The 144,179-nt window shown below is 34.9% G+C and overlaps 2 long non-coding RNA genes and 2 pseudogenes across 3 annotated transcripts; 3 read left to right on the forward strand and 1 right to left on the reverse strand.

Annotated features, from left to right (window-relative positions):
- The first annotated feature begins 9,000 nt into the window (after window positions 1-9,000).
- Window positions 9,001-15,445, forward strand: LOC115291119 (annotated as a pseudogene).
- Window positions 15,446-21,050: 5,605 nt separating this feature from the next.
- Window positions 21,051-98,222, reverse strand: LOC115292620. 2 transcript variants are annotated; one of them, XR_003909067.1, is made up of 6 exons: window positions 98,122-98,222; window positions 78,782-78,833; window positions 75,152-75,235; window positions 69,742-69,804; window positions 58,943-58,988; window positions 21,051-21,260 (listed from the first exon to the last, which is right to left on the reverse strand). It is a non-coding gene; the product is annotated as an uncharacterized LOC115292620 (long non-coding RNA). The 2 variants fall into 2 exon arrangements; XR_003909066.1 differs by lacking the exon at window positions 21,051-21,260 and adding an exon at window positions 58,371-58,706.
- On the forward strand, window positions 51,995-52,391 carry LOC115292619 (annotated as a pseudogene).
- Window positions 72,355-88,954, forward strand: LOC115292621. Its single transcript, XR_003909068.1, has 3 exons — window positions 72,355-72,382; window positions 74,957-75,087; window positions 88,886-88,954. It is a non-coding gene; the product is annotated as an uncharacterized LOC115292621 (long non-coding RNA).
- Window positions 98,223-144,179: the final 45,957 nt, after the last annotated feature.

Consider the following 144,179-nt stretch of genomic DNA (forward strand, 5'->3'; position numbering starts at 1 on the left):
TTATGTTTTAGATTGAAAAACACAAATATTTCTATTTATTAAAATAGGCAATGTATTAAGATATTTAATGAGAGACACTACAGGTGCAAGCTGATTATTATTTTTTCGTAAACCTTTTTTCTTTAAAAGGATTTTTTTCAAATATACATCAAATGTTCAGCGTGTTCAGGTGGTTAGAATTATTTATACCTAAAGGAAAAATGAAGACACTGATACTACTCTAGAGAGAACATAGGAAGAGAAAAAAGAATATTGTGTGAACATTTTCATGTTGTGTGTGTGTGTGTGTGTGCGCGCGTACATGCATACATGCCTGTGCCTATACAGGTTTATTACATAAACCTGGTATATCATCTCTATGCCTTTTTTAAAAAATTATATTTTATAGGAGATTTAGTGTCTAATTACCATCACAGTTTGTAATTTTACTTTTTGCAATTCGGACCCTTTGTCTACTTTTAGAATCTCTATAGCTTTATATTTTTTCAAATAAATATATTCTTTCTACACATTAGTCCTTTATTTTGTATAATTTTTAGTTCAATTCCATTTCTGAGTCTAGATTTTAAACTTTCCTGAGTAATTTTCTGCCCCTGGAGTAGGATTTAGAATGCTACAAAATTTTTTTCTAAACTATAAATAGAACAATACTTTTATCTTCTAGGAGAAAAAAACCATTGATAGATTTTAATTTATTATGATATTTAGAATTAGATACTGAATACATTTTAGCTTACTATTTAAGACAAACAAAATGAGTTACATATAAGTAGTACTATCATCCTTAGCAAAAAACAAGTCATATATATATTCAAGATTTATAGAATAGAAATGGTTTGTCTTAAATAGTACAATTAAATTTGTACTTTGTGATATAATCTGATTAAATATATGTTTTAATTTTTAATAGCTTTATATTTGTTCCGTGAAAGAAAAATCTCATCCTTCAGACAAAAGACTTGGGCGTAGGCAGGTCACTGAGAATATAACCGAAATCTGAGAGAGAGGACTTGGATGAAGTGAACAGGAACATGCATTTTGCTTATTCAGACATTCTGAGTCTCAACACACACCTGTTAGCTTTCCAGTAAGGACAGAACAATCTTCAGTGTAAACCCAAGTCAGTTAGGTCCCTGTCCTACTAGATACATTAATCAATACCTTGATGGTTCGGGTTACCTTTTTTTTTTCCCTGAAAACTAATTGCAAAACTTCAACTAAGGAAGAATGCCCAAGTTCTGAGAATCTTTAAACTGTATTTAGCTTGGAAGGTTAGAGGGTTGAGCACAGACTGCAATTTTTTTTCTTTTATTTTTGTCCACATACTCAGCATTCTTTGTCTGTTGTATTCAGTAGAGTTTATGTCATTGAACTATGAAGGGAAAATAGAATTCTCTCTCGGAAGGTCAAATTAACTCTTAGATGCCAACCTAAAAACTAACAGAACATTTTATGTATTTCATGTGAAATTTGTTTTCTTCGAATACATATTTGTGTCTCATGCTAACTTAGGTATGCATTTACCCGGCAAAGTGCCCACTTACTAGGGTTTTTAACACTTTACAACTTGCATTACTTTTCTGATACCACTTATTCCAAGTCAGGCCTAATCTACCAGTACTTTGTCTATGAGGTCACCTCAGGATATGTCATTTATTCCCTGAGTGTTTAGAGACACATATTATCTATACTCCCAAGAAATTACCAGTTATCATTCTCTTTACTGCTGCCTTTTCCTTCCCTACTTGCTGCCTACTATCACTGTTGTCATTATCATTTTCATATTTACCTCTACAACAACACATACTTTAACATCACATTAGGCCATTCAAGGATCATATCACAATGCGATCTTACCCACAATTATTTCCTGTGGGTATGGTTTTGATGTCATCACAGAAAACCTCATGGCCATCTCGAGTATAATTTTCATTGTAATCCCAGTGGTAGAAAAGGTACATTTGTAGCTAGTATTATTTTAAAGAGATACTTTACTCTTTACTTTAAAATTTCCTCTTCCAAAGTAGAGATATTTTAACATTCTCCATTTTTCCTTTGCTCAGTTGACTATTATTAATACAAATAATTATTTAAATAAATTGTGGAACATTTACTAGTGAAAAACATAAATGCAATAGACAAAAATTTTAAGAGAATTTATTTTATGTGATGCAGAATTTTCATTTTTTGACCCCCAAATCTCTACAATAGTCTATATTTGATAGTCTGCTCCATAAGAAGTTGAAAGAAAAAAAAAACTCAAACGCTCTTTCAGTACAAAATGAAATCAAACAACCAAGTAAAACTCAACTTTCTTGCTTTCTTGCTATTCCTTTCTCATTTTATGGAGATCAGTGCCTACACATTGACTAGAAAATTCGATAGCCTAAGAATTATGTAAAACATATTAGTTTTTTAAAGTAATAAACACTATGAATTTGCTTAACAGGTTTCTCTCAGATGATTTTCACAATTTTTTTCTTTTAAACCACTTTTTACCATAATTCAACAAAATATTAACAAGTATTTAATAAATGCATACCATATACAATGATATGTTCCCTGTCCTTCAATAAAGCCAGTATCTCAAATGTATCATATATCTCAAATGTATATGTTCTTTTCCTATAGAAACACATTAGAAAGAGGAAACAATACTTAAAACATATAAACATAGGAATATTGACTTTATATCTTTAAGGTATGACAGCTTAGTGATGAAGCCCTTCGCTGTCACTCTAGGTCTTATAAACAGAGTTAGTTTCAGATATTCTCGAGTGTGATGTATTTGTTTCTCATTCTCCCCATACATTGTGTAGAGGTAACTCTGTGATAGAAAATGTAAGCTGCTATAAAGAAAAAAGACTTATAAGAGATCATGAGACACTTGACAGTCCAGAGGTGCTTCTACCAACACAAATCCTTTTTATTTTGAACCTTATCTGAGTCTAATTGAGTATTTCTCTTAAACATTCATGAATGGCACCAAAGTATATATATTTTTTTAGTTTGGATTATTTTAATGGAAATCCAAGAATAAACATTTATGTATAAGTAATTTAATAAGAGGGCTCTAGTGAAAATCAGAAGGAGAGTACAGAAATTGTTCAATGGGGGCAAGGTTCAATAAAGACAAAGTCCTTTGTAGGAAAAAATCAGTTTCATCTTGTGGATATCTCTTGAAATAGTGTAAGTAGCAATTCATAGTGGCTCTAACAACATAGAGATGAGCTGAAGTGTTTATATTTATATCCCACATATATATTTGTCAGTCACTGGATTACAACAGGCTGAGGAGATGCTAGCTCACTCATCTGGTAAAACAGGTAAAATGTGATCAGGTAGCCTTAAGGGTAGGGCCTTTTGTATGTGTGTTTTCTTCTTTCTTTTTTTTAATGTCTATTTATTTATTTTGAGAGAGAGAGGGAGAGAAAGAGAGAGAGATACAGAGTGGGATTGGGAGAGGGGCAAAGGGGGATGGAGACAGAAAAGCTTAAGCAGGCTCCACATTCAGCATAAAGCCCAATGTGGGGCTTGATCCTATGAACTGTGAGATCATGACCTGAGCCAAAACCAAGAGTTGGACACTTAACCCACTGAGCCATTCAGGCACCCCAAGGGCAAGACCTTTGATAGGAAGATTCCATTGCTATTCAGAGTGGAAGCACATCAGTAGCCTATGTACATGCAAGTGATAAGGAATAAGAAAAAAAATATGCATGGACAAGAGTGGGCTTCAATATTACAAAAGAAGAAGTATAATCTCAGCTACTGATTTATATGAACTTTGTTTTAGCTGAAAAATGTCAGTATAAAAAATTAAACTACAATAAATTTTACCCTTTAGGTGTTTCTATATATAAAAATATATAAAATAGTTTTATATATTCATTATCTCATCAATCATGATACAGAGCATTTCCAATCAACTAAAATATATTCTTGGGCTCATTTGCATTCCATGCCTCCCCTCTGGCTTTTCTTTCTCACTGCTAAGAACTACTGATCTTTTCTTTGTTCCTATAGTGTTGCCTTTTCTGTAATTTCTTATAAGTGATATAATGTTTATATGTTTGTGTTTGACTTTTTTTGACATAGCATGATTTTTGAAATTCACAAATTTTTCTATGTTCAAATATGTTTGCTTTCACCTCTGAATAGTATTCTGTGAAATTGGGGTATCACAATTTGTTTACTTACAAGCTGATGATGGCTGTATCATTGAGCTTTTTGATCAGAAATCTCTGAGAGTTTTATTTGCTCTACAGTCTTGCCAACACTAGGTATCATCAAGCATTTTGATTTTAATAGTCCAGTAGTTTGGTGGTGTTATCATAGTTTAAGTTTGAATTTTCTGAGTGACTAATGTTGAGCATATTTCCATGTGTCTATGGGCCATTAACCCATCTTTACTTGTAAATGGTCTATTCAAATTGTTTGCCCATTTTTTTTTGTAGGAAGTGGTTTTTTGTTTTGTTCCATTTCATTTTGTCCATAGATGCATTAATTGGTAAGAATCCTTTTTAGAAAGACTTTTTTTCCATTTAATTTGGCATACTGTAAAAAAAAATAAATCTACCATATAAATCTTTGATTATTTTTTCATTCTCTGTTCTTATTTATTGATGTATATATTGATCGTTACCACTATACATACTTTATGTGGTAAATCTTTCATGGCAGATGCATTCTGCTATTTTTGGGTGTTTAAAAGTAACAATTAATTTGATTAGAAAGTTGTTCAAATATTCCATAAACTTATTGATTTTTTGTCTTTTTCTAAAAATTATTGATAGGATGTTTGAATCTCTAGTAATAAATTTCAAGAGGGGCACCTGGGTGGCTCAGTCAGTTAATCCTCTGGCTTCGGCTCAGGTCATGATCTCACGGTTCGTGGGTTTGAGCCCCGCATTGGGCTCTGTACTGACAGCTAGCTCAGAGCCTGAAGCCTGCTTCAGATTCTGTATCTCCCTCTCTCTCTGACCCTCCCTGCTCACGCTGTCTCTCTCTGTCTCTCAAAAATAAATAAAAAAAACATAAAAAAATAAAATAAATTTCAGGAGAATTTATGTTTCCAATCCAGTAATTTGCATTAGTTTCTCTTTCTTATACACTGAATTGATTGATTGTATCTAAGTCCTCTGTTTTCTCCTTCAATTCCCCTTGCCTTTGAATCCTTAAACACAGTTGTAAAAAGTATTTTTAAATGTATGTCTACAAAATCCATCATTTCTGAGTTTGTATCTTTTGATTGGTCTTTCTTCTCTTTTTAAATTCAGTAATCTGCTATTTTGTACTTAATATTGCTCTGTTATGCTATTAATGTTTAGATTTTGTTGTCTTAAAACAATGTGACATTTTATTCTGGCAAAATTTGCAGATGAGCTTGATTTCTTTTTGAGCTTCTTTCTAGATTGTGCCAAGATAAATCTGGGATTACTTCTTCTAGTACTATATAAATCTTACTCTTAATACATTGGCTTTCTGGGAGTTTATCAAATGCCTGGGGTATCAAATGCCTAGGTTCAAATTCCCTCCACTCCAGTTCATGGGAATTTGAACATCTAGCAGCTATATTCAAACCCAAACAATTGTTCAGCTCATTTCTCCACAATAGCTCTTATTTGATAGTTTTGGGTTTTTTTAATATCCTTTTTCCCCTTTTCTTTTCTCTTCTTCTTCTTTTTCTCCTTCTTCTTTCTTCCTCCTCCCCCTCCCCTTCCTCTTCCCTCTCCCCCTCCCCTCCTCTTTCCCTCCACCTCCCCACATCCCCCCTTTTTTACTTTGGTTGTAGAGTGGTTAGCCTTATAAAATCTCCTCCTGTAACTTCTCAGCTTAATATTTATCTCAAATCTCAAGACAACTGCGCATATTCCTGAAGTTCCTTCACTGTACAATACCTTTAGTTTTTGGCCCATAAAGCCAACATCCTCAATAACATAACATTGATCTCTGTGGTTCCACCTCAGTGTAATTTTTTGCCCTATTTGGAATTGTTACATTCTAGAAAGTATCTCCAAAGTACCACTTTGCCTATCATTCAATATTTGAAAAGTTATTATAGTTGTTTAACAGGAGACATTAGTGCTAACAGTTTTGCCATTTTAACCATATATGGAAATCCCCGTATTTTCTTTTTCTATGAGTTATTTTTTAGTTGCAGTACAGCTGACACACAATGCTACATTTGTGTCAAGTGTACAAGATAGTGATGTGATAAGTCTGTATATGTTAGGCTCACAGGTGTAGCTACTATCTGTCACCATACACTATTACAAAACCGTTGGCTGTTATTCCCAATGCTGTACCATTTATCCCCATGATTTACTCATTCTCTAACTGAAAGCTTGTATCTCTCACTCCCCATCGTCTATTCTGCCCATTGCTCCCACTTTTCCCTCTGGAAACCATGTTTTTCTTTGTATTTTTGGGTCTGTTTCTGCTTTTTGTGTCTTTTATTTTTTAAGATTTTACATATAAGTGAAATTTTATTTACCTTGGTCTGACTTATCTCACTTAGCAAAATACCTCTAGGTCCATCCATGTTTTTGCAAATGAGGAGATCTCATTATTTTTGTGGCTAACCAATATTCCATTATAGATATTCACATTCATATTCATAAATATCTATGTATGTACACACATATACACATGCCCATCTTCTTTATCCATTCATTTATTGATTGGATGTCCTTAAAATTTTAAAGTGAGTTTTTCAACAAATTGTTTTGATTAATGAGAGAGGTTTTCATGGTTTTTGAGCAATATTTTTTAACACATAGATATCCTTAGAAAATCTTCATAAGTAGTGACAATTTTCAACATGAAAAAGAGAATAGTATATTTGTATCAATGGGGAAAAAGAGAATTGTATATTTTTTATTGGATTATCCTGATAATGTAATTAGGGTTTATGGTATAAAGTAATTACTAAAAAAAGAAATAAAACTTTTAGAATAATGTCTATGTTATTTCTCATTAATGTAATGTGTAAAGATCTCAACTTTAAGTGTATGTGTGAAAATTAGTGCTGTGTACTTGATTTGGTTAGTTATGTCTTGAGAAAAAATAACCATAAACAGCTTACCTTTACAAAATAGGAAACTGAGTTTATCTATACATTGGCAAGAAATAGTGAGTAGTGATCTAATATGAAAGCTATATACCAAATTTCTTTTACTTGCAACATCTTTCATGAACTAGTTAGAAAATCAACCCACCGGGGCTCCTGAGTTGTCCAGCAGTCAAGCGTCTGACATTTGGTTTTGGCTCAGGTTATGATCTCACCATTTGTGGGCTCATGCCCACCATTGGGCTCTACACTGTCAGTCAGTTACTTAAAATCTCTTCCTCTCCTACATGCTCTCTTCTCTCTCTCTCTCTCTCTCTCTGTACACACACACACACACACACACACACACACACACCGTACTGTTTCTGTTTCTCTGGATAACCCTGACTAATACAAAGGCTATCTTCATTTTCTTAGCTAAGTGTATATGCTCAACTCCTGTGCTAGTAGTTCTTATATGTTGTTATAATTCCAATTATTTTATTTGCATATAGTTTCTATCACAAATTAAAGTGTAATTATTTTCTACAACTGAGACTGTGTAAAATACTGCTTTTATACCTATGTCCACTCCATTTTTCTTTTTTTTTTATTATTGAGATAGTTTACTCATTTTTTAAATATTTATTTTTTAGAGAGAGAGAGAGAGACAGAGACAGAGCATGAGTGGGGGAGGGGCAGAGAGAGAGGGAGACACAATCTGAAGTAGGCTCCAAGCTGTCAGCAAAGAGCTTGATGAGGGGCTCAAACTCACAGACTGTGAGATCATTACTTGAACTGAAGTTGGACACTTAACTCACTGAGCCACCCAGGCACCCATTGCTACTGACTCTTGTGAATAAATGTGAAGCATCTGATACATTAACAAATCTCAAAAAGTATGTATCTCTGTATGTGTGTGTGTGTGTGTGTGTGTGTTGGGAACAAAAGATGAAATGATATCAGTATTAGTTGCTTCTAATGATTCTCAAAGGAATCAAAACTAAATGAAATATTTGTCTCTATCTGTTCATGAATGTGCTTAAAAGATGTATTACAGTTTTGTTTATCATGATTGGTATCATGTAATAATATTTTAGATTGTTTTGTATTTAAAGAGAATAATGCCATGTCTATTTTAAGTATACTGTTGCTTTTGTCCCCAAAATGAATATAGTTAGATTTATTTTTACTGCCGGTTTATTTTTAATGAGAATATTTCAGTGACAACCACAGTAAGATATTCTGGTTGTTTTCATATTAGAAAAATAAACTCTACTTTATAATTGACTTTTGCTTTTCTGCTTCATGGAATATTCCTTATTTCTTAGAACTACAGTTTCCTATAAATGATATAAATAATGTAAATGATAATCTTCATCTTTCTTTGAATTTCTAAGAGGGAAAGACTAACTTAAAGTTTGTGTTCACCTATTTTATGTTCATGGCAATTATTTACTAGACAGAAGCTTTTCTTTTCTTATTGGCAAGGAAGCAATCAAATTGAAGCAAATCAAATCAACTTATAAACCTGTAGCAGAATAAAATATAGACATAAACCCACTAATCACACATGTCACTAATACACACACACTCTGCACATATTCTGAATAATTTCAGCTAACACTCCTCCTCTCTCCGTAGACACAGGTAATGCCAATGCAGTTGTCTGGAGCTTAGTCAACCTTTTCTTTTTCTTTTTTTGTCTCTAGCCTCTTCAACTTATATTTTTCATTGACTCCACTAAGCTTCCCTTGAGCTTTCTAGGTTTGACAAAGTTGTCCTCTGGCATGTTTTTGCCAGCTGTCATGGCTCATAGTGCAATTTAAGCCTCTGTTGCCCACTACTGTAAATCCAGGTAATGAAAGCCACAAACTTCTCACAAGCATTATAAAGCTGACATCTGTCAAGATAAATATTGTGCACTCAGCAAGGAGGGGATGGCTTAGATGGCTTTAACAGTTAACCTTGATATTTCATTTGAGAAGGCTTCTGATGCACCTTCAAAGTATGGTGGTTTGCATAAGCCGTTACATAAAATCTGCAGATCACTTTATTTTATTTTATTTTATTTTTTAAATAGTTTATTGTCAAATTGGTTTCCGTATAACACCCAGTGCTCATCCCCACAAGTGCCCTCCTCCATTACCACCCTCTCCCCCCGACCTTCAGCCCTCATTTCGTTTTCAGTATTCAACAATCTCTCATGATTTGTGGCCCTCTCTCTCCCCAACGCTCTTTCCCCCTTCCCCTTCCTATGGTTCTCAGTAGATCACTTTTATTCTCTTAACAAGTAATAGTTTACATTTTTAAAAACATTTGTGTTTTGGAGAAAAAGGATGAATTATTTTCTAAGCCCATTATTTAAAACATGGTATGATTTTCTGGGTTTTATTTACTTATTTAATATTTTATAATAATATTAATAGCTATTGCTTAAATAAAATATGTACACAACTGAAGAATATCACAATTACTTTTATTATCACAAACCTTCCCATATCATTTAGTAATACCTTATATTCCTTTAATATTCTTTTATTTTTACAATGAACACTGTATAAAATTTGCATCTTAATACATTTCAGTAAAACTGTCATAAACATTTTAATCTTAATGATGTTAATCTAAATTATAGCATGAAGTTACCCTGTAGCTTACTTATTTTTAAATTACAGAAGATTTTACAGAGTGTTTTAATTACAACTATTATAACAACTATACAAATAAGTTCTAACTGACCATTTCTTATAGATCAGACTATTTTTTATGTGATATATATTCTCTTATTTAATTCTTTCTAAAAACTGTTTTAAATTTATTCATTCTTTTTGAGAGAGATTGAGCACATACAAAGAGAGAGGAGAGGGAATGAGGGAGAGAGAGAGAGAATCCCAAACAGGCTCTGTGTTGGGCTCAGTGTGGGACTCAAACTCAAGAACTGCATGATCATGACCTAACCCAAAGTAGACCATTCCTCTGACTGAGCCACCCAGGCCCCCTAATCTCATCTAATTCCAACAATCTACTACTCATACTATTATATAAATATAAGTTAAAGTAATATACAAATAATTATACAAGTATCATACAATAACCATTATATTATTATCTTTTCTCTATGTTATAAACAATGAAGCCAAAGATTAGAGAAGTAAAATAAAATGATTGAGACAACAGTCAGTGAGGGCAAGAGCTGGCACTTGAATACATTCTTGTAAGCATCTTTAGTATTAGTTCTTATAATATCTTATATACAGCACTATATAGCAGGAAATGAAGATTGATTTTTAGATACAACTCACAAGCTAGAAGATTATTCTTTTTAAAAAATGTTTAATGTGTATTTATTCTTGAGAGATAGAGACAGAGCATGAGTAAGGGACAGGCAGAGAGAGAAAGGGGGTCACAGAATTCTAAGCAGGCTCCAGGCTCTGAGAGACAATCCCATAGAAACGGAACACTGATCACTATGGAAAAAAAAAATAGAGCTGATTGTATAAGAAAAAAGAGACAATCTTTGTCGATTCCCCGTGAGCATAGAAAAAAAAAAAACTTTAAAAAAAACATAGGCTTTGTGGCAGAGTATAAACAAAAAATCAGAAATGAGAATGCCTTAAGAATTACATTCTCTGTTATCAGACAGTGAAACACCAAAGATCAAGAGTAGACCAGAAGATACGTTATTGACATAGACATGCTTTTTATCATTGGTTTTTAATGAAGGAAATACTGAAAATGGACTTGGAACCCATAAAATCCTTTACAATTTTTCCATATAAGTATAAATATAATGACTGAGACCCATATTATACATGCGTGAATCTTTTTATATACTTGTGTGTTTGTGTGTGTGTGTGTGTGTGTGTGTGTGTGTATTTCAACAGTAGGTAAACTAATAAAAGCCCTAATTATTCTGTTAATTTTGAGGGAGATCGGAAATAAAAGAAAGATCCTGTCATTAGAATCTAAACTGTGGTATTCTCATGTACAAAAAGATCTATCATTTTATTATGAGAAAGAATATGGAAAAACTTGATGAAATCAGATTGAGTGACTGGGGGGTGGAGATGGGGAGCAAAAGCCAATTTAGTATGCTTTTGGTCTTCTCTGTAAGAAAGAAGGTAAATAAGATTAACATATATATTTAATTTCTAAAGAGAAACAAGAATGAAATAGGAACTATTCAATTTTATATAAAACTTAGAAAAAGGAAAATACAAAGAGAAACAAATACATTTACATCATTTTGAATTTGAACTGTATTTCTTTTGCGCTACAAAAATGAATATCATCCACATATAGGGAAATACTTGAAAAAGTAGAAAAAATGCAAATTTAAGCATAAACATTAGAAAATAAATTCAACTCTATATTAGATAACACATCCATGTCTTATACAATGTTATATACAATTATATCTCAATTAAGCTGGAAAAAATGCCAAAAAACCCCAAATACATAAAGCATAAATAATATTTCAAGTAACTTTAACACAGTTCTTTGTATGAATTTATACACACACACACACACACACACGCATGCATGTATAAACAAAATGAACTATAAATGCACATTTGGTACATTTTCAATAAAAATGAATAGCAAGTATATTATTAGCAATGTTGACAATGAAATTTTAAGCTACATTAAAGTACATCCTTGGGGTCTATGGCTCAGTTGAGCATCCAACTTCAGCTCAGGTCATGATCTCACAGTTCAGGTCAGGCTCTGTGCTGACTGCTCAGAGCCTGGAGCCTACCTCAGATTCTGTGTCTCCATCTCTCTGCTCACTCTCTTTCTCTCTCTCTCTCTCTCTCTCAAAAATAACTATATGTTTTTTAAAAGTATATTCTTTTAAACTACCCTACATGTTTTATAAGTGAATTTAAAATTATTCAATAATGTGTGTTATGAAAAATGTAAAATGAGCACCTGGGTGGCTCAGTTGGTTAAGTGACTGACTTCGGCACAGATCATCATCTCACAGTTCATGGGTTCAGCCCCATGTCGGGCTCCTTGCTGACAGCTAGCTCAGAGCCTGGAACCTGCCTCAGATTCTGTGTCTTCCTCTCTTTCTGCCCCTCCCCTGCTCGTGATCTCTGTGACTCTCAGAAATTAAAAAAAAAAAAAGTGGGGGGGGGGAGTAAATATATTGAATTTATTTGGAAACAGTTTTTATAGCATAAAAGTATTAAATGAAATAAAGTTTTATTACATAATAGTACTAAATAAGATAAATAAAAACCTTATTGTTAAATTTGAGTTAGAAATAGGAATGTAACTTGTAATTTAAAGTGTATGTATTCCCTAGGTTTTTGCTACTGAAATAATCTAGAAACAGTGACCTCCCAAGAGTAATGTGTACACGTAACACCCAGACTTTGATTCTAAAAACTATTCTCCAACATAATGAAGAGGTGAGACTTGAAGAAATAGCTATTTCCAAGTCTCAGAACAGGGAAAATAGAGAAAATGAAAAATGCACATAAGAAACTGATCAAATATTAATGTGTTCATATCAAAAGGACACAGGTTGGGGTTGGCAATTTGTGTAGGAAATGATATATATGTATATATAGAAATGTTTTGGTTTTTTTCAATGCTCTATATCTTAAAATCTTGATTAGTTGTTCCAGTATGAGAAATATGATATCCACTTTAATTTTGGTATATATACTTAGTGGATCTTTCCATTCCATATAAACCTTTTGTATCATTTTGTTTTAAAATCATATTGTGCAAAAAATATACAGCATTAGAGAGGAGAAAGTAAGATTTCAGTAGGAAGGGTGTGTCTTTTAATCAGCAGGCTCAAATTATTCATGTGCGTACTGATTTTTGATGAGTTTGAATAAATTCCATATTTTTGTTTTATGCTGTCTTGTCATTATATACTTGTTTTATACATGTCATTTCCTACATTTTGGTGGTTTTAGTTTTCTTTGCTTCGTTTTGTTAAAATATTTAAAACTACGTGTTTTACATTCAAATCTTCTGATTAGTTTTATGTACATATTTGACAGGTAACATTATTTTTAAATTTTCTAATAAAAGTTGAAGTTTAATATGATTAGTTTTATTCTCTGCAAGGACATTAATATCTATTTAATCTTCTTTTTTCTCATCCTCCTTTCCTATAAACAAACATACACACATGTGCGCGTGCACACACACACACACACACACACATCATAACCCAAAGTCTTATTATTGTTTTCATCTAGATTGTAGGTTAGTTTGTTAACCAAAACATGTTTTAAAACACTACTTATTTAGATATATAGCAGACATATTTGTGGTTGCAACTTCTTGAATAATATTATTCAAATGCCATTAAGCTGATTAAATAATTTATAGAAATACAGCATATCAAGAATGGAATACTTTGTTGACTTTAGTAGTGATGTGATTTATCCACATCAACACATATTTAAAATATTAATATTTTATTGTAAATTGAAAAAATTAATTCATTTGAAGATATGTATTTTGGATACCATTTTATTCAACTTTTATCAATAGTTATGTCTAGAGAGATACCCAAATAAATATGTAGATATATACATACATAAACAATTTGTCATATCTGAAAATAGGCACCATTATTTTATAAGCACAGTTGCCTTTTTGACGGGAACTAGTACAATGTGTTACACATACATTTGTAATGCTAAAATTTTGTCATGATTATGTAATATGTAAAAAAAAAACTATTCAAAAAGACTACTACAAAATGACAATTTTAAAAGAAGTTCTTACGAGTCAATGAATACATGTTACATAGGCATCTGGGAAAGGTTAGTAAAAAATTAATTCATTGATGAAGAAAAATATATGTCCCTATAATAAGGAGAGTTGAATCTTCACAATCAGTGATATAAGATTTGCCTACAATCTTCTTGTCACAGTACTAGCAAAGCATTCTAAAATAAGTAATCTGATGTAGAATATGAGAAAATGTTACTGAGATGAAAACTTGCATTTAATGGCAATCTGTATCTCAACCTCCAGCTGGTATGAGACAGTGTGATTAATTATTGGTATAGAGTTCCAAGTAAGAGTGTGTTTAACAATCCTCTGCCCTCTAAGGAACATTTCTTCTGTTTTTATTTCCTTAAACTCAATATAAAGAGAATTAATAATGATGTTGATTTGAGTTTCTAAGGTTCCGTTCTGCAAGTCAGGATTCCCAGTCCAGACCCAATGGGACGGAACCGAAAGGCCTCATCAAGAGCACCTGGAATGAGATAGGTTGACAGCTTCGATGACATACACCTTTCCGAGTCCCTTTTCTGTGGCATCTGTGCCTATGGTTTTGAGAAGCTTTCTGCCATCCAGCAGTGAGCCATTCTTTGTAATGTCAAGGGTTATGATGTGATCACTTTCAAGCCCAATCTGAGACTGGGAAAATAGTCACTTTTGCCATATCAATTCTGTGACAGATTGAATTGGAACTAAAGGCTGCACAGGCCTTGGTCCTGGCACCCACTAGAGAGTTGGATCGGCAGATACAAAAGGTAGTCATGGCATTAGGAAATTACATGGGTGCCTCTGCCATGCCTGCATTAGGGGGACAAATGTGCCTGCTGAGGTGCAAAAACTGCAGATGGAAACTCCCCCTATCATTATACTCCAGGTCATGTATTTAATGTGCTTAACTGGAGATACCTGTATCCCAAATATATCAAGATACTTGTACTAGAGAAAGCTGATTGAATGTTAAGTCATGGATTCAAGGACAAGATCTATGACATATTCCAAAAGCTCAACAGCAATACCTGGGTAGTCTTGCTGTCAGCTACAAAACCTTCCAACGTGCTTGAAGTGACCAAGGAGTTCATGAGGGAGCCCATTTGGATTCTTGTCAAGAAAGAAGAGTTGGCCCTGGAGGGTATCCACCAGTCTGCATCCAGGTGGAACGAGAAGAGTGGAAGCGGATGCACTGTGTGACTTGGATGAAACCCTGACCATCGTGCAGGCAGTCACATTCATCAGCATCTGAAATAGGGGTGACTGGCTCACTGAGAGGATGCACACCCGAGACTTCACCATGTCCCCCATGCATGGAGATATGGACCAAAAGGAACAAGATGTTACCATGAGGGAGTTCAGCTCTGGCTCTAGCAGAGTATTGATTACCACGGACTGCTGGCCAGAGGCATTGATGTGCAGCAGGTTTCTTTAGTCCTCAATCATGACTTTCCCACCAAACACGAAAACTGAATCTACAGACTCAGTCGTGGTGTTCCATTTGGCTGTAGGGGTGTGGTTATTAACATGGTGACAGCAGAAGACAGGATTTCTCAGGACACTGAGAACTTGTACAGCACCTCCAATGACGTATGCCTCTCCGTGTCACTGACCTCTTCTGAGGTGCTTTCTGCTATCTAGCTCTACCTGGAGTTCAGCCCATGGATGGGTGAGGGGAGAGCTGAAGAGGAGGGGGGAGGGGAGGGAAGGGAGCCGAGGGATGGACATCTTGTCATTTTTTTTCTTTGAATAAATGTCACTTTTTGAGGCAAAAAAAAAAGACTTCTGTTGATTTGATTTTATTATATAGGCTATACTTTAATATAAAAGGCAAACATACTTTTTGATAAATTAGTAGACAACAGCATATTTGGCATCATAAAGAGATTTGGTTGAAGTATATCTCTTGTATACATTATAAGAGATATAGGGTTTTTTTTCCACTTTCATGATGTGTGGTGGCAAAATCTATTTTAAAAAGAAACCCCTAGCAGAATGAGGGATGAAGATTACAATTTACAGTGACTTTCTATTTTTAATTGAAGTATAACTGACATACAGGATCCTATTAGTTTATATCAGTAGTACATCATAGTAATTCAATATTTTTATAGATGATTAAGTGATCTTCATAAGTCTAGTTACCATCTGTCACCATACAAAGTTATACTATCATTGACTATATTATATCTTTATATCCCCATGATTTATTTATTTTAAAACTGGAAGTTTGTACCTCTTAATCCTCTTAACCTATTTTGCCCATCCTCTATATTTTGGTAACTGACAGTTACCTGTATCTATGAGTCTGTTTCTGTTTTGTTTTGTTTTGTTTATTTTTAGACTCCATATGTAAATGAAATCAGGCAGTATTTGTCTTTCTATGTCTGACTAATTTCACTTAGCATAATATTATCTAGGTCTATCCATATTGTCTCAAGAGGCACAATCTCATCCATTTTTATAGCAGACTAATACTCTATTACACAGACACACACACACACACACACACACACACACACACACACATCTTTATCCATTGGTCTATTGATAGACATTTAGGTTGCTTCCATATCTTGACTATTGTAAATAATGTTTCCATTGAACATAGAGGTGCATATACTTTTCTGAACTGGTGTTTTTATTCCCTTTGTAGAAATGTCCACAAGTAGAATTGCTGGATTATATGGTGGTTTTATTTTTAATTTTTTGATGGACTTTCATACTTCTTTTTCATAGTAGCTGAACAAATTTACTTGAAACAAAGAGATGATGAGAATTTTCTTGTCTCCACATTCTTGCCAGCACTTGTTACTTTTTGTCTTTTTGATAATCAATCCAAGAGGGAAGAGGTGGTATCTCATTGAGATTTTGATTTGCATGTCCCTAATTATTAGTACTTTTGAGCATCTTTTCATGTGTTTGTTGGTCATCTTTCATGTCTTCTTTGAAATAGTATCCAAGTCCTCTCCCCATTTTTTAATCAGGTTGTTGTTGTTTATATTAAGTTATGTAAGTTCTTTATGTATTTTGGATTTGAACCTTTTATTGGCTGTATGATTTACAAATATCTTCTCCCATTCTGTAGGTGCCTTTTCATGTCTTTGATAGTTTTCTTCTTTGTAAAAAAGCTTTTTAGTTTGATGTAATCTCATTTTTTTTAAATTTTAACTCTGGTTACCCTTGCCTGAGTAGGTCCAAAAAGTAATGTTCACACAAATGTCAAAAGTTTACTGCCTGTTTGGTTTTTTTATTTTTTTCTATGGGTTTTATGGTTTCAGGTCTTACATTCAAGTCTTTAATCCATTTTGGATTTATTTTTTTAGTATGTTGTAAGATAGTGGTCCAGTTTCACTCTTTTGCATATAGCTGTCTAGTTTTCCCAGTACTATTTATAGAAGAGTCTGTCTTTACTCCATTAAATATTATTATCCCTTTCTAATAGATCAATTGACTACATATGTGTAGGGTTACTTCTGGGCTTTTTATTCTATTCCATTGGTCTGTGTGACTGTTTTGTGCCAGTCCCACACTGCTTTGACTACTATAGCTTTCTAGTATAGTTTGAAATCAGATGATACACATAACTTTGTTGTTTTATTTTCTTTCTCAAAATTGCATTGCCTGTTTGGAGTCTTTTCTGGTTCCAAACACATTTTATTCTTCTTAATTCTGTGAGAAATACCATTAGAATTTTGATGGGAATTGCATTGAGTCTGTAGATTGCTTTCAGTGGTATAAACATTTTAATAATATTATTTCTTCCAATCCATGAGCATCGTGTACCTTTCCATTTATTTGTGTAATTAGTAACTCTCATCTAGTTTTACACACACAAGCATAACTCGTATTGCTGCACTCTTCTTTATTGAATGTTCTGGATATTGCATTGAGTACGCCTAAAGGCTTGTGGCAACCCTGCATTGTACAGATCTCTTGGTGCCATTTTTCCAGCAGCATCTGCTCACTTTGTGTGTCTCTGTCACATTTTGGTAATTCTCATGATATTTTATTTTTTAATTATTATTGTACTTGTTATAGTGGCCTGTGATCAGTGATTACTAGTACCCCTGTACATTTAGATTAAGAAATAGTACACATCTCTATAAATATATATGCTCTCCATTTATTATAAAACATTTATATGTGTTGGGAATCATGCTGCCAGTCATTATGTATTATGGAAAAATAAAATATCTATCACCAATAGATATTTAAGGTATATAATATTTTAAATGCCTATTTTTCAACAATTTTAAAAATACATTTAATTATTTAACATGTTCCATTACGGGGTCTGGAAAATTTCAGTTTCAAACAAGAAAATATTAAAGACTGATAATTATAATAATTACTTTAAAATAAACTTAACCAGAACACTGTTATCATAGTATTTCTTTGGTACAGTCATTTAGCTAAGTGTAGAAATAGCAAAAAAATGAGGCTTAGATTTTTTTATTCAAAATTCTCTAGATGTTTGCAGGAAGGACTCTTATTGTGATGGTCCTGGGTTTTAATCCAAGTCATATCACCCAAAAATTTGATGTATGTATATATTATTATTACAAAACTTCTAAACTCCATTTGCTTTCAAAAAGAATATATTAATATCTACCTTATATTTGAGAAGACTAGCTGAGACTAAGAAGATACTATATATGTTATACAATAACCATGTGAATTTCAATTATTATTTACTACATAATAGTGTATTTTCCATTTCATTCTGTATCTGATATTCTGTTATCCTAAATTTCACCCACCAAAACAGTCAATTTATCTTTGTATGAAAGCTAGGATTTCTGTATATTTCTTTCTTTTAGACATAAGTAAAGAAAGCCTGATGTTAATTATTAGAAGAAAAGAAAATAATTTTTCCTATGTGTATGTAAACCGAAAAAGAAAAAGTCTATGGGAAGGATTTGTTGAATTTGTTTATTTCTAGTTGTTGTTGTGTGTTTTACCCCTAGAGAAACACCCCAACCATTTAATAAATGGTAACTGCTTCATTAATACAGTATTGATTGGAAACAAATAGACCTATATGAGCCTTGTTTATAGTCCAAATTTCTGTGCATGGCTACATAAATCATCATTAAAAAGCACAAATCACTATTAATACTTAGCACTTACTATGTGTTATAAATTTTTCTAAGCATTTGATACCGGTAGGGAGTAGTAGAGTCAAGATTTAAATACAAGCATGTTGGTTCAGAACCAATTCTTAACCACCACACAATGCTGCCCTCTAACATTGCTTAATGCAGTGAATATAAATTTTGTGACACTATGCTATTCTGTTAAGGTATATTTTCTAATGGATGTATTTTGATCTACATTTTAAAGAAAACAAGAACAAGAAAGATGAATGAAGGTTTGTGAGTCATCTCTGAGTTTTGTGAGGATAATTTCTACAAAGGTACAAAGAAAGCATACACATTTATTTGAAGACAAGAGGAGTAATCATGAGGGAGACAGATGATGAAGAATCCAGATAAAACTCAAATTCGATTTTTAAAAAATTTTAATTGTCTTTAAGAAAAATTTCATAGTCTTTCTATTAGGAGAAATGTTTGTGATGTGAGGACTATTGAAATTGAATTTTATATACACTTCTGATTTGTGTAGTAACAGACGTACTTCATAATTCCACAGAACCTCAGTTACCTCATTTATCAAAAAAGAATAATAATAAACCCTTCACTTATCTGATGATTAACTAAGGAAATGGATGTAAATGTGTAATTAAATGGTAAACACTAAATGTAAATAATAGTAATCTTGATTTAAAAAAATATCTTGGAGCACCTGGGTGGCCCAGTCAGATAAGGGTCTGACTTCAGCTCAGGACATGATCTCACAGCCTGTAAGTTAAATCCCCAGGTTGTGTTCTGTGTTGAAAACTCAGAGCCCGGAGTCTGTTTAGGATTTTGGCGTGCATGCGCTCTCATTCTCTCTTTGCCCCTCTCCCACTCACACACTTTCCCTCTCTCTCAAAATTAAACAAATATTTAAAAAAAAATTTTTAAGTTTATTTTTGAGAGAGAGAAAGAGAAAGAAAGAGAAAGCAGGGGAGGGGCAGAGAGGGAGGGAGACAGATTCCAAAGCAGGCTCTAGGCTCTGAGCTGTCTGCACCTAGACCAGATGTGAGCTCAAACTCACAAACTGTGAGATTATGACCCAAGCCAAAGTCAAGAGTTGAATCCTTAACTGACTGAGCCACTTAGGTGCTCCAAGCTTCGAATTTTTGATTTCAGCTCAGGTCATGATCTCACAGTTTGTGAAATCAAACCCTACTTTGGGTTCTGCACTGACAGCACAGAGCCTGCTTGGGATTCTGTCTCTCTCTTTCCCTTTCTTTCTCACAATCTCTCTCTCTCTCAATCTCTCACTCTGTTTCAAAATAAATGAACTTTAAAAAATCTTATGTTGGGGTCCCAGGATGGTAGCAGAATAAGACACTGTAAATAAATAAATAAATAAAGTAAATGAATGAATTTATTCATCCATTCATTCATTCAATCATTTATTACAAAATAATACACTTTAAAGAAAACTAAGATTATTGCTTGGTAACAATTCCAAGGTGATCTGCCTAGGTTTATGGCAAAGCTTCGTGTGTACTAACCCTCTTGTTCAGGGTTCTTCTATGACCTGACTCCACCATTCCATATATTCTTCTCACTACCCATGGGCCAACTTCCAAGAGGAAGAAAGTACTTGAAACATACACACCTGCTCTGTTAAGAGCCCTGGACTGAAAGAAGTTTTGAGCATTTCTATTCAACTTTAACAAAATAGCATTAATACATTTCTCCTACTATGTGCCTAAGTTTATGGCCATGATTCTATTATTATAGAAGAAAAAAGGTGGTGCAGTTAAAATTGTTAAAATCTGACATCCTGGGTGAAAAGCTGAGTAAAAATTAAAGTCACTTTCATGGAAACAATTTCTGACCCTTCGTAGACCAAATGTGATTGATTTCCTCCCTTTCCTACCTCACCAAATCTTTATACCTGAAGTTACTGTTTTAGTGATAGTATTTAGGTTTGTAACTTACCAAATTTGGGACAAATTAACCTACTTTTTATCACATACTGCTTGATTGAGGGAAATGACGTTTAACATTCTTTTTTAAGTATCATTACTGATCTCCTATAAACCATTCAAGCAACAAAGCTATTTCACAAAGAGCCAAGGAAACCTGTTTTCTACTTGCTTTACTTACCTTCAGAGAGAGCATAATATCTTGAACCCAAAAGCAGAACTCAGAAGCGGTCAAAATAATGACAGTTCTATAAAATGTATTTAATCAGCCATGCCAAAGCCTTTGGTTCTCTCTTCATTTAGCAACAGTGACGGTATGCAGTTCCAGACCTACTCAGATGGACCTTGTGCTGCATCTATGCCGACTCAATCTTGCACCATGTCTCGTTCTATTATTTGCCACATAACCTGGAAGAACAGGAACGTCAATGGAGCAAAGTCAACAGGAGCAAGGACCAGCTGGTTGGTGAGTGCTCCCCCTGAAGCAGAGAGGGACACAGTCCTGGGCAGATTCCTGTATGTGTTTAAGGGACCCCGCAACAACTCTGATACATCCTTATGTTGGCTTCTCTTCTTAATGTGTCTCACTCTTCCTCATCCACTTGTGCTTCTTGGAATCACTTCCTGGATAAACTATCTGAACACAATTCTTTCTCCAAGGCTTTGCTTTTGTAAAAACCCAAGCCACAGTGTTCATCATTTATTTATTGAGAGTCAATTGTATTTTTAAAAGCTTCTCCTTCCTTCGGAAAAGGTATTTATATTTAATAAAATGAAAGATACATTATCTACATCCATCTATCTCTCCATATCATATATTTATATATATATCCATACATTTATCATCACCTTTACTGTGGCAATGATGAATTATTTGGCACTTAATATATAAGAACTTATGAGAATTTTCATTTTTGTCCCACACCAATAGGTGACTATGGCAGTTTTTCTAATGAATTATTTTGCTTTTGAGTTTTTTTGCAAGAGAGAGAGATAAGTGGTGAAAAAAAGGCTAAAAAGATATCTGCCCATTTTAATCATCTTAACTTTCTAGAGTCATTTCTATCTGTATATCAGAATCTATAGCAACAACAATTGTAATCATAAAAGAAAAACATCATGCTAAAGATGGGAGTTAAGGTGAGAGATTAAGGAACAAAATCAATATATCAAATGTTGAAAGTTGGTAATCCTGGTAGACACTAAACCTCTATAAAGATGAACAGTGTGTGGTGACAAATCTAATTAACACATATGGAAACACATTCTATTCATTTGAGTACTGTTGTGATAGCCAAGGTGAGGATGTTGTCAAAAGGGAGTTATTTTCAAGTTTGTATTTCTCTATTAGATTTTTGCTGAACACAACATGAATTTTCACAAAAAAATAGATCAGCTTCCCTTTCTATTCATATTCCTGGAGTGTCTTAGCAGGAATGGTGTCTATTTTCATAGCAAGACCAATTTCTACTTTATGAATCACTTGTCTATGTTGTAAGCCCTGCTAAACTGTGAAAGAAGAATTACTTGTGGACAGAAAATATAGAGCTGTAAATTATTTTGCTTTCCTTTAACCTAAATCCAGTGTTCCAAATCTTTATTTTTACATCTTATTGCACTATTCCTGTCTCTATTTTGATAAATGATGCAAACTATGTTACAGAAACACTAAATTAGCAGCTATGGACACATACAAATGTGCACATACACACACAAACACACATACACTCAAATATTTGTAAATAAGCAGATCACTGACTTTGCTTTATCTTAGAAGCATTAGGTAGTATGACACAAAATAACGAAAAACATCTATACTCTTTAAAAAAAAACTCCAAAATCATTTTAGAAGCAGGCAAATTAGGGCATCTACCAAATTCTTTTTAATTTCCTTTTAACATTTGTTTGTTTTTGAGAGAGAGATAGAGTGCAAATGGGGGAAAGGCAGAGAGGGAGACACAGGATCAGAAGCAGGCTCCAGGCTCTGAGCTGTCAGCACAGAGCCCAGTGCAGGGCTCAAACCCACAGACTGTGACATCATGACCTGAGCCGAAGTCGGACGCTTAACTGACTGAGCCACCCAGGCGCCCCTTGAATTCTTAAATGCTTATGCTTTTGCACCAGTGTTGCACTTGGCTGCCCTTATAGTCTACATCTAAAGTTATCTGACAGTAATATACTTTCTACAAAATCCTGTAATCCATCAACAATCCTGAAACTGCATATTGCATTAACAATTACTATTCAATATTTTAAATGTTCATTTCAGTCCTATGCTTTTAAGCAAGCATATGAGTGAAAGGAGAAACAGCTTTACACTCATGCTGAATGTGAATGAGTTTGCTAAATGGACTTTCTGAGGCAGGTGTTCCTGAACAAGAAATATCTTTCAGAGACTTTCAGCTGCTCTCAGCACTGGGGATACATTACAATGTAAGCTATAGCTCTTTTCTTTTTCATTCCCTCTAAATATGGAAACAACTTCCTTATTCTAGAGCTTCCCTGGCTTCAATAGGTGAAACAGGAAAAGACAATTGCCTTCAAGCCATTTTACTTCTGTCTCTGCTCTCTGAATCCTAACTAGCACTTGTTACTCTCAGTTTTGTTTTTACTTAATTTTTTTTCATTTTAGCAGACCTAACAGGTGTGGCACTGAGGTTTTAATCTGCATATTTCTAGTGGCTCATTTGGCATCCCGTCACATGTTTACTTGCCAACTACAAAATTTTTCATAGTGTTCATACAAAATGTTGGCCCATTTTTCTATTTTTTATGGCTTAGTTCTGAAATTTTTAAAAAATATCTTCTGAGTATAAGTATCTTTTATTTATTTATTTTTAACTAAAAAGTTTTCATTTTTTTAATGTTTATTTATTTTTGAGAGACAGAAAGAGCGTGAACAGGAGAAGGGCAGAGAGAGGAGGAGACACAGAATCTGAAGCCCGCTCCAGGCTCTGAGCTGTCAGCACAGAGCCCAACATGGGGCTTGAACTCACAAACCAGAAGATCATGACCTGAGCCAAAGTCAGCCGCTTAACCAACTGAGCCACCCAGGCACCCCAATATAAGTAACTTATAAATAACTAATTTCTAACATTCTCCTGATATTCAGCTTGATTTTATTTTTTAAATAATATTATCAAAGAGCAAAAGGTTTAGGTTTATATAATATTCAATTTCTATATTTTTTCTTTTGTATCTAAAAACCTGTTACCTAACATAACTTTATAATTTTATTCCCCTAAGCTTTCAAGAAAAGTTTTGTAGTTTTACATTCCATGTTACAAATGCAATCTTGTTTTGCATATGATTATGCAAAAATATGTCATCGTTTTAGTGCCATTTCATTATAAGACTACTCTTTCTCCTTTCAAATTAAAGTACCTTTGAAGTCAATCAAAAATACATTGCCATACAGATTAAAAAAAAAAGCCCCAACAAAATCCTACTCTCTTTAGCCAAAAGACCATGAAAGGGGTAGACTAATAAGCAAACATTTTTAAACAATTACTACTTTACTCTAGCCAAACACTCAAAAAACAGTGGTGCTGGGGGCAGTTGGGTGGTTCAGTTTGTTAAGCATCTGACTCTTGATTTTGGCTCAGGTCATGATCTCACAAGTTTGTGAGATCGAGCCCCATACCACGCTCTGTGCTGACAGCATGGAGTGTGCTTGGGCCTCTCTCTCTTTTTCATTCTTTGCTGCTCCCACACTTATACACACACACACACACACACACACACACACACACACACACACTATCTCTCTCTCAAAGTAAATAAACATTAAAAAGAAAAAGACTAAAATGGGAAGCTAGGCTTTCATCCTTATGAGGCTGCAGTGCAGGTCTTCATTACCACACCTGAAGGAATGGCCAAGGAGGAAGCCAAGACTTACCACCATCCGAAGATAACAAGATCTTCCCTCCCACCATGCTGCATTGTCATTGGAGACCATGTAAGGAGCCGAGAGATCTACCCTAGATGTGCAGTGGCAAAGTTTCCCTGCTCGGGTGATGTCAGAGGAGACCTACTGGATAGTTGTAACTTCCAGAATGACCTGATAACAAACGACAAGTCAGTGTCAGTACAGACCAAGTAGAGTTGAGACTTCTACCCCTGCCAAGCAGTGATGAGGGGCCCCCACCTGGGTATCATGTAATGACACCTGACAAGAATGAAGCAATCTTCCCTCCCTTGCCAGAGTAAAGTCAGAGAAAGCTAGTTAAAGTGAAGATTTAAATAACTTCATAACATAACATAAAAATGTCCAACTTTCCATAGAAAACCACTCATCATACCAAAAGTCAGGAAAATCTCAAACTAAATGAAAAAATTTCAAGACAATCAATCAATGCCAACACCAAGATGGTAGAGGTGCCAGAATTATTCAACAAATATTTAAAATCAGTCATACTGAAAATGACTCAGTGTGCAATGATGAACCTGCTTGAAATAGAATTTTAAAAAATAGGGTCTGCACAAAGAAAAAGAATGTTTCAATATAGAAATAGAAATACAAGACAATCAAGTGGAAACTTTATAAATGAAATATATAATACCGCAAATAAAAGGCTTTGTGGAGAGGCACAATATCAGCTAAAAGGAAGAAAAAAAGTCAGTAAAATGAAACAAAATTACACAAGATGAACAAGGGAGATAAAATGGACTTTAAAAAATGAACAGAGCAGATACTCATGGAGAGAAAAGAAAAGATTTAATATTTATATTATCAGAGTTCCAGATGTAGAGGGGAAAGAGGGTGAGACTGCAAAAGTACTTTGATATAATGACAAAGTACTTCAAAATTTTGTCAAGACATTAAACTACAAATTCAAGAACATGAAAGAACAGTTTAAACACAAAGTAATCTATGACAAGGCATCATAATTTACTTAACTAATGACAAAAACAAATTAATGACAACAGAGAAAAATGGCACCATACCTATAGCAGAAATACTATTTGATTGACAGATTTCTTTTTCACCAGAAACCATAGAGGCCAGAGGTAGCACCACAATACTTTTGCGATGCTAAAAGAAAAGAATTATCAATGCAGAATCTTATATCCAGTGAAAATACTCTCTGGGAATGAACGGAAGTCAGTAAATTCTCAGATGAAGAAAACAGAATTTATGGTCAGCATATTTGCCCTGAAAGCAATCTTTAATGGTAAGAAATGGCTTAAGAAAATTCTTAGGGAGGGGCACCTGAATGGGTTAGTTGGTTAAGCATCTAACTCTGGATCGTAGCTCAGGCCTTTATCTCAATATTGTGAATTCAAGCCCTGCATTGAACTCAATACTGGGTGTGAAGTAAAGAAACAAGAGAAATAATGTTGGAGTATAAGAATAAAAGAACATAAACATGGTAAGCAAAAATTAGAGGCTATTAATTTTTTTCCTCTTGAACTTTATATATTATAGCTGAGCTTTAAAGCAAAAATATACTAACTAATGTAGTTCTAAATATTTGTAGAGAAAATATTTGATATAAACTGGAAAGGGTAAAGAAACATAAAGTTAGAGACCATTTTTTGCACATGAAGTACAATTAAAAAACAATGTTATATTAGTTTCACATGTACAAAGTAATGATTCAACAAATCTGGTATTTTATGCTCATCACAAGTGTAGCTACCATCTGTTGCCATACAAGGCTTTAACACCATTGACTATATTCTCTGTGCTCTGCCTTGTATCCCATGACTTATTTATTCCATAACTGGAAGCCTGCATCTCTAACTCTCCCTCATCCATTTTGCCTATCTTCCCACCCCCTACCCTCTGGCAACATCAGTTCTCTGTATTTATGCGTCTGATTCTGCTTTTTGTTGGTTATTTTTGTTTTTTAGATTCCAGGGATAAGTGAAATAATATGGTGTTTGTCTTTCTCTGTCTTATTTCACTTAACACAATACTCTCTAGTTTCATCCATGTTGTTGGAAATGGCAAAATCTCATCCTTTTCTACAGATGAATAATATTCCATTGTATATATATAAATATATATAAATACACACACACACACACACACACACACACACTACATCTTTATCCATCCATCTGTTAATGGACATTTGGGCTGCATCCATATCGTGGCTATTATAAATAATGCAATAAAACATAGAGTTGCAGACATATTTTTGAATTAATGTTTATATTTTCTTTGTGTAAATAGTAGTAGAATTACTGGCTCTATGCTATTTATATTTCTGTTTTTTAAAGAAAACTCCATACTGTTTTCCTCGGTGGATACATCAATTTACATTCTTAGCAGGAGTGCACAAGGGTATTTTTTTCCATATCCTCTCCAATACCTACCTACCTACCTACCTACCTTTCTTTCTTTCTCTTTCTTTCTTTCTTTCTTTCTTTCTTTCTTTCTTTCTTTCTTTCTTTCTTTCTTTCTTTCTTTCTTTCTTTTTTTTCTTTCTTTCTTTCTTTTCTGTCATTCTGAAAGATATGAGGTAATATCTCATTGTGGTTTTGATTTGCATTTCCCTGATTTCTTTGATTATTAGGGACATCAGGCATCTGTCAGCCATCTGTATGCATTCTTTGGATACATCTATTGAGGTCCTCTGCTCACTTTTTAACTGGACTTTTTTTTACGTTAAGTTGTATAAGTTCTTTATGAATTTTGGATATGTACCAAGTATCTGATATATCCTTTGCAAATATTTTCTACCAGTCAATAGGTTGTTTTTTGTTTGTTTGTTTGTTTGTTTGTTGTTTTTGCTATGCAAAAGGTTTTTATTTTGATGTAGTCCCAACAGTTTATATTTGCTTCTGTTTTCCTTAACAAATGAGAGATATCTAAAAAAATGTTCCTGAAGGCAATATAAAAAATTGCTGCCTATGTTTTCTTCCACAATTTTTATGGTTTCAGGTCTGATGTTAGATTCTTTAATCCATTTTTATTCTATTTTTGAGTATAGCATTAAAACATGGTCAAGTTTTATTCTCTTGCTTACAGCTGTCAAGTTTTACCAGTTACATTTGTCAAAGAGACTGTTTTCCTATTGTATATTCCTACCTCCTTTGTTGTAGATTAATTGACCATACGTGTGTGAGTTTATTTCTGGGGTCTCTATTCTGTTCTATTGATCTTTGTGTCATTTTTTGTGAAGGTACCATACTGTTTTAATTACTATAGTTTTGCAGTATAACTTGAAATCTGGGATTGTGATAGCTCCAGCTTGTTCTTTCTTACTGGCTATTTGAGGTTTTTTGTGGTTCCATAAAAATTTTGGAATTTTTTGTTTTAATTTTGAGAAAAATGATGTTGGTCTTTTGATAGGGATTGCATTGAATTTGTAGATTGCTTTGGGTATTATAGGAAGTGTAAAAATATTAATTCTTCTAATTCATAAGCATATGGTATATTTCCATTTGTGTCATCTTTAATTTCTTCATCAATGTCCTATATTTTTCAGAGTACAGGTCTTTCACCTGCTTAGTTAATACTTTATTCTTTCTGGTGCGACTGTAAATATAATGGTTTTCTTAATTTGTCTTTCTGCTACCTTGTTATCAGTATATAAAAATGCACCCATTTTTTGTGCATTAATTTTATATCCTTTAGGAAGGTAAGGATTATATTCCACTTGAACACCATTACCTAAATTTCATGAACTTCAGAAGCTACATATAAGCTGTAATATATGTAATTTTAGACTATTCCATAGGATTTAAACTAATTTGCAAATATCAAATCAAACAACAACAATAAACAACAATGAAACATAAAATAAGTTATTCTGCATACTTTGTGATGGTTAATTTTATGTGTTAATTTGTGCAAAGATACCTAGATATTTAGACAAATATTATTCTGTATATTTCTGTGAATTTTTTTATTTGGTTAATATTTAATCAGTGGACTTTGAATAAAACAGATTACCTTCCATTATGTGGGTCGACATCATCCAATCAATTTCAAGTCTTAATAGAACAAGGACTGACCTCCTCCTAGCCAGAAGGAATTCTGCTAGCAGACTACTTTTGTGCTGGAACTATAATTTTTCCCTGAGCCTCTGGCCTATCTGCCTATACTATCAGCTTTTATAACTTGCCAAGTCTCAATAGTCACTGAGCCTGTTTATTAAAATAAATATTTATACATATAATATACACACATCTACACACATATATATCTATATCTACATCTGTCTATACATAAACACAAACACAATCACATCCTTTTCTTTCTGTTTCTCTGGAAAACCTAACACACTCTTCAAATTTTATTCCTAGTTAACTATTAACAGAAAAGTGCCGCAGTGTTCAATTATAAATTTGGATTTATATACTATTCCTTTCAGTTGCTTTGTGTATGTTGCAGCCTTGTTGTTTGGTGCATACCCATTTAGAAATGCAATCTTCTTAATAGATTGACCCTTTCATCACTCTAAAGTGATATGTTAGTGCTTTTTACCCACTTAATACTTTATCTCCTACCAATTAATACTTTATCTCAAAGTCAGAATATCCAAAGGATCCATCTTTGTGGTACCCACTTCTATACACTAATCCAAAGCTATAAAATAAAAAAATCCCAAGTTTAAAATACAGACATACTTCAGAGATATTGGGAGCAAATACCAGACTAACGCAATATAGCAAATATCAAAAGAAAGCAAATATCAAAATAAGGAGAGTTAGGGGCACCTGGGTAGATCAGTTGGTTGAGCATCCAACTCTTGATTTCAACTCAGGTCATGATCCCAGTGTTGTGAGATCAAGCCCTGCATCAGGCTTTGCACTGAGTATGGAGCCTGCTTGGATCCTTTTTTTTCTCCCTCTGTCCTGCTCCCATTCTCTCTCTCTCTCAAATTAAAAATAAATGTTAAGTAATGAAAGTCAAGTTATTTTTTGGTTTTCTAAGGCATATGAAAGATATATATATATACACACACACTTGTAGACTATATATATATAGACTTATAGACTATATATTTTCCAAGGCATATGAAAATCATATATAGAGAGAGACTTATAGACTATAATATATATATAGACTTATAGACTATATATATATTATAGTCTATAAGTGTATAGTAGCCATATATCTGAAAAAACATTGTATATGTCTTAATTTAAAATTGCTTTATTGCTTAAAAAATGCTAAGCATGCATGTATCTTTACTCATTGTTTATGTCTGCTGACTGATCAGAGTGGTGATTGTTGAAGGTTCAGGTGGCTGTACCAATTTCCTTAAATAAGACAACAATGAACTTTTCTGCATTAATTATTCTTTGTTTTGTTGATAATTTCTCTGTGGCATATGATGATAGTATTTTATCCACTGTGGTATCAGTAGTATTTTACCACTGTAGAACCTCTTTCAAAATTAGAATCAGTCCTCTTCAACTTTTCTGCTATTTTAAGTTTATGTAATATTTGATATCCTTTGTTGTTATTTTAAAAATCTACACAGCATCTTTACCAGGAGTCCATCTCAAGAAACCACTTTCTTTGCTTATCCATAAGGAGCAATTCCTCATCCATTCAATGGCAGTCCAGCCATATCTTCAGCACAGAGCCAGATGTAAGGTTTGAACCTACAAACTGTGAGATCATGACTGAGATGAAACCAAGAGTCAGATGCTTAACTACTGAGCCACCTGGGCGTCCCTTCAGGCTCCACTTCTAACTCTAGGTTTCTTGCTATTTCACCACCTCTGCAGTTACTTCCTTCACAGAAGTCTTGAACCCCTCAAAGTCATCCAAGAAAGTTGGAATCAACTTCTTCAAAACTGTTGATAATGTCTTGACTTTTTCCCATGAATCACAAATGTTTTTTATGACATTTAGAATAGTAAATCCTTTCCAGAATTTTTTTCAATTTATTTTGCCCAGATTCATTAGTGATATTACTATCTGTGGCAGTTATAATCTCACAAAATCTATTTCTTAAATAATGAAACTTTCAAGTCAAAGTTACTCCTTGATTTATATACTACAGAATAGATGTTGTGTTGGCAGGCATAAAAACAACATTCATTTTATCATACATCTCCATTGGAGATCTTGGGTACTAGGTGCATTATCAATGAATAGTGATATTTGAAAGAAATCTTTTTTTTTCTGAGCAGCAGATCTCAACAGTGAGCTTAAAATATTCAGTAAACCATGTTGTAAACAGATGCTCTATCATCCTGACTTTATCGTTCCATTTACAGAGCATAAGCAGAGTATGTTTAGCATTCTTAAGGGCCCTGTGATTTTTCAGAATGGTAAATAAGCATTGGATTCACCTTAAAGTCACCAGCTTCATTAGTCCCTAACAAAAGAGTCAGTCTGTCCTTTAAAACTTTGATGCCAGGTATTGACTTCTCCTCTCTAGCTATGAAAGGTCCTAATAGGCATCTTCTTCCGATCTAAGACTCTTTGTATACATTGAGAATACACTGTTGAGTATAGCTGCCTTCATGAATTGTCTTAACTAGATCTTCTGGACAACTTGCTGCAGCTTCTACATCCACTTTTGTAGCTCCACCTTGTACTTTTATATTATGGACACAGCCTTTCTTAAACTTTATGAACTAAACTATACTATCTTCAATTTTTTCTTCTGATACCTCTTTACTTCTTTTCAGCCTTCTTAGAATTGAAGAGAGTTAGGATCTTGTTCTGAAGTAGGCTTTGGTTTAAGGAAATGCTTTAGCTGGTTTGATCTATTCAAACTAGTAGAAGTTTCTCTCTCAGCAATAAACCCATTTAACTTTCTTATCATTCACAAATTCACTGCAAAGCCTTTCTAATTTCCTCTAAGATTTTTTTCCTTTGCATTCACTACTTGGCTAAGTGGTTAGCATAAGAAACCTATTTCAGCTTTCAACTCATCTTTGTCACTAAGCTTAATTGTTTCTAGTTTTTGACTTAAAGTAAGAGATGTGTGACTCTTCATCTTGCTTAAAAACTTACAGATCATTGTAGGGTTATTAATTGGCCTAATTTCAATATTGTTGTGCCATAGGGAAAAGGAAGGCCTGAGGAGAAAAGAAGGAGAGAGGTATGCAATTTCCTTTCATCTTCATACCACAGAGAACATCCATTCCTAGTTTCCATAGTAAGATATAGAGGGTTTGTTTTTGTTTTCTTTTCCTGGTGATGTTCCTTTTTGTTTAACTATGCAGTTATGCAGTTCTGAGCTTCAGGCTGTCAGGCATCAGAAATGGGATGAAAAAAGAAACAAACAAGACAAATGAAAACAAAAAACCTAAAACAGGGAATTTACCACTGTATTGATTGTTCTTTGAATTTTGGGTTTTCTTCATAGTTTCTTGCAATTATTGACTTTTCAGGGTCTGTAGATAGTTGCTTATATATTCTTCTCAGGGTTTTGCTGTTCTAATCACTGGAAATGTTTGGATGGAATGTGCTTTCCTGTGTTAGGTGGATCTGGATGTCTGTGCTCTAACTTTTAGATTAACAAATTATATTATTTCACTACAAACACAGAGTGGTAGCATTAGCTTTATTTCCTCATGTCACATTTGCATGGAATGACCCATAGTTAAAATGGAACCTATATTTAAAATGAATAAGAAAGAAAAAAATAACAGTAGGAACTATTTCCTTTCCCTAATTATATTTCTGAAAAACCCTTCTTTTGATACTATTAATATTTTAGTCAATAATAACATTAGCATGCTGGATTCATATTTCATTTATTAACTAGTATGGTAGTTAACATGAAAAATTGAACATTATTAATCTCTTTTCTTTTTTTGTGTCTATTGATGCTTGGCAGCCGGCTTTTACTTTTATTTCCTATTCATTACTAAGCGCTGTATTGAGAACAATTAATTTTTGAGTCAGGCAATAATTTTTTCTCTGACACATTCAAACCTTGTTTACTTTGTTAAAATAATAAAGTAAAAATGCAGTGCTTTAGCCTATGAATAAGCAATCAGTCACCAAATGCCTTTCTAATTAAATTCAGTATTCCTACTGACTCTGAAGTCATTGCATATCAAGTTTAAATCAGTAGAAGAAGAGAACACCTAATGAGTCCATCTATAGATATGTGCCCATTTAGCTACTTGTTTGGTCACTAATGTAACCTACTTCTCAACACATTTTAGTATTGTCAGAATTATTAAATCTCACTTAAAGTTATTGAAAGTATGGGGCGCCTGGGTGGTTCAGTCAGTTAAGTGTCCGACTTTGGCTCAGGTCATGATCTCACAGTTCATGGGTTTGAGCCCCCGTTGGACTCTGTGCTGACAGCTCAGAGCCTGAGGCTTGTTTCAGATTCTATGTCTCCCTCTCTCTTTGCTCCTCTTCCATTCATTCTCTGTTTCTGTCTCAATAATAAATAAACATAAAAAAATTTTTAAAAAGAAAGTAAATGAATTTTGAGTATAAATTCTTGCTGTAAATATTTTATGTACGTCTTGAGATTTAGGGACAAATTATTCAATGTATCTAATTTGCATGTGGGCCTTATTAATCAAAAAGGAAAGAAATATTTTATTACTACTTTGTTACTGATAACCTGCAAAATATTTATTACTTGTTCCACTTTAGAATCCACATAAAATAATTGCAAGATTTTTAACTCATTACACTGTTAGAAGCATATATGTGTATTTTAACTAGATAACAAGGTTGGTGATCAACTCTCTTTTTGTTTTTAGCCTTACAGTATGAAATCAGAATAGTCTGTTTCAAAATTACTTAAGTTAGTTATCTGCCACCCCTCCATTATGTTGTTATGGGATTCATTTGTAATAATGTTAAGTTAATTTGTCATAGCATGCATTTTGAGTGTTTCTTCCCTACACATATCCTGGTTAATTTTATTAAATTAACATACATTAAAATTGACCCTTTACAGTGTAGATGTCTCTGAATTTTAAAAAAGACAGGGAGCCATATATATACTGCCACAATCATTGTAAGATCTATCCCATTAGTCTGAAATGTTCTTGTCTGTAGGTAGAACATACCTTTGACTTAAAGCATCCTTAACAAATGCTGAGATATAATATTTCATCCCTGTAGTTTTACCTTTTCCATATTTTATATAAGTTAAATCGCATAATATGTAAGCTTTTGGCTCTGGCTACTTTGACTTAGTAAAATGCATTTTAAATATATGATATATTGTTTTGTGAAACAGTAGCATGTTTCATTGTATTGCTGAGAAGTATTCCATTCTGTGTAGGTACCATGGTTTATGGGTGTACTAGTTGATGGATACCTGGGTCATTTCCAGTTTGGGATGACCATCAGTAAGTTCTTCTCTAAACATTTGTATTAATATTTTCATGTGAATATGTTTTTATTAATCTTGGTTAGGGGAATTACTAGGTTACATGGTATCTGTCTGATTAACTTTAAAAAATGTCTCTTAGGAGTTGAATTGTATCCCTAAAATGATAAATTGAAACCCTAAATCTCAGTACCTCAGAATGTAATTGTATTTGAAAATAAAATTGTTGTAGAGCTAATTGAGTTAAAATCGGGTTATTAGAGTAGACACTGACCCAATGAATGTATTATTATAAAGAGTAGAAATTTGGACAGATACACAAGAAAAACTACATGTCATGAAGAAAGCAGAGATTGGAGTGATAGATCTAGGATCCAAGTAATGCCATGGATTGTGTGCAATTACCAGAAGCTTGGAGAGAGACATAGAATAGACTCTACTTCTCAGAATCCTCAAAAGGAAGTGACTCATACAATAACTGGATTTCTGACTTCTAACCTCCAAAACTGTAAGAATAAATTTCTGTTGTTTTGAACCACTAAGTTGATAGTACCTTGTTATTGCAGGGTAGAAAATTAATATACTACCAAACTATTTTCCAAAGAGCATACCAATTGTTGTCATACTAGAAATATAGTACAATTTGTTACTGTCCATCACCAATAGCATTTAGTATTGCCTTTTATTATTCTAGTAGGTATACAGATGTATCTCATAGTGCTTTTATTTTGAATTTATAAAATAATTGATCATCTCTTCATATGATTATTTGCCATCTTCATACTTTTGAGTATTGTTTGAATTTCCTGCACAATTGTATAAAGATAAGCACCTACCTCTTGATTTTGGCTCAGGCCATCATTGCACAGTTCATGAGTTCAAGCCCTACAATGGGTTCTGCACTCACAGTGCCAAGCCTGCCTCTCTCTCTCTGCCCCTTCGCCTCTTGTGCATGTTCTCTCTCTCTCTCTCTCAAAATAAAGAAACAAACTTAAAACAATTTTAAAGAAAAAATAAAGAATTCATTTTTAAAAAACTAGATTTACTGAAAAATCAAAGATGGTGAGTTTTTATACGTTCTGTGCTTAGTTTCCCTTATTATTAATAAGTTAATATGTTACTTCTGTTATAACGATGCAATATTGATTCATGGTTATTAAATAGATTTCACACTTTCTTCAGATTACCTTAATTTTTACCTATTGCTTTTTTTCTGTTCCAGGATCCTATCCAGAATACTGCATTATATTTAGTAGTTACATCTTAAGCTCCTCTTGTTTGCAGAAGTTTCTCAGATTTTCCTTATTTCTCATGAACTTGATAGTCATAAAAAGTATCATAAAAAATATCTCAGGTATCTTATAAAATTTCTCAAAATTGGGAATTGTATTATGTTTTTCTCATATTAAAATCAAGGTAGTAGATTTTTGTGAGGAAGAACACATAGGTGAAAGTATCATCTTAGCACAACCTTTCAAGGGTGCATACTATTAATATGGCTTATCATTGTTGAGGTTGACTTTGGTCTCCTGACTGAGGTTGTATTGGTTGAATATTTCTACTGCAGTGTATTGATATATTTCTTTTGATATATTTCTGTCATTGCATTTGTGTTTTACTTTAGCATTTTATTACGTTCTGGAATTATACAATTTTCCAGATTCATCTTGCATATTTCTCCCCCGTTGTTAGAACAAGGAATGTATCCCAGAAGCCCATTTCCTTTTACTTGAGGTTGCTTTTACACTTACCATAAGAAGCCAGAAGCTGATCACTAGATGTCTTTGATGCTGTTGTGGTGTTATTTCATCTAGAGTCAGTTGAGAGAGAAAGGAAGTGTATATGTATATAGTAACCTGTGTGTATGCATCTATTCATCTTTCTATGTGTAACCATCTGTATTATTATTAAGATAAATATGAGTTCATTTTTTATGTTTCTGATTCTAATCCATTATCACATGGATCATTCAAGACTTCCCCCCTCCCCTTGTTTGTCTGTTAACTACCACTCCAACAGTAAGAAAACTAGCTCCCACTATTCCCCTCAGTTTTACCTATTGCTTAATTTTATACACACACACACACACACACACACACACACACACACAGCAGTTTCAGAGACAAATTTATCAGAGTCCACTGCTTATGTGCAATTCCTTTTGTCTTCAATTTTATAGACCCTGCTAATTTCCAAACAGTTTGAAGTTAAGGCATTTTCTTCCAGCTTCCTCAGAGGTGTTTCCCACCCCCCTCCATTTGTAATTCAGGTAGACTCCTTAGACACACTGCATTTTTTCATGAAATCCTCTGACTTTCTAAATGATCTTTTTTATTGTTGTATTTGCATTCATTATGGTGAATTTTTGTTGTTGTATTTGCATTCATTATTTACACTGCAAAACTGTATGAATTTTGACAAAAGCATAGTGTGATGTATCTATCATTACAGTATTATATAGAATAGTTTCACAATCTGAAGGAAAAAAAAGACGCCTATGCTTTGTCTAGTCAGTTCTTTTCCTGATCCACTGGAACTCACTAATCTCACTGTCTCTGTGGTTTTACACTTTCTGGATTGTATATTATTGAAATTATAAAATACCTACCCCCATTAGACTGCTTTCTTTAACTTAGTAACATACATTTAAGATTCATCTATATCTTTACTTTCTATCACTGACTAACAATTCATTGTACATATACTTTAAAAAAAAATTCATTCAGGTGTATCTCAGTTGCCTCCAATTTGGGCAGTTATGAATCAAGCTGCTCTAAATATTGATGTGCATATTTTTGTGTATATGTGTTTTTAAATCAGTTGGATAAACACCTAGGATTATGCCTTCTAGGATTGTTAAGACTATTTTTAGCTTTGTCAGAAAGTTTTAGTTATCAAACTGGGCTATACATTTACATTCCCACCAGCAATGAATAAGAATTCTTGTAGATATGTATCCTTACCAGTAATTGATATTACTAGCTCTTAAGAGTTTTAGGCATCCTAATAGGTTGATTAAAAGACCAAGATTCATAGGTGGCATGTCATTGTGGTTTTCATTTTCTTTTAATGTGTTACTAGTGTTGCATTTTGAGAATTCTCTCTATATACTGGATATGGTTTTCAGAAATATGATTGACAATTTTTTCTCCAAATCTACACCACGTTTTTAAAGTTCTTAGCTCTGTCTTCACCAGAAAAAAAATTTGCTTATTTTCTATTTATCATATAGTTGTTTTTTCTTAATGTTTATTTTTTGGTGTAGTATACAAAACCAAACTATTTGCCCAATTCAAAATTAGGCAGATTTTTCACTGTTTTCTTCCAGAAGCAGTTTAGTTTTAGATTTTTAGATTTTATAACAGATTGATTACCCATTTTTAGTACTTCCCATGACATGTGATTAAAAGACCAAGATTCATTTATTTCTCCAATGAATCGCTGTTCCACTCTCTTTTATCCATTGAGTTGTCTAGCATATTTATCAAAAATCAGTCAACTATATTTATGATTATCTATTCTGTATTCCCTTTTGTGATTATCTATTCTGTATTATGTTCATTTAACCTATATATTATTTCACTAATACCATGCTGTCTAGGTTATTGTAATAATATAACAAGTCTTAAAAGTTCATAGTATGAGCCCTCAGACTTTGTTCTTTTTCAAAGCAGGTTTAGGTACTCTTATCCCTCCCTCTCATTACGTATAAATTTTATGTTAAGCTTGTTAATATATGCCAAGAAAACCTGAGGTATTTTTGAGATTGCAATGAATGAATCAACTTAAGTAGAAGTGACATCTTAAGAATATTGAGTCTTCCAGTGCATAAACATAATTTGTCTCTCCATCTATTTAGGAATTCTAAATTTCATTCATAGGAATTTTAGTTTTCAGCCTACAGATTCTGTACATGTTTTGTTAGAATTATATCTAAGTAGTTCCTTTTGGTGCTGTAGTAATCTTTGGTATCTTTTGGTTTAAAATATTCAGTTCATTGCAACTCTACAAAAATATAATTGATGATTTTATGTTGACATTGCATCATGGGATATTGTTAAACTTGCTTTCCAGGTTTAGGAATTCTTTTGAAGGCTCTTTAACCCTTTCTATAGAGGCAATCATGTTGTAACTTAATAGAGATTGTCTTTATATCTTCCTTTCCAATCTGAATATAATTTATTTTTTTTCTTGCCTTACCACAATGCCTAGAACTTTTAGTACAATGTAAAATAGGAATGGTGTTAGGAGACATCTTATATTCATGTAACCAACTTCAGGAGAAAGAAATTCAGAATTTCTCATTATGTATGTTAGCTTAATAGATATCCTTTATTTACTAAGGGAATTTCTACCCTTTGTTCAGCTTTATTAAGAACAAATGTTGAATTGTACAAAATATTTATTCTACATTTGCTTTAGTATGTTAATATGGCAATTTTCATTGATTTTTATTGAAGTATAATTAACATACAGTATTATATTGGTCTTAGGTGTAAATTATAATGATTCAATATTATATGTCACTCATTGCCCACCAAGATAAGTATACTCTTAATCTCTTTTATCTATGTTGCCCATCACTTCACTTCCCTTTCCTCTGGCAATCAGCAATTTGTTCTGTATTTAAATGTCTCTCTTTTTGTTTGCCTCATTTTTTCTTTGTTTTGTTTCATAAATTTCACATGTAAGTGAAATCAAATGGTATTTGTTTTTCTGTGTCTTCTAAAATTTAACATTATGCCTTCCAGTTCTGTCCATGTTATCACAAATGGCAAGATCTCTTTATTTCTAATGGCCATGTAATATTCTATGGTACATATATGCCACACTTTTTTATTCATTCATCGGCCAATGTATACTTGGATTGCTTCCATATCTTGGCTATGGTAAATAATTCTGCAATAAACATAGTATTCATATATCTTTTCAAATTACTTCAAATCACTTTCTTTGTATAAATACCCAGTAGTGGAATTACTGGGTCCTATAGTAATTCTAGTTTTAATTTTTTCGGCAAACTACAATTTGTATTCCCACCAACAGTGCACAGGATTTCCTTTTTCTCCACTTTCTTGACAACACTTTCTTTTTCATGTCTTTTTGATTCTAGCTATTCTGACAGGTGTGAGGTAATATATCATTATGGTTTTGATTTGTACTTCTCTGATAATAAATAGTGATGTTGAGTATCTTTTCATGAGCCTGTTGGACATCTGTATGTCTTCCTTGGAAAAATGTCTATTCGGATCCTTTGCTTGTTTTTTAATTGGATTATATGTGGGATGTTTTGTTCTTTAGTTATATAATTTCATATATATTTTGAATATGAGCCCTTTACTAGATATATCATTTGAGGGGCGCCTGGGTGGCTTAGTTGGTTAAGCATGTGACTTTGGCTTAGGTCACGATCTCACGGTTTGTGGTTCAAGCCCTGCATTGGGCTCTGTGCTGACAGCTAGCTCAGAGCCTGGAGCCTGCTTCAGATTCTGTGTCTCCCTCTCTCTCTGACCCTCCCCTGCTCACGCTGTCTCTATCTCATAAAAATAAATAAAAAACATTGAAAAATTTAGATATATCATTTGAACATATCTTCTGTCATTCAATAAGTTGCCTTTTTGTTTTGTTGTTGGTTTCCTTTGATATGCAAAAGCTTTTATTTTGGTGCAGTCCCAGTAGCTTGATTTTGTTTCCTTTGCCTAAAAAGACATATCTAGAAAAGTACTTTTATGGGTAATGTCAAAGAAATGATAGCCTATGTTTTCTTCTGGGAGTTTTATGGTTTCAGGAATTGTTTTAGGTCTTTAGTTCATTTTGAGTTTATTTTTGTATATAGTGTGATCCAGTTCATTCTTTTGCATGTAGCTGTCCAGTTTTCTCAGAACCATGTGTTTATTGTGTTTTCCCCCTTGTACACTCTTGCCTCCTTTGTTATAGATTGATTGACTATATAAATGCAGGTTTCTTCCTCTCCTCTACTCTGTTCCACTGATATCAGTGTCACTGTTGTGCCACTATCGTGTTTTGATTACCACAGCTTTATATTAGATCTTAAAATTTGAGATTGTCATGTCTCCAGCTTCTTTCTTCTGTCCCAAGAAAGAATCAATCTATATGTTGATTTTGTATCCTGCAACTTGATTTAATTGTTTATCAGTTCTAGAAGTTTTTGGGTAGAGTCTCTTGGATTTTCTGTATATAGAATTATATCATCTGCAAATAGTAAAGTTTTACTTCTTCCTTACAGATTTATGCCTTTTATTGATTTTTCTTGTATGATTGTGATAGATATGAATCTTGCCTTTTTATCCATTCATCACACTATATCTTCTGGTTGGAGCATTTAGTCTTATTGCATTTAAAGTAGGGGTGCCTGGGTGGTTCAACTGGTTAGGCATCTGACTTTGGCCCAGGTCATGATTTCACGGTCTATGGGTTCAAGCCCACATCAGGCTCTGTGCTGACAGTTTGGATCCTGGAGCCTGCTTTGGATTCTGTGTCTCCCTATCTCTCTGCCCCCTCCCCCAGCTTGCACTCTCTCTCTCTATCAAAAATGAATAAACATTTAAAAATATTTTTAAAGTAATTGTTGATATGCATGTACTTACTATCATTTTGTTACTTGTTTTATTATAGTTTTTATAGTTTTCTGTTCCTTTCTTCTCTATCTTCCCTTTGATTTGATGACTTTCTTTAGTGTTAATACCTAGATTATTTTCTGTTTATTTGTTGTATATCTATTATGTAGGCCTTTTGACTTGTGATAACCATTAGGTTCATATATAACATGCACATAGCAGTTTATATTAAGTGCATGGTCTTTTAAGTTTGAACTCATTCTAAGGGCATTAAATTTTTACCCTCACCACGTTTTGTGTACATGATGATACACTTTATATCCTTTAATTTTGTGAATCCCTTGACTAATTTTTATGTTAATAACTGACTTAGTGCTTTAACTTCTACACTAGTTTTATAAATAATTAATCTACTACTTGTAATATATGTTTGCATTCACCTTTAAATAGCTTTTTTTGTTTGTTTTTGGTTTTGTTTTCGTCTCATTATTTCCTTACTCCTGATTATGACTATACTCCTCCCCACCCCCACAAAGAATTCCCTTTAACTTTCTTGTAAGGCTGGTTTCATAGTGAACTACCTTACCTTTGATTTGTCTCAGAAACTGTCTCTCCTTCTAATCTGAATGATAACCTTGCTGGGTTTAGTATTCTGGTTACAAATGTATTTATTTTCAGTACTTTAAATGTATCCTGCCACTTCCTGATGGTCTGCAAAACTTCTGCTGAAAAATCAAATGATATCCTTATGGGGTTTTTCTTGTATGTAACTCTTTTCTATTTTCTTGTTATTTTAAAAATCATCTCTTTATCTCTATTTTAGCCATTTTAATTATTATGTGTCTTGGTATGGGTCTCCTTGAGTTGATTTTGTTGAGGGGTCCTTGTTGGGAGATCTGGATTTTTGTTTCTTTCTCCAGATTCAAAAAGGTTTTGGCTATTGTTTCTTTAAATAAATCTTCTGCTTTCTTTTCTTGCTCTTCTCTTTCTGAGATCCCTATAATGTGAATATAATTATCCTTGATGTCACCAGTTCTCTTAACCTATTCTCTTTTTTTATTATTCTTTTTTATTTTTTCTGTTGAGCTGGATTGGTTTCCATGACTCTGTCTTCCAAATTGCTCCTCTGTTCTTCTGCCTCCTCTAATCTGCTATTCTCTATAGCATCTTTATTTATCTTTTTTCAGTTATTGAGTTCTTCATCTGTTTTTTTTTTAAATATTTTCAATCTTTTTGTTGGTAGTCTCATTGAGATACTTCATTCTTTTCTCAAGTCCAGTAAGTATTTTGTAACTATGATTTTGAATTCTTTACTAAGTATGTTGCTTATCTCCATTTCATTTCACTCTTTTGCTATGTTTTTTTTTTTTTCTTGTTCTTTAATTTGGGACCTATTTCTCCAATGCCTCATTTTGTCCAGCTCTCTGTTTGTTTCTATGTATTTGGAAAGATGGCTACATCTTCTGATCTTGAAATTAGTCATCTTTAAAAAGAAGAGATTCTGTGGTGTCCTGTAGCAGAAGGCCCCCTATTCAAAAGCAGGAGCTTCAATAATGTCTACTGTGTGGTTTGTGTGTGCCCTGCCACTGTGGCAGGGCCACATGTTTGCCATCAGTCTGGTAGACTACAAGTGCCCTTTGCCTGTTGTAGGTGCACTGGGCAGGTTTTAGTCCCTGTACTGTTAAGCAGTCAGTCTGGGCCTGCTCTCGGCTTGTAGTGGGTGGTATCAGTAGTCAGAATAGATGCCTGCCCTCAGCCCTTCTGCTGGGGCTGCCATCGCACCAAATGCAGAGACTCTCCCTGCATTGTTCCTTGAGAGGTTTTTGTTGGTGAGCAGGGCCTGAAGGCAGACCAGATGCCTGCCCCCAGTCCCTCTCTTGTGCCACAGTCACACTGATTAGTGGGGTCCTGTATCTGTGCTGCTAGGTATAAGGGTTCAGATGCTGGGATGTCAGGTGCACTGGTACGTGTGGTTATCTTCCCCTTCCCAGGGCAGGGGTCACTATGGAGTGGCACCAGTTCCTGTTGGGACTGCTTGCAGGATGTGCTGTGGCAGGGGCTGCATTGGAGAGACTTCTCTGTAATGAGGTGATTTGGATGGATCCACACAAGAATATGGAGGCAGGGCTAGTGCCAGCAGACGAGGTGGAGAGTGTCCCACTGGCTCCTGTCAGTGTCCTGATATGTAGGCTGCAGACAATGGGGAGACAAATGGTGCCTTCCAGTTCCTTTATTCCTGGAGAAATCTCTTAAAGACTGTTTCTCCTCCGGTACATGTTCCAAGACTAGTAAATAAATCTATGTATCACAGTGCTTTTCAAAATTTTGCTTCTATGCTGTAGCTCAGCAGGGCTAACTGTTATGGTGGCTCTTTAATGATAGGAGCTCAATTGTCTAGTGCCCTCTGGCTTTCCCAGAGCCAAGCCCCACTGACTGTTAGAACTCACAAAGCTAAGCCTTACTGACCTTCAAAACCAAATCTTGTGGGGATTCATTTTTCTAGTGTGAGTCCCCCATGTCTGGGAGGCCTGGCGTGGGTTCTGATCCTCTTGCTTCCTCCTGTTAGAGGTGTCCCTCCTGTTTGCCATTAGTCTCACCAGAGGATTGGTTCCCAATTACATCTCCACCCATGTTATGTTTTTCAAGGTGGCTTCCTGTCCAGAATTAACTGTGGAAAGTCTGTTCTGGCCGTCCTCAGAGAGCTCTCAGAGTTAGCTGCATTGAGGTGATTGTAATTCTGGTCTCTCTGTAGCGGGGGGTGAGCTTGGGCCTTCCTATTCCATCATCTTTCCAGAAATCTCCTCACTGATTAATTGTAGAACTTTGAAAGAACCTTGTACTCCTAGAATAAACAATATTTGATTGTATTATTTTCTCCTTTGTATGTATTGCTGGATTTGCTTTGGTATTTTAACATCTTTGTATTTATGATTATGAGGCAAACTACTAGAAGTACTTATATTTTCCCTGGTTTTTAAATTAGAGTAATTCTGGCTTACTAAATCACTTAATTGTCTCCATTTTATAGAAGGTACATGCAAATTGGTATGATTTCTTCATTAAACATTTGTTAGAATTCACCAAATATCTAGTCATGGACTGTGTTTTTGTTTTTGTTGTTTTGGAGACGTTTTCAGTATGTATTTAAGTATCTTAATAGATATAGTACTTTTCAGGTTATATTCTTTTAATGAGTATTAGCAGGTTATGTATTTCAAGAAATTTGTCTACTTATGTACTTTTTGAATTTATGGATATACAGTGGTTGGTAATATTAATTGATTAGCCTTTATTATCTGTGAGATCTGTGGCAATATTCCCTTTTTGTTTGTGATAATAGTACTTTATGTCTTTGCTCTTTTATAATTCTTCTTAGTCACTTTGGCTAGAGTTTTCTCAATTTTATTGGTATTTCAAAGAGACAGCTTCTAGTTTCATTTTTTTCTGTTGTTTTTGTATTTTTAAATGTGATTCATTTCTCATATTTCTATTTTTCCCCTATAACCTAAAACTTTCTTTTAGTTTTTAAAAATTTAAACAGATTATTTTGAGACCTTTCTTATTTTCTAGACTAGGCTTTGGATACTACAAATTTTCCTTTAAGCCTTGATTTAGCTTAATTTTCTTTCTTATATATTTAGTTTTATTCAATGCAAAACATTATTCATTTACTGAGAGTATCTCTTTGGGCCGTGAGTTATTTAAAATTTTACTGTCTCATTTTCAAATATAGAGATTATTAAACTTATTATTGATTTCTAGTTTAATTCAATCTAGGCTGAGAAATACTGCATAGGATCTCCATCCTTTTAGTTGGACTGAAGTTTGTCTTATATCCTATAAAAACATTCTTGGTGAAGGCTTAATGTGCATTGTTAGGGGAATGTTTGAGATCATTAGGTCAAATTAATTGATAGTGTTCCTCAGGTTTTCTATATTCATACAATTGTTATTTCTCCAAGTTGTATCAATTTATGAAAATGAAATGTGTTGAATTCTCCTAGTGTTGTTTCCATTCTGTAGTTTTACCTATTTTTGACTTAATGGATTTTGGGTCTTATTAAACATGTAAACATGTAGGGTTGTTGTATCATGTTGGAAAAATTGACCTTTTAATAACGATAGAATTCTCTTTTTTCTTAATAATAATCTATGTTTTGAATTTGTCTTTACTTTTGGTTATTGTTTCTATGCTAAAGCATTTTATTCTTTTACTAACTTTTTAATATCTTTATATTTAAAATGTGTATTTTTTAAAACTTTTTTAATGCTTATTTATTTATGAGAGAGACAGAGAAACAGAGACAGAACATGAGCAAGGGAGGGGCAAAAAGTGAGGGTGACACAGAATCCAAAGCATGTTCCAGGCTCGAAGGACAGACACAGGGCTGGAACTCACAAACTGCAAGATCATGATCTGAGCCAAAGATGGATGCTTAACAGACTGAGCCACCCAGGCACCCCAAAATTGGGCTCTTCCTTTTTTAATCAATCTGACAATTTCTGTCTTTCAATTAGACCATGCACATTAAAATTGATAGTGATATGGCTGTATTCTATTTTCTATCTGTTCCATCTTCTCTTTCTTTATATCTTTTTTATCTACCCCCTTTCAATTTAATTCAGTATTTTTCTTTCCATTTAATATTCTCTGTTGACATGTTATATTTATATACTTTAAAATTTCTTTTTAGTGGTTGCCTCAGGATATATTAAATATCCCTTTAATTAATTAATTATAGTTTACCCTTGTATTACATTATACCACTTCATATATAGTATAAGTACATTATAGTAGGACATGTCTATTTCTCCTCCATCCATCCTTGAACTAGTGTTGCCATGTATATTACTTCACCTATGATATGAACACAGTAAGAGAATTTTTTTACTTTGGCTTTGATTAGATAGCCACTGATCTGTTAGCATATTTAAGATTAAAAACTATTTTATCTTAATATCATTATATGAATCCAGGTTTCTCTTATATTATTTTTGCCTTTAGTAGTTCCTATAGTATAAATCTGTTGCTAAAAATGTCAGATTCTGTCTGAGGGAGTGAATATTATTCACTTTTATATTGAAAGATATTTTTATGGGCATACACACACACACACACACACACACACACACACACACATTTTAAGGTGTATCTTAAGTTTTCATTTGCCTTAAGTTTTTTGAAAAGAATTCTGCTCTGTTTTTTGTTTTGTTTTTTGTTTTGTTTTCTTTCTTTTGCTTGCTTAGTTGTTGGAAGCCATTTTCTGAACTCACTAAAGTTCAGAAAACTCCTTGTGAGGTAAGGCGGGTTTGCAAGGCCTCCTGCTGTCAGATGGTGATAGATGTCTACCCCCCACTCAATTATTTTTGCTTGAGCACTGACCCCCAAGGCACCTTGTTGACTGGTACAGGAGTGACTTGTCCCCTTATCTTAAAATATGCTAATTGTACCTTGTGAAGGAACTTATTATAGGTATTTTTTCTTTTGTGTTTATGGGAGCAAATATTACATTTCCTGAGAAACTTGATTTTCTTCCCCTCAAGAAAACAGGCTATTGACCCCTGCTCACAAAGAAACATTTGCCTTTGCTATGCTAAAAACATTGTCTTGTATTTGAATGCTAAAGATACCTTCTTTCTCCATATGATAAGCATCTAAGTCACCTACATCAATCACTATTGATAAAGATTATGCATGAGTCTTCTACCTATCTATGTTCTGGGAAATGTTTACATACCAAAGAATTTGTCATGAGAAATCATTGTCTAAAGAAAATGCCACTTCTGTGCTGGCCCCATACATTTTTTCCATAAATAAAGCTGACTCTCTGGTCAGTGCAGAGATGCCTGCTTGGTGATCAGAAAGAACATTAAGGTTCTCTCACTCTTTCGCTGACACCATCCATCCTTCAGGGAACCCTGGACCTGCTGGAGCTGGATTCTAGCACATAGTGTTATCAGAACTTATTAGGTAAATTTTGGTACCAGTTACCTGCCATTAATTTTGCAGAATTGTCAGTCATTACTTTACCTCTTCAAATAATGCTTCTGTTCTATTTTCGTTCTCTTCTCCTGGGACTTGAGTTACACATTTGTTAGTTTGAAGTCCCACTACTTTGAGAGGATCCATTTAGAATACTTAGACTTTTGTCCTGTTTGTTTCTACGTTTCAGTATTAACTTCAAGTGAACAGATTCTTTCCTTGGCTTAATTGAGTCTACTGATGAACCTGCCAAAGACATTTTTCATTATTGTTGTAGCATTTTTATTCTGGCCATTTTGATTTGATTCTTTCTTATCATTTTAATCCCTCTGTTCAAGTTACTCATTTTGCCTCCATGTATTCTTTGTCATTTATGATAATCAACATTTTAAATATCATTTTTAATTCCCTTTCAGAAGAAATTTCTAATGTATGTATCATATCTGAGTCTTGTCCTTTTGACTATTGTATGTGTTGTCAGTGTAGTGGTTTTTCTTGGCATTTTTTTTATGTATTTCAATTTATTCAATAGTGAAGACTGATATAAATAAGTACAGCTCCCCTGCTAAATCTTTATTTTGGAGGTTTGAGTTAATCTTGTTAAAGGTTTACCTGAGTTTGAAGTTTCTTGTTGTTCTGTTCTTCTTGATGTTCATTTCAGTGGTCATTAGAATCTTCCATAACCACTTACTCTTGAGGGTGGAAGCTAATTTGATGGAAATTTTTTTCTCAGTGTACTTAATTCACTCTTAGGTTTTCCCTTTGCAGTGCGCTTCCCCTCTTACTTCTTACTAGAGTCTTGCAAGCCTTATAGTGATGGGCATGGGTCAAGAAATAAAATCATTCTCCATTTTTTGGATGAGGACTATTAGGCAGACTGTGCTCTTGAGTCTCATGGGTGAGACCTTCTCAGTATTCCCTCCATTCTCCTAGCTGTAGTTTTGCCCTACAATTATTTCTGCCCCTCCTTAACAAGAAAGGTTTATTTGTGTTCCATTCTTCTAGCTGCAATGGGTTTCCATCATGGGTTGCCCTGAAGGCAAAAGTTCTTGTTGCTATGTGCACTGTAGATTAATACTTTAATTTGTAGGGTATTATAAGAATCACTGATGAAATCTCATGTCCACTATACTTGGTTTCCTAGCCTATGTCTGTGCCATGAGGGTGTTTTTCAGGATGATTACCTGGTGAAATAAAAATAAGGCTCAGAAAGTGATGTGAAACCTCTTGTATATAAACCTGTCTCTTACCACACACTATTACCTGCCCACACTCTACCTATTTGTTGTTTTGTTGTTAATTGAATTTTTAGTACTTCCGTTTAGCTATATATTCCTCAGGTTCACCTTGCCTTGTAGAATTCTCTCTTTCTCTAGACAGTGGACTAGTTGGTTACCCTGCAACATCAACCATTTTGATGAGTTTTTTAAAAAGTATATGCACATTTAAGCCAGCTCTAAGGTTTAGAGCAACGCTAGTTTCTGAATTTTTAAAAATCATAAATTGGACAAAACTTGGTCATAACTGAATGGCACAGAGTAGATATCAGTATATATCAGTAGCTGTGTTTGGCTCTAAGTTTTAGAAGAAATGCTGTTTATATCATAATAATTGTAAGCATGTGTCAAGGAAGGACAAGAATGGATGGAACTAATTCTTTGTGCTTCTCATCAAAGTTATTGGTTATTTACATATTGTTGCTCGGCAACTTAGATCTGATTTACAAAAGGCTCCTTTGCAGTGGGTAGAATCTGGATTTTGGTATCATGGCAGAAACTATTTGGGAAACATAATTATACTGCTTACAGCATTAACAAAAATGGGTTCTATGAGAGATTATTTTAGGTGGAAGTAAGTCTTTTGCCAGACTCAGAAGTAACAAAGCACAGATATGGATCATGGGGAGTTACAGGGAATGGCAGTAGCAAGAGCTGAAAATCAAAATACCAGATTAATTGTCTGAGTTTTACTGCATAAGTTTAATGGTTTACTGAAAAACCAGAATTCAAGGATACATATGGTTATAAAAACTAGAAAATCAGAATAAGGATTAAGGGAAAATCATACTCTTATTTTGGTACACTAGTACCCCTTACTACATAGTTTTAGAACAGCAGTCAAAGTTCAGATCTTTGTGTGATTAGGGAGGAAGCACCCAATTTTGATATGCTTACCACAAAAGAGTTTAGATTTTTAAAAGGATATTATAAAAACATCAGTGTGTAGGAGTTTTCAAATGAGAGTTCATTGGCTTCCTTTTGGAGGCAGTTATTTATAATTCAGTACAATTCTTTTACAGTTGTCTTTCTGGATTATTCCACAAAGTTACTGTGAAGATATAGTACCATCCCTTGTCTTCCACTCATGAGTATAGAATTTCACTGAAATGCTCTGAACTTACTACCAAATAGGTCCATCAGATATGTTTCCAGTCTGATTTTTACTTATAGTTTCTTATCCCATATTCTCTCTTCTGAATGTTTTGTCTTTTTTTAGAAACAAATATGATGCTGGAGCAAATAATAATTGAATTGAAAGTTACTATTTCATGACTCTGATATCCACTTAAAAAAAGGGGTAGGAGTGGAAAGAAGGGAGACCAAGATGGACACATGATACACGTTACATTTCAAGTTTGCTTCCCATAGTTAACTTTGCATATGATGACCCACTCTCACTACACACTCTCACTACACAAATGTTTGGACCAAGGGATCCTGGGTGGCTCAGTCAGTTGAGCATCCAACTCTTGATTTAGACTCAGGTCATGATCTAATGGTTCATGAGTTCAAGCCCCACAATCAGGCTCTAAGCTGAGAGTGTGGAGCCTGCTTGGGATTCTCTCCCTCTCCCTCTATCTCTGTTCTTCCTCCACTTGTGCTCGCTCTCTCTCAAAATAAGTAAATAAACTTAAAATAAATGTCTGGACCAAGATTATTATGGGTTCTACAAAGAAAAATTAAATAAAACAAATAACGTTAAAATGTGAAACATCTTAAGTGTGATGTCTTAGTTCAATTTCAAATTACTGATTTTTGTTTCAAATATAGTTAAAAATGTATATAATATATAAAATATAGTATAGGACATGTCAAATATGCACATTAAGGTAATTTTTGCCAGAAGTTAAACATTAAATGTGTGCAGTTTATTTTGGCTCAAAATTAAAAGGTTTTTCTTTAGTCAGGCATACCTGTGTACTACAACTGCCAGGTAATAAGGAAATTGAATGAATGCCCTGATAACTCTGTAAATTATTTTAAGGTTCATGAGAGCATGAAATTTAGTCATGACCTGTTCTTCTTTTCCTTCACATTACAAGAATGAAAGCTCAACAAGAATGTGTGTCTCCCTTTCATAAATTTGAAATCTACTTGTGTTTCAGAGAAACTACTATTTTCAGGTGGGAAGAATGATTGTCTGTAATCTATTTAAATGTATTTATGATTCCAAAAAAAGAAATTAAATTATACATAACATATAGGCCAAACACATACACCCACATGCACACACACACATACATAGGATCCACTGATTCTTTTTTAAATCTTACCCCTCTATATAAACATTGTTTTCTACTTTGCTTTAGATATTCACAGCCTACCTTTAAAATAAAACGTTAACATTACTCTTGCATCCAGGTTTATTTCAAAATGCTGTGAATTACTTTTAAATGTAAAATATTTGCTGATAAAGAAATAATTTAATAGCATGAGACAGTAAAATCGAATGGCTCTTATGGTCATCATGTATCTAAATAAGCATTCATTATCACATTTCACAACACTGCCCCAGATTTATGAAGTTAGCTATTTCTTATCATCCATAAAACATGTGGATGACACTACCTTTGTTTCAGAGTTGCCGTGAGGATTAAATGAATTTCTGTTATTACCAAAACCTTTATTATTCTGATCACCATATTCTTTTTTTTTAATGTTTTTATTTATTTTTGAGAGAGAGAGAGAGTGAGAGAGAGACAGCGTGAGCAGGGAAGGGTCAGAGAGAGAGGAGTTACAGGATCTAAAGACAGGCTCCAGGCTCTGAGCTAGCTGTCAGCACAGAGCCTGACTCAGGGCTTGAACCCACGAACCGTGAGATCATGACCTGAGCCAAAATCAGAGGTTTAACCGACTGAACCACCCAGGTGCCCCTTGGTCACCATATTCTAAAAACACAATGCTTAGAATTGAATATAATACTTGAATCATGGGTGATTAACAAAAATCATTAATACACACTTGTTTTTGCAATTAGATCTTGTATAAATGGGTCTTAGAATATGATAGACATTTTAACGGCTGTCTAACGTTGTTGGCTTGTTCGGCTTAGAGTAAATTAAACTTCAAACCTTAGTGAAATGCATGTTTCAGATGCTATAGCCATATATACTCTTTACTTCCAAACAACAGGTTCTTTGTTAGAATTCCAGTTATACAAATTGCTATAGGGAACAATTTTGTTCTTGAAATTTAATCAGGTAAAGCTGTAAACATATCAAAGTGCAGAAACTGCTGTCATTTTAATGTGATTTGTTTGCTACAATTTTTCATGCACATGGAAGCATAATTGGGAAATATGTCTGTATTCTGTATGAACAGCAATCTGTTATCAAAATAAAGGGATATATAAAGATTGTTTTTAATGCAGTAGATAGTACACAGAGTCTCTACAATCTCTGGATGTGGGGCTTATCTATAAAAAATTTGCTAAAATTTTTTAAACATAATTGAGAAATTTTTAGTATAAGACCAGGGAATAAAACAAAACAAAATAAATTAAAAAACACACACACACAGCAGAAAGGATAGTCAAAGTAAAACAAAAAGAGGGTTGCAAGTTTTAATTTTTAAAATTTTCTACACCATTAAAAGAAGCAAAACTAAAACAGAGTAATGTGATGAGGGAAACATTATTGCTTTCAGAATTGAGTTGTAGAGAGAATTCCACTAGAAGAGCCTACACGTTTGTCTTATTTACCATTGTATAAATAATGTATAGTAAATTGGCATATAATAGATACTTAAGAAATATTTAGAGAGAAAGTAACTAAAACATGAATAATGAATAGATGAATGATAAATGGAAAGTTCTATTTATTTTGTGAAAACCTATCTGTTATAATTTTTTAATGCTTATTTATTTTGAGACAGAGAGAGAGAGATCAGAGGAGGGACAGAGAGAGAAGGAAAGAGAGAGAGAATCCCAAGCAGAATCTGCACTTGAACACACAAAACATGAGGTCATGACCTGAACCAAAATCAAGAGTCAGAGGCTTAACCGACTGAGCCACCAAGGCACCCCTAAAATAAATTGATATCTGAAGGTCTTTTGGTGCAGTGCAGGGTTGCCATGACTGGGCTGCAGCAGCTCTGAGGGCAGGAGGAGGTGTGCTCCCTGGTGAAAAATTTGGAGCAAGAGAATGTCCATAAGATGAAGGGCCTCATGTTCCAGTGCAGCACCAGCCATTGTGAGGACAGCAGGGCTTCCACTGCAGCTGATGCACCAGTTCATTGAGCACTGACATTTGCCTCTGGTGACCAGTGCATTGGATAAACTCCAGGACCACCTGGCCCTGTGCACCATGCATTGCAATGACAATGCCAAAGATTCAATAGATGGGGGAAGTAAAGAACTTCAGGTGAAATGGCAGCTGGAGAGTTGTGCGACTCAGTGTGTGGATGACCACATGTACCTCATCCCAACCATGACCAAGAAGATGGAGTCTCTCCTGTCTATTTGGAAATAGAAGTCTTTGCAATTGGCCATCAGAGCTGAGAGCAGGAATTTTAAAAGTGAAATAGAAGTTTTGGTCTTTTAAGTGAAATTTGATGCAACATGTTAGAGGCATGTGCCACTTGCCTCTGGATACTGGTTCCTTTGTTTCACTAGAAAGTGAAATGGAAAAATCTTCTGCTAAAATTTGGGTCAGATATTCCACAGGAGAGTTTTTGATGGCTTCAATTTCACATGTCTGTCTTGGTACAGGGATCTCCCTTGTACCAAGCCAGAGCCCTCCAAGGTACCAGATTCTTCTTAGTATACAGGCACCAACAAGCTGGCAGTTTCCTCTAACCTGCCTATTATCTGGCGGAGTGTGAGCAGAGGTGTTTCTGTTTGTTGCCAACCTCTTGTTTACCAGAAGGACCACTAATTCATTTTCCATAAGCTGTGAAATAAAATCCACAAGGTCACTAATTTAGGAAGAAAAAAATGTTTTCTGGGTCTTTGTTCTACTTTGGTTTTGTTTTATATACAAGGGCATGAAGTTAATTTAAGATGTGGAGCTGGGAGAGGTAATTTGGATAAGAACTTGAACAATTCCTTGTGGATATCTGTTTCTGCCTATCAAGGTGTTGATATGCATTTCTAGAAATATGCATTACATCTTTCAGCTAGGGGACCCTGTAGAAACCGGAGAGGCGATGTTACGCTGGGTGTGGGAAGCTGACCTTCCCTCTCACTGTTGCCATCATGGTTCCTGAGGCTATCTGTAGCAGAGTGACAGGAAAGTCTTGCAATAACATCCTCCCTTGAAGAGAAAGCGGGGTTTGATTACACTACATGCCATTATCCAATAATGAACACTGATGGAGGACCTGTTGCCTTCTTAGTTAAGAGGTTATTAAGTACTAGATTTGGACAGTCCAGAGTGGAATAAAAGCCTAAACTCATCATTGCTTACTTAGCCCACTCAAACAACAGAGCTCTCCTGCATCAACCCCTTGGCAACAAGAAGGTCAAAGAAGAAGAAGTAAGCAGCTCAGGAGTGAGCTTTGATTCCTTTAAATAAAAAGAGGAGAAACTCCCTCATTACCAAATGCCACTTTTGCTTAGGTCTTCTGTAGCAGTTGGGGGCCTGTCTGAGCTCTAGCACCCTATAATTTTGAGATGGACCTTGTTGTCTTCTTAGTAACTTACTACTTGAAATGACAATATAGCCTTTATTGGGTGTTTCAAGGCTGTGATAGATTTTTTAGTGATTTGATATTTTTAAATATAGTTTAGTTTTTCATCCAAAAAAAGGGGCCGAGGGTATGGGATATTTCTTTCATCTCCTTGCCTGTTTCATGCCCCACAGACAACCTTATTTCTACTATTAGCAATTATTGTTGCCAGGTCATGGACCTTCTATAAATAAAACCAGAAAGTGATGACTTTGCCTAGCTTCTTTTGCACCTGCATTTTGGAGATTAAATAATGTTTAATCTCATAAAAATATGAGCTTAAAATTCTAAAATAGATAGAAAATAAAATAGGATGTGCTCTTTTCCCACACAATATCCTGAGAGACCTTCCTCTCCTTTCTGCCTAGTACTTGCTAGAAAAATCACCAGGGAGAAATTCTAGGAACCCTGAAGGATGGTATGGAGAGAAACCCACTTTTCATGCCATTAGACTTAGATGAACAAGGCATGTATCTTTGTTTTGTGAAACCCTTGAGATTTTGGAGTTGTTTGTTGACTAACGTATAAGTAGAAAGTAGATGTCCTATTTACTGCCACTGTAAGCATAAAATACAAATTAAAAATAAGAAGCTTAATTCTCTCTACTGAAAATAAGGGAAGAGACAGCCTTTCCTTAGAGCATTGACTTTAGAAAACTTGACAATAGTGAATTCTTATCTGTCTCTTTGAAATATTTGCAAATATTTTAAAAGCTAAAAATGCTACTTGTGACCTTTATGACCCACAAATGTCTCTTTCAACAAGCAGGGAGCCATGTCCTTGGAATGTAATCATCAACAAGGACAGGGACCCTATCTTCCAGTTTCGGTGGGAGAATAGGAACCTGATTTTTATGGCATCTTTTTCCAAGTTGCAGAACTACCTCATGTCAGAAAGATAGGAGAAATTTATTTTTCCTTTGGATAAAGCCAGTTAACACAGGTAGTCCCCACAATTAGAAGAAGATATTAGGATAAACTATGCATGACAAATGATGCTGGCAAGTCTTCTGACATGAGGACTTGTTTATCTTGAGAACATGTATGTAAAACGGTGTGTGCTTGCTTGGCTCTTTGAAAGGGTAAGATATCTTTCTGGTTTGCAAAATCTTAGCAAATTCCTTGTGATGTACATTCTGGTGTAATGTTTATGCAATAATGAAATTGTTGTATCTCTCTTCTATCTTTGTGCAGAGGTTTTATGGGCTGAGAGATTTTTTTAAATTATATTTTCCCAACAATTCTGGTAATGAAAACAGGATGTTTGGAAGTTCCTGAACTGAACATTGCAGCTGATGGTCTGTGGCCACACAATAGTCAGGTAAGTGGCCATGAATTATACAGTTTTCCCCTCCAGCTCTCCACTCTTTTGGAATACTAGCTATACCACCACACTCTCTCAGTTCAAGATTTTACTATTGAAATAGCATGAATAATATAGGCTCTAAAATGCCATTAAGATCATATGGTTGGAAACTATGAAAATGCAAGAATATTGCCTATAGCTCTTTCTCTTTAAAAGCTAATATTTTTGTCATGTTTTGAATGGCTGTATAAAATTTGGTTCTTTAATGGTACAAGAACAGTTCTTTGATTTGGCTAAATTAATGTATTTTCTGGGATTCTTGCATTGCATCCCAAACAAATTAATTATTTTAATTAATAATATTAATTAATTAATAATTATGATTACAGTATTTCAAAATATTGAAAAAGAGAAGAAATGTGAGACTTAAAGCCACTTCCCCTTTGTCAGGCTTTTTCTTCTTTCTCTACTCTTACTTTCCTTCATTCCCTTTGTATCTCTTTGTCCTTCCTTGCCTCAAGGTAACTCCTTAAAGAAGGTGATGATTTTTTGAATAAGTAGTTCCCTCATTAGTGGATTTCCCTGCAAAAAGTAATAAGGGCACAATTTCTTTACTGGTTAATGACTCACCTGCTCAGCTTGATAACAGTTTTGTATATCTTATACCTTAGCACTGAGTCCTTTTCATATTCTAGCCCAGATTCTACCTTCAAGAGTCCCTTATCATTCATGCACTGTGTTAGCTAGGAAAGCAGACTTAATGAAGAGACATGATTGGAGGATAATAGAGAATATAGTGAAAACCTATGACTCCCCTATATAACCAGCTGGATGGAAAGTAGCAGCACCAGTCACTGGGAAAAAGGCAGGCACACAAGCTATTAAATGGATGAATGCCAGCATGGGAAGAAAAATAAATGCCACATAATTTACATTTTTCTTGTCTCAATGCCAGAAAAACAAGCCCTTCCTATTTGGAGTGACAGACTGATGGCATTGTGTATCCAGAACTCCTATTTTTTCACTTTCAGTTGGTGTTGGTGTGTGTTTTTAGGTCTGAACTGAGTCTCTTGAAAGCAGCACAATAATGGGTCATGGTGTTTTAATCCATTCTGGCACACCTTGTCATTTGATTGGAGAATTTAGACCACTTACATTTAAAATAACTATTTATAGGTATGAAGTTATTGCCATTTTGTTAATGTTTTGTTTTTGTAGTTCTGTTTCTTTTTCCCTTGCTCTCTTTCCTTATGATTGATGATTTTCTTAAGTGTTATGCTTGGCTTTCTTTCTCTTTATTTTTTGTGTATTTATTATAGGTGTTGGGTTTGTGGTTAACATGGGGTTCATCTATAGCAGCCTAAGCATATAGCAATCTATATTAAGTTGATAGTTACTTCAGTTCAAACACATTTTAGAAGAGATTTTTTTTTTTTACTTCCAACTCCATATTTTAGGTATATAAAGTCATAGTTTATATCTTTTGGTCCACAATTTTCTTTTTAATTATGGTCTTTTCTTTTCCCCATAAAGAAGTCCCTTTCACATTTCTTATAAGGTCTGTTAATAGGTGATAAATACTCTTAACTTTTGTTTGTGAAACATTTTATCTATCAATTCTGAATAGTAACAATATTATCAGTAAAATATTCTTTATTGTAGAACTTTATATCAGAACTTTGAATAAATCATGCCATTCCCTTCTGGCCTGCAAAGATTCTGCTGAAAAATCAGCTGATAGCTATATGGAGTTTCCTTTACATAACTTCTTCTTCTCCCTTGCTGCCACTAAAATTCTCTATCTTTAAGCTTTGGCATTTTAATTATTATGTGTGTGTTGTGCACCTCCTTGGGTTCATCTGAGTTGGAAATCTCTGTGCTACCTGAGCCTGGATATCAGTTTCCTTTCCCAGAGTAGGAAAATCTTCAGCTATTATTTAATAAGTTTTCTTTTTTCTCTCTCCTCATTCTGGTCCCCTATAATATGAATATTTGTTTGCTCAAGATTCTCCAAAACAAGCCTTTAACCTATCCTCATTTTTAAAAAATCCATTGTTCTTTTTGCTCTTCATCTTAGGAGCTTTCCATCACCGCGTCTTCTAGACAGAACCCATTCATCTGCATCCACTAATCTCTTGTTGCTTCCCTCTGGTGTATATTTGATTTCAATTATTGTAGTCTTCAACTCTGATTGGTTCTAACTATATTTTCTATCTCTTGTTGAAGTTCTGAGTTCATCCACTTTTTTTCTCTCCAGTCTCATGGACATCTTTATGATCATTACTTTAAAGTCTTTATCAGGCATATTGTTTATCTCTGTTTCATTTAGTTCATTTTCTGAGCTTTTGTCTTGTTCTTTCGTTTGGAGCACATTCCTCTGTCTCATTTTGCTTGACCTCCTGTGTTTCTATGAATTAGGCACAATAGTTACTTCTAAACTTGAAGGAGTGATCTTGTGTATTGTCTTTCACTTTGTGTTCTGTGTGTGCCTGGAAACTGCAGTTTGAGCTGTGGCTGGCATGGACTGGGGATACTGGGGCACTTGTACTAGGGCCTACCTTAGTGGGATGGCCAGAGCTAAAGTGGGCATGGGTGGGGGTAGTCCTGGGGATCTCCACACAGAGGACACATGGCAGGACTGAAAAAAGCTGAATACAACCCAGGGAGTACAAGGGCTTTTTGCACAAAGCGACCCTGGAAGTATAGCTAAAACTGAAGTGGGCATGGGCCGTGGAAGTCACTGAGCTCTCTGCACAGAGGGCATCCTGTCAGGATGGCTGACACTGAAAAAGGTGCAAGTTGGGAAAATCTGGGGCTCTATGCACAGAGAGCTTTAGGCACAGAGGGCGTCCTGGCAGGATAGTTGAAGTGAGCATAAGCCTGGTATCCCAGGACTCTGCACAGAGAGTGACCTTGGCAGAACTGCTGAAGCCAAACTGAGTATAAGCTGGGGTGTGTCAGGGTGCCCAGTACAGGAGGTGCCCTGGCAGGGTAACTGGAGTTAAGGCCAGCATGGCCCATGGCATCCCAGGGTGCAGGCTGGGGCAGCTACAACCGAGGCAAGGTGCTGACTGGGGGTGCCCACCCCTGATATTCCCGTCCATGCTAGCAAGGGGGAGAGGGAACATCGTCTGAGGTGCTCACCAGCCCTCCAGCATAGAGCTCCAGCAACTCCCCCACCATTTGGCAGAGTTCTAGGGCTACTTCCTTTATATTCCAGTTCTGTCTTTAAACCATGGACTTTTTTTTTTTTTTCTGTGTCCCAGTACATCTGGGGCTTGCATGGGCTTGGAGTCTGGGCTTGCGGAGGCAGCAGGCCAGCTATGGTGTCCAGACCCTATTCTTGTCTGTGCAACCAAGGTGGAGGGGGAATGTAAACTGTGGTGCTTGCCAGCCCCTTGAACCCAGAGAGAATTCCAGTAGCTCTCCCACCACTGGCAGGGTTTTCAGAGCTGGTTCCTTTATGCTCTAGTTGCTTTTTGAAACCATGGCTTTTTCCCCCATGTCTCAGAGCAAACAGTCTGTTTGGATTGGCTCTGTATTACCCCTCCCCACTGTAGCTTGCTGCCTCAGGCTGGGCATTCCCTTTGCCGTACTTGTCCTTATCTCTTTGCCGTACTCTGTGTGGTCTCTCTACATTTCATTGTACAGAAGCTGTTGTCAGCCCTCAGGTCTTCAGGAATCAGTACTTTATAAATAGGTGTACATTTAGTGTGTCCATGGAGGAGGTGACTTCAGGGTCTTCCGATGTCCTCATTTGGGGGCCAGAACCCATAATTTCAATATTGTTGTGTCTCAGGGGAATAGGGAAGCTTAAGGAAAGGGAAAGAGATGGGTAAACAAATGGTGTTGGAACCATCTGAAAACACACATTTATGAAGTTTGCAGTCTTTGGGGTTTCTGGTACCCCAAAACAATTATAATAGTAAGATCACAGGTCACCGTAACAAACATAATAATACATTTGAGATATCTTAAGAATTATCAGAATGTGATACAGAAACAATATATGTACATGCTATTGGAAAAATAATAGCAATAGACTTACTCAGTGCAGAATTGCCATAAACCTTTAGTTTTTTTTTAAAAAGTACCTGAAAAACACAATGAGGCAAAGTACAATAATATGAAGTATGTTTGAATAGGTTACTGAATAAAATTAACATCGAGGCCATGTGACACATGGACATGTGTGCAAGAGTGTGGAGAACAAAAGTCTCTTATATATGAAAAAATACCCATAATGTAAGTGGAAAGAATAAAGAATGTTAACGTGTTTCAACCATCAATGTAATAACTGAGGCACCTACACATTACCAATTATTTTAGTTATACCATATTTGGCAAAGTGATTATTAATCTTATAAAGATTTATTTTTATAATGAAGTCTGGTGATATTACCTTAAATCAAGTAATGGAATTTAATATCAAGTATATTACAAAATGACCTTACTAGACCTTACTAGAGTGATGAACTGAAAGTGACATAACATTTTTATCGTACTCTTGACAAATTGTGTTCACTCTGAACAAACAGATAATCAAGCAAATTCAAATAAGTGAAGAGAATTAAGAAGAACAAATTTCCAGTTATATAATATATAAAAAATAGGGATATTAGTCAATTATGTTATGATAACGTTGTATGGTGACAGATAATACTACATTTATCACTGTGAGCATTTTGTAATGTGCATAATTGTCGATTACTATGCTATACACCTGAAACTAATATAATACTTTATGCTAACTAAAATACAAAATTGTTTAAAAAATTTTAACTTGTGAGACATATTAAAAACACACACATAAACCTGAGTTCTTTAAGATACAAATAATGGAAAAGACAAAACGACAAGAACACAGCTCTATTTTAAAGGAGTAAAGAAAAGAGACTAAGGGCTATTAAAAGAGATCAAGGAGATCAAAGGGGAAAAAAGAGAAAAATTACCACTAAATGTCATGTGTGGTCCTTGGTTGGATTGAAAAACAATCATCACAAGGTATTAAATATATTATTGAGTCAAAAGGAAAAAAGTAATATAACTGGTTATTAGGTAAATTTATTGTTTTAAATGAAAGTCCTTTAATGTATTGAAGTAGATGAATGTTTCTTTTTTGAAATACATATTGCATTAACTGAGTGACATCACTATGTTTACAGTATTTTCCCTTTTAATTATTCATTTCCTTTGATCTCTTTTCCCACTATTTCATTTTATCCTCACTTCTCAATTTTTTAAGTATAATTAATATACAGTGTTATATTAATTTCAGGTGTATGACATACTGATCCAAGAATTGTGTACATTACTCAGTGCTCACCATGGTAAGCCTAGTCACCATCTGGCATCAGACAAAGTTACTGAAATATTATTGGCCATATTTCCTATACAGTACTTTTGACCCTGTAACCTATTTATTTTATAATTGGAAGTTTGTACCTCCTCATGCCCTTTATCTATTTTGCCATCCCCTCCTCAAGTCCCCTCAGGCAATCACAAACTTGATCTCTGTATTTGGGTCTATTTTGAGATTCTTCATATAAGTGAAATCCTATGTTGTTTATCTTTCCACAATTTTACCTAGGTCCATCATGTTGCAAATGGCAAGATCTCAATAGACATAGGAGTGGGTATGCCTTTTTAAATTCCTGTTTTTGTTTTCTTTGGGTAAATATCCTGTAGTGGAATTACTGGATCAAATGGTAATTCTAGTTTTATTTTTTTGTTGAGAAACCTCCACATTGTATTCCGAAGTAGTTGCATCAACTTGCCTTCTCACTAAAAGTGCACAGAGGTTCCTTTCTCTTCACAACTTTGCTAATGCATCTTACTTCTCTTTTTGCTTATAGTCCTTCTGACAGGTATGAGGTGATATCTGATTTTGTCTTGATTTTCATTCCCTGATGCTTAGTGATGTTAACATCTTTTCATGTGTCTGTTGGTCATCTGTGTTCCTTTGAAAAATGTCTGTTCAGGTTCTCTGCCCTTTTTTAAACCACATTGGTATGTCTGCCTATTTTTTATTAATTTTTGGTGTTGAGTTTTATAAATTCTTAATATGTTATATATATATGAATCCTTTATTAGATATATTATTTGCAAATATCTACTCCCATTCAGTGAGTTTCCTTTTTGTTTGTTACCTTTGTTGTGAAAAATTTTTGTTATAGTGCACTCGCAATAGTATATTTTTGCTTTCATTTCCCTTGCTTGAGGAGACGTCTCCATAAATACGTTGCTAAGACTGATATCCAAAAGATTGCTATGTTTTCTTGTAAAGGTCTTATGGTTTCAGGTATCAAATTTAGGTCTTTCATTCTTTTTGAGTTTGTTTTTATATGTGGTATAAGAAAGCAATCCAGTCATTCTTTTGCAGGTAGCTGATTTTCTTTAGCACATTTAATAGGCTGTCTTTTCCTCATGGTATATTCTTGCCACTTTTGCTGCAGATTAATTGACCATGTAAGTGTGGCTTTATTTATGGGCTTGCTATCCTGTTTGATTGATTTTTGTGTCTATACTTGTATTAGTACAAAACAATCCTCTTTTGATTACTACAGCTTTGTAGTACAGCTTGAAACCTGAAATTGTGATGCCTCTGGCTTTGTTCTTCTTTCTCAAGATTTCCTGACTGTTCAAGGTGTTTAGTGATTCCAACAAATTTTAGGATTCTGTCTTCTAGTGCTGTGTAAAATTCTATTGGTATTTTGATGGGGGTTGTATCGAATTTGTAAATTGCTTTGTGTACCGTAGACAGTTCAACACTATCATTCTTTTCTGATCTATGGGTATGGTATATATTTCCGTTTGTGTCCTCTTCAGTTTATTTCATCAGCGTCATGGTTTTCAGAGTTTAGGTTTTTTACCTCAATTAAATTTATCTTAGGTATTTTATTATTTTTGATGAAGTTGTAAATGGGATTTTCTTATTTTCTCTATTATTTCATTGTTGGTGTGTAAAAATGCAACAGATTTTAATAGTAGTTTTCTATCCTGAACCTTTGTTAAATTTATTTATCAGTTCCAATAGTTTTTAAGTGAAGTTTTCTAAATATATATATAGTATCATGATCTGCAAATAATAACAATTTTACTTCTTCCTAATTAATTTGGATGCCTTTATTTTTTGTTCTTGTCTGATTCCTGTGGCTACAACTTCTAGTATTCTATTGAATAATAGTGGAAAGAGTGGACATTATTGTCTTATTTCTGACCTTAGTAAAAAAGCTTTCCATTTTTACCACTGAATATAATGTTAGATGTGGGATTTTCATATGTGGCCTTTATTATGTTGAAGTATGTTTTGTCTAAATTCACTTTGTCAAGAGTTATCATAAACAGATGATACATTTGAACATATTTGTTCACTTAATACTTATGAACATTTTGTCAAAAAAAGTTTGCATCGAGATTTTTTTAATCCTTTCTCTTGTTATTTTGATGTAACATATGAATTGATTGGCAAATATTAAACTACACTTGGATCCCTGTAATAAATCTTACTTGATTATGGTGAGTGATTTTTTAATGTATTATTGAATAGTTTAAGATTTTGTTGAGGATTTTGCATTTGTGCTCATCAGATATATTCTTGCAGTGTCTTTGGTTTTGGTAACAAGATAATGCTGGTCTTGTAGAATGAATTTGAAAGTTTTCCTTCCCCTTACATATTTTATTTTTTATTTATTTTTATTTCTTTAAGTAATCTCTACACCCAATGTGGAACTCAAACTCATGACCCTGAGATCAAGAGTCGTATGATCAACCAACTGAGCCAGGCAGGAATCCCTCTTATATTTTTTGGAATGGTTTGAGAAAAATAGGTATTAACTCTTCTTTAAATATTTGGTAGAATTCATTAATAAATTTCTGGACTTTTATTGGTTGGGAATTTATTACTGATTCAATTTGTTACTAGTAATCAGTCTATTCAAATTTTCTAATTCTTTCTGACTTAGTTAACAGAGACTGTGTGTTTCTTAGGGAATTTATCCATTTATTCTAGTTTGTCCAATATGTTGGCATATAATTTTTCATAATTATATTGTACTTTGATATCAGCTATTTTTCTTCACTTCTGATATGTATTTAGTCCTTTTTTTCTTGTTTACTCTAAAGGTTTATCAGTTTTGTTTATATTTTCAAAGGACCAACTCTTGGTTTCAGTAATCTTTTTTATGTCTCTATTTATATCTGCTCTAATCCTTATTATTTCTCTCTCTCTCTCTCTCCCAGAGAGAAATACTTTATTCTTGTTTTTTTTAGATCCATTGGTGGAAAGGTAGGTTGTTTGATATTTTTCCTTTTCCTTGGATAAGTCTGCATTATTGTAAGCTTCCATCTTAGAAGTGCTTTTGCTACGTTCCAAAGATTTTCAATCATTGTATTTTCATGTTCATTTGCCCCAATGTATTGTTTATGTCCTCTTTGTGTCCTTGGTCGACCCATTGGTTGTTTAGCAGCATGTTGTTTAGCCACTACAATGGGGTTTTCCAGGTTTTATTTTTCTTGTAATTGATTTTTAGTTATACCATTATATGGATGGAAAAGATGCTTGATATAATGTCAATCATCTTAAATTTATTGAGACTTGATTTGTGGCTCTACATGTGATCTATCCTGGAGAATGTTCCATGTGAACTTGAAAAGAATATGCATTTTGCTGTTTTGAGGGAGAATGTTCTATTCATATCGGTTAAGTAATTTGTTAAGTCTAAAGCGTTGTTCAAAGACACTTTCTGTATTGATTTCTTTGTCTGGATGATCTATTCATTAATATAAGTGAGTATTACACTCCACTACTATAATATAATTGACTATTATATTACTGTCAATTTCTCCCTTTGTGTCTGTTAATAATTGTTTATGTATTTAGGTGCTTCTGTGTTGGGTAAATAGATATTTACCATTGTTATTTCCTTTTGTTGGATTGATCCCTTTAGGGTTGGTTATATGGTCCACTTTGGCTTTTATTACAGACTTTGTTTTAAAGTCAATTTTTTTTTCTAATATAAGTATTGCTAGCCTTACCTTTTTTTTTTCATTTCTAATTTTATGGTCTGTTTTTCACCCTTTTACTTTCACTTTGTGTCTTCAGGTCTAAAGTGAGTCTCTTCTAAATTCCATATAAATGGGTCTTGCTTTTTTTTAATTCAACCAGTAATCCTGTATCTTTTTTTAAAAAAGAAATTGAAGCATTGAATATTTTTTTTTTAATTTGAGAGAGAGAGACGGGGAGGGGCAGAGAGAGGGAGAGAGAGAATCCCAAGCAGGCTCTGTGCTATCAGCATAGAGCCCATGAACTGTGAGATCATGACTTGAGCCAAAATAGTTAGACACTCAACCAACTGAGCCACCTAGCCACCTCCACCTTGTGTCTTTTGATTGGAGCATTTAGTCCACTTACATTTAAAGGAATTATTAAGAGTTATAAACTTAATTGCCATTTTGTTCATAGTTTTATAGTTGTCTTTGCAGTTCTTCTCTGTTCCTTTCTCTCCCTTGCACCCTTCTCTTGTGGTTTGATGGCTTTCTTTAATGTAATTCCTAAAGTCCTTTTCTTATGTGTTTGGGTTTATCTATTGTAGTTCTGAAATCTGTGGTTACTAGCAGTCTTTATGTTAACGGTCATTTAAGTTGAAAAACATTCTGAAAATACTAAAGTTTTACTCTCTCCTTCCCATTTTATGTATATAATATCATATTTTAGATCTTTTTAGTTTAGATATGTCTTGACTAATATTTGGAGAGGAGATACAACTGATTTTACTACTTTTGTTTTTAAACATCTATACTGGTCTTATACATGATTAATCTAGCACCTTTACTATGTTTGCTTTTACCTGTGAAACATTTTCCTTTCACAATTTTCTGCTAGTTATGACCTTTTCCACTTAAAGGATTCCCTTGATTGTAAGACTGGTTAGTGGTGATAAACTCTTCAGTTTGGGAAACTCATTTCTTTTTCTATTCTGAATGATAATCTTGTCAGGTAGTGTATTCTGGGTCATAGGTTTTATCCTGTAAGTACTTTGCAGGTCACAAGGGAGTGGTGTGATATAGTCAAAGTTTCTGCAAAATCAGTCAATAGTCTTCTGGGGTTTCCCTTATCTATAACTATTCTCATTTGCTGCTTTTAAAATTCTCAAAAAGTAATGATAGAGAATTTTATTTTTTTATTTTTTGTTTTTATTGTATGGATTTCCTTTTGGTTCATCTTGGCAGGGGCTCTCTTTGCTTCCTGGACCTAGATGTCTGTTTCCTTCCCCAGGTAATGTGAATTTTCAAGCTTTTTTCCCTTAAATAAGTTTCCTGCTCCTTTCTCTTTTTTTCTGGGACCCCAATAATGTGAATTTCATATGCTTGATAATGTCATTAATTTCCCTTAATCTGTACTCATTTCTTATTCTTTTCTCTTTTTCTGTTCAGCTTGGTTACTTTCCATTACCCTGTTCTGATACTCTAATCTACTTTTGATTCTCTCTACTGTATTTTTTATTCTAGTTATTGAATATTTCAGCTCTTGCTGGTTCTTTTTAATATTTTTAAAGTCTTTGTTGAAGTTCTGAGTTTATCCACTCTTTTTTTCAGTGAGTATCTTATGACCATTGATTTGAATTCTTTATGAAGCTTTTGCTATGAATTTTGTCTTGTTCTTTCATTTGGGCATATTCCTCTATCTCCTCATTTTGTTTAAATTTCTGTTTCCCTGTATTAGGTAGGTCAGCTATGTCTCCTGGTGTTGAAAGTCATGCCCTTTTGTAAAGAGTTTCTGTGGTGTCCTGCCACATAATCCCCCTTGGTCTCCGGAATCGGACATCCCTGGCTTCTCTCCCGTGTGGACTGCATGTGTCCTACCCTTATGCCTGAGCTGTGATTGCCTTCAGTCCAGCTGACTGCAGTGAGCTGCTTTGCCTGCTGAGGGCACAGTGGACAGGGTTTGATTCCCACTTTGTTGAGACACATGAAGCTGTGTGTGGGTTGTTTGTGGGGCCAGTGGCCATCCTCGGTGTCTGCCCTTAGCCTCCTGCCTCAGCTGCTGGAGGATCAAAGAGCAGGGTTTGCTCCCAGTGTGGCCACCTGAGAGGCTTTCATGGGCGGGCATGACCTAGTTGTATTCAGTTAGTTTCTCTGCCACAGCTGCAGTACATTGCAGAGTGTAGCTTGCTTTCGGCACAGCCAGCTAAGAGGCTGGGTTGCTGGAACTATGGGTACGCTAGTGTGTAAGGTCAGTTTTCAACATCTCCAGAGCAGCAATGAGTTTGCAAAGGCACCACTCCCTGCTAGGTTTGCCTGTGGGGTGTGGCAAAACAGGAGCCACATTGGAGGGACATGTGTGGAGGTGAGAGGGTTGGATATGGTCGGTCCATAGCAGAACACAGCACTTACAGGGTAGGTAGAGAGTGTTGGTGCTGGCTCCTGCAGACATCCAGCCTCTCTAGGCTGATGGAGCAGAAGAGAAAAAACACCCACCAGCACTTTTGTTCCCTGATAAATCTTCCGAAGATTCCTGCCCCTCCAGCAGCTGAAATTAGCCAATAAATCTCCTTTGGGATATACCTAGGTACTTTTCAAACTGCTACTTCTGTGCTTGTCGTGGGTGGGGTTATTCCTTATGCTGGTTCTTTAAGGCAGGTACTCAGTTTTTTATTGTCCTCTGCCTCTCCCAGCTTTAAACCCACTGACTTGTTAGGTTCCGAAAGTTAGGTCCCACAAGTTTTAAAGCTAAATGTATGGTACGTATCTTCCCAGTGCAGGTCCCCAGGGGAGGTGCCTAGCACTAGAGCTTATTCTTTGTTTCTCCATGATTGTGATGTCCCTCCCATTTGCAGTTAGTCCCTCCAGGGGTTTGATTTCCCATCAAGTCTCTGCCCCACCTCCCTTTTCCAGTGTGGTCTCTTCCCTAGGACTCATTGTGGAAGATCTGTCTTCAGGTCATTTTTAGACTTAATTGTATAGATGTAGCTGTTACTTGAATGTGTCTGTGGAATGAGGTGACCTCGGGATGTTCCTATGCTGCCATCTTCCCCATGTTCATCATCCTGTTTACAATCTCTACTGATTTAACCAAAAAGAAGAATATATCTATAAGGAGAGCTATATTTAGAGAGAAAGAGGATAAAAATGTAGTCAACGTTAAGAACAGATTTATCAAGGAAAAGGTATACATGTGGGTTCTTATTTTAATGTTTTCATCTTTTCTATAATTTTTTTAAAAATTTAAATCAAAAGGTGAGAAGACTAAACCAAATAACAAAAAATGAGAGACAAAAGATTATAATTAACTTTTGATTATTTCATTAACTGGGAAATTATAGAGTCCCTTGACTTAATTTTGATAATCTTGGGAAATTATAAAATGCATGCTATTGTTTATCTTTCAGGTGTGTTTTCTACGAAGTACATTTTAATTGATTTGAAATACATATAAACTTCCAAAGGAATAAAAGCACAAGAACATCTACGCCCAGGTGATTGGAATATTTCTTTTAGAGTTTTTAAGTAAATAATTAGTTACATAATTAAGAAGAAAAAATTTACTTTTTAGCTGAGAGAGACATCATCTTTAATCTCTCTGATCTTGCCTAAATAGAAAGTAGGTGTTTTATAAACTGGTATTATGAAATAACTTGGGAGTTTTTTTTCAATCCTTCTATTATATATTTATTCAGTTTGAATAAATGCTAATGTTTATTTTTGGAAAAATTAGTGGTGGGAAGTTTATGGAAATAATACTATGATATATGATAATTTCATCATAATCATGTAAATTTTCTCTTAGGCTATGGTAAATTATTAAAGTTACATAACTTTACTGAATTAAGGGTTCATTCTTAGTGGAAAACAAACATGATTCCACAGTAAAAACTTTGGCTTTTCAGATACATATTCTCTATGCATATTAACTGATACAGGTTGTATATGTATTCTTGCTCTCATTTTTTCACTGTAAAATTAATATAGGTTTCTTAATGTTACAAAAGTCATGTTTTGCGTTCTTATACAAGGATTTCTAAAATGTTAATGCTATTATGTGATTATCTTCACTTTGTATATGCAGGTGTGTGTAGCTTTTATCACAAGAAAAAATGACAAACAATTTAAAATTATTCTTCTCTTATTTTTCCTAAAGATGAGGATATGTCCATATAAGCAGAATTAAAGCAGAAATTAAAATACCTTTTTTAAAAAGATAGTTTATCTCTAAATTACTAATGCTTATTAAAATAAGTTGACATATCTTTGGAGACTTGATATTGCACATAAGTTTTTATGAAGAACGTGTAGATTACTATGAAGACTAAATATAGTAATTAAGAGATAAACTTCAATAACCTAAATATATAAATTTGGCACCAAGAATTTGGAAAATCTACTTAAAGTACTTAAAATTTGGTATACTTCTCAGATAATCCAACCAAGCACTGCCATAATAAAGGCCGAACATGAATTTTGGGCTGAGTGGACCTCAAATATAGTGAAGACGGCTGTTTCTGTGAACATATTCCTTAGTGTAGTATGTGCATGTGTTGAGAGACTACTATAATGCAGTGGTAATTAGTAAGAGGAAGCAGTCAGAAAGTTGGAATTCTATACTTAGAAATCAGTCCTACATCTAGCCAACGAGAGGTTTTGAGATCTTGATCCTGGGCACATGTAACCAATTTAAAGAGATGATCAATTGTGCCAGTATATACACATTCTTCTTCTCCAAAACAGTTTGTGATCAAACTGCTAGATAGCAGAATGGAATATACAGAGTTCAAACATAGATGTATATTAATTTTATACTTAAAATATACTTAATAGAAATATACATATATATTTCTATGTGCTTATATAATGATATGTAAACATACATACATATAATGTTCACTCAAACAGCAATCAAAATGAGGTCTTAGACATTATTGGTATTTTTTCATGACCAAAGCAACACAGGGGAAACTAGGGAGAGATACCAGTCAAGCACCTAAGTGGATATGTTTACTGTGTGTGCATGTGCACATATTTATTGCTGCTGCTGCTGATATTTAGGCAGACTCCTGTTCCTTCTCTGTGACATGAGCCCCAATGCTTATTATACCTCTTATGCTCTAAGCTTCCTTTAGCAGGAGTGTGAGAGAAGGTGGCTAAAAAGATGTGTTGGTCATAGGGTATAAGTTCGAGAAAAACTCCCAACAGTGATCTTACTAGGTTGACAATGTAGGGGAGCCGAATTTGGCACCCTAAAATCTTTCCTTAGCATAAGGGTTATTTTAGGTTGGTTGTTTTTTAAGAAACTGCACACACAGGAGAAGCTCTGAAAATCAAATAGAAGTTACCCTTTTGTAAGAGAGCATTTACATGTGTAAGGCAAATCTATCTGTAAGGGTAACTCACTGTGCCAAGAATATGGGAATAATTTAAAATCTTTAGAAATGTATGAATGGTGAAGATAACAACTTAAATCTGCACAACAAACTTACTTTTGTTTATTGTGCTTTTCTTGGTAATTTCTTATAACTGGCTCTCTACTCCCAACAACCTCTTGGGTATCTAGCCAAAAATGATATTAAAGGTGTTGGCTTTGACCATTTCAGAGGTACTCAGTTTATCTGGGTCTGTCTGCTATATACATACTACTTAACTTTTGATTTTCTCCTGCTAATCTGCCTTATATCAACTTAACTATTAGCTCGAAGAAACTAGAAAGGAAGAAAAGAAAATTTTTCTGCCCCTGAAGATGGTAACCATGAAGGGACAAACCTCACTGGCTGGATACTGCTCACTTCACAGCTGCTGGCTGCTGAGAGATTCTATGACCCCTGACAAAAGCTACCAGAAGGTAAGAATTTTTACCTTGTCAGGTCTTCTGGATCTCTGCCTTCAAGATCTGAGAGTGGTAAGATTCCTTTTCTTTGTCTAAATTTAGGTTTGCAGAAGAAAATATTTGTGGAATTAGTTCCTTGGGTATATAGGGACTTTGGTAAAAGTTTGTTATGCCTACTCATTTTCTATTGATCATTTTCCTCCCAGAGATGTTATTCTCTCTTGTCCTCTTGTTCCATATCTTGCGAATTTGCCCTCTGGTCTCTACGGACCGGAGGGTGCTGGAGTGGCACACATCTGGTGCTCAGCCAAGTAGGTTGCGCTCAACAGCCTAGGCTTGCAGTTGGCCGCTTATGTTTCTGATTGTGCCAGCCTTCAGGGGCGTTTGTCATAAGAGATCCTGGCCCATAAGGGGCCTTTGTCATTTCAACTTTTGTTATTTTGTTGGTGCTAGAAAAGTCCGATTTAGTAACCACTGGCCAGTATCAGGTGTCAGCAGATCTGTGACTGGAGGCATCTCATGGGAAACCAGACGTTGTTTGCACTATGCCATTCTTACCCCCTGTCACAATAAAATATTTTCCCTGGGAGTAAACTTTCTGTACCTTGTGAGGGCTGCATCTCTTAATCCTCTCTTTGGGGGTGCTTCGTGCACCCATGGGTAAGACATAAAAAGTTGGATTCGTTTGAGTTACTAGTAAGATTAATAGATCCTACTCCTCTGTAACCAGACAGTAGATATTCTGAATTTAAAAAAAAATTCTATGTTGAAAAATAAAAGTTTTATAGAGTTCTCATCCTTAACAAGCCCAAATTAAAAAGTAGACACAAAGAAGTATAAAGGTGAGCCTTAGGGACTCCTTTAACAAAAAAAAAAAAGGACAGAAATTAAACTCTATATCCAGTGTAAATTCCCCCTTTTTTGAATTCCAAAGAATTAAATATGTCACCTTCTGGTACACATGCCTGATTTATAAGAACTGCAGTCAGAAATCTGTAAATATCTACAAAAATGGCAAAATCATACTAAGTTTGTTTAGTGTCCTGGCAACTTGACTTGATACCTGTCGGGGTGGGAGGGGGCTCCAAAATAAGGCCAGACAAAAATGTTAATTGCAACCTATATGTGGCTAGATATTTCCCAACAGAAAATGTAAGTTAAACTTCATTTTGGTGAGAGTCCCCCCAAACCACTGCCAGCCCTCAGGGGAATTAGAACCTAGAATTACAATGGCCATTATAAGGAATGTCCCAACTAGATAAGATTATTTTAAGAAGTGAATTAAAGACATGTGCTTTCAAATCAAACTACGTATTTAATTGGTATGCAGATGCCTCCAAAGATTTTCAAACTGCCAAAATAGCTTTGTTGAAGGATTTATTGTAAGAGGCTAATTAACAAATTAAAGTTGTGAGAGGCACGTAAAACAAAAGCATGTAAAGGTGATGTAATTCCTAGTGCTCCCTTCTATCCTTTATTTGAGGACTCATTCTAGTAATCCTTTGTCTGAATTTCTTTTCCACACTGAATAGACAAACAGATACCTTTCAAAATTAAACCACCCAAGGCTACAGTCAGTTCTCTTCAGATATCTTTTGCTCCTTGGTCAAAAGCCAAAGTTAAAGGCCATAGTTAAAGAATTTCTTAAATTCAGGGAGGATTCTCAAAAGGTTTTGTAAATGGATTACCTCCTGAGATTAGTGGATAGACAAAACGGCAGAAAATAAAATGAGAAGCCACAGGACTCAATGAACTCTTGACCATGGCTGATATTCAGAGCCTGATAGGAATTTGTTTAAGGTTTCTCTCCAAAGCTAAAGGTGCAGGAAGGGTAAGAGGCTGATGGGTGTGACAGTCCTTTGATGTCACTTAGGTGCCAACACAACTTTTTGAAGAATTGAAAACAGTTGTCCTTGTTTTACAAATCTAGCTTTAAAGTTTACCAATCCTCTTTACTAATTCCAAAACCTTTCCTATTTATCTCAAAAGGCTTATAAGTATTGTCTTAGGGAACCAAAGTCCTTCTTGGAGGAACTTATTTTAACCAGTGATTTTGAGATGTAAATGTTCTACAGACCTCAGGGAGCTAATTCTTATCACAGTGAAAACAAAAAAGGGACTTTCATTTAAAATTTAGGTGAATACAACAGCATGTGTATTTTCTAAAAATATTAGTAAAAAGGTATTTAGCCATCTGAGCAGATAAACATAACATTCTATCTAGTGAAATTTATGTTAATTGTACCTGTATAATGGCTAGAATTTTAGGATTTCTCTTTGCATATGTTTATTTGTGCCTTTATATGTAAATTGTAGATGTGTGATATTTATCTATACCTGGATGGTATTACCAAAATTAATTTGGATTAAAATTAAGTGGTTAAGTATTCTTAAAATTCTGAAGAATATAACAGCTAAACCACTGTTTTTCAAGTTTACATCGTCTGGCATAATCATGGGTTGAAGCCTGTCATTGTAGTTAAAATAGATCTTCAGAGTTATTGTTGTACCCAGATTTTAATATCGCCCCCTAAAACCAGAGATTACCTGGGAGACCGAATCACGCAAGCAAAAGCAAAGGGCTTTATTACGAATTTAGGCCCCGCCAGCCTAAACTCAGGCTCACAGACTTACTGGATCCACGTGGAGCAAGCCCCGAACAAAGGCAGGGTAGGGCTTTTATGAGTTTGGGAAGGGGGAGTTACAGGAAATACAGTGATTCAATCATTATTATACAATATTATTGATAGCAGGTTTAACCATTCACATTGCCTAGAGTATTTGTTACTTTTGGCGGGACCCAATCACAACATTTAGAGTACTGACCAATCACAGAGTGGGCCCAGGACCCTCAGGTAGGGTGTGACTAGTCTTAACCTCCATCTTTAGGCCTGCCCTTAGAATGTTACAAGGGTTTGGGGCGCCTGGGTGGCTCAGTCGGTTAAGTCTCCGACTTCAGCTCAGGTCAGATCTCACATTCGTGGGTTCGAGCCCCGCGTCGGGCACTGTGCTGACAGCTCAGAGCCTGGAGCCTGCTTCCAGTTCTGTGTCTCCTTCTCTCTCTGACCCTCTCCCTCTCATGCTCTGTCTACCTCTGTATCAAAAATAAATAAAACATTAAAAATTTAAAAAAAAAAAGAATGTTACAAGGGTGGTCCCTTTTGCCTTGGGCAATGTGTGCCCTTCTATTGTTTCATGGAGTCAGTTTCAGACCTGCATCCTTACATTATCTTCCTTAAATATAACAAACAACTTTCTGGTTTACTAATCAAATTCATGTTATCTTTGTTACAAAAATTGTCAGGAAGAAAATAGCTTGGGATGATAGTTGGTTTTATCTAATGTTTCATGAAGTTTTCATGACTAATCTAAACATAATTATTAAGAACAAGAGAGCTAAATAAGTACAAGTAAAATACAAATTTATAAATGATTTTTCAGCAATATTTATGTCCACTTTAGTTTCCCCAAATCTTTTCAGTAATGTAAAACCCCAGAGTTTTGCTAAGTTTAATTAGATGATGAGTAGTTATTAGTAGCTAGGTCATTTCCAAGTAACATAAAAACTGAAACATTAAATACTAAACATATGTTTATCTACTGTTAGCTTTTTATTACAGAGAGACCTAAACGATATTTGGATATGTTAGTGCTACATTGGAAAATTGAAAATGCATGTTTCTAGAAATATATTCATAAATGTGCTAAGTTAGTTTTCACTAGAAATTAAGGTTTCTAAAAGATAAGAATTCTATTTTAATTTCTTTTATAATTTTTATTTAAATGTACAGTATTATATTAGTTTCAGATGTATAATATAATAATTCAGCAATTCAATCCTCATTATTTCATCCTCTCCACCTCTCCATATATTATGGTATTTGTCTTTTCTAAGAATCCCAATAAATGTAGTTAATATTACTGGAAATAAGGGAAAACTCTATAGACAAGGAAAGAAGCATGATTTTGGTTAAAAAATATAAGCTGGAGATGAAAGTGTAGGAAGGTCCTGAACTCCTCTTGGACAGACACAGTGCTTCTACAATTATATATACAGCAGTTCCTCCTGAAGAACTGGGGGCTGATGAAACAGCTTCTGCACACTAACGGGTAGAGATATCACATAGGGAATGGCAGGAGAGATTGAGACATGGTAACAATAGAAATCCCACTCTCAATACTGCAAAATGCACTAGGGAGGGATAGCACTAGGAGAACCATGCACAAATCCCCCCACACTGGGGCACAGAAAAAAAAAAAGTCACAGGTTAAAAGGCAACTAAACTATAAGTAAAGGAGACTCATTTACTAACCCTAGAGCATCTGCCAGTGATGGTAGAATGACTAGAACTCTCTCAAGAGAGACGCTAGCAAGTGCCAACTTTATGTTTCTTCTCCACTTTGATAGTACAGACTTGAGTAGGGTCCAGGTACTCTACCAGGAAGCCCCAGGCCCCTAGCCAACACCAGCCAAGGAAGCCCAACAAGAGAGCCGCAGCACAGTCCACTGGGGATACCACTGGCCTGTCCACTACAGCGCTAGCCATCTTGCCAAGGCAGCAGCAGCTCAAAGCACCCTGGGATACCTATGGCCCAAACTTGCTTTAGCTCCAAGCTTCTCAACAGTGTACCCCTGGTGCACTGTGCCCCAGGACTCCTCAGGTCCTTACCCACTTCTGCTCCAGCCATCATGCCAGTGAGTCCCCCAGCACAGAAAGCCCTAGATGGTCCACACTTTAGCTTTAGTTTACCTACCAGGGTAGTCCTCACAGGGAAACCCCAACCTGTGTTCATTACAGCTCCAGCCACCTCGCCAAACTTGCCAGGCTCCTATAATCTACGCAGGGCATATTCCTACACAAGGCCACTTCTTCAAGATTGGGATATGTAGATATTGTGCCTATTTCAAACAAATTCAATCAAAAACAGAATACGCACCTAACAAAGAACAAGACAAAATAGAGTTAAGCACTGTACCTAATAAAGTATTCAAACTAATGGTGATAAAGATGCTCACCAGACTTGGGAGAAGAGTAGATAAAGAACTTTGACAAAGAGAGATAAAATGTAAAAAAGAACCAAAGTTGAAAAAACAATACCTGAAATTAAAAATACACTAGAAGGAATATGCAGCAAATTAGAAGATACAGAAAAAAATGCATCAATCTGGAAGACAGGGTAATAGCACCCAAGCTGAACAGCAAAAAGAAATATATTCAAACATACTGATATTTGCATTATTAGGGTCCCAGAAGGAAAAGAGAAATAATGGGGAAGAAGAATTCACTAACCTGGGAAAGGAAATGGACATCCATGTCTAAAAAGCACCGACTGCCACAAATCAAATGAACCCAGGGAGATCTGCACCACAACACGTAAGATGTTCAATGGTAAAGATTAAACATGAAGGGAGAATTATAAAAGTAACGAATTACTTACAATGAATACCCCATAAGGCTATCTGCTGATTTTTTAGCAAAAATTTTGCAGGTCAAAAGGAAGTGGCAAGATGTATTCAAAATGCTGAAAAGAAAAAAATGTACAATCAAGATTATTTATTTTTTATTTTTATTATTTAGAATGAAAGAGAGAGAAAGAGTTCCCCATTAAAATATAGGAGTCTCCACTACTACACTGGCCTTACAAAAAATGTTAATGTTTAATTGGAAAAGAAAACAACATAACTAGAAGAAGATTTTATTAGAAAAATATTTGGTTTGTTGAAGAAACATGCAGTAAGTGGAGTAGATCAATAACTTATAAAAGTAGTATGAAGACTAAAGACAAAAGTAGCAAAATCAAATATATCTAAAATGTTAAGGGATTCACATTATATATAATATATATGTGTGTATGTATATATACATGACATCATATGTATATAATATTACATCATAGGGGCACCTGGGTAGCTCAGTTGGTTAAGCAGCAGACTCTTGATTTCAGGTCAGGTCATGATCTCACAATTCATGAGGTCAAACCCAATGTTAGGCTCCACAATGGGTCTGGAGCCTACTAGGGATTTTCTCTCCCCCCTTCTGCCCCTTCCCAGCTCACTCACATTCTCTCTCCCTCTCTAAAAAAACAGTGTGACATCATATACATAAAATGGATGAGCAAAAGTATAGTGCTTTTAGAATGTGTACAAACTGAAGCAACCATCATTATAGCATTCACTGCTATATATGTAGGATGATATGTATGAAACACATGATAACTAAAAATCAAAAACCTATAATAGATACACAAAAAATATAAAGAGAGAGGAATCCACATGTAACACTAAAAGTCATAAATCACAAGGATAGAGAGCAAGGGAAGAAAAAAGGAAGAGAGGAGAACTGTGAAAACTAGCAGAAAACAAACAGTTAAGAATGACCTATCTATCAGTAACTACTTTAAATGTAAGTGGTATTAATGCTACAATCAAAAACCAGAGTGACTGAATAGAAAATACCAATCTATAATTTGTCTACAAGGGGACTGATTTCTAACCTAAAGGCATACAGACTAAAAGTGAAAGGACAGAGAAACAACCAACAAACTAAAAGGCAGGCTACAGAATGAGAAGAGATATTTGCATGCAATATATCTGATAAAGGATTAGTATACAACATCTATAAAGAATTTATCAAATTCAATACCCCAAAATCAAATAACCCAGTGAAGAAATGGGCAGAAGACATGAATAGACACTTTTCCAAAGAAGATATCGAGATGGCTAACGGACTCATGAAAAGATGCTCAATATCACTTATCAGGGAAATACAAATACAAAACAGGTGTTGGCAAGAATGAGGAGAAAGGAAAACACTCTTGCACTACTGGTAAAATTACAAACTGGTGCAGCTACTCTGGATACTACTATGGAGGTTCCTGAAGGAACAAAAAGTAGAACTATTGTACAATCTGGCAATTGCACTACTAGGTGTTTACCCAAAGGATACAAAAATGCTGATTTGAAGGGGTAGATGCATCCCAATATTTATAGTGGCACAGCCAACAATAACCAAACTATGGAGAGTGCATAAATGTCAACTGAATGATTAATGGGCAAAGAAGAGGTGGAATAGAATATTATTTAACCATTAAAAAAAATGAAATCTTATCATTTGCAATGATGTGACCAGAGCTAGAATGAATTATGCTTAGTGAAATAAGTTATTCAGAAAAAGACAAATACCATATGATTTCACTCATATCTGGAATTTATGAAACAAAACAGATGACCATATGTGAAGTGGGGGAGAGAATAGAGGAAAACTGATAGATAACAAACTAAGGGTTGATGGAGACTGGGAGATGAGTAGATGGGTATTGAGGACTGCACTTGTGATGAGCACTGGGTGCTGTATGTAAGTGATAAGCCATTGAATTCTACCCTGGAATTGATGGTGTACTGTATGTTAACTACCGAAGAATTTTTTTAAATGTGGAAGGATAAAAAATATTTCATCCAAATGGTAATTGGGAAAAAAAAAAAAAAAGCTGGAGTTGTAATACTTATATCAGACAAAAACAAAAACCTATCTCACAAGACAAAGAAGATCATCATATAGCAATAAAAGTATCAACCAAATAAGAGAATATAATAATTATGGGTATCTATATACCTAATATAAGAGCATATAAATATATAAAGCAAATATTAACAGATAAAGGAAAATTTGACAGTAATACAAAAATAGTAGGGGACTTTACACCTCACTTAACACCAATGAATACATCAAAATATAGAAAATTAATAAGGAAAGAATGACTTTGGGGATGGAAAGTTCTGAATATGTATGTGTCAAACAGGAGAATACACATTCTTTTCAAATGTACATAAAATAGGGCTCAGTAAATTTAATAACAAAATTATAGCACGCAGCTTTTCTGAAAATAACAGAATGAAACTGGAAATAATTGCAAGAAGGAAACTGACAAAATTGCAAACATAAGGAGGCTTAACAACATGCTACTACACAATCAATGGGTCAATAAAGAAATCAAAGAGGAAATAATACCTTGAGACAAATGATAATAAAAACACATGGTCCAAATTATTTGGGATATACCAAACTTTTTTTTTTTTAAGTTTAATTATTTTGAAAGAGTCAGAGAGAGTGCTAGCAGAGGAAGGGCAGAAAGAGAGAGAGGAGAGGGAGAATCCCAAGCAGGCTCTGTGCAGTCAGTGTGCAGAGCCCAAGGTTGGGCTAGAACCCAAAAAAACCGAAGATCATGACCTGAGCCAAAATCAAATACCCATCCAGGGATGCCTCTGCTGGATATTTACCTAAAGAAAATGAAAACACTAATTTGAAAAGATGTTTATTGCAGTATTATTTCCAATAGCCAAGCTATGGAAAAACCTAAATGTATATTGATACATGATGGATAAATGGCATGATAAATAAATGGCATATGTGTGTGTGTAGGTTTGTGTGTGTGTATACACCTATGTACATACACAATGAAATATTACTCAACCATATGAAATGAAATCTTGCTATTCACAAAATGGACCAATCTAGGCAGTGTTATCCTAATTGAAGTAAGTCAGAAAAACACAAATATTATGATTTCACTTATATTTGGAAGCTAATTAATAAAAGAAAACGAGAATAAACAAATTTTAAAAAGACTTGGAGTGCCTGTTTGGCTCAGTCAGTTAAGTGTCCGACTTCTGCTCAGGTCATGATCTTGCGGATTGTGAGTTCAAGTCCCATGTCAGGCTCTGTGCTAAGAGCTCAGAGCCTGGAGCCTGGAGCCTACCTTGGATTTTGTGTTTCCCTCTCTCTCTGCCCCTCCTCGACTCATACTCTTTCTTCCTCTCAAAAATAAACATTAAAACAAATTAAAGAAAAAGAAAGAAAAGACATAGAGAATAAACAGGTGAGTGCCAGAGGGGAAGTTTGTGAGGAAATAGACAAAATAGATGAAGGAAATTAAGGCGTAACTTCCAGATTTAAAATAATTAAGTAAAAAATAAATAAAATAAGTCAGGGGTGAAAAGTATAGTATAGGAATGTAGTCAATAATATTGTAATAACATTTATGGGGACTGTAGATGTTAATCACACTTACCATAGTAAGCATTGCCCAATGTATAGAATTGTCAAATCACTATGTTGGACACCTAAAAATAATATAAAATTATAAATCAGGTATACTTTAATTTAAAGACCTTAAAAAATGTATGAGTATGGATATGTATTTTTGTTAAGAAAAAAGTAACTTTGTCTTATTCTGTCAGAATGAAATAAAGAGGAAGAGAAGAGAGAATTTTACCTTGTGTAATCAAACAGACTCAAACCGAAATGATATGAAAGTGTATTAAAATAAGGTTTAATATTAGTCTTGTGCTATATAAAAGTAAAAGTTAATTTTCTTTCATTTGCTAGGAGGGCAAAATTTTCTTGTGCTATTTACCTGCTCCTAAAAAGCAAAAAAATATATATATTTTATCATAATAATTCCCTTTGTTAACTATATCATCACATTGATTACCCAAGTAATCCTATTCCTCTCAATATTAAAATAGCTAAGTTTTGTTCAGATCTATGTAACCATCTATATTTGCCTTTGAAGGGGCGACTGGGTGGTTTAGTCAGGTAAGCATCTGACTTCGGCTGAGGTCATGATCTCACAGTTCTTGGGTTCGAGCCCCATGTCAAGCTCTGTGCTTAGAGCCTGGAGCCTGCTTCAGATTCTGTCTCTCCCTTTCTCTCTGCTCTTACCCCACTCATGCTGTGTTTCTCTCTCTCAAAATAAAATATAAAAAATTAATATTTGCCTTTGAAATCTTTAATTGTCAGTTTGTTTAAACAGATAAATAACCATTGTTTCACAGTAACCTATGCTCCTATTTAGTCAAGTGTACAAAATCTTTTGATACCTTTGAGAAACTTTCCCGAATTAAATATATTAAAATGAATACTTTAAAATTTTTTTTGGATTGGCAAGATGGCAGAGAAGTAGGGAGCTCTGTAATCTTTGCCCGCAACCATCAAACTGAGAAGGACTGAAGCCACAATACTCTGATCTGCAAGAGTGGGAGGAAAACACATAGAGTCCACATAGAATACAGCCTCATAGGTACCTGAGTGAGTATGATTTGGGGAGGTAAGAATGGCTGGCCAGGGCCAGAGGCTCTGAGGGGAGGGAGCCCCAGCCCAGCGCAGAGCTAGGGAGAGCGCTGAGAGTCATACAGAGTCACAGAGAGTTGAGGGGAAGAGAAAGAGATACTGAAAACACTCATAGGGTGGTCTCTAAAGAAGAGAAAGACCTCGGCCCAGGACAGAGAGGGATCTTATCATCCCATCTGTAACCACTGGGCACAGGTAGAGAAATTCGTCCCCTTTAGCTGGTGCATTTTTCCTAGGGCTCTGCAGCTTGCTGATACCAGGCAGAGCCAGTAGAAAGCTGCTCCCCAGTCCCCCTACTCAATCCCAGCTAGAAAGCCACCTGCCTGCAGGAGTACATCTTATCTTGGGCAGTAGCATTAAAGTGCATAGAGTAGGATTTGGAAATGCAGTGGGGCTTGGAAAAAAGAACTTGGCCTGCCCTTGGCACAGGGAAATTGGACTCAAAAGAGTGGCTTGCAACACGTGGTCTGAGAAGGGCTTGGGGTACTGCCTTTCTTCTCCCCACAACCACCAAGGCAGGGACTTGGAGAGCAACCCCCGAGACCTAGCTTTTTTTTTTTTTTCTTTTATCCTTTCCCTCCTGGAGTCCAAGAAAATCAACATTGATTCACTGCTGTGATTATATCAATTCTTGACATCCAGTTTTATTTTCCTTATCTCATTCTTATCTCTCCCCTCCACTGGATTTACAACTTTAGACTGTATTTTGTCTTTTGTTGTCTCTACCCCTCCTTTTTTCTTTCCCTTTCTTTTCTTTCCCCTTTTGATTTGCTTGTTTGTTTGATTTGTCTGTGCATTTGTGTGATTTTGTTACCTGTGTGTTTGTCTGTTTTCCTTTTCAGGGCTACCTCAAGAAACAAGCCAAGGTACACATGGTGGAGAGTCCTAATATCACTAAGTAGGGAAATAAAATAATCAAAAGGCACAACAAGAGAAACAGAAAGACACCATTAAAAGAACACTTCTTGAAACAACAGGCCCTGGACAGTCAATGAGCCCCCTTTAAGAGAGCAATACTAACAGGTGCACAGTACATAACAAGCTTTTAAAACCAACAAGATACAGAAAGCTAGCCAAGATGATGAAATGAAAAAACTCTCCTCTAAAGAAATTCCAGGGAGAAGTCAGCCACAGAACTGCACAAAACAGATATAAGCAACATAACTAAGCAAGAATTTAGGACAATTGTCATAAAATTAATCGCTGGGCTTGAAAAAAGCATAGAAGTCATCAGAGGAGCTATTGATACAAAGACTAGGACCATCAAAATAGCTGTGAGGAGTTAAAAATGCTATAAATGAGGTGCGTAATAAAATGGAGGTGGACACTGCACGGATTGAAGAGGCAGAGAGGAGAATAGGTGAATTAGAAGACACAGTTATAGGAAAAGTGGAAGCCGAGAAAATGAAAAATTGATGCAGGAGCACAAAGGGAGAATTCAAGACCTGAGTGATACAATCAAATGGAACAATATCCGTATCATAGGAATTCCAGAAGAAGAAAGAGAAAAAGGTCCTGAAAGAGTGCTTCATCAAGTTACAGCCAAGAACTTCCCCAATTTGGGGAAGGAAATAGACATTGGAATACAAGAGACACAAAGAACTCCCCCTCAGGTGTAACTTGAATTGACCTTCAGCATGACATATCATAGTGAAACTGGCAAAATATGAAGTTAAAGAGAGAATTCTGAAAGGAGCTGGGAAAAAAAGGGCCTTAACATAAAAATGGAAACTTATTGGAGTGGTTAAAAATCTATCTACTGAAACATGGCAGGCCAGAAAGAAATGACAGGAAATCTTCAATGTGATGACCAGGAAAACTATGCAGCCAAGAATCCTTTATCCAGCAAGCCTGCCATTCAAAATAGAAGGAGAGGTAAAGGTTTTCTCAAATAAACAAAAATCGAGAGAATTCATCACCACCAAACCAGCCCTAAAAGAAATCCTAAGAGGGACTCTACGAGGGGAAAATTGCAAGGAATACAAGGTACCAGAGACACCACTACAGATATGAACCCTACAGAGAACACAATGAATCTAAACCCACATATTTCAATAATAACAGTGAATGTAAATGGACTGAATGCTCCAACCATATGACATAAGGTAGCAGAATGGATAAAATAAACAAAATCCATCTCTTTGCTATCTACAAGATGCTCATTTTAGACCTGAAGACACCTTCAGATTGAAAATAAGGGGATGCAGAAATATTTATCATGCGACTGGAAGTCAAAAGAAAGCCAGAGTAGCCATACTTATATTGGACAAACTGGACCTTAAAGTAAAGTCAGTAACAAAAGATGGTGAAAGGCATTATATAATAATTATAGGGTCTCTCCATCAGGAGGAGCTAACAATTATAAACATCTATACACTGAATTTGGGAGCCCAAATACATAAAACAATCACAAACAGAAACAATCTTATTGATAAGAATGTGCTAATTGCAGCGGATTTTAATACCCCTCTTACAGCAATGGATATCAACCAGACAGAAAATCACTAAAGAAACAGTGGACCTGAATGACACATTGAAACAATGGAATTGATATATTTAGAACTCTGCATCCTGAAGTTAGAGAATTCACTTTCTTCTCTAGTGAGCATGGCACATTCTCCAAGATAGATCACATACTGGGGCATAGAGCAGCCCTCCATAAATATAAATGAATTGAGATCATACCATGAACACTTTTAGATCACAAGGCTATGAAACTTGAAATCGATCACAGTAAAAAGTCTAGAAAACCTCCAAAACCATGGAGGTTAAAAACCACCCTACCAAAGAATTATTGGGCCAATTAGGCAATTAGAGATGGAATTTAAAAATATATGGAAACAAATGAAAATGAAAATACAACAATCCAAACTCTCTGGGACACAGCAAAGGCAGTCCTAAGAGGAAAGTATATTGCAATCCAGGCCTATTCAACAAGCTAGAAAAAGCACAAATTCAAAATCTAACACAGCACCTAAAGGAAATAGGAGGGGAGCAGCAAGAACATCCCAAACCCAGCAGAAGCAGAGAAATAAAAAAAGATCAGGGCAGATATAAACAATATAGAATCCAAAAAAACAGTTGAACAGATCAATGAAACCAAGAGTTTGTTTTTTGAAAAAATAAACAAAATTGATAAACCTCTAGCCAGGCTCCTCAGAAATAAAACAGAGAACTCCAAAATAGACAAAATCATGATTGAAAATGGATCTATTACAACCACTTCCTCAGAAATACAAGCAATCATCAGGGATTACTATGAAAAATCATATGCCAACACACTGGACAACCTAGAAGAAATGGACAAATTCCTAAACACACTACAAAAATTCAAATGGGAAGAGATAGAAAATCTGAACAGACCCATAATCAGTGAAGAAATCAAATCAGTTATCAAAAATCTCCCAACGAATAAGCGTCCGGGGCCTGAGGCTTTCCTGGGGAATTCTACCAGACATCTAAAGCAGAGTTAGTACCCATTCTTCTGAAGCTATTCCAAAAAATAGAAATGGAAAGAAAACTTCCAGACTCATTCTACTAAGCCAGCATCACTTTGATTCCCAAACTAGAGACCCAACAAAAAAAGAGAACTACAGGCCAATATCCTTAATGAATACAGACACAAAAGTGCTCAACAAGATATTAGCAAATTGAATCCAAAAGCACATAAAAAGAATTATCCATCATGATCAAGTGGGATTTATTCCTGGGTTACAGGACTGGTTCAATATTCACAAACCCATCAATATGATACATCACATTAACAAAAGAAAAGATAAAAATCATATGATCCTGTCAATAGATGCAGAAAAAGCACCTGACAAAATTCAGTATCCTTTCTTAATAAAAACCCTCGAGAAAGTCAAGATGGAAAGAACTTACTTAAACATCATAAAAGCAATTTATGAAAAGCTCACAGCTAATATCATCCTCAATGGGAAAAAACTGAGATCAGGAACACAACAAGGATGTCTTCTCTCACCACTGTTGTTTAACATAATGCTAGAAGTCCTAGCCTCAGCAATTAGACAACAAAAGGAAATAAAAGGCATCAGAATTGGCAAAGATGAAGTCAAACTTTCACTTTTCACAGATAGCATGATACTCTACATGGAAAACCTAACAGACTGCACCAGAAGCCTATTAGAACTGATCCATGAATTCAGTAAAGTTGCAAGGTACAACATACAGAAATTGGTTGCATTTTTATACACCAATAATGAAACAACAGAAAGAGAAATCAAGAAACTGATCCCATTCACAACTGCACCAAAAACCATAAAATCCCTAGGAATAAACCTAACCAAAGATGTAAAAGACCTGTATGATGAAAACTATAGAAAACTTATGGAGGAAATTGAAGAAGACAGAAAGAAATGGAAAAGTATCCCATGCTCTTGGATTGAAGGAAAAAACATTGTTAAAATGTCAATACTACCCGAAGTAATATACACATTCAAAGTAATCCCAATCAAAATTGCACCAGCATTCTTCTCAAAGAGAGAACAAACTATTCTAAAATTCGCATGGAACTACAAAAACCCCCAAATAGCCAAAGTAATATTGAAGAAGAAAACCAAAATGGGAGGCATCACAATCCCAGACTTTAGCCTCTACTACAAAGCTGTTATCATCAAGACAGTATGGTATTGGCATAAAAACAGTCACATAGACCAATGGAATAGAATAGAGAACCCAGAACTGGGCCCACAAATGTATGGCCAATTAATTCTTGACAAAGCAGGAAAGAGTATCCAATGGAAAAAACACAGCCTTTTTAACAGGTGGTGCTGGGAGAAGTGGACAGCAACATGCAGAAGAATGAAACGGGACCACGTTCTTACACCATACAAAAATAAACTCAAAATGTATGAAGCACTGGAATGTGAGACAGGAAACCATCAAAACCCAGGAGGAGAAAGCAGGAAACAGCCTCCTTGATCTCAACCTCAGCAATTTCCTACTTGATACATCTCCAAAGGCAAGTGAATCAAAAGCAAAAATGAACTATTGGGACCTCATCAAGATAAAAAGCTTCTGCACTGCAAAGGAAACAATCAAGAAAACTAACAGGCAACTGACAGAATGAGAAAAGATAGTCGCAAACAACATATTGGATAGAGGGCTAATATCCAAAATCTACAAGGAACTCACCAAACTCTACATTTAAAAAATGAATAATCCAGTGAAGAAATAGGCAGAAGACATGAACAGACACTTCTCCAAAGAGGACATCCAGATGGTCAACAGACATATGAAATGATGCTTAGTATCATTCATCATCAAGGAAATACAAATCAAAACTACACAGAGATACCACCTCACACCTGTCAGAGTGGCTAAAATGAACAAATCAAGAAATTACAGATGCTGGCAAGGATGTAGAGAAACAGACACCCTCCTACACTGTTGGTAGGAATGTAAACTGGTACAGCCACTCTGGAAAACAGTGTGGAGTTTCCTCAAAAAACTCTAAATAGAACTCCCCTATGAATCAGCAATAGCACTGCTGGGGATTTTCCCAAGGGACACAGAAGTGCTGAGCATAGGGGCACTGTCAACAATAGCCAAAACATGGAAAAAGCCTAAATGTCCATCAACTGATGAGTGGATCAAGAAGATGTGGTTTATCTACACAATGGAATACTACATGGCAATGAGAAAGAATGAAATCTGGCCATTCATAGCAATGTGGAAGGACCTTGAGGGTGTCATGCTAAGTGAAATAAGTCAGGTAGAGAAGGACAGATAGAGAAACCATATGTTTTCACTCCTGGGTCTAACAGGAGAAACTTAACTCCCTTCCCCTCCCCATGGTCCTCTGTTAAGAGAGGGAGATGAAGGGAGGCAAATCATGAAAGACTCTTGAATACTGAAAACAAACAGGACTGAAGAGGAAGGAAGGTGATGGTCATGGAGGAGGGCACATGTAGGGAAGAGCACTGTGAGTTATATGGAAACCAACTTGCCAATAAACTATAAATTAAAAAGAAAAGCAGAGATTGTCAGACTAGCTATAAAAGCATGGTCCAATTATATAAAATATACTTTATATATAAAGACAAAGTTATTGGGAAAAAATTTTTAAATGTTTGTTTTGAGAGAGAAAGTACTTGCATGCATTTGAGAGCAGGGGAGGGACAGAGAGAGAGAGAGAGAGAGAGAGTCCCAAGCAGGCTCTGTGCTATTAGCTCAGAGCACAACATGGGAATTGATCTCAACCCATAAGATGATGACCTGAGTCAAAATTAAGTTGGATACTCAACTGACTAAGCCACCCAGGCACTCCTAGATGAAGTCCTTTTTACCTGAAAGATACTGTAGGAAATTATGGAAAATCATATTGTCAAATAAGTGATGATTAACCATCATGTATCTTTGTCAGTTGCATTGTAATGAACTTGCTTTGCATCTGATCTTTAAGTCTCTGTCATTCACGGGCAGTTATTGTTATATCTGATGGTGAAAAGGTGTGTTTAAGCAAATGGTTTTCATATACAAGGAGACTCATGGAAAGTACTCTAGACTATAGGTTTCTGATAATTCCCAGATCATTAACCTGAAGGGAGTAAGAATTTCCAGAACTAAGAGAAAACTGTACTTAAGCAAAATAAAATCAATAGCATGGGACTAAATGAGCTAATGAGGATGATTATAGTATTTGTGATTTTTTGTTTTGCTAGATTTAGGGAAACGTTTTCTGTTCAGCTATGACTTACAGCAATTTGATAAAAAGTATACCTCTGTGAACAAATTGAAACATTTGTCTTTTCCACGATTACCTGATTCCTTTAAAATTCAGAAACTTTCAGTGAGTTCTTATATTTTCATAGCAACATATTTATTTGTATATGTTCAATAAGAATCTTTTTCCTTGTTTATAATCTTGTTTTTCTTGGATACAGTCAGAAACACAGAAGCTTTGACTGGAATGTCATATTTGAGAAAGTTTTGCACAGACTCATAGAACCAAACAGCTTTAAGGAACTATGCTTAATGTTACCAAGCTACTAAAATCCCCTGGGAAAATGGCCTGGTACCTTGCCTACAGGGTTTCCAACAGCCTTACTAGGTGAATAAGGATGGTAATTTCTTGGGAGGTGCAGGAACCTCAGGATATTCTAGGAGCCTCAAGAGAGGAATTCACCTACATCTAAAGGTATTACAGGCAAGTCTGATGCTTTGCTTCTTGTCCTTGAGAGGTTTTTAGAAGTTCAATATGAGCCTACTTATAAGAAGTTTCTTAAAAGCAGATTTTAAAAGAGCTTATATAATTGATTACTATTCTTGCTGTGCTATGTAAATAAGCCAAGTTTATTAAAACCAGACTTATTCTACCAACAAATCAGCTTTAATTTGGCTACCTTTGCTGAAAATAAGTGATTTTACAAGGATAAATTATGTTTTGGTAACACACCTTTGTCAATATTGAATTCAGATCTGATTGTCTTTGAGGGTTTGTTTGCCTATAAACTGGACTGGATACTGAAATTTTCTGATTTCCTCAAAAATCTGGTCATGACACTCCAAAGTAATGTTTCAACTTTCTCCCATTCTTTTGATGTGGAATCATTGAGAACTAAAATTGCCCCTTTTCCCCAATGCCCTGGTAATTGATGCTAGCAGACTATGTGACCTTCAGAGAAATCACCACAACAGCTCATGTTTAGACAAATAACATCTGTTGCTGTGTTAGCCACTCAAAGTTAACTTGAATACCTGATGACATCATCAGAGAATTTCAGACTGCAACAGATACTTTAACCCCTGCATCTAGAAATCTCTTAATTGGCTGCCCTCAAAATTCAAAATGGATTTACAGTAAAACATTGGTCTGTGAGCATAATTCATTCTGGAAAGATGCTTGTAATACAAAGCACTTGTATATCAAAGCAAATTTCAAGTATTATTGGCTCAGTTGTGATCATGTGATGTTTGGTGTCATGTACTACTCATAGTGCAAGATAGTGTTCCTTTTTAAAGTTAAAATTTATTAGAAATGTTTGCTCATCTTGTGGAACACTCCCAGAACAAGTTACTCTCAATCCAAGGTTTTACTGTATATTTTATTTCAGTCATTAACTTTTATTTTTTTGTTTCCATAGAATTGCCTTATTAAATATCTACTTTTTAAATTTTTCTACAATATAGGCATACTTTTGGAAGCCCACCTGCATCCTGAAATGAAACACAATTCTTTAAAATGACCTATTCTCAGGTCTGAGAGAGTGGCTCACTGAGATTTGGAGCAGTCTATCAACTTAGCTTCTAAAGTTTTCAAAACAAGACTGTAGGGGAACAAAATTTGTTGTCCAAAATATGTCTCTCTTTTTAAATTTTTCAAAAAGTTTATTTTGAGAGAGAGAGAGAGAGAGAGAATGAATCTCAAGCAGGCTCCATGCTGCCAGAACCCAAAAACTGCGCAATTATGACCTAAATTGAAAGAGTCAGGAGTCTGATGCTTAAACGGTGAGCCACCCAGGCACCTCTAAAATATGTCTCTTTCACATAAGGATTATTTTATGATGATTGTTTTCAAAAAAAAACTGCAAACACAGGAGAAGCTCTGAAAATCAAATAGAAGTTATCCTTTTATAAAAGACATTTACATGTATGAGGCAAATCTACATTCATAAGGGTGTCTCCCTCACTGTGCCAGAAAGATGGGAAAGACTCTAAATCTCTAGGAACTCTTACAGAGCAGACAATTTAAGACTGCACAACACCTTTACCCTTGTTTACTGTGCTTTCCTGGTAACATCCTATAACTGACCCCAGCTGGAAATGGTATTTCCCATAACTGTCTATAGCTGGAAATGGTATTTAAGGTGGTAGCTTTGGGCATTTTGGAGTTACCCCATTTTCTGGGTCTCTTCTATGTATATTTATTACTAAACTTTAATTTTTTTATGCTAATCTGCCTTGTATCAGTTTAATTATTAGATCATCCAAAGAACTTAGAACGGAAGAATGGATATTTTTCTGTCCCTATGCAGATATACAACTTACACATCCCTTTTTGTTACTTACTTATCCAACCTAGAACTGACAGCAGAGGCAATAGCCTCTTGGAGCCACGAGTAAAAAGTCAAGAGAATAAAAAGACATCAACATTGTCGGCTTGAGCTATGTAACCTCTCTAAGCAAGTTTATTTGTATAAATGCTTATAAATAAAAATACAAAATTTCAAAGAAAGTCCAAAATTATATTTCTTTTTTTCAAAGCTTATTTATTTATTGCAGCAATCTCTACATCCAATGTGGGGCTAACTCACGACCTCAAGATCAAGAGCTGCATGCACTACTTACTGAGCCAGCCAGACACACTGAAAAATATATTCTAATCGGAAAAATATGGAAAGAATATCACTGGGGAAAATAAATGCTCAATGCCAACACTAAGGAAAATTCAAATAAAAGAGCAACTACTCCTCGTATAGTGCAAAATAAGAGATTAAAAATTAGGGTAAAAGACTGTCTTTGGGGCATACATAATACTTAAGCATTCTCATATTAGACAATTTTATTCATATGGATCTTCTCAAAGTCCCTGCCACACAAGACCTGAAGATGTAAGTGCAAATGTGTTCACTTCGTACTGCAAGCAATGTACCACAAAAAGGTGGAGGGGCAACTAGAAACACTAACTTCTGACTTTTTATTTGGAAAATGGATAAATAAATTTAGTTATTTAAATAATGGCATATTTTACCAAAAAAAATTAGAATATACTAGGTTTCCATGAGGCTGAAAGGAATCCATTTTAGAAAATCTTCATTTCTGTTTTTCTACGAGGCCCCATTTCTGAATGAGCCAAAAAACTATATTCCCACTTCAAGGGGAAAACAAGAAAGTTAATCATTCTCTGAATTTTGTCCTAGGTTATGAACACCTGATAACATCTAAGAAGAACCAGAACCCAAACATGTTCCAGTTCCAGAACGTTAGCTTTGAATGACCCTCTGCCGATGCTGACATCGACACCCCCACCTTCAGTGATTTATGCAGTAACACCTATTGTTCACCTGGTACTCACCTTTGATAGGACCCTATCCTGAATTCCTGGAGGAACATGGACCCTAGACCCCTTTCCAGTATAAATCCCTAACTGCACATGACAGGGAAACTCATTCTCCTCTCCTTGGAGTCTCCCACTCTGTCTGCTATTCTCTGACACGCATGCTATTAAATGAACTGTTTTTACTTCCTCTGGTTCACGTTTGATTTCTATCCTGCATGAAGACAAAGACCATACTGGCTAGTCCTGCAGGACCCTCCTCCATATCCATGGACCCAGCCTGCCTGCACCATCCATATGTCCAATATGGAATAAATGCAAAAGCACACCATTGAGTTAAAAAAATAAATTGCAAAATATTGCCTTTAAGGTACATTTTTTAAAAAGATTGATTTATTTTTTATAGAGAGCAAGTGGGGGGGAGGGGCAGAGAGGGAGGGAGACAGAAGAATTGTTGAAGCAGGGCTCGAACTCCTAAGCTGTGAGATCATAACCCGAGGTGAAGTCAGACAATCAATTGAGCCACCCAGGTACCCCACCTTAACGTTAGAGTTTAAACACATGCAGTCATGTGCATTCTTTTCTAATGCTTACTATATGTGTAAAGCTCTATAAAAATGAAAATCCAAACATGTGTGTTTATACACATAAGTGTTTACACAAATAGTAAAAAAATAAATAAAACATCCATGGGCATAAGATATTCCAAACTCAGAATAATGTTTGTATCTCAGCGGGGAGAGAGAGTTGTTATACAATTTGGCAAATAGCTCAAGGCCTGTCTTGGTATATATTATTCTTTTTAAATTTTTTAATATTCATATTTGAGAGGGAGAGACAGAGGGTGAGTGGAGGACGGGCAGAGAAAGAGGAAGACACAGAATCTAAAGCAGTCTCCAGGTTCTGATCTGTCAACACAGAGCTGGACACCGGACTGAACTCATGAACAGTGAGATCATGACCAGAGCTAAAGTCAGACGCTCAACTGACTGAGCCACCCAGGCACCCCTATTATTCTTTAAACTATGTTTTATGTTAAAATATATTGTGCACAATAAATATTTTACATAGAGCGATATAAAATGTAGAGTGCTTTTGTCATTTAATGGCAACTATAGGTATATAACCTTCCTCTTATGTTAAAGTTTCTATAGTTACACATACCCAATATTTTATATTTCACATTAAAAAAGCCAAGATTACATAGTAACAGAGATGAATAACAGAAAGTCTACATAACTTAGTAGCCACCTAAATTTTCTTCTATCAGACAAGTTGATGTGAGCAGTATGAAAGTATGATTTTAAAATGACCTTGAGTGATGTTTTAATATAATATGGCCAACTATCCACTGAGAAATTGTCCCTAGGGAAGCAATTCCCAGGTCAGAATACCAATGAATGAGGCTTTGGCAGAAAAATTGCCAATCTTGGCATTTAAGTCTTTGGAAATTATGATATTGGCTAATGAAGTCCTAAGAGTATATAACATTCAGACAACTGTCAAATTGGTTCCAGGTCTTGAGGGATCTGAGTGTTCATTAGCAGGAGGATCATATATTAACACGTACCCAGTTATTCATGCCGGGACACGGAGTTAGGTTGAGAAAAAGAAAGGGAAAAAAAGCTCCTATTGAAGATACAGTGATGTTCAAGGTCATGTGAATGTGACCAGCCTATAGCTCCCTAAATCATTTTGCCAGATGACTGAATGAGAAAATGGCTTACAGCCTTGCAAGATGTAAATTTCTCTTTTTAAAACTCCCATCTGCTGTATGAAAATAGCACATTTTTAGAAACTTTTTAGAAAATAAAAATATTTAGATTTGTCTCATTATCTTTTCCTGCTTCTGGAAAAGAATAGAAAGTAATGGAAACTGTATTCTAAAATATCTTAAATAGAACAATCAAGACACACGTGCCTATTAGGATTTAAAATTAATGCATTCCTATTTACAGTGTTGCTTACACTGGCAGGTTATAATAGGCCCAATTTCTCTGACTTGGCACCCATAACACACCAAATTCCTAAACAATCTGAGATGAAAAAAGAAAATTTCAGTCTCATAATTTCTATATTCTACTACTTTCTATCTTAAATCCCTTGTTTTTGTCATAGCCATGATCACAATTAGTAAATTATTTTTGGTTTATTATCAAGTTATGATTTATGTTTTTGTTTTCACTCACCTCTAGAAAGAATTCACTATTCAGAGGCCAATGATCATGTATTTCAGTTTTGCATTTGTATGCAATCCTTAGCATGATATCCAACAGTAATAAACCTTATTAAATATCTGAATTCAGAATGACTATGAATGAATGAAACAGGATAGAAATTGTTACTGTAATTAGTGGTCATGTGACCATGCAAAGAGAATATATAAGAGACAATCTGGCAAAGAATCCAAAGGGTAAAAAAAAAAAAAAAAAAAAGCAAAACACTAAAAAACTTGCAAATAATACCAACAGTAACAAGAGTGGGAACACAAACATGTGTCTACTGTTGGCAGTTATGTAGGACCAGACTCCATTTAAAGGAAATTACTAGGTAATAATTTTTGAAAAAAGAATGAAGCAGAGAAACCAATTTATTGTAAAATTTGGGCATTGAAAACAATATCAAAGATGGCCCAAGAAAAGAATCAGGAATAAGTTCTTGGCCCTCTACCATAATATTGATGATAACAACAACATTACTATCACAATAAATGATAAAGACCTAATTATGAAATTGCATTTTGGCTCATTATTGCTCTTTGCAATTACTCTGGCACCTGGCAGCTCATCTCTTTTTAGCTCAGCTGAGCTTCTGACAGGTAGGAACACACATAAATGTGAAGTAACTACTGAAGACATAATAACATAATAGATCAAACAATAATACATTAGGGATGCCTGAGTGGCTCAGTTGGTTAAGTGTCCGACTTCAGCTCAGGTCACAATCTCATGGTTCGTGGGTTCGAGTCCTGTGTCGGGTTCTTTGCCAAACTCTTGCTCAGAGTCTGTATCTCCTCTCTCTGCCCCTCCCGCTCATGCTCTGTCTCCCTCTCTCAAAAATAAATAAGTGTATTAAAAAATTCAAACAATAATACGTTGAATAATATTGTTATGGATAATTTAATATCTAAGTTGTTACAACGAAAACCACAGGCCCCAAATGGTGTCACTTAGACCAAGTTCTCTAACTGAGGCTTAATACCTACTCTAACCTCCCTCAGAAATGTCTTAACCAGTCAGTCATGATTTTTCCAAAAAGTGCCAACGAATTGGTTACATGGGGCCCTCCCCAGCCCCCAAAGAAAGGTGAAGTATTATGCATAATAGAACACTTGCTTTCCCCCTAAGGGAAAGCCACCTTGCCTGAAACATTTTTTTCTTTTGTTAATAGCTTTCTTGGACCATTTTCCTTCAATAAAAACCTTTCATTATATATACCTCCTTGGAACCTCTCTCTGCTTGCTGGGCTGGATGCTGTCAATGCATGAATCATTTAATAAAGTCAATTAGATCTTTAAATTTATGCAGTTGAATTTTTGTTATTTAAGTGATTTGGTGGCAGTGATAGTATCTGAAGTGAACTTCCAGCAGCACTGAGAAATGAACAATGAGAAACACAGGCATGGAGTTTGAGCAGGCAAACAGGGTGCCTGGAGACCAACGAAAGGGGAGTCAAGATCTATTATCGGGAAAGTTAACAACCTGCCTTGGCAGCATTCCACAAACAAGGCCACAAGAAGCCACATCAACTCAGAGAGGCCCAAAATAAAGGTCAGAGACTCCGACCAAGTAAGGAAAAAAAAAGATGCAAAACCCTGTTCCCAAAGAAATCCCCTCCCCAAATAAATATTCCACCGAGTTAACAACTGTTAATAAAACCCCAAGCACAGCTCTCCTTTGAGGTCACCTGCTCTCACATCTTGAGAGTGTACTCTCTCTAATAGCTCTTCACTTGTGCTGCTCAACCACTGATCTATTCTTGAATTATTTTCTCACAACAAGACTAGATGTCCCTGGAGGCAGGCTGGGTGGAAGCCATAGAGCCAGTCAACTCAGCAATGAGAATGGCCATGACCCCTTTGAATTCACTATCTCTTGCCATTTCTGAGGGCTATGGGTAAAGCTCAGTTGCGAGCTTTGCTCTTTTTGTGTGTGGTTTGAGCCCCTGATCTAACTGGCTTTCCTTCATAAGGCAGGTCAGCTTAAGCTGGTAGATGGCTATGCCTGAAGCCCGAGGAAACCGGCATGTTTGCCTGGAGCTCTAATGAGCTGCTGGTTCTGCCCTAAGCCTAGTTGACCTGGCACTCTTGCCTAGAGCCCAAGTGAGCTCACAGAAGGGTCTGCCCTTAGCCTTTCAGACCACAATTCCTCAGATGGAGGAAAATTTGGGAGAAGAATCAGTATGGGAAGTGGTGGTGATTCACAGTGCCTACTCATGGCCAAGACACAGTACTACCAGTATGTTAAGGTGCACATAGGTCTTATTTTGTGTAGGTATAGGTTATTGCTAGAGGGGATCTCAGTGGCCAGAGAGCCACAAAAATTGCTGGGCGTGGTTTGAGCACTGAAAGGCACTGCTCACCACTTCAGAGAACTCCCATAAATTGTCCATAGAACAGATTAGATCGATACTAGGTCACCTACCTAGAAAACTGTCATTCAGGGAGATACATTGTAAAACACATGATCCCCAAATTTACAGCATATCCCTTATAGGTAGCATTTCAGCTTTGAGATCTAATGGATTTCTTAAATTCTAAAGAGTCAAGTGTACTACCTTCTGGCACACCTGCTTATTTTATGTCTAAGAACTATAGTTCTGAAAGTTACAGATATCTAGAAAGATAAAAAAAATTACTAAAAATAACCTAGAATTACAGTGGCTATTATGGGGAATGTTCCAATTAAACAAGATTGTTCATTTAAGAAGTGCACTTGAACAAAAGATTCCCAAATTAAACAAATGGAATGGAGTGCCTATTATAATTGGTATGCAGAAGGTTCCCAAAGGCTTCAACATTCCAAAATAGCCTCATTGAAAGATTTGTTACAAAAAGTAATGGGAAAATAAAAACACAAGAGGTACTTAAAAGACAGACATCAGGACTAATGTTACTCCTTCTGCTTCCCTCTACTTTTCTTTACCTGAGTGCTCACAGTCTACTAATTTTCTGTCTGAACTACCTTTCCACTTGGAAGAGATAATCAAACAGTTACCTCTTAAAATAAAACTGCCTGAATTTGGAGGCATCTCTCCTGAGGTATCTTACTTTTTGGTGAGAGACTGAAATAAGGGCCATAGTTAAAGAATTTCCTATGTGAAGGGAGGATCCCCAAAGGTTGTTTTGTTTTGGGTTTTTTTTTTTTTTTGGAAGAGTTTAAGATCCTTCTCAGAGCCTATAAACTGGGCCACCACATCTTTTCCAACTTGTGTACATGGTGGTAGGATTTGGTGAGGTCCAAAAAATGGATGTGGGAAGTAGAAGGACATAATCCTGAGAATGATCCTTGAGATATTCGGTCTCTAGAATAGTTTTCCTATGGATCAGAAAAAACTTGCATAAAAGCAGCTAATCCTTTAAAAGCCATTCCTAGACTCTCTCCTGCCCACACTGATGGGTCTATTGTTTAAACATGCAAAATAATGGAATACAAAAGACTTTAAAGCTTATTTGCAGGCATTCTTTCTGTGTTATTGCAGCTCCCACGCAATAAAAGAGGTCACTCAACATGCTCTAGCTGCCCTACTTGTAAATGGGTTATCCCCAGAGATTAGTGGGTTAATAAAAAGGCAAAAATTAAGATGAGAGGACAAGGCCTGACTGGCTCATGGCTGTAGCTGAGTATTAAGAAAGGACCTTGGAGCTAGATTATAAGCAAAACGCTGCCAAACTGTTGACCTGACAGCTGTAACAGCTCCAAGACAGAGACCTAAGATAACATCTGGGACCCCACATTTCTCTGGTCTGAGGGTCCCCCTTCAGAATCATGGCCAGAAGATCAATGCTTAAGTCATAATGAGCTGGGGCACTGGAACAATGATTGTCCTCAAAGGACCTATGGGAATTCTGCAGTTTGAGTGTCACCATGGGAGGCCCGAGGTGGGCCCCGCTCTGAGTTGAGAGGACTCCAAAGGATTCTCTAGTAAGCTGCTACAGGAATTCCCTTAAAGAGCCAAGAGGAAACTAAAATTTAAATTAATACAAAATTCTGCCAAAACTTAGTTGATACCAGAGCTACACTTTCTATCTTAAACCCCATTGTCATAGGAAAACGAATTCCTTGGAGTGAAAACAGTGTTTCCATAGTGGGTGTATCTGACTTTCTGAAACAAAATTAGTTTAAATTGGAAGCTGGTATTCAAAACATGAAAAAAAAATTTAGGTCTTCTCTCTTACTCTAAATGTACCCAGAGGCAAAGAAGGCATTTTCATAGGTGGATGGTATATCACTTATTTGGTTTTTAGCCAAATGTTTTTGAGAAATTAAAAACAGTTGTCCTTGTTTCACAAAACAAGTCTTTACAAGAGAAAAAGTATGGTTCCAAAAACAATTCAGACCACAAATCCTTTTTTACCAATCCCAAAACTTCCCCTATTTATTTCAAAAGGTATATAAGTGTAAAATTTCTGAACTTAAGGAAACAAAAGTCCATCCAGAAAGTGCTTGCCATTTTTTTCTGTGTGACTTTCAAATGTTAATATTCAGTGTTCTACCTGGTCTTTTCCTGGATCTGTTTCTCAAGTCTATCTCTTTAAAATGCAAATTCCAGGGATATACTTCTAAATAAATAAAACCAAAGGGAGAGGCTATTTAAAACTTACCAAGGATAAATACAACTCTTAAGTATCTTCTCTACAGGGGAGCCTGGGTGGCTCAGCTGAGCTTCTGACTTTGACTCCGGTCATGATCTCACAGTTCTTGGATTCGAGTCCTGTATCGGGCTCTGTGCTGATAGCTCAGAGCCTGGAGCCTGCTTCCAGATTCTGTGTCTCTCTCTCTCTGCCCCTCCCTTGCTCATGATCTGTCTAACTCTCAAAAAAATAAATAAATGTTTAAAATTTTTTTTAAAAAGTATCTCCTCTACAAATGTTAAAAGAAAGCTTTATTCATCTAGATAAGTTACCTTAACTTATTCCATCAACCAGAAAAACAAACCCAGACTCAACTTTTATAACTAGTAAATTGTGTACCTATTTCAGTAATTTAAAAACAAAAGCTGGAAGATCTTTGTTAACTTAAAACCTTAAAAGTTTTGCTAAATGATGCGTTTACTTAAACTAATTTAATATCCAGTGGCTCCTGGGTGGCTAAGTAGGTTGAGTGTCTGACTTCGGCTCTGGTCATGATCTCATAATTTGAGTTCTAGCCTTAGGGCTCTGTGCTGACAGCTGAGGAGCCTGGAGCCGGCTTGAGATTCTGTGTCTCCCTCTCTCTCTACCCCTCCCCTGCTCAAGTTCTGTCTCTCTCTCTCTCTCATAAATAAACATTAAAAATATTTAAAAATATATTAAATATCCACATAATTTCCAAATAAGATACAATAATAAAATATTAATTACTAAACATATGTTATCTACTTTTGGGTTCTAGGGCACCTGAGTGGCTCAGTGGGTTAAACATCTGACTCTTGATCTCCACTAAGGTCATGATCTCAAGGTTTGTGAGATCAAGCCCTGCTCTTGCTCGCTCTCTATCTCTCTCTCTCTCTCTCTGCCCCTCCCCTGCTCACGCACTCTCTCTTAAAGAAATAAACTTAAAGAGTATATAGAAAACACATATACTTCTAGAAAATTTAAAATGTATTCATAAATTTGCAAATTAAAAAAATGCTAATATGGAAGACCATTCATAATTCTTAATTTTCACTAGAAATGAAGTTTCCTAAGGGTTAAAAAATATAATTAATGTATGTATTTAAAACTTTTAGGTAGAAGCTAGATGTGAACAGTGGAAGGAATGCCCTGAGGCAGAATCCCCAGTCCTTGATAGGGGAAAGTTGGGGGAATGACAGGGACTTGAGCTGGAGGACAAGAAGGTGATAAGTAGATTATGATTAGCATTAAAAGTGGGGGAGGGGAGGGTGAGTACAACATTCTGTCAAAGACCCAGGGGCTAACAGACCAAGAGCTGCAGGTGCTGAGCATGCGCTGTCCTCATCACTTTTGCTCCAGAGTAACCCCTAGACTCATTATAATACATTTGCATAGCAGTTATAGTCACCAAGGGAAAAGACTGCCAAGAAAGTTCTCTCCAACAAACCTCAAAGGGTCAAAAACTCCCTCTTCCAAACGGTGAGACGAATCCCCCAAATGATTGGATGCAGCCTCCACTACAGACCACATGGGCAGTTGCCATCCCCACTTGCTCACCTAGAGGGCACTGTTGCTGTTCTGCTTTCCCATTGGGCGCTGATCTCTAATTCTTACTGCATCAGTGTTAAGAGCTGAGACACAAAGGGCTTTGCACTTTTTGCAGTGACAAAACTGGTTAAGATTAAAACAAACATATTACCATTTTTTTTCTCTCTGTTAAAAGGACAAAGTTTTCTTGGACTTTTGATCTGCCTTTGATAGGGATATACAAGTTTCTTTACCTTTTAAATATTAGGTTTCATAATTATCCTATTTAGACAAGTATTTTCGAACTTTTTTTGCTTTGTTACAAACTTCCCCAAATCAAATTCTAAATGAAGTCTTTTGACCTTGAATATTCCATATAAAAATGTTAAAACTAATTAGGCTTATTTGATATAAAAATTACATGAGAAGCATTGTCAAATAACTAATACTAAGTCACCTTTTTGTAAGATTGTGACACATGTAGATAAAATCCATTTTGCCTTCACAAAAATGGTCCTTCATTGCCAGACTTTTGTCACCCTCATGTTCTTGTGACAGGCCAACAGTCTGCTTTCAAATAAAAATAATTAAGAGGATCAAGATGACTGTTTAGTGCTCCTTGGCTCCCTGACAAGTCCCAATGTTCAATTTTTACATTTCTTCACCCAACATGGTACATTTAAGATGACTCAAATTATTAAATAGACATTGGCATAGAGACCTCTATAAAATTACAAAAACAGACTATCAGCAATGTCTAACTTGTTTGGTCCATAATCCTGAAAAAAAAATGTTTTTTGTTTGTTCTCTGAGGCTTCAGACCTCCTTCTGGGCCATTTCAACACCTTCACCTGGGCGTCATTAAATTGCCACCTAGTATAGGTTATCAATATATTCTTGTTATTGTATGTGTGCTTACCTTGCTGCAAAGCTGATGCCCTTGCAGAAAAAAAACAAATGAACAATAACAAAAGAGTTAAAATAATGTGTATCCCAGCTGAGGTATATTTTCCACTATCTCCAGTGATCAAGGCACCTCTGTCACTGGACAAATCATAGAAGCCTTAACAAAAATGTTACAAACTTCTTGAAATTCTATCAGTATACAACCTTCTGTCGATCCCTTATCTTATGCTAATACGATCAACTACGGTAAGTCTCTAAAGTCTTAGACTCCAGCCTCTTATCAGCAGATTAAAGAAGCCCTCCTGGATCCTAATTCAAAGGAGCCTGTCAGCCACAATCTAAAGCCTGATGACTAGGTATTCCAAAACATTATCAGAGGAAAACAGCCTTCAAGCCCCTTGAACAGGGCCTTACCAAGAAGTTTGCACTAACACTGGTGCAAAACTAAGAGATGCTAGAGACCTCTAAATCAAATTGACAAGGAAGAGAATCCCTGATATCAAGGTAGACTGCTTCCACTCAGACAATGGATCAAGACCATTTTAGCTAAAGACAAAACCCTTTTCTTTTTGTCTTTTTCTTCACTCTGCCATTGGCCCTGAAAGGTAGCACTCTCATCTGTATCTCCCAGACCATTGCTAAGGGAGGGGAATAACCTTCTATTTTAAGCTGGGAGAAAATCTAATCATCCCCATGACTTTTCCCAAGGAAAATAAGCCATCTCATTGGTCAACTCTCCTGAATTTACATTGTTGAATTAAAAACCTACTAGGAGGCTTTTCTGATTCCAGATTTACTTCTGTTGGCAGGTCCTTCTTTCCCTAGTTAGGGAAAAATGCAAATGAGGCTACGATGAAGAAACTTCTTAATGCTTAAAATTATTACAGAATCTACTACTAAAGCAACAGCAGCACAACACAGATTCTTAATCTCTCTAACCAAAGTTATCCCTGGTAATAGAATAGCTCTCACTGATCTTTTAACTAAGCAAGGAGGCATCTGTCCTGTGTCCAACAACACCTGCTTCTGGATTAACACAGGGAAGTTGAAACAATTATATAAGAACAGCCACTTGACTTAAAAAGGTGACTACTTCACAAGGTCTCTCTTTGATGTATTTGATTTTGATTGGTTTGAGTCTTGGGAACCATGGCTCTAAAAGCACACTCCAAATATTGGGAATTGCCCTACTTACAGCAATCATAACAATCTCCTTGGTGTGGGATATTCTCTTAAAACTTTAAATGTGCTTGCAGCCCCTAACCACCAAGGAAAGGCTCTCCCTAAGACGGGAACATCTAAAGTACGAACAAAATAACCAACACAATGTGAGCCAGAAGACAGAACCTGTGGATATCAGAGGTTAAGTAAAAACATCATGGCTTCTGGATGCCATGTGAAGGAGCAAAAAAGCTGTGGGCACATCAGACCACTAGCTGAGAATAATTCTGATTGCGTGTCTCAGTTGAAAACCACATGCCTCAAAGGGGTCATTTAGACTAAGTTCCCAAACTGGGGCTTATTACCTGATCTAATGGCAGTTTCAACCTCCCCAGTAAATGATGAATGTAGTCTGAAACTGATCACTCAGGAATTGTCTGATCTGTACCAATGAATCTGCCATGCAGGCCTTCTCCAAAAAAGGTGAGATAATCTGATTGATACAATCCCTTTTGTTTCACCTAATGGAAAGCATCTTGCCTAAAACTATCTTTTTCTTTTGCTAATAACTTTTTTGCCCCACCCACCTACAAAAACTTTCCGTTTTGTACACCTCCTTGGAGCCCCCCTCTACTTGCTTGCTGCCAATTCGTGAATGATTTAATAAGTTCTAGCCAAATTTTCTTGGTTGAATTTTTGTTATTTAACAAAACAAACTTTCATAATACATTAAAGGAAAATTGTAGAGTAGCACGCTAAAATTATTTAGGATGATAAAAGGAATACATACACAAATTAAAATAGACAAAAGCGACTAAAAGTACTCTGAACAACTAAGTCAGGTTGGTGGGGTGTCTGAGGTTCCTGCTTGGAGAATAGGACAAAACAGTGGACTGTTGACTCTCATCTTGTGCCATCATTTCAGCCTGCAAGATATCATATTATGGAAAGAGGCTCTGATTAAAGAAGATCCAGTGCAGTTCAGCAGAGTTTATAGTTTGCTTGTTTTTTTTTAAAATCAGATTTTAAAGAGGAATTAGAAAAACACATTTAAAAAAACTCATTTAAAAAAACTAATAAAATACTTTTCAAAATCAAACTGCCATTTGTAGATAGATATACATTTGTTTTGTAAACAACACATCAGTTTTTTTTTTCTTTTCATTTTCACGCAGGTGTTTTCACATCTTGAAAACATGTTTTTGTTGGTTATGCCCATCTGCCTACCCTTCTGTGAGGTTTTTTCTGGCTACAAAAATTTGAATTAAACACTCCCACTCCTCATTTCATAGCCATTTCTATCAGTGTTTACATGCTGTATAGTAAATGGTCTATTTTGAAGTCAGTGTTTCTCCCTGTAGCCTATGCCATATTCTGACAGAGTAACTACTCAATAAATGAATGCTAATGAAAAATAACATTGAATCTTTCTTGCTAATATGACTTTGCTTGTCAAAAAGATCACATTTAAGAAGGTCAGAACCCATTTCAAATTCATTCATTCATTTTAAAGAATTTATAATCCTTTGTTTTGATTCCCCTCATGAAATGTGTATTTTATGTGAGTTTTCAGAGTTCTCAGCCAATGTGGGAACAAAGAAGTTTGCATTATAGTGTCTGCAGTAGTAGGAAATCTGTATTACATTAAATCATGGAAAGGCTGCTTTCAGCTTTGGGTCACACTCTATTTTACAGTAATGAAAACAGTTGATAAAATATTAAAAAGCTCATACTATGTTCACCAACTCTTAATAATATTAACACCTCCTCATGAAAAGGAAATGTTAGATACTATGTAAGAGTGTTTTCTAAATAGTCTAATTTTCATTTTGTCAGGACTTTATTTGCAAAGTGATGTGAAAATGACAGAAAACCTCACTAAAATGGAGTCAGGAGATTTCAGCAGAGGGAGCTTACACACCCTAGGACCCACAGTTGCAAATGCATCAGGAAGATACAGACTTGACTTTGCATGGCGATACCATCCCAGCCAGAGGAAGACAATAGCTCAGCCAATGAGAAGGCACTGTACTTCAAACCCTTAGTTTACTCCAATTGAGTTTTAGTTATAACAGCCTTCCCAACTCACCCCTTTTCTCCATAGAAAAACATACCTCCCTTTTTTTTCTAGACCACTCCCCCAACCCCCAGCCTCACCAACCACCATAGTTTTGCTTGCAACTTGTTTGTCCTGGATTGCAATTCTCTTTTATTTCTGAATAAATCCATTTTCCCCGGTAAAATAACTAGTAGTTTTTTGTTAGTTTGTTTTTAAGGTTATTGTTGCTTGGTGGCAATGATGGGATACAGACAGGACCCCCAACAACTCTGTGGTTCATGGGCAAACAGGTGTGGCATTCGCCACAGAGCTGATTGGGCTCACTGCTTTCCTGCCAGCTCTGGGGATTAAGAAGTTTTCTTCAGGATTTTAAATTCCACAGCTTGTATCCAGAACCCTCCAGGTTTTATTCAGGATCTGTCTTAAGGCTTCCGCGCCCCCCCCCCCTTATCTCTGTGAGTACTCATTTTGCTTCAGTCCAGCTTCTTTTCAGGATTGGACTGTTCCTAATTCCTGTTAGAAATTGGGCTGTTTCCACTGAAATTGTGCGAGACTTAGGTCTGACTCCTTTTCAAAACTAAACAGTTCATTCTTTTTGAAACTATACCAGTTTGAACTGTGCTACTTCAGTCCAAATCCCTCTTGGGATTAGACTGCCCCAAATGAAACTGGTCAGATTTTTTATGATTTAGAGAAAATTATGTAAATTCATTACCTAAATATATAAAGCACTCTATTAATCCTTACATGCTTAACAACCATCTTATGACAAAATAAGCACGATCAAAGTAATTATATGAGAATGAGAGGAACCAAGAGAGACACCAGAAAGTAATCTAAAAAGAAAAACCACAAGAAGAGTTGGTACCAAATTAGCAACTAACCAGAATCAGCAATGCTCCAGAAGTATAAGGAATTCTAATGCCTACAATATTCCAAGCTGTTTCATATCTCCACTATACTTTGCTCTCTACCTGTATTCCTCACGTTTGAAAAACATTTTAAGATAACCATTCTTTTATTACTTTGAGAGACAGAGAGAGGGACAGAGAGAGAGTCCCAAGCAGGTTCCAAACTGTCAGCACAGAGCTGGTCTCAGGGCTCAAACTCATGAACCTGCGAGATCATGACTTGTGCCAAACTCAAGAGTCAGAGGCTTAACTGACTGAGCCACCTAAGTGCCCCCAAATAACCATTTATCAAAGTCTTCCAAGTCCATCCCCCCTTCTTAGTTTATTTATTTACTTACTTACTTATACATAATCTCTATACCCAATGTGGGGTTCAAACGCATGACCCTGTGATCAAGAATCACATGCTTTTCTGACGGACTCTGCCAGGTACCCCTAAGATAACCATTATTCATAATTCATTAATATATTTTCCTTAAAGTGGCTTCCATATCCTTGAGTGCTATGTTTCTATAATCTTTAATACTTTTACTTTTATAATAAATGTTTTAATTATATATACATAAAACAAGAACAATATTCACTGATTATGACTATGTTCCTAGTGCCTAACACATTTCCTACTTCATGGTAAGCGCCTAAGTTGGTGAATTAGAGTCTATCTAACTACTCTATAGGGTCCAGAAAGTTCAGAGAATAGGTCAGCTATCACATAATGTCTCATTTACGCGGCCAAAATATGGCAATGGGGTGAATTGCATGTAATATTGGAAAACCAAATACATTTTCTTCATCATCATAATCAGATATCAAAAACTGAGCTATAGTTGATTAAAAAACCCATCATTAGAAAGCAGAATCTGTTCATTGGGGAGCAAGTCACCCATGACAACTTGGAACTTGCTTTCTGCATCTTGACTTTTTCTGCCTTTTTACTTAGATGTTGGTTGTTGTAGCTATACGGAGATTCTTGTTGGCGCTGTACTTTTATGCATTGATAAACAGGATTTTAAAGATTACGCAGGGGGTGCCTGCGTGGCTCCGTCGGTTGAGAATCAGACTCTTGATTTCAGCTCAGATCATGATCCTGGGGTTATGGGGCTGTGGGATGGAGCCCCTTGTGCTAAGTGTGGAGCCTGGTGAAGACTGCCTCTCTCCCTCTGGCCCCTGCTCACATGCTTTATCTCAAAAAAAAAAAAAAAAAAGGTTACTCAGAAGCCCTTTAAAAACAAATATTTCGAAAGGATTAATGCCTTGGAAAAATAGCAATTAAATGAACCTAATGTATAGTTTTGAATCCAATTTTCTCACATTAATTTTTTTGTTTCATTTTGAGAAAATAAGATATTACATGTTCTACACACTTATTTAGACACATGCTTATGTGACAAAATTCCAGCATGGTTAGGTTCATTAATCTCATAGTATAAATTGTAATCAAATAAAAGCCTTGTTAGATAAGGTGTGATTTAGTAATTAAGATTACAAATTATGTGCATATGTATATCTTCTTGGAAATTAAATGTTTCATTCAGTGACTCAAATTTAAAGTAGTTATAGCAATAATTATATAGTTTCTTAGAAAATGATTATACCTTTATAACAAAATCAGAACTTGTATCGCCTGAACAATATAGCTGGTCATATAATTACGTTTTGAGGAAAAAAAAGTGTATATTTTTTGAAAAGATAAAAGAGGGGCGCCTGGATGGCTCAGTTGGTCGAGCGTCTGGCTTCAGCTCAGGTCGTGATCTCAGGGTTCATGGGTTCGAGCCCCGTGTTGGGCTCTGTGCTGACAGCTAGATCAGAGCCTGGAGCCTGTCTTCGGATTCTGTGTCCGAACCTTCTCTCTCTAACCCTCCCCTGTTCGTGCTGTCTGTCTGTCTGTCTGTCTCTCTCTCAAAAAATAAATAAAACCTTAAAATATTTAAAAAAATTTTAAAAAGAAAAAGTTAGTTTTATGATATCCAAAGAATGATATGAGAATTAATGGTTTTGTTTTTCAGTTTTTCCCTATGTGGCCTTGTAAAATGAGGAAAATAATGTATAAACCCTTAGCCGTCTATTCAAACTTGCTACTGTTTACTTGTGAGAAACAGATGGCAATGCAGTTTAATTTTGTGGTAGGATCAGTCCTGGAGGGAAGACTGAAATAGCTTAACAGATGGAAAAAGAAAGAAATACTCCAGGTACAGAGAATGAAATAGAAAGGTAAATGGAAAGATGCCCAGAAAACATAAATGTGATAGGCACCCCCAAGAAAATACATAGGCTACTATATTTAATTGATTTAACAATGAAACCATATAAGTAGGTTTCTAAATGTGATAAAAATATTTTGAACCTGATTAAAGAAGAATATAGTCAGTAAATACATCAGAAAATATTATTTTAGCTAAAAGAATAGGAAGTAGGAGCAAAAGACCACTGCTAGTAAGTTTTTAATCTATATTATATAGTCAAAACTAACAACTACTTTCTTATCCTAGAACCTAATGTAGTGTCCAAAACAAAAATATATTTAATAAGCAATAGCTGTTAGGTAATAAATGGCCAGCCTACATATCTTTCATTCAAAGTCATTGACTATTTTGTATAGTTACCCAGAGAATGTGGGAAATCTTAGAAAATCAAAGAAATTTAATAAAAACTATGGATATGTTGCTTTGCAAAATAAACAGAGAGGAAATTCAATACTTATAAACTGAATCTCAGACACTTTTTACTATGAGATGTCTTTTGTTAAAAAAAAAATTAAAACTAAACAAAAACCCTATCCACTAAGTTTTAGGTATTCAGACCTTTGGGTACTCACATAGGCTATTTGTTTTTCTTAACTACAACCTAGTTTGGTTTGCCAACCCAAATACTGTACTGAAAATAAATAATTATACTCTTTATCTGCCTACTTAAAATGGTTATTAGATAGCTTCATGAATGGAACTATAATTTGTAAATGATATTTATACAGAAATATTTAGTTTCATGACTTTAGACAATTGTATATACCTGTGTAAGCACTACCAAAAATTAGAAGTAGAAAATTTTTCATCACGTAGAAATGTACAAAATTCTCCCTTCAATTTCATCTCTCCCAGAGTCAACCATTTTTTGATTGCTCTCGTTGTTTAATAAGCAATAGCTATTAAATAATTTTCCCAAGTGAAAAGTTATCGTTATGTTTGTGTGGAGCTCCTCTTCTTCAAAATGCTGTTTACTTTTCTTTTTGTTTTTGACTCATCCATGATGTTGAATGTATCAGTAACTTATTTTATACTTAAATATTATTTCATATCATAGATATGCCAAATATGCTTATTCATTCTCTCAAGAATATTTGGGTTGAATTATGGGTTCTCATGAATACATATGTGCAAATATTTTTGTAACATCTTTTAAAACTGTACATGATGAAATACCTAGAAGGGTAATTTCAGGGTCATAGACTAAAGTATATTTAACTTTAATTATAAACAGGTTTCCACACAGTGGCCATATAGCTAGCTATTCTCCCACCAGCGATGTTAAGAGTTCTCATTGTGTTGATCCTACCAATATATGGTAACCAAAGTATTTTTGATTTTAGCTATTCTAGTGTGGATGAAATCATCTCCTATGTGGGTTTAATTTGCATTTTCTTCATAAATAATGATATTGAACATATTGTCATGTTTTGTTGGCTATTTCTATATCTATTTTTGGTGAAATGTCTATTAATAATGTTGCCAATCTTTATTATTTGTTTTATACTCTAGATTTGTAGGAGTATATATAGGAATATTTTTTGTAGGAGCATTTAATAGGAGCATTTTAAGTAAGCTCTTTGACAGATATATTAATTACAAATATTTTAGTCTGTGATTTGTGTAATAAATTTTTTTAAATATTTTTTCTGATTAGTATATTTTTAAGTTTATTTGAGAAACAGAGAGAGAGAGAGAGAGAGCACAAGCATGAGCAGGGGAGGAGGAGAGAGAGGGGGAGAGTGAGAATCCCAAGGAGTCTCCAGGCTACCAGTGCAAAGCCCAACATGAGGCTCGATACCATGAACTAGGAGAACATGACCTGAGATTAAATCAAGAGCCATATACTGAACTGACTAAGCCACTCTGGCACTCTTGTAATAAATTTCTTAATGATGACTTTTGACTAGCAAACATTTATTTGGTGATGTAAAATTCATTTTTTTAAATAATTAGTGCTTACTATGTACTATTTAAGAAAACCCAAAGTTTGAAGACAATTTACTGTTTTATTCTAACATATTTCTGATTCTGTCTTCTACAATTACCTTCTACAAAGGTCTATTTCAAATTATTTTTATAATGTATAGGATGAGGTAGGTGCCATGTACTATTTTTTTCATGAAATACAGTTGTTAGTGCCAACTGCTCAAAAACTCCTTACCTATATATTTGACTTGAAAACTGTATAGAAGCCATGAATTGAACTCAATTGAACATATATGTATAGGTCTAATTCTGGATTATTATAGTCTATTGTTCCATGTGTTATTCTTATGCCAATGCAGCATTATGGTGAATGCGTTATCTTTATAGGAAGAGTAGGCATCAATTATTTCAAATCCTTCTACTTTGCTCATCTTCTGTAAAAGTCAGCATTTCCACATTTTTGCTTTCTGATAAAACCATTTGTCTATTTTTTCCCAAAATGTTTGTATGTCTAGTGGGATTACATTGAAGCTGGATTGTTATTTTTGAAGCTGTGGATTTAGCAAAGTGAATATCATCAAATATTATCTTGTAATTCGTGAATGTAATAGATCTACATTTATTTGTGTTTAATTTTTTCAGCCATATATTTCAATGTTCTGTCTATAAAACTTTCATAACTTTAAACAATGCTCTTTTATTTGTGCAAATGAGAGAGAAACTGTAAGTGGGCAAAAGGGGAAGAGAGAGGAAGAGAGGGAGAGAGAGGGAGAGACAGAGAATGTTAAGCAGACTCCATGCTCAGTGTGAAGCCTGATGTGGGGCTCAATTCCATGACCTCTGGATCATGACCTGAGCTGAAGTTAAGAGTTGGATGCTCAGCCAACTGAGCCAGCCAGGTGACCCTTGCATAACTTTTATTAGATTCACTCCAAGATATATTTCTGTTATTACAAATGGTAGTGGCCTGCTGTTTTCCAGTTGTTTTTTGTGTGTGTGAACTTACAAAGTTGATTTCGTATACTGATCTTGCAATCTGGAAACTGATAAATACACTTACTAGTTCTAGTAACACTCTGGAGGTCCTATACTAACTTATACACATAAGGTAATATCTGTAAATAGCATGTTATAATATCTTCCTTAAAATCATTTTGATTTCTTTTGCCTAATTGAATTACCTGAATAACAATGATATGCAGTTAAACAAAAAAGTTAAGCTTAAAATATTGACTGTTATTCTTTATAAATTAAAAAGTATATATTTGCTGGAGAAATAGAGCCCTTCTTTGTTATTATTGTTTGTGGCATTGTGACATTGGACAGTCCATATGAATCATTAACATCTCACAAAATCTATAAAAATTATATTGCTATTGCTTTTGCTAAATTGTGTCAATTATGGATTGTCAATAAAATATTAACCTCTACTGCAGTTCAGTTTCACTTGTCAGAAATTGCTTCTCAATTGGTTTTTGTTTGAAATACAAAAATGTGAATTATAGAAATGTATCAGTGATTCCTAATTACAGATATATAGAATTAGTATATAACTCTAGAAACTACTTGACAACCAGTCTGGGAATTCAGATTATAAAGTTGAGAGTAGAGGTAAATGGCACTTTTGAAAGGGTGATAGTTTAAGATCTGGGTTGTGACTCATTTGCATTATGGACATTAATGTTGGGGAGTATAAGTTCTGTTCCCATCGTGGTATTTAATCAGCGACTTGACTTAAATTACTGGTATCTTTCTCTCTCTCTCTCTCTCTCTCTCTCTCTCTCTCTCTCTCTCTCCCCTGATGCTTCACTGCTTACTAGAAGCACCACTTTTAGGGGACCACTTGAAACTAAATTTATCATCTTAGACCTCAAGATCATATCAGTGATGCAAACATGTATGCAAATTTTTACAGTACACTTGTGGCACAGACCTTCAGGAAATATTTTCTTTTCCTATTTCTTGTTCTTAACTGCAAGAATTCGCCTGCATTGAAGGATGGCAGCTAGTAGTAGGCTCATGTATTGTTCACAATCACTCTTACAATGTACCCTTTATTTTACATGATTAATGATGGAATGGGTCTTGCTTAACTGTCCATGTTGGGCATCTAGACCATTCATTGTAAAAGTAAATAATTGAAAACCTTCACTTGGATATGAAATAGAACTATTTTAATGCATAAATCTAATGAATAAAAGATGTTGAAGCACATTTGTCTTTTCATTCAGAAGGGTAGTCATTTTTGTGTTCAAGAAGTTCTCACGTGCCACAACCCCTTACATTTTGCTTTCCAGTTCACCTTCTGAAATCACAATGCATTTGATGAATGTTAGGATCAAGAAAAAAGGAAATTTTAGTAATGACTGAAGATAATCAACATTCTCTATGCTCACTTATTTTTTGGATAGGAAAAATAACCTAGATAGCAGTTCTAAATCACAGATAAGTTCAAACACTGGAAATAACACAAAGCGATATATCTTTAGGATATAAAAAACTTAAGAAAATTCCTTAGAATATATTATTTCCGGCCAAGATTCACTTCAGGTAATGGTAGAGTAGCTTGTAAAGGACTAATATTGTAGCAGCAATTATAAGCTCAAATACATATATATGTAACATTTAAAGCCCTGGTGGAGCCCAAAACCAGACAAAACCCTGAGGTGATTTAACTTTTGAAGAAAAAGAATCATGCTCACTGAATGAGATTTGCACATGTCTATTTCTTTTGGCTATTAAACTAAAATACAAAGCTACAATTTCATTGACTACAAGTATCTTAAGATGTAGCTAGGGATCTTCACATATCTGGAAACTGAAAAGAGAAATCCCAGAAAGAAGAAATGAACAAAGTAAAGGAAGCCCTGAAATAAACCTAAAAACTCCCCTTTAATATTTGGCCAACACTGAAGACTCACTGTAGCTCAACAGAAAACACTAGAAGAGAACGAATGGATGTTTCAGTATAAGACTCCTTGCGATATGTCAAAGTGATAAGCAAATCACTAAATTTGTAGAATGAAAAAAATGTAAAATTATCTGAATATTTGGGATGTTGGCTGGCTTGCATATAAATTATCAATATCAGGAGCTTGTCAGGAGAAGAGAAGCAGAAGAATGAAACAACTCTGCAGTCCTAGGCAAGCATTTTCTGCAGAGCATGGACTTTCTAATGTGGGGTAAAAGAATACCCACTGTTCAAACACATGTAAAGAGTGGTTTTGCTTTTCTTGAAAGTCATTTATAGAATCTATGGGTTGATTTTACTGGTTGGAAAATAATAAAATTCCCAATAGCCCAGATAATGTTCTAACATCAGTATCAAAAACTGGGACTTCCTCAGTCTTGATCTTCATTCCACACTTTGCTAGAATTTAGATATATAATCAGAAAATGCTTTCTAAAACAAAGATACCTAGATTCCTTATATAGTCAAAGACAGTATAATGAAATAATGCTTTCTAAAATTAAGTTCACATCCATGAACATAAACCAGAGAGTAATCTAAAGAACAGCAGAACAAACTCCACAATTAAATGTAGCTGGGAGTTGCCTGCAGGAGAGAGAGTGAGCTGTAAGTGCAGGGAGGGAAATCACTAGGAATGTACACGGGGAAGACAAATCCCCATTAGCCTGCTCTTGAACAGCAGAGGGCCAAAATCCATGAGTTTATATAACCATTAGGACCAGGAGCCTGGAGCTTTAAAAGTCATTTGACTCAGCACCGGGCAAGCAGGGAGAGTGACTGAGAGCTGGAGGCTTGCCCTTAAAGACACAGCAGCCCACAGAAAGGCAACATAAAAGTGACAGTTTGCCCAAAATCTGGGGCTAATGGGAAGGAGACCTATTTATTCTGATTTCAGAGCACAACAGGCACAGTCTGTCTAGACATATGGACTGAAAAAAAAAGTGACTCAGAGCCATTACCAGGACACACGCAACACACATAGGAGACTCCTCTGAAGTGCCATGTTCTCGTGAACAGGGGATACAGCACAGCAGGCACTGTAGAACCTCTTCTTTACAGAGCCACTATTTTCAAAAGCAGAAGATATAGTTGACTTTCCTAACACAAGGAAGCAGACACACAGGTAGACAAAATGAAGAGACAGAGAAATGTGTCCTAGATAAAAGAACAGGATAAAATTACAGCAGGAGACCTAAGTGAAACAGAAGTAAGCAATGTGCCTGAATGAGCATAAAGATACTCCCTGGGCTTCAGAAACAGGTGGAAAATTTCAGTAAGACCCTTGACAAAGAGATAGAAAATAAGATATTAGAGATGAAGAACACAATAAATGAAATTAAAAATACAACAGATGGAATAAATATGATACAGGAAGCAGAGGAATGTTTCAGGAATGGAGGATACATTAATGGAAACCAATCAAGCTGAATACAAACAATTACTGCACAATGAGAATAGAATTACAGAACTTAACTCGGTGACAACAGTAAGTGTAATAACATTTGCATTAAAGGGATCCCAGAAGGAAAAGAGAAAGGAAAGGACAGAAAATGTCTCTGAAGAAATAATAGCTGAAAAGTTCCTAAATCTGGGGAGAGAAGCACAGATCCAGATTCAGGTCGCACAGAGATCCCCTAACAAATTGAACCCAAGAAGGCATACACTGAGATACATAGTAATTAAAATGGCAAAAAAATGGTGGTAAAGAAAAAAATTTAAAAGTTGCAAGAGAAAAAAAAGACAATTACATACAAAGGAAATTCCATAATGCTATCAGCTGATTTTTCAGTAGAAATTTTGTAGGACAGAAGGTAGTGGCAGAATGTATTCAAAGTGCTGCAAAAGAAAAAAAAAAAAAAACTGCAGCCAAAAATATTCTAAATGGCAAGGCTATTATTCTGAATAGAAGAGGAGATAAAGAGTTTCCCCAACAAAAGTTAAAAGATTCATGGCCACTAAACCATTTCTCTATAAGAAATATTAAGGGGGACTCTGTGAGTAGAAAACAAAAAGCATAAATATGAGTAAGAAACACAGGAAGCAAAAAGGCAAACAAATGAAGTATACCTATAAAATTCAGTGAAGAGAAACACAAAATAAAAGGATACCAAATATCTAAAATATCAAGGGGAGAGGAGTAAGAATGAGTTTAAAAGTAAGCAACCATCAGCTTAATATTGATTGCTATATACAGAAGATACACATAAATCAAATGGTAGCCACAAATCAAAAAACACTAATAGGTATGCAAGAAATAAAAGGAATTCAAGTTTAACACAAGAAAACCAGCAAACCATGAAAGAGAAAAAGGATTAGAGAAAAACTACAAAAAAACGCAAGTAACAAAATGACAATAAATACATACTTATCAGTAATTACTTTGAATGTAAGTGGACTAAATGCTGCAATCAAAAGACATAGTGTGACAGAGCAGAAAAAAGATAAAAAGACCCATATATATAAAGATTCATATCAGACCTAAAGTCACCTGTAGGTTGAAAGTGAGGGATGGAGAGCATTTGTCATGCAAATATAAGTGAAAATAAAGCCATGATTGCAACGCTTATATCAGACAAATAGACTTTAAAACAAAGACCTTCACAAGAGACAAAGAACACTCTATGATAATAAAGGAGACAATGAAACAATAAGATATAACAATTGTTAATATTAATATACCCAATATTGAAGCACCCAGATACATAAAATAGTTAACTACCATAAGTTGGTAATTTACTATTAATATGTTAATTTGCTATCAATTGCTAATTGATAGTAACACAATAATCATAGAAGACTTTAATACTAACGTTACATCGGTGGGTGGGCATTATCCAAACAGAAAACCAACAGTGGCTTTTTTTAATGACACACTTGACCGGATGGATTTACAGATATATTCAGAACATCCTATCCTAAAAGAGTAGAATGCACATTTTTTTTCAAGTGTATAAGGAATATTCTCCAGAATATGAAACATATTAGGTCACAAAACAAACCTCACAAATTTAAAAAGATTTAAATCATACCAGGCATCTTTTCCAACCACAATGCTATGAAATTAGAGGTCAACCACAGGAAAAAATCTGGAAAGGCTACAAATAACCATTTATTTAAATAACATGCTATGAAACAATGAATGGGTCAATCAAGGAAACAAAGAAGAAATTGAAAAATAATTAAAGCAAGTGAAAATGAAAGCTCAATAGTCCAAAACCTTTAGGATGCAGTAAAAGCGGTTATAAAGACAGAAGTTTATAGCTTTGTAGGCCTACCTCAAGAAGAAAAATCTCAAATAAACAACCTACTTTTATACCTAATAAAAGCTAGAAAAAGAACAATAAACAAAAGTGAAGCCAGCAGAAGGAATGAAATAATAACAATGAAACCAGAAATAAATGAGATAGAAACAAAGCAAAATAAAACAAAACAAACAAATACCAAAACACTACACAGAACAGATCAATGAAACCAGGAACTGGTTCTTTGAAAAGGCAAAGCTCCAGCAAGACTCATATGGGGGGAGGGGGAGGGAGAACTAAAACAAAATCACAAATGAAAGAGGAGAAATAACAACCAACATCACAGAAATACAAACAATTGTAAGAGAATATTATAAAAAACTATATGCTAAAAATTAGACAATCTAGAAGAAATTAATAAATTCCTAGAAACATATAACCTATGAAAACTGAAGCAGGAAGAAATAGAAAATTTGAATAGACCAATTACCAGCAATGAGACTGAATCAGTAATTAAAAAACTTTCAAATAACAAAAGCTCAGAGCCAATCAGCTTCACAAGTAAATTCCACTAAATATTTAAAAAGAGTAAACACCTATTCTTCTCAAACTATTCCAAAAAATAGAAGAAAAACTGCCAAATTCATCCTATAAAGCCAGTTATCACCCTGATACCAAAACCAGATGAAGACATTGCAAAGAAAGAAAACTACAGGCCAATATTTCTGATGAAATTATATGCGAAAATTCTCATGAAATACTAGATCAAATACAACAATACATTTAAAAAGATCACTCACCACAATCAAGTGGGGTTTATTTCTGAATTTCCAGGGTGGTTCAGTATTTGCAAATCAAAGATGATATACCACATTAATAGAAGAAAGGGTAGGAATCATATGATCCTTTAAATAGATGGGGAAAAACATTCAACAAAGTAAAACATCCATTCATGATAAAAGCTCTTAACAAAGTTGGTTTGGAAGAAACATACCGCAGCATAATGAAGGGCCTAAAAAGAAAAATCTCACAGCAAACATCTTACTCAATGGTGGAAAACTGAGAGCTTTCCTCCTAAGGTTATGAACAAGAAAGTGGACACTTTCACCATGTTTATTCAACATAGTACTGGAAGTCCTAGCCATAGTAATCAGACAATAAAAATAAAAGGCATCCAAATTGGCAAGGAAGGAATAAAACTTTCACTAGGTACAGATGACATGATACTACATATAGAAAACCAAAAAGACTCCACCAAAAGATGACTAGGTGTGACAAATGAATTTGGTGAAGTTGCAAAATACAAACTCAATGTTTAAAAATCTGTTGCATATATATATACACTAATAATGAGGCAGGAGAAAGAAAAATTAAGAAAGCAATTTCATTTTAAATTGCACCAAAAAAATAAGACACAAGAATATTTTTTATGCTTTTTTTTTTTTTTTTGAGAGACAGAGAAAGACAGCACGAGCATGGGAGGGTCAGAGAGAGAGGGAGACACAGAATCTGAAGATAGGCTCCAGGCTCTGAGCTGTCAGCAGAGAGCCTGATGCGGGCTTGAACCCACGAACTGTGAGATCATGACCTGATTGAAGCTGGAAGCCAGATGCTTAACCAACTGTGCCACCCAGGCGCCCCAAGACACTTAAGAATAAATCTAACCTAAGAGATGAAAGACATGTACTCTAAAAACAGTAAAACAATATGAAAGAAATGGAAGATGATACAATGAAATGGAGAGACATCCCATGCTCATGGATTGGAAGAATAGAAATTGACAAAATGTCTAACACTACCTATAGCAATCTATGGATTTAGTGTAATCCTCATCAAAATACCAAAAGCATTTTTCACATAACTCAAACAAAAAATCCTAAAATTTGTTAGGAACAACAAAAGTCTCTGAATAGCCAAAGCAATCTTGAAAAAGAAAAGAAGAGTTAAAGTATGACAATTCCAGACTTCAGGTTATATTACAAAGCTGCATTAATCAAAACACTGTGGTACTGACACAGAAATAGACACATAGATCAATAGAACAGAACAGAAAACTCAGACACAAACCCACAATTTTTTGGTCAGTCTTCAAAATAGCAAGAAAGAATATGTAATGGGGAAAAAGACAGTCTCTTCAACAAATAGCATTGGGAAAATTGGACAGCCACATGCAAAAGAACAAAATGGGACCACTTTCTTATACCATAAACAGAAATAAAATAAAAACTCATTAATGACATATGATTTTGCGAAATCATAAAAATCCTACACAGGCAGAAGTATCTGATACTGGCCATAGAAACATTTTTCTAGATATGTCTTCTGAAGCAAAGGAAATAAAACCAAAAGTAAACTATCAGGACTACATCAAAATAAAAAAGCTTCTGCACAGCAAAGGAAACAAACAGCAAAACTAAAAGTCGACCTGTGGAATGGGACAAAATATTCGCAAATGACTTACCCAGTAAATGGTTAGTATCCAAACTATATAAAGAACTTAAAACACTAAACCCCCAAAACAAACAATCCTATTAAAAAAGAGAAGACATGAATGGACATTTCTCCAAAGAAAACTCAAAGATGGCCAATGACATATGAAAAGATGCTCAACATCACTGGATCATCAGCTAAATACAATGAGACAACCATCTCACACCTGTCAGGATAGCTAAAATCAACAACATGAAAAACAGCAGGTGCTGGCAAGGAAGTAGAAAAATAGGAACCCTCTTGTACTGTTGGTAATGCAAACTGGTACATCCACGCTTTGAGAAACAATATGGAGGTTCTTCAAAAAGTAAAAATAGAACTATCTTATTATTCAGTAGTTACATTCTTGGGTATTTATAAAAAGCAAACAAAACAAAAGGATATATGTATCCCTATATTTATAGCGGCATTATTCAGAACTGTTGTAATTTGGAAGCAGCCCAAGTGTCCATTGTTAAATGGGCGGGCACACACACACACACACACACACACACACACACACACACACACACAAAATGGAATATTAGTCAGCCATAGAAAGAATAAAATCTCGCCATTTTTAATGACATGGATGGAGTTAGAGAGTACACTGCTAAGCTAAATAAGTCAGCCAAACAAAGACAAATACCATATGATTTCACTCATATGTGGAATTTAAAAAAAATGAGAAAAGGAAAAAAAAGAGAAACAGCAACCAGGAGACAAACTCTTAACTATAGAGAACAAACTGGTTAACCAGAAGGGAGGTGGATAGTGGAGTGGGCTAAGTAGGCAAAGAGGGTTAAGGAGGGAAGTTGTCCTGATGAGTACTGGATGATGTATGGAAGGTTGAACTACCGTGTTGTATACCTGAAACTTACATAAACATTGCATGTTATCTATACTGGAATTAAAAATTTTCATAAACCTAATAAGAAAAGACATGGTATAATATTACCCAAATTGTACTTCTGGATATGAAACTATAATGTGTGAGTGGAAAAATACATGAGATGAGATCAATGATAGTTTAGACTTTACAGAAAACAAGAATAGTAATCTTTAAGATATAGCAACAGAAATTTGCCATGATCAATACACAAAAGGAAATTTGAAAAAAAAAACACAGTATCAGTCAATTTTGGGTCTACATCAAGTTCCTTAATATATGTATCATTAATGGGTTATATAATTGATAAATAGCAGGAAAATTATATGAAGAAATATGGACATTTTACAAATTTGATGAAAATTTTAACTTCCTTCAAGAAGGTTAAACACAAACACAAAATACATTAATAAAACTACACCAAGATGCATTGTAATAAAACCCATCAAATGCAGTGGTAAATAGAGGCACCTATGTGGTGGTCGGTTGGTTAAGCATCCACTCTAGATTTCAGCTTAGGTCACAATTTCTTGGTGAGTTTGAGCCCCGCATTGGACTCCATGCTGGCAGTGTGAGCCTGCTTGGATTCTCTTGCTCGTACTCTCTCTCTCCCCCTCTCCCTCTTTCACAAAGTAAATGAAGGAAACTTAAAAAAAAAAAAAAAACAGTGGTAAATAGAATGGCTTAATGCAACCAGAGGAAAAAAGAAATGTTATGTACAGAGAACTACAAATATGGATGACAGTAAATTTCTTATTAAAGGTAATACGTGTGAGAAGATAACAGTGAAACATCTTTAAAAAACTGAAAGAAAACAAAAGAAAACTGAAAGAAAAAAAATACCCTGTTACTATCTCTTCTAGGCAAAATATTTTTTCAGAATTAGTCACCAGCAAACCACACTACAAAAGAAATTACAGAATATTTTTCAGACGCAGAAAAAAAATTACAGATGGACATATGGATCTTTACTAGATCTTCTATAGATCCATACTAAATATAACTACAAATAGAAACCAAGTTGATAAATACATATAGTATTTTACTAATTTTGTGTATCTCTTCAAAATATATTGGTTAAACAAAAATAATAACAATGTAGTCTACAGCTAAATGTAAAAATAAAATGTATAACAATAGCACAAAAGATAGCCAGCATGGAAAATGAACTAAGATATTATAAATTCAATTTATATGTGAAGTTTTACTTTAAGGTAGACTGAAAAATTAAAGATGCATTCTGGAGTGCCCATATAGTTCAGTTGGTTAAGTGTCTGAATCTTGATTTTGGCTCAGGTCATGATCTTACAGTTTGTGAATCTGAGCTCCACATAGGGCTCTGCGCTGACAGCATGGAGCCTGTTTCATATTCTTTCTCTCCCTCTCTCTCTGCCCCTCAACTGCTCAGTTTCTTTGTCTCAAAATAAATAAAATTAATTTTTTTAAAAAGATGCATGCTATAAGACATTAAACTACTGAACAAGCAAAGAGTTATAGCTAATATGTGAATACAATAAATAAAATTAAAATCTAGAAAACTCTCAGTATAAATATTGGTAGAAGAGGACACAAATAACAAAGAACAGAAGGGACATATAGCAATAAATAGCAAGATTAAATGCTTTAACTATAACAATCACAACATTAAAATAAAACGTTATAAGTACCCCAATTAAAAAGTAGAGGTTGCAAAGTTAGATATAGAACAACTAATGCATTACGTGCTATCAACCAAAAACCACAATTGAAATATAAAAACAAAAATCAACTTAAAGAGAAAGGATGGACAGAATATACAATGCTAATATTAAGTGAAGCCAAGGTGTGGCTCTATTAATATCAGACCAAGTAGATTTCAGAAAAAAAATAATATTACCAAGATAAAGCAATTCATTTTATAATGACAGAGGTCACACCATTAGAAAACCATCACAATCTTAAATGTTCATATATCTAAAGACAGAGGTTCAAAATTCATGAAGGAAACATGAAAGAACTGCAAAGAGAAGTGAAAAAAAATACACAGCCATATCAGATAATTCAAAACTCCTTCCTTAATAACTTACAGAACAATTAATCAGTTATTAACAGTTCAGAGTTAACAATTAACAGTTAATCAGGAAGGATACAGAAGATTTGAACCACCCTATTAACAAACATGACCTAATTGACGTTACAGGACAATTTACCAAACTACAACATTAAACAGATTCTATTTAAAGTGGACACAGAAAATGGACAAAGATAGACAATACTCTAGCAATAAAACAACCATCAATATGTTTGAATAGTTTCTAATAATAAAATGTCTGTTTTCTAAGTACAATGGAATTAAATTAGAAATCAATAAGATGAAAATATTTATAAAACCTTCAAATACATAAGATTTAATAACTCATTTCTAAATACTTCTGAGTGAAAAAACCCATAAAAATGTTACATTTCTTTTAAACTGAATTAAAATTAAAACACTGCCTATTAAACTTTGTCACATACCAATAATACAATAGTTAGAATGGAAATTTGTAACTGAACTTTTTTATTTTTATTTTTTTCATTTATTTATTTTTGACAGAGAGAGACAGAGTGTGAACAGAGGTGGGGCAGAGAGAGAAAGAGACACAGAATCTGAGGCAGGCTTCAGGCTCTGAGCTAGCAGTTAGCACAGAGCCTGACATGGGGCTCGAACCCGTGAACTATGAGATCATGACCTGAGCTGAAGTCAGATGCTCAACCAACTGAGCTACCCAGGCGCCCCATAACTGAACTCTTATACTACCAAAAAAAAAAGTTTCTCAAATTAAAGACCTTAGATTCCAATGTAAAAACCAAGAGATCAGAGAGTAAATTGAATACAAAATGATTAAAAGAAATAGAATTTTAAAACACATCAGAGTGAAAATTAATAAAATAGAAAACAAAAACAAGAGAGAAAAACCAATGAGACTTAAAGCCTGCTCCTAGGAGAAAATAAGAAAATTAGTCTATTTCTAGCCAGACAAACCAGAAAATGTGTAGAGAAGATGCAAATCATCAGTCTCAGGAAAGAGAAAAGCACCATAACTATAAAGTCTGCAGTTATTAAAATGATAGGAATATTAGGACTTTATGCCAGTATGTTAAATAAATTAAACTGAAAAAAAACTTGAAAAAACAAAATGATCTAACATAACTCAGGAAGAAATTGATAAACTAATAGCCTTATAGCAATTTAAGAAGGTGAAACTGTAATTGAAAACCTTCACTGAAAGAAAAGTCTAGGCCCAGATGGCTTTATTGATCTCTACCAAATATTTAATAAAATATATATGTATAAATACAACAAAATCAGTTCTAAAAACTAAAGGTGATATATCCTAATGTATTCTATAAGGACAATGTTACCCTAATACCAAAACCAAAGATATTATAATAAAAGTAAACTACAGAACAATACTTTGAACAAGGTATATATTTTGCATATGTAATTAAATTTCCAAATCACCTGATTTTGAGTTAATAAAAAAGATTGACTAGATGGTTCTGCCTATGTGCCCAAATTCTCAATTTGAAATATTCTTTTTCTTCTGGAAAATGCTTTGTGAATGAAAATCATAGGTGACAGATAAAAGCTGATTTTTTAAATTAATAGGCACTGACCATGTGAGGGCTTGTCAACATATCAGAATCCTGAAAAGGTACAGTAAAAAAAAAAAATGCCTTACATCAATCTACTAACTTATTCCCAAGAGCCTTCATGAGTGCACAAAGGAGTTGGAGGAAAATGATGTTTGGTGGCAGAAAAAACTGAAGAAATCACTCAGGAATTCTAGGCCAATGTGTAGTTATGTACATGAAAAGTGGAGCTGAAAATGTCATGATTCTCTTGGCTGCCAATTATTGTATTTTTTAGGGCCTCTGAAATATGGGAAGGAGGAAAAGAGATTAAAAAAACATTCTTCCAAGATAATATAGATTTTATCAAAATGCACAGCAGAAGAACTGAGAGAACTTCTGAAATATTATCACAGTTCTTTCCTGGTCAGTCATGCTCTAACATCTTGGTGAAAGACAGCAAAAGAGACTGTCTAAGGTGTAAAAGCGAGTGATAGAAAAATATATTTGAAACAACCTAATGTAAGTGGCATAAGAAGAAACATGCTCCTTGAGACAAATACTATTTGCTTCAATATTTTTGTTTGTTTTTCTACACAAAATGCCTGGCATATCATACTTACGATAAAGCTGGAAAATCTAAACCATGGTTAAGAACAATATTAACCCATATAAATAGATTCAGAAATGAGCTATGTTGGAATTATAAGAATTTTTTTAAAAAGCTTTGGCAAATATTATAGTAAATCTAGTAGAAAATGTGGATAAAGTATCTAAAGAAATAGAGAATTTCCACAGTCCAATGGAAATATAAAAATGAACCAAACTGAAAATGTTAAGGATTAAAATAGAAAATGAAAAAGGATGGACTCAATGGTTCTAATAGTGACATAACACAGGAGAGAAATGATTAAAACATTTTCTATCAGGTCTAAATGTAATATTCTATTTTCTGGTTGTTATGACCAGTGGTGACATACCATAGTAGACCAAAGGACCCCTTGTGGACAAAGTCACTACATTCAAGACTAGGAGACATAGGTGATCTGCCTAATATGTAGAACAAACACACAGATTTAGATTAAATGAGGACACAGAAGATCATGTACCAAATGAAAGAAAAAGTCAAAATCACAGAAAAAGAGTAGACAAAATGGAAATAATAGGCCTGATGAAACATTTGAAGAAATGGTCTTAAAGATATTTACCTAACTTAACAAAGAGTAAAATTCAGTGAGAACTTCAACAAAGAGATAGAGTTTGTAGAAATGAACCATAAGCCTATTAGTGGAATTTTTGGCCTAATGTTACAGACCAGAAGGGAGTGACAGGATATATTCAAAGTGCTGAAAGGAAAAAACTTACAACAAAGAATACTCCACATGATGAAGATATTATTCGTAGTATTATTTTATGAATGTTTAGTTTTGAAAGAGAGCATGAGTGGGGAAACAAAGAATAGGGGACGGGGATCCAGCAAGCTCTGTGCTGACAGCAGACAGCCTGATGCAAGGCTCAAACTCATAACTCTGAGACCATGACCTGAGCCGAAGTTGGAAAGTTGGACACTCAACTCACTGGGCCACCCAGGTGCTCCCACCTGATAAAGATATTGTTAAGAATACAAGGAGAGATGGAGTTTCCCAGAGAAACAAAAGTAAAAGGAGTGCATCATCACTAAACCAGATGTGCAAGAAATGTTAAAGGGAGTTCTTAAAGTGAGAGAAATGGCATAATTAAAAGTAAGAAAATTATAAAAGGAAGAGAGTTCATAGGTAAGGATGAACATATAGTAGTAAATCAATCACTTATAAAACTAGTATGGAAGTTAAAACACAGAAGTAGTAAAAGCAACTGTATAAAATTAGACAAGGGAGGCACAAAATAAAAAGATATAAAGTGTGACATCACATATACATAAAACATGGAGGGAGGCGCCTGGGTGGCTCAGTCGGGTAAGCGTCCGGCTTTGGCTCAGGGCATGATCTCACGGTTCGCGGGTTCGAGCCTGGCGTCGGGCTCTGTGCTGACAGCTAGCTCAGAGCCTGCAGCCTGCTTCAGATTCTGTGTCTCCCTCTCTCTCTGACCCTCCCTGCTCGTGCTGTCTCTCTCAAAAATAAATAAAAAACATTTAAAAAAAATTTTAAATAAAACATGGAGAGAGTAGTAAATATGTAGTGCTTTTAGAATGTGTTCAAACTTATGCAATTATCAACATAATATGAACTGTTATACGCATGTTATGTATGAGCGCAATGATAATCAGAAATAAAAAACCTGTAATCAATAGACCAAAAATTAAAAGAAAGGTACCCAAGCATAATACTTTTAAAAAGCTCTCTTTCCCTGTGGGTTTGATGGCAAGAGACGAAAGAATGGAGAAATACAAAAACAACCAGAAAATAATTAACAAAAGGACAAGAAGTACCTACCTATTAATAATGACTTTCAATGTTAATGAATGGTCCAATTATAACAAATAAGGTGGCTGAATAGATTATAAAATGATCCATCTATATACCCTGTTTACAAGAGAGTCATTTATATACAAAGATACATACAGGCTGAAAGTGAAGGCATTAAAAAATATATACATCATGCATATTGAAGTGAAAAAAATGAAACAAGGTAGCAATACTTATATCAGGTGAAACAGACAATAAAACAAAGACCGTAATATGAGACAGATAGGTGTTACATAACGATAAAGGGATCCGACAAGAGTATATAACAACTGTAAGTACCTGTATAGGAAGACCTAAATCCATAAAGCAAATATTAACGGCCATTAAAGGAAGAAATTGACAGTAATCCAATTAGAGTAAATATTTATTTTTATTTTTTAAGTGTTAATTTTTAAGAGAGAGAGAGAGAGAGAAAAGCAGGGGAGGGGAAGAGAGAGAGAAGGACAGAGGATCCCAAGCAGGCTATGCATTGATAGCAGAGAGCCCAATGTGGGGCTCTAAGACACAAATTATAAGACTATGACCTGAGCCAAAGTCTGATGCTTAACTGACTGAGCCACTAAGGTTCCCTGAGAGATCATACAGACAGAAATTGGTAAGGAAACTGTCTTTGAAAGACACATTAGACCAGATGGACTTAACAGATGAACAAAGAACATGCATCTAAAGCCAGCAGAATATGCATTATTTTCAAGGTCACATGGAACAGTCTTTGGAATAGATCACATGTAGGGCCACAAATCAAATCTTAATAAATTTAAGAAGATTGAATCATAGCTAGCATCTTTTCCATCCACAACAGTATGAAACTAAAATTCAATTACAAGAAAAATTTGGGAAAAAACACAAACAAGTGTACTGCTGAATGACTAATGAGTCAGCCAAGAAATCAAAGAGGAAATAAAAAATTTCATTGAGGCAAATGAAAACACAATGACCCCAAATCTTTAGGACAGCAAAGGAAGTTCTAAAAGGGAACCACAATACAGGTATATACAAGACCTGTGTAACAATACAGACCCATGACTAGAGACAACAATAACAAGAATCTTAAGTAAACAACCTAACACCTTACACCTAAAGTATCTAGAAAAAAAGAAAACAAAATCTGAAGCTACTAGAAGGGAATAATAAAAGTTAAAGTGAAAATAAATGAAAAAGAGGAAAAAAATAGAAAAGATCAATGAAACCAAGGGTTGGCTCTTTCAAAAGGTAAATAAAATTGATAAACCTTTAGCCAGACTTATCAAGAAAGAGAAAGAGGTCAAGTAAATATAATCTGAAATAAAAGGAAAAATAACTGACAACAGAAATACAAATAATTAAAAGAGAAGCTATATGCCAACAAACTGGATGATCTGGAAGAAATGGACAAATTTCTAGAAATATACATTTTGAAATATTTTTTTCAAAACTAAATTAGAAAGTAAAAGAAAATTTGAACAGACTATTTACTACTAATGAAATTGAATCAGTAATCAAAAAACTCCCAATAAAAAAGAGACCAGATGGCTTTAGAGCTGATCTACCAAACATTTAAAGAAGAGTTAATACCTATTCTTCTCAAACTATTTCAAAAATATAAAAGGAAGAAAGTTTCCAAATTCATTTTATGAGGCCAGCATTGTCCTAAGCCCAAAGACACTACAAAAAAGGGAAACTACAGGCCAATCTTTCTGGTGGACATAGATGCAAAAATTCTCAACAAAATACTAAAGCATATGCAATGAAACATTAAAAATAATTTACCACAATCAGTTTATCACCAGGATGTAAGTGATTCATATGTGAATATTGAACCACAATGTTCTACACAACATTATAAAGTGAAAGAATAAAAAACACGATCATTCAATGGTTTGGAAAAAATGTTTAACCTAATACAACGTCTACTCATGATAAAAACCCTCAACAAAGAGGGGCTAGAGGAAATATAACTCAATATAATAAAGGCACCCTATAAAATTCCACAGTTAATATCATGCTCAATGGTGAACACTGAAAGTGTTCTCTGTAAGATCAGGAACCAGAGAAAGATGTCTATTCCCATCAATTTTATTCAACATAATAGTAGAAGTCCTAGCTGCAAGAAAAAATAATAAAATAACAGGCATTCAAAATGGTAAAAGGCAAAACTGTCACTATTTGCAGATGACATAATACTCTCTATATAGAAAACCTTAAAAGCTCATCAAAAAACTATTAGTACTGATAAATGAATTCAGTAAAGTTGCAGGATACGAATATTAACATACAGAAATTGATTATGTTTCTAAACTTTAATAATGAAGTAGTACATGACAATGCAAAAGAAAGAAATCTGGCCATTTGTAGCAACATGGATGAAACTCAAGGGTGTCATGCTAAGTGAAATAAGTCAAGCAGAGAAGGACAGATACCATATGTTTTCACTCATATGTGGAACAGGAGAAACTTAACAGAGAACCATGAGGGAGGGGAAGGGGAAAAATAGTTAAGGAGAGGAGGAAGGCAAACCACAAGAGACTGTTAAATACTGAGAACAAAGTAAGGGTTGATGGGAGTGTGGAGAGGGGAAGGGGGTGATGGGCATGGAGGAAGGCACTTGTTGGGATGAGCACTGAGTGTTATATGGAAACCAACTTGACAAATTATTTAAAGAAATGAAGTAGTAGAAAGAGAAATGAAGGAAATCCCATTTATAATTGCACCAAAAGAGATAAAATACCTAGGAATAAATTGAACCGAGAAAAGCAAAGCCTATACTTTGACATTGATGCAGAAATCAAAGATAACGCAAACAAATAGAAAGATATTTCATGCTCAGGGATTAGAATATCATTAAAATGGTCATAACAACCAAAACATATACAGATTTAACACAATATCTATCAAAATACCAAATGTTTTTCAGAAAACAAAAAAATATATATTATTTGTATGAAACCACATAGACTTCTAATAACAAAAGCTATTATAATTTCATAAGATTTCATTCGTATATGGAAAAACATATCTAAAAAGGAAAACAAATAAAAAACATGCTCTTAAATACAGAAAACTAACTGGTCATTGATAGAATCAAGGCAGATGGCCAGATAACTGAAGTAGGTGAAAGGGATTAAGAGGTACAAGCTTCTAGGTATAAAATAAGTATGTCATGGAGATGAAAAGTATAGCATAAGGAATATATTCAATAATGCTGTAATAACATTGCATGGTGACAACTGCGACTACACTTTTGGTGGTATCCACTGAGAAACCTACAGAATGGAAGAAAATATTTGCAAAGCATATATCAAATAAGTAGTTAGAATCTGAAATATTAAAGGAACTCATACAACTCAATAGGAAAAATCAAAGTAGTCAGAGAAAAATTTAGAAGCCCTGAATAGACATTTTTTCCATAGACATACAAATGGTCAGCAGATGTATGAAAAGATGGTTAATATCACTATCAGGGAAATGCAAATTAATATCACAACTAGATATCGCCTCATACATGTTGGAATGGCTATTATCAAAAAGATAAGAGACAACAACTATTGGCAAGTACATAGTAAAACAAAGCCCTTGTGCACTGTTGATCGGAATGCAAACGGGTACAACTGTATGCAGGTGCGTATTTACATAAAAATGGGTGTGTGTATATCTATCTTTAAATAGGAATCTTTGTAAACTTTCCATATTAACTATGATTTCATATTTATGTCTCTCCTTCTAATCCACTACTAAATAAATTATTCCCATCTTTTACTCTTGCTTATTTGTAAATTTCCACTCCGAAGTGACTAGAGTCTCACTATCTACCATGTATTTAATCAATCAGTCAATTCTAGTACCCGTGTATTGTTTCAGAACTGGTAACTTACAACTCTATGAAAAGTTACTTTATCAACTAGAGTACAATGTTTTATATGCAGTTTATTCTACCTGTAGTCCTATGGTATTCACTTATTTCTAAAATTACTTCAATCATCACCATTTTTCTTTACCCTCTTTAGTAAAATCATTCCATGTATTTGTGACATAGCTATATTATTGTGTCAAAGTCTGCTTTTTATCCTCAGAGATCCCAAATGATCATGCTTTATTTATTTACTTTGAGATTCACTCTTTGTGCTGTAAAAATCTGACTTTTAACCAACAGTGTCACACATGCACCATTATAGTATCAGAAATCCCAGAGATTATTCAACCCACTCTTTTCCCTTAGTCCTTAGTAGTCACCAACATTTTTACAGTCTCTTTAGATTTGCCTTCTCCAGAATGTCATATAAATGGAACTGTGTAGTATATAGACCTTTCAAGTGGTCTTCTTTTCTTTAACAATATATATTTAACATTCATCCATGGTTTTGTATAGATCAATATCTTATTACTTTTTATCTCTGAATAACATTCCATACACATTTTGTTTGTTTACTTCTTGAAGGACATCTTGTTTCTGTTTTTCACATATATGAATAAACCTGCTATAGACGTTGAAGGTATTGAATGCAGTAGAACAGAATCAATAGCCACTTCAGCCCCATTCTTTCTTTGTTACACTCAAGATTTTATCATTTTATTCTCTCTGCATTTTCTATCTCATTTCTACACAGTCTTACTGGGCTTTCTACTTGAGTGCCCAAACTAGACATATATATCTAATTTCTTATATATTATTATAACACAAATAGATAATTTGGGACACACTATTTAATGATTTAATGTCACTTTTCTATAGAAAAAGTTATTGTTATTTTATTCCAAGTATTTAAAATAATAAATACGTTCATCAAAATTATACAAAGACCCTAATCTTTACAATTTTACTATATCATAGACTATTTCATTTAAACTAACACATCTCTTTTTTTAGTCTCCATGCAGTTGATTGTATTTTCTTGATGCACTATCTTTCCCTCTAATATTTATCTATTTATTTATGAAGTACAATTAAAATTCTTTACATTTCTTTCAGTCTCTATCATATTCAATACTTTTTTCTCTTCATTTGGGCTCAGTATCAAGCTAGTATCTCTTAAAAAGATATAGTACTTTTCATGGGACCAGAAGGTATCCCATAAAGAAATAGTTTTTTTTTAATTCTTTGAGCATTTTGAAATTATTATGATTAATTTATTTATATAAAAGGTTTTAGTTGACAAAATATCACTCACTTGTCCAACAATTATTATTGGTGCCCAACATATGAAAATCACATATGAAAAGAACTGTAATCTATAAACTGGTAGAACTTAACCCAGACTGAAATACCCCAAAGATTTGGGCAAAGGAAATTCTATTTAATCAGAAAATATGGGCATATGTACTTATATTGCATATATAAGTATAGAATACATACATACATACATATACATATATGTCTGTCTATATCTAGTATATAATGATTAGCATATAACACATAATTTACACTTTACATATTATACTTTATATATAATATTTGTATAACATATAGGATATATTTGATCACATAAAGCTATCAAAGCATTCACATGTTAATACTAGTGAATTACAAATTATATATTTTCTAATTTGCAGTCATAAATGTATATTTTGACTATATATAAAGGATTATACCAGATCATTTAAAAAATGTTTTATTGTTAATTACTTTTTAAAAAATGTTTATTTCCTTACTGAGTGAGAGAGAGACAGAGAGAGTGAACATGCACACATGGTGGGGAAAAGGCAGAGACAGAAGGAGAGAGAGAATCCCAAGCAGGCACACACTGTTAATGCAGAGCCTGATGTGGGGGCTCAGTATCATGAGATTGTGATCTGAGCCAAAATCAGGAGTTGGTTGCTTAGCCCGCTGAGCCACTCAGGTGACCCTATTGTGAATTACTTCTTGAAAAGGATATGCATATCTGCATATATATTTTTATATATATTAAATGCATAGAACATGAGTGGGAGAGAGACGCAGGTGGGCAGAGACAGAGAGAGAGAGAGAGAGAGAGAGAGAGAGAGAGAGAATCCCCAACAGATTCCACACTCAGGGGAGAGCCCAACATGAGGCTTGATGCCATGATTTTGGGATCATGATCTAAGCTGAAATCAAGTCAGTCACTCAACTGACTAAGCCATCCAGGTGACACAGATCTGTCTTTATTTTTGATTCCCACTTCTACTTTCCTGGTCTCTTTCATGTGGCTGTTGTGTAAACTGAGTTATGAGTTATTACTCTGTCTCCATTCTCTTCTCCTTCTAACCTTCATTATATATTACTGTAAGATTTTATATAATATTCTTTTGGTCAGAAACCTTCAATTACCATCTTATTTTTATTGGACCATGACCAGTTACTGCTGAATAAAATTCAGACTTAAAATAAATTTGCAATATCTTACCTTTTTAACTAGATATCCTATTATTCTGTAACACAAATCTTTTCTGTCTAGAGGGTATGGCCGCCTTCATGTCAATTTGTAGTCTTAACTCATCCAGAAAAACTCCATAAAGTATAAGTTTTTAACTGTCATTGCTATTATTTTAAGGTTTCGTGTCTATGTTATCTTCTTAGTAACATTATAAAATCTATGTTCACAGAAAATGTAATGTATTTGCTTTGTTCTATTGTAGAGAGCTTGGCATTTAGCTGTCACATTTATACTTGTTACTAAGTTTTAGGATTTCTTAATACTATTTTCAAAATGTAGATTTGGAGATGATTCAAAGACTATGCATATGTCCCTTCAAGTAATATATCAAATGTCAAACAGAGCCAAATGGTTGAATAGGTGATCAGTGATCATGACAATTTATTCACCAGATCTAGGCTGATTTTCTCTTCATTGAACATGTAGTGGCAAAGGTTGTTGTAAGACAAAATGAACAAATACGACAAAGATATTTGCTTAAAATGAAATAGGTTTTATGACATTCTAAGTTTTTGAAATAGTCATTGTTTGAAATATATTTTTAAAGAACATGGTATTAGAGAAAATTATCCATGTTCCTAAAAGAGTTTAATACTGTCAATATAACATGCTTTTTCCTTTCTGAAAGATATGTTTAGGGGCACCTGGGTGGCTCAGTTGGTTAAACATCTGATTCCTGACTTCAGCTCAGGTCATGATCTCATGGTTATGAGATTGAGCCCCACATGGGGCTCTGGGCTCTGTGCTAGGCATGTAGCCTATTGAGATTCTCTCACTTCCTCTTCCAATGCTCCCCACCCCCTTTCTCACTCTCTCTAAAACAAAAAGAATGAAAAAGATATATTTAAATATTCTTACCATAATATGCCATGCTTCTTATTTTTTCATTACTATTATAATTTGTTCTCTAAAACGTTGACTTTATTGTTAGCATTCTCAATTATTGATAGAGTCTTGATAGAGGCATTTTTTCATTTATAGGAAAGAGGAGTTTACAAAGAAATATTAAATTAAGCTGAGTTTTTATGTCAAAGATTGCATAATTGATTAGTGTCTGGGATATTACTTAATTCATTAGAGAGTCATGACAACTATGGATTACTTATGTGCTAATTGATAAAATGTGTTGCAACTTATTTCCTGTTTTTAAAATATGGAGAAAAATATGCCTAAATCCTCCTTGCTTTAAACATTTTACAGTTTTACAAAAAAAAGGCATTTGTAGAAAGGCTTTCACCTTATTAATGTTTGACTTTAATATTAGCCACACTAGTATATGTATATATCCACCTCCCTATGCCTCTTTAAAAAAATGTATCAATTTCATCATCAGCTGATAAATTATTATAACAGATTCCATGCAGACCCTAACTACTTACTCTTGCCTTTCCTCATCAGTTCTAGTTCACACTCAAAATTGGAATCAACAACTTTGATACATAGAAGATGGTTCTCCTTGAAAGGAATGAAATTACAAAATGTGTTAAGTTTTTTTTTATTTATTTTTTTAATGTTTTTTTAATGTCTTATTTTATTTTGAGAGACAGAGCAGAGAGTGAGCAGGGGAGGAGCAGAGCGAGAGGGAGACACAGAATCTGAGCAGGCTCCAGGCCTGTCTGCCTGAGCTGTCAGCACAGAGCCTGACGTGGGGCTCGAACCCACGGACTGTCAGATCATGACCTGAGCCGAAGTCAGATGCTTAACTGACTGAGCCACCCAGGTGCCCCTGTGTTAAGTTTAAAAAATGATGTTTAAAGGCATTATTGAAAATTGTTTCTCTCCAAGATATTGAATATATTATCCTTTGGAAGAAAGATTGATTTTGTCCTATGATAATTTTACATAAAATTCTACTGCAGAGACTAATATGTAAAGGGTAACAATTCACATGTATATATGTGTGTATATGTATCAATGTTAGTTATTACTATGATAGCTTTACTAAAGTATATTAGTTGTTGGTTATTAATATAACCTATTAATATTAATATAGCTATAATTTAGTTAAAATAATTCTTCAGTACATAGAAAATCAATGATATATTGATAGTTTAAATTTATAAAAATTTTAATATCAATTAATTAAAAAGCTATATCACTTTCTTATCATATTTCTCATGGCCAATGTCATCAGATTACTGCAAGCACATTTGAAGTATGAATTTATATTCCAGGAAGTCCAAGACATAGTTCAGAGGACAGAGAAATGGGCAGAAGGAAATACATGTGATCTAAAAAGTGTCCCTTCAAATATTCATCTGAGTACCAATTAGTTATGTGTGTAAAAAACCATCCAAGCCTGGGGGTATAGCCAGAAAAGTTTTGGCATAATAGTGACCAGGACTCACATAATTACTTATTCCCACCAGCCAGAATTAAAATCTCATGATTCATGGGACATTGCCTTGAGTACACAAAAGTTACTTGCTTTTGGGGGGAGCCTGGGTGGCTTAGTCAGTTAAGCGTCCAACTTCACCTCAGGTCATGATCTCACAGTTCATCAGCAAAGGCGACGTGTAGGGCTCTGTGCTGTCAGCTTAGAGCCTGAAGCCTGCTTTGGAGTCTATGTCCCTCTCTCTCTCCACTCCACCCCTGCTTGTGCTCTGTCTCTGTCTTTCAAAAATGAATAAACATTTTTTTAAAAAGCTTCTTACTTTAATATTCAGGAATAATTCAAACCTCACAATACTTCTTAAAAGAAACACCTAAAAGGATCACATTATTTCTAAATAACTGCCTCTCAGAAGAGTTTTAAAATATTTATAGATTTATAAAAATATTCAACATTTAATAAGGTAAAATTAATATATCTAGCATTCAATCTAAGATTACCAGACAAGCAAAGAATTTGGAAATACAATGCACATTGATGAAATAAATGAAAAGAAAAACACAAAACTAACCCAGAGCATATACAGATAATAGATTAATAGATATTCATATTTAAAAAGTTATTTTAAATCTATTGCATATTTCCAAAAAGTTAAGTATAGACATGGTGTTATGGACTAAATTGTGTTTTTAGAGATAAAATGTATTTGGTTGTTCTGAACAAAGAAAAGACTATGTAAGGACATGGCAAGAGGGTGGTCTTGAAGTCAAGGGGAGAAACTCCAGAGAAATGAACCCAGCTACAATTTGATCTTAGACTTCCAGATGTGAGAAAGTAATTTCCTTTGGTTATGCCACCCACCCTCTTGCATTTTGTTATGGCAGCTGAAGCCAACTAATACCCATGAGATCTTTAAGAAAAATCAAAACCTTAGAAATGAAAATGGCCATGTGATAGAAGTTTAAGCCACTGGAAGATTAGTGTGGATATAATGAAAAGAAGGATAATTCATTAAGAAGATATAAAAACTCTCAGAAATCTAGGAACAGTAGCAAACATCTTCAACCTGATAGTGTGAATTTAAATCATGGTTAAAATCATATTTAGTTGTGGGACAGTCTCTATAAAAAAGCAGGAAAAGGACAAGAATGTCCACTCTCAACACTTCTTTGAACACTGTCCTCAATGTCCATTTAGTGCAATGAGGTAAGAAAAAGAAGATAAATAGCATCTGTATTGCAAGAAAAACATTAAAGAGTTTTATTCAGAGAGGACATGTTTATATTTTAATAAAATTCAAACAAATATACAAATACAACTGGAGTAACTTTAGAAAGATTGAAAGATATAAGATTAATATACACACACAAAAATTTGTCCTATATACTAACAATGATAAAATGAAATTTAATGTGATTTTAAATTACATTAGAAAAATAAATAGAAATAAGCCTGACAAAAACGTAATGGCCTATAACAGACTACCACAAAACACTGTTGAAAGAAATTAAAGAGATCTAAATAAATGGAACTATATGCTGAGATTACTGTTTGGAAGACTCAAAGTTTTCAAGATGTCAATTTCCCCCAAAATTGATCTCCAGTGTAAAGGCATTCCCAAACAAAATGCTACCAGCAATTTTTGTTGACACATTAGATTCTGTCCAAAACAGCAATGTAAGAAGACCTTGAACTCACATCCTCAAAGCACATGCCATACTATACCGACTTATAGGGCAATTTCTCCTGAAGAAGAACTAATGGCTGACTGAACAGCCTCTGCACAACAGAAGACAAAGAAACCATATAGAGAACAGCAAGAGAGTGGGAGATATGGTAGTAGAGGGAACGCCCACTCAGATGCTGCAAACTGCAGGGGGAGAGACAGCACTGAGGGACTATAAGCAGATTTGTGTGACCTGTGGTTTAAATGTGTGACTAGAATATAAGAGATCCAGCCACAGAGTCCCACCAAAAGAGAGAGAGGCTGCTGGAACTCTTCTTTAGGTCAAACGGGCTGATGAGCACTTTGGTTTATGGTTTCCCTTCGCATTGATAGTGCAGATGGGAGCATGGGTCTCGGCGCCATGGCCGTTTTGGCACTCACAGTGCCCAAGCCCCTAACCCACAACATTTTAAGAATCCCTGGGGCACAGAAAAAAGTCACAATTAAAAAAAAATTAGAATATGACAGATCCAGAGGTGCCTGGGTGGCTTGCTTGGCTAAGCATCCAACTTCGATTCAGGTCATGATCTCACAGCTTGTGAGATGGAGCCCCCTGTTGAAAGCTCTGTGCTGACAGCTCAGAGCCTGGAGCCTGCTTCAGATTCTGTGTCTCCCTCTATCTTGCTGCCCCTTCCCCACTTGCAGCCTCTCTCTCTCTCTCCCCCTCACTCCCACTCTCTCTCTCTCTCTCTCAAAAATAAACACTAAAACATAATTTAGAATATAAAAGATCCAGACTTAGGACAGCACCAAAGGTTGGAGAGCTGCTGAAACCCTCCCTTGGTCAGAAGGGCTGGTGAGCACCACGGTTTACACTTCCCCTTACCCTGATAGTGCAAACAGAAACAGGATCCAGATGCCACAGCTGGCTTACTGTATCAGTGAACCCTGGGTCCCTAGCTCACACTAGTTCTGGACACACTGGACACAGAACAAAAGCACCATGGTTTACAGAACAACTAGCATATAAAAGAGGCAGCCCTAGAACTCTGCCAAAGGATGAGGGAACTGCAGGAATGCTCTTCCAGTAGCAGGCTGGTAGCTACACTCCCCTTAAAAGTACAGACCAGCCCAGGGCCCCTAAGCAGACTGCCAGGTCAGTGAGGCCTGGCCTCTCGCTCACACAGGCCCCCCTACCAAGGTGGCCACAGGGCAGAAAACAAACACCAGACATCCCTGGTTAGTGATGATTGTATCTCCAGCCTTTGCTCCAGAGTGATGCAGGCACAAAGCATTATAGCACACTACACAGGCCCACGCTTCTGCTCCATCCAGCTTGCTAGGGGACCTGAGGAATGGAGCCTTCTGGAACCTCCTGGCTGATATTAACTGCCCAAACATGGCATCTCCTTCACGGAGCACCCAAGGAACTCCCAGCCCATTTCTGCCTCAGTTCCAGCCACCTAATCAGGGCCCCCCCTGTGATGAACATCTTAGGCTACTGCACTTGCACTAACTTAGCTTCTGCTGTCATACCAGCGTATGTATCCTCAGCCCATGAAATCATGGGACATCCTGGCCCATGACCCACTATAGCTTCACCTGGCCTCCTGGGGGGCCCTGTGGGGAGTGCTTTAATACTTCTTGCCTTACACCCACCTTGGTTCTAGTCAGGGTGGCCTCTGCATGGAGAGCCATTGGACATCCCCACTTAGCAAAAGGACTTCTAAGAGGAAAATTTATAGTGACTCCGGCCTACCTTAAGAAACCAGAAATATCTCAAAAAATTTAATATTATACCTAAATGAACTAGAAAAAGAATAAAAAAAGTGAAAATTTAGTAGAAGGAAAAAATATCAGAGCAGAAATAAATGATATAAAAACTAAGATAGAAAAGAAGGAAAGAAAAGAAAGATCAATAAAAGCAAGAGTTGGTTGAGAAGCAAAACAAAACTTATAAGCCCATAACCAGGCTCATTGAGGGTGGGTGAGGGAGAACCCAAATAAAACGAGAAACAAGAAAGTGGAATAACCAATGTGACAAAAATATAAAGGATTACAAGAGACTACTATGAAAAATTATATGTCAAAAGACTGGACAATGTAAAAATGTATAAATTTCTAGAAACATGCAATCTTTCAAAATGAAATCAGGAAAAAATAGAAAGTCTGAACAGACTAATTACTAGTAACAAAATTGCACTGGTGATCAAAAAACTCCCAACAAACTAAAGTCCATAACCAAATATTTCCATATGTGAATTCCACCAAATATTTGAAAAAGAATGAATACTTATTCTCCTCAAACTATTCAAAAATAGAAGAGGGGAAAAAAGGCTTTCAAATATCTCCTAAGAAGTCAACCTGGTACCAACATCAGAAAAGACTGTATCTATATATCTACAGATGAAACATTAAAAGTATCATTTAGCATGATCATGTGGGATTTATTCCAGGGATGAAAGGATGGTTAAATATTCAGAAATATATTAACGTGGCACACCATGTTAATAAAATGAAGAAGAAAAATTGCATAATCTTCTCAATATATGCAGAAAAATAATTTGACAAAATTCAATATCCCCATTTCTGATAAAAAATCTCAACAAAGTGGGTTTAGAGGGAACACACTTTAACATAATAAAGCCCATATGTGAAAAACCCACAGTTAACATCATTCTCGATGGTGAAAAACTAAGAACTTTCTAACAGTAGGGCAAGCCAATGATATCCACTTTCACCACGTGTACTCAACACAGTGCTGGAAGTACTATTTTAGCAGACAAGGACATAAAAAGCATCCAAATTGGTGAAGAAGTAAAGTCATCACTATTTGCAGATGAAGATTTACCCAGAAACTATTAGAATATATAAATCCAGTATAATTGCCAAATTCAAAACTAAAATATAGAAATCAGTTGCATATCTATATACTAATAGTAAATTCACAGAAAGAGAAATTTAGAAAACAATTGCATTTACAATTGCACTAAAAAGCATAAAATAACTGGGAATACACTTAACCAGAAAGCTGAAAGACATGAACTCTAAAAACTAAAACACTGACAAAAGAAGTCAAAGATGACATAAATAAGTGGAAAATATTTTGTGTTCATGAACTGGAAGAATTAATATTGTTATAATGGCCATTTTACTCAAAGAAATCTATAGATTTAATGTAATTCCTACTAAAATGCCAACAGCATTTTTCACAGAACTAGCACAAATAATACTAAAATTTGTATGGAACCAAGAAGATCTCAAATAGTCAAAGTAATCTTGAGAGAGAAGAATAAAGCAGGAGGTATTATAGTCCCTTATTTCAAGATACACTGCAAGCCTGAAATAATCACAAATAGTATGGTACTACCACAAAAATAGATATATAGATCAATGGAACAGCATATCCCAGAAATAACCTGACACCTCCATATATATCTACCTATATCTACCTATAGATATTTACCTGGATATCTAGATATAGATACACATAGTCATTAAGTCTATTACATGAAGGCAAGAATATAAAATGGGAAAAGACTTTTTTTAATAAATGAAGATTGGGGGAAGAGTAAACAGATGCCTGCAAAAGAATGAAATTAGACAACTTTTTAAGATGTCAAGAAAGTTGTTACCTTTGGGAAGAGGAGGGCATAGATAAGGAGGAGATGTAAAGAGGACTTCTGGGGTACTAATCATGTTTCATTTAGTAATCTGAGGAGTGGTTTACATAGGTGTGCTCACCTAATAAAATTTATTGAGCTTTGAATGCATGATTTGTATACTTTCCTCTTTGTTGTACAATTTTAAACATTTATTAAAAATAAAATAAAGTACACATTGTTAGTCAACAGAAATATGGCAAATCAAAAACCACAATGTGATATACCTTAAACTTGTCAAGGAGGCTAGAATCAAAAAGATAAGAAATAAGTACTAACAAGGATGTGAAGAAAAAATTCTTGTGCATTGTTGTTGGGAAGGCAAATTGGTGCAGCTACAGTGGAAAACAGTATGGAGGTTTCCCAAAAAATTAAAAATAGAAATATCATATGATCCAGTGATTCTACTACTGGGTATTTACCCCCCCAAAAATAAAAACACTAATTTAAAAAGGTATATGCACACCTACTGCATGCTTATTTCAGCATTATTCACAATATCCAAGACATGAAAGCAACCAAAGTTTCCATGGATTGATGAATTGGTAAAGAAAATGTGGTTTGTAAGTATATGTAACACACACACAGGACTATTATGCAGCCATAAAAAAGAATGAGATTTTGCCATTTCTGACAAAATGGATGGATCTAGATGGTATTATGCTAAGTGAAATAAATCAGAGTAAGGCAAGTAACCATGTAATTTTACCTATATGTTGAATTTAAAAAAAACCAAAACCAATAAATAAATGCAGAAACAAACTCATAAATGAAGAGAGCAAACTCATGGGAGGGGAGGAATATCAGAGGATGAGCAAAATCAATGAATGGGAAGCTTCCAGTTATGAAATGAATAAGTCACGAGAAAAGTATACAACATAGGGAACATCGTCAATGCTATTGTAACAGAGTTGTATGGTGGTAGATAGTATTTAGACTTGTGAGCATAGCATAATGTATAGACTTATCACATCACTATGTTGTACACTTGAAACTAATGAAACACTGTGTCAGCTATATGTCAATATAAATAAAAACATATTAAGTAAGCATAAAAAGATAATTGCTATCCTACTCTTGACAAAAAAAATATTTGCTAACCTCTGTTCTTGATGATGTTTGATTCTTTGCATTTCCATGTAAGTTTTAGAATTAGTTTTTTTAAGGTTTAGAGAAAGCAACTACAGTTGCTTTATGGACTATCAAAGTCCATGAATATGACACATCCTCTTTTTTTAAAGATCTTTAATTTTCCTCAGTAGCATATATTTTTCTTTATATTTTGCAAATATTTCATTAGTCTTTTTCTTGGTGTTTTAATTGTAATAGTAATTCAAATGTATTTAAATTTTGTATTTTCTTATATTTGTGGCCTTTATATAGAAATAGTTGTTTTTTGTTTATTTTTTATGTTTTTATTGAATTCTAGTTAGTTAACATAGTCTGTAATATTGGTTGCAGGAGTATAATTTAGGAATCCATCACTTACATGTAACATCTAGTACTCATCACAACAAGTGCCCTCTCTAAAACTCATCATCCAGGGGCACCTGGGCGGCTCAGTCGGCTAAGCATCTGGCTTTGGCTCAGGTCATAATTTCACAGTTCATGGGTTCGAGCCCCACATCAGGCTCTGTGCTGACAGCTAGCTCAGAAGCCTGGAGCCTGCTTCAGATTCTGTGTCTCCTTCTCTCTCTGACCCTCCCTGCTTGCACTGTCTCTTTCTGTCTCTCAATAAATTACAAAAATCATAAAAAAAATTAAAATAAAACCCATCATCCATTTACCCCTCCTCCACCCACCTTCCTTCCAGCAGCCCTCAGTTTGTCAATAGATATTTGGGCTCTTTCCATTATTTGACTATTGTTGATAATGCTGCTATAAACATTGAGATGCATGTATCCCTTCAAACCAGCATTTTTGTGTCCTTTGGATGAGTACCTAGTACTGCAGTTGATAGGTCACAGGGTAGTTCTATTTATAACTTTTTGAAGAACCTCCATAATGTTTTCCAGAGTGGCTGCACCAGTCTGCATTCCCACTAACAGTGTGAAAAAGATCTTTCTTTCTCTGCATCTTCACCAACATCTGTTGTTTCCTGAATTGTTAATTTTAGCCATTCTGACAGGTGTGAGGTGGTATCTCATTGTAGTTTTGATTTGTATTTCCTTGATGATGAGTGATGTTAAGATTCTTTTTATGTGTCTGTTGGCCATCTATAGGTCTTCTTTGGAAAAATGTCTATTAATGCCTTCTGCCCATTTCTTCACTGGGTTATTTGTTTTTTTAGGTGTCGACTTTGATAAATTCTTTATAGATTCTGGATACTAACCCTTTATCAGATAGGCCATTTGCAAATATCTTCTCTCGTTCCAAAGGTTGCCTTTTAGTTTTGTTGATTGTTTCCTTCACTGTGCATATGTTTATCTTGATGACATCTCAATAGTCATTTTTACTTTTGTTTCCCTTGCTTCTGGAGATGTGTCCAACAGGAAGTTGCTATGACTGATGCCAAAGAGGTCGCTGCCTGTATTCTTCTCTAGGATTTTGATGGTTTCCTGTGTCACATTTAGGTCTCATATCCATTTTGCATTTATTTTTGTGTACAGTGTAAGAAAGTGGTCCAAATTCCTTATTTTGCATGTTACCATCCAGTTTTCCCAACACCATTTGTTTAAGACACTGTCTTTTTCCATTGGATATTCTTTTCTGCTTTGTTGAATATTAGTTGACCATATAGTTGTGGGTCCATTTCTGGATTTTCTATTACATTCCATTGATTTATGTGTATGTTTTTGTGTCAGTACCATACTACTCTCTTGATCAATACAGGTTTGTAGTATAGCTTGAAGTCCAGAATTATGATGCTTCCAGCCTTGGTTTTCATTTTTAAGATTGCTTTGGAATTTAGGGTTTTTTGTGGTCCCATACAAATTTTAGGGTTGTGAAGAATGCTGGTAGTGTTTTGATAGGGATTACAGTAAATGTGTAGAGTGCTTCGGGTAGTATAGATGTTTTATAATATTTGTTTTCCCAATCCATGAGTATGGAATATTTGTTCATTTTCTTTCATAAGTGTTCTATACTTTTCAAAGTAGAGTCTTTTACATTTTTGTTTATACAAAAGAAATTGAGAAGCTGATTCTAAAAGGTATGAGAATGCAAGCAAATACCTAAACATTTTATAAAAAGAAAAACGAAGATGGAGAATAAACAGTACCTAATTTTTACAGCCTAAGAAACTTATATTAATCACCACAATGTTGTACTGCCATAGATAAGTGGAAGAGAATAAAGGATCTAGAAATATACATATTTATTTGGACAATTAATTTTAAAGAAAGATGAAAAGGCAAATCAAGGGGAAATAGGTAATATTCTCATTAAATGGTGCTTTAGAAACTGAACATTCACATACATGTCCATATCACAAAAAAAAACCTTGATCCTCAAAGTTATAAACTTTTAAGATTTAAAATACAATGTTAAGGGAAGGAAAACACAGACTTTAAAATAAAAATATTTGCAACTAATGTACCTGGTAAAGATGTTGCCTACATAATATATAAATAAACAAAATTCAATAATATAAAACCAAAATAAATAACCAAAAAGAGAGAGAAGGCACATTTGAAAATATTTCATCAAAGACAGAGATATAAATAAGAAAATATAGTATTTAATACCACTCCCTCCCCCAAACTAAAGATTCAAACACCACAGAGCTGTCATCATATGGCCACAAAATTAAGTGTTGGAACCTTTAATGGCAGACAACCAATGACATTTGTTGTGGATTTCAACATTTTCATCCTCTAACAAGAAAAGCGGCAGGACTTCCTTATAAATGGATCCATAAACTCAGTGAAATGAAATTCTCAGAACTTCACCTAGTGCTGGCCCATCAAGAGAAAAACACATTATGAGATTATAGACAATTTGTTTCTATGTGCATTGATATGACCAGAGGTGTCTATTTTTCAATGCAAGTTATATTTTGTCCTTCAGAGTAGTTTATTTCTCTCTGCAAGGTCACCACTTTTGCCTCTAAGCAGATGAATTAGCTCCAAATGTAGAGACGAAAAAAAGAATACATTGTATGCTATCGTGTCTCCATTCCACCACTTCAGATTCTCAATTCACCTCTGAAAATAGGATGTGTATTTATCAACTCCATTCCATTACAGCAAAAGAGGAGGCTTTTTTCCCCCCATCACCTATACTGGGTTTCCTCCATCTTGCCTCTCTTAAATTTATTTTTCTAATTATCCAACTCTCTTTTATCTTTTTTCTTTCTTTAGTTTATTTATTGTCTTAAGTTTACAACATGCTCTAGTCTTACTCAACCTAATAAATAGGTGAAATAAATAATAAGCAAAATCCCATTACTTTATAACTCAAGTAGTTAATATATTATCAACTTTTTTCTCCCTTTCACTGAAAAATTAAAAAAATAATTGATTCTCATTTATTTCTTAGGGCGAATTGATCTTATTTATACCTTCAAAACTCTACCTTAGGTGTTCAATACTAGTGTCATTAGACCAAATCACACTACAAATTTCTACCATGATAAATAAACACCATTTTCTACTTCTTTCGTTTTCCACTAACTTCCCAGGATCTTGTCTTTTCTATTTTATGTCTTTGATCACTCCATGCCACCTTTAACTGGCCTTTAATGTTGATGTATGCTCCTTTAATACAAAATGTCTTCTAGTAATCCCTCTACATTTGTGGTTGACAATTTTTGGCTATAGCCTTGGATAGTAAATATTTTCAGCTTTACTAGTTGCAAATGAACACATATTGTTGTATTCCAATAAAACTTCATATTCAAAACAAAATAGCCGGCCGAATTTAGTGCATGTTTCAGTTTGCTGACCCTGTTATAATGGATCACCAGATGGCTTCTTTATCTAGTCCTGTGGTAGCTACTGCTTATTATAAAATAATGACATCCATATATTCCTCACATCTAACATTTCTCTTAGCTTCTCACTAATATTTTCAGTAGCAGATTAAACACTTCCAGATGCCATATTCCCTAAAAACAAAGGATTTAACGTGCCATGAAATTTAAAAAATGTACATATGAATCTCATGCTGCCTTTGCTGTCCAGTAAACTCCTACTCATTATTCAAGATCCAACTTAAAATAAGATTCCTGTATAAAGTCATTTCTAACCCTTGTTGTTAAAAATAATTTTCCTGTGTTATCCTTCATTATATTAATATACTACTATAAAACTTTAAAAGTGCATTGCAACTTAAGAGTCCCTGTTTCCCAATAGTGTGTAATTAACTGAAGACAATATTAAAACTTTATCTCCTTTCATTTATAAGCAGTTAATATAGTTATCATCTTAGATAACTAAAAAGATTATAAAATTAATTTATATATGAAATATATTTCTCTCCTGAGAGTATGACTCTGGTTCCAAACTAATGTAAATCTGAGAATGCTATTGTTTTGGTAGGCTTTCCTCAGGGTGCATTAACTATTCTAACAATTCTAAAATTTCAGTGTCTTCCCATTGAAAGGTTTATTTTTGTCTTATGTTGCTGTCTTATATGTATAGGGCAGTTCTACTTCTCCCAGTCACTCACACACCCTGGGTCCTTTATCTGTCACTCTGCTCTCTTCTTAATCCTAGAATTCCTCTCCCCATTCAACCAGCAGACAGAGAAACAATATGAGGGCCACTCAGGAGATTTATATGAGGAAGGTGGAGAGATGGTACACGTAATTTCTACACACATTGCAAGGGGAGATTCTCAGTTACATTCCCACACATAAATACAAGAGATTAGGGGCGCCTGCGTGGCTCATTTGGTTAAGTGTCTATTGATTTTGGCTCAGGTCATGATCTCATGGTTTGTGAGTTCAAATTCCACATGGGGCTCTGTGCTGATATGTGGAGCCTGCTTCACTCTCTCCCTCTCTGCTCCTTCCCCACTCACTCTCTTTGTCTCTCTCTCTCTCAAAAAATAAACTTAAGAAAATTAAAAAATACAAGAGATTAAATACCAACAGACAAAAAGCCTAGTTGACAGCACAAATATTGAAAAACAGAATCATAGAAAGAGCCTAAATGTCCATCACCCAATGAATCGATCAAGATGTGGTGTGTATATATATATATATACACATACACACACACACATACAACAGAGTATTACATGGCAATGACAAAGCATGAAATATGGTCATTTGTAGCAAAGTGGATGGACCTCGAGGGTGTCATGCTAAGTGAAATAAGTCAGGCAGAGAAGGACAGATACCATATGTTTGCACTCATAGGTCTAACAGGAGAACAGGAGAGACCTAATGGAGGACCAGGGGGAGGGGAAGTGGGAAAGAGAGTTGGGGAGAGAGAGGGATGCAGAACTTGAGAGACTATTGAATACTGAAAATGAACTGAGGGTTGAAGGGGAAGGGGGAGGGGGGAAAAGAGGTGGTGGTGATGGAGGAGGGCACTTGTTGGGAAGAGCACTGGGTGTTGTATGGAAACCAATTTGACAATAAACTATAAAAAAAAAAAAAAGAAAAACAGAACTCATCTCTGCCATAGCAGATTGTACTTTTTTTTCCCTTCTTTTTCTCCCCTCTCCCCCTCCCCCTTCCCTCTCCCTCTCCCTCTCCCTCTCCCTCTGTCAAGAAATGCCTTAGGGTGAGCTGCAAAGCTGCAAGCTTTCTTTAGGAATAGGAGGAACTCTTAAGTGAATAATTTCAGGACTATTGGTGTCAATTAATATCATCCCATATAATGCTGGAATCATTTGCTACCTTTTGAGATGTAAAAAGATGCTAAGGGACTGACAGAGTAGTTCACACTAAGGAATATTTAAACAAATTTAGCTGGACTTCAGAAAGAAATATTTTTTTTTAACTTTTATTTTTGAGAGAGAGCATAAGCAGGGACAGAGAGAGAGGGAGACACAAAATCCAAAATAGGCTCCAGGTTCTGAGCTGTCAGCACAGAGCCCGAGGCGGGGCTCAAATCCATGAACTGTGTGAGATCATGACCTGAGCCAAAGTTGGATGCTCAACCAACTGAGCCACCCAGGTGCCCAATGAAAAAGTTTTAAATCATTGTGTAAGTCTTGC

Source organism: Suricata suricatta, chromosome 5 (genome assembly GCF_006229205.1).
Source record: "Suricata suricatta isolate VVHF042 chromosome 5, meerkat_22Aug2017_6uvM2_HiC, whole genome shotgun sequence".
NCBI classification, from domain to species: Eukaryota; Metazoa; Chordata; class Mammalia; order Carnivora; family Herpestidae; genus Suricata; species Suricata suricatta.